This window comes from Salmo salar, chromosome ssa17, assembly GCF_905237065.1.
Source record: "Salmo salar chromosome ssa17, Ssal_v3.1, whole genome shotgun sequence".
NCBI classification, from domain to species: Eukaryota; Metazoa; Chordata; class Actinopteri; order Salmoniformes; family Salmonidae; genus Salmo; species Salmo salar.
This window is the reverse complement of record NC_059458.1, coordinates 80,702,869-80,847,047: the sequence shown is the minus strand read 5'-3', so window position 1 is coordinate 80,847,047 and position 144,179 is coordinate 80,702,869. Positions and strand designations below refer to the sequence as shown.

The following is a 144,179-nucleotide window of genomic DNA, read 5'->3' as shown; positions in this document are numbered from 1 at the left end:
TGGTCACCTCTGTCATGCTGGTCTTTTCTTTCTGTTTCCTGCCTTGCACCATAGCTAGAATTGTTCTGTTGATTGTCAGAGCCATGGATTTACAGAATGCTGAGAATATAGCTATTCAGGTCTATGATGGTTTCATAGTTTTTTCCCACATGGATTGTCTAGTGGACCCAATTGTGTACTGCTTAAGCAGCACTAAGTTCAAAACCCTGTACCTGACAACTTATTGCCCCTGTCTACTGAGAAACAACGCAGAAACGGCTAAAAGAACAAACCCAATACGAATTAACTTAAATCTAAAACGCAACAACAATACACTGTAGCTAGTAGGTAATAATACTTCTGGGTGTGGTAGTGGGCGTGGCCACAGTTTTAAAGAGTTTCTTGCAATTATACACTTTCATGGGGCTGAGAATGTTTTGTATTTTTTTTTAAAGATAATTTTCTGCAATTCTACACATTTTGCCATGGCTTATGCCGTATAACTAAAACGTTCTTAAAACAAATCTATTGGGGCCCCATGCCATGCCATTTTTTACATTTTAGATTCTCTGACTGTCTAGTTTTTATTTTGGTGATGGTTAGTTCTCAAAGATTATCTTTTTTTAAAAGATATAGCTCCATTATCTTTTCTACATACTTTATATATGGTTTTAGTCGTTTTTAAGTTCACACTGAAAACGTTTTTGCCATATTAATATTTTTTGGTGTGGCGGCCCGCCGCTGCTAAATGAATATAGGGGAAGCACTGGCATGTTCAGCTTTTGTTTGCCAAATCAGACTGTGATTCAATACTGGTTTCTGTTATGATCAGTCATCGGTTTCTTTCACCTGTGATGTCATCATGTTAAACAGATCATCATGATGCTGTTACTAATTGTCTGGGTCAAATAAATATTCTCCTCAAATGATGCTCCCATAAAAATGATTGTTACTACTACTACCACCACGACAACAACAGCTGATAGGAGCTACCCCCTCCTCCCTTGGAGAGGTAAGACCACATTATATACTATTACTACTAGTACTACAACAGCTGATAGGAGCTACCCCCTCCTCCATTGGAGAGGTAAGACCACATTATATACTATTACTACTAGTACTACAACAGCTGATAGGAGCTACCCTCTCCTCCATTGGAGAGGTAAGACCACATTATATACTATTACTACTAGTACTACAACAGCTGATAGGAGCTACCCTCTCCTCCATTGGAGAGGTAAGACCACATTATATACTATTACTACTAGTACTACAACAGCTGATAGGAGCTACCCTCTCCTCCATTGGAGAGGTAAGACCACATGATCTACTACTACTGCTACTCTTGATTAGGTCAATTAATAAATACTTTTTATATAGTGTGAGAGTATTTGTATATAATTCCAATTATACATACTGTACCTCTCATTTTATGATATCTATATCCACTGTATAATACTATTCAGTATCTATATGTACTGTATGATAATATTCAATATCTATATCTACTGTATAATACTATTCAGTATCTACAGTGCATTCAGAAAGTATTCAGACCCCTTGATTTTCCACATTTTGTTACTTTAAAAAACATTAATAAACATATCATATTTACATAGTTATTCAGACCTTTTATTGAGTACTTTGTTAAAGCTTTGGCAGCGATTACAGCCTAAAGTCTTCTTGGGTATGACACTCCAAGCTTGGCCCACCTGTATTTGGGGAGTTTATCCCATTCTTCTCTGCAGATCCTCTCAAGCTCTTTCAAGTTGGATGGGGAGTGTCGCTGCACAGCTATTTTCAGGCCTCTCCAGAGATGTTCGATCAGGTTAAAGTCCGGACTTTGGATGGGCCACTCAAGGACATTCAGAGACTTGTCCCAAAGCCACTCCTGCGTTGTCCTGTTGGAAGGTGAACCTTCACCTCAGTCTGAGGTTGTAAGCACTCCAGAGCGGTTTTCTTCAAGGATCTCTCTGTACTTTGCGCCATTCATCTTTCCCTCAATCCTGACTAGTCTCCCAGTCCCTGATGCTAAAAAACATCCCCACAGCATGATGCTGCCACCACTGTGCTTCACTGTAGGGATGGTGCCAGGTTTCCTCCAGACGTGACGCTTGACATTCAGGCCAAAGGGTTCAATCATGGTTCCATCAGACCAGAGAATCTTGTTTTTCATGGTCTGAGAGTCTTTAGGTGCCTTTTGGCAAACTCATGTACTTTTTACTGTGGTCTGAATATGTAAATAAGGTATTATTCAAAATAAATACCTAAATTATTAATTTGCAAAAATTCTAAACCTGTTTTCGCTTTGTGATTATGGGGTAATGTGTGTAGATTTAAAATGTTTAATCCATTTTAGGATAATGTGGAAGAAGTCAAGGGGTCTGAATACTTTCCGAATGCACTATATAATACTATTAAGTATACAGTACTAGTCAAAAGTTTGGACACCTCATTCCAGGGTTTTTCTTTATTTTGACTATTTTCTACATCGTAGAATAATAGTGAATACATCAAAACTATAAAATAACACATATGGAATCATGTAGTAACCAAAAAAGTGTTAAACAAATTTAAATATATTTTAGATTCTTCAAAGTAGCCACCCTGTGTCTTGATGACAGCTTTGCACACTCTTGGCATTCTCTCAACCAGCTTCACCTAGAATGCTTTTCCAGCAGTCTTGAAAGAGTTCCCACATACGCTGAGCACTTGTTGGCTGCTTTTCCTTCACTCTGCGGTTCAACTCATCCCAAACCATCTCAATTGGATTGAGTTCGGGTGATTGTGGAGGCCAGGTCATCTGATGCAATACTCCATCACTCCTTGGTCAAATAGCCCTTACACAGCCTGGAAGTGTGTTGGGTCATTGTCCTGTTGAAAAACAAATGATAGTCCCACTAAGCGCAAACCAGATGGGATGGCGTATCGCTGTATAATGCTGTGGTAGCCATGCTGGTTAAGTGTGCCTTGAATTCTAAATAAATCACCAACAGTGTCACCAGCAAAGCACCATCACACCTCCTCCTCCATGCATCACGTGGGAACCACACATGCGGAGATCATCTGTTCACCTACTCTGCGTCTCATAAAGACACGGAGGTTGGAACCAAAAATCTCAAATTTGGACTGATCAGACGAAAGGACAGATTTCCACCGGTCTAATGTCCATTGCTCGTGTTTCTTGGCCCAAGCTAGTCTCTTCTTCTTATTGGTGTCCTTTAGTACTGGTTTCTTTGCAGCAATTAGACCAAGAAGGCCTGAATCAACATCAACTGTGTGAAGTCTCTTTTTACTTAAACTCTGAAGCATTTATTTGGGAAGCCATTTCTGAGGCTGGTAACTCTCTAATGAACTTATCCTCTGCAGCAGAGGTAACTCTGGGTCTTCCTTTCCTGTGGCGGTCCTCATGAGAGCCAGTTTCATCATAGCGCTTAATGGTTTTTTCGACTGCGCTTGAAGAAACTTTCAAAGTTCTTGACATTTTCCAGATTGACTGACCTTCATGTCTTAAAGTAATGATGGACTGTCATTTGATTGGCTCAAAGGCATTAAGAAGAAAATTAATTCCAAATATTAACTTTTAACAAGGTACACCTGTTAATTGAAATGGATTCCAGTGACTACCTCATGAAGCTGGTTGAGAGAATCCCAAGAATGTGCAAAGCTGTCATCAAGGCAAAGGGTGGCTACTTTGAAGAATCTCAAATAAAATACATTTTGATTTAACACTTGTTTGGTTACTACATGATTCCATATGTATTATTTCATAGTCTAAAACTTTTGACTGGTACTGTATATAAGTACTGCATAATACTATTTTGTACATGCTTTGTTGATGAAACAAACAGGGGATGAACATGATTAAAGATAGGACAATGTTCAAGGTTTCCACATTATTTTGAATATGAAATGCCAACCAGATAAAGATTGGCATTTCAAAAGCAAAGACTGATTTGATAAAGTGAATGATTTGCAGCAGGCAGCATGGAAACAAAGAAACATCAAGCAGAAATTGAGCATAATTTTTTTTAAACAGCCTTAAAAATATCATTAATGTTTTCTTCCAAAAAATATATTTATATTAATTAATATTGATCCATCAAGTCTCAAACTCACCCAACAAATTATTAGGGGGAAAACTATTAAAGAGGTACTTTGGGATTTTGGCAATGAGGCTCTTTGATCTACTTCCCCAGAGTCAGATGAACCATTTTTATGTCTCCGTGTCCAGTATAAAGGAAGTTACATGTAGTTTCGTGAGCCAACGCTAACTAGCATCACCCATATACTTCCAGGCAATGTACTGTCTACATCTAACTTCCTTTATACTGGACACAGAGACATAATAATGTTATCCAGGAGTTCATCGGACTCTGGGGAGGTAGATAAAGGGCCTCATTGCCAAAATCCCAAGTATCACTTTAACCTTAGGAGTCTCTGTTGGGTGTTTAATGCTATTATTCATTCTAAGATGCATTCCACACAGTTCCAGCAGCCCCAGGCGTACGTGTGTGAGAAGAGTGGTTGCCCCTGACGTCAGTCACATATTAGCCAGGCCATCAGCAGTCCTCGTGATGTAGTGATCTGGATCTGAGAGAAATTATTTAGTCACCATTCTTTTAATCGGGGTCTGTGCTGAGTCACATTATTCAACTGACTAAAGCAGTTTATTCATGTGCTAATTGGTACATTCCACAGCAGAATAGCCCAGAAATATCTTTGGTTTAGCGGATTGTTCTGGCAATTCTCACATAGAAACTGTGAGGAAGGTTCTTTTGACATTTTGTATCACAAACTATTTTTGAGAAAATCATGAGGGAAGTGGTCATTTTAGGCTCTTTTTAAACCTATACATGCCTTCTGTAAGACCCCATGATCCTTGAACCGTACATGATACAGACCATCTTGGAGTCAATATACTCATTATAGTGTGCTCTCAAATATGGAGTACAGCTAGATTCAGAAATAAATGTTATCACATTTACTTTACCCAACATAAAAAAATATGAATATTAATTCAACAATATAATCTTCAAAGATGTCAAATTTCAAAGTGGGTTCTCTGGTACTTTAAGATATAACACATTTTATACATAGAAATGTACATTATAGGTCATTAACCAATCACATGATTGCACATTCAGCAAATCAGCAGCAGAGGGAGTTCTTTTTGAATCCATTTTCCCATTCACTGTGTTAGTGGTGTTCATAAAATGTATCATAACTTAAATTAGCAGAGAGCCCACTCTGGTAATGTGATGTATTTGTAGAGTATATTGTTCCAAACAATATGTCTTAAAATGAACGAAATCAAAAAAGTTACTTTTCAGATATTCATATGAATATTTAATGTTGAATAAATTAATGTAAAAAAAAGAATGTATTTCATAATCAAGACATACTCCATATGGCACACTATAAGGAGTATATTGACAACAAGATGTCTGTATCGTGTACAGTTCACAGATCATAGGGTCTTACAGGAGGCATATATATATATATATATATATATATATATATATATAGAAACAAAATGGCCACTTCCATCATGATTTTCTCAAACATCATACGGAGAGAGTAGATGTTCTGATAAGGTAGTTAGACCTAGTTTGTAACCTGGTCCCAGATCTGTTAGAGCCAGCTCCTGTGGCTGTTGTTATGTTAAACAAACACGTGGTCATAACAATGGCCAAAAGAGTTGGCAATAAACAAGTACAAACAGATCTGGGATCAGGCAAGTGTGTTTGAGTTGCATTGTTTTCATGCTTTTGTTCCCTGTCCCTACAGCCCTGCTGGTCGGCTTCATCCTCACCATGGCCAACATGAGTTTCTTCTCTGCCCTGCTGGCTTTCTTCATCACTTCCTCCAAGCTGACACGCTGGAAAGAAGAAGTCAAGAAGAAGCTAGACTCTGACTATAAAGAAGGTAACGAGCTACAGCAGCTAGGCCAGCAGCTAGGCCAAATGACTCTCTAGAGACAGTCAGTCCACACCCCAGTCAGGCCACTCTCCAGTAAGCAACAGCCTGCTACTGGATTGCTTAGTCTGCCTTTTTTTAAAACAAACCTGCGTAAGTCATTTGACCTTAAAGGGATAGTTCACCTTTTTGAAGTGTAGCTTATTTAACAAGGAAACCCACCCCCAGTGAAGTCAAAAGGAAGTGAAACATTTGGAGGTGAACTATCATTTTAATGTGTGTCCTCTTTGCCCTCCAGGTGGTCAGAGGAACTGGGTGCAGGTGTTCTGTAACGGTGGTGTCCCCACAGAGCTGGCCCTGCTATATATGATCGAGGTCAATCAGTCAATTTAATTATATATTTGAATACATATAACAGCTGCCTCAGCCAAGTGAGCCAACCATACATCTGTCACTCATCTGAGGTTATTTCCATTGTGTGGTCCTGGTTATAATCAGGTGGGTCCAGGGGAGATGCCGGTGGACTTTGGGAAGCAGTACTCGGCCTCCTGGATGTGTCTGTCTCTGCTGGGGGCCTTGGCCTGCTCTACGGGGGACACCTGGGCATCAGAGGTGGGGCCCGTCCTCAGTCAGACCAAACCCAGGCTCATCACCTCCTGGAGAGAGGTCCCTACAGGTACACACACACCTGGGCATCAGAGGTGGGGCCCGTCCTCAGTCAGACCAAACCCAGGCTCATCACCTACGTAAGGGGCCGTTGTGTGTGTGTTGTGGTGGATGAATCAGAATTAGTTGGGTAACATAGATAATTAAGTTGTCTTATCTGCATAATATGCTTATGTGATATACTTGTTATTAGAATGTATCCCTTCGGACTCTGGTGTTGGCAGTTGCACTTCTTCCCTCAGCTGGGGCTCTGTCACCTGGGGCCCAGAGAGGGGAGAGGTCAGGCTTGTCTTTCACATGTCCCTGGTGCTATGCAGAATATCAGAAAGGGAAGAGGACAGGAGGGAACATTGTCTTCATATGTGAATGTATCTGCTAAACCATGTGAAGGGATGGTGTGATTAATGGGGAACCAATTACTGGTTTCCATAATGTCTGTGTGCCAGTCACTCTCATTTGGCCTTGGGGAGGTGTGTGGTAGTGTCTAGAGTTTACAATTGATTTATGCCATTGGTTGAGTTGGTGTTTTTGTGCTAGGAGTAATAGGAACAAGATAGCAACCTCGTCTTAGGGGCAAAACTGAATGATAATTTGTAGTGAATGCTCTCTGGCTACGGGATACTCCTTTCTCATTTATAAAGTCTCACTTTGTGAACTGTTCCTAAGATCTGTGGTTTGTTATGTGGTGGATCTTTGCTATAAAAGATCTCAGTAGCCATTGTGTTGCCACTCAACGGATCATTAGAAAATGGTGAATCGTTAAGTCATTGCTATTGCAAAGCTCTTATTATTAAAGATGTAGTTTAAGTATAACTCTGACTGGTGTGATAAGTTTGTCTCTCCTAATTTGATAATACAGAAATAAACCGTGTGTGTGTACACTACCGTTCAAAAGTTTGGGGTCACTTAGAAATGTTCTTGTTTTTTTAAATAATTTTTTTGATCCATTTAAAATAACATCAAATTGATCCGAAATACAGTGTAGACATTGTTAATGTTGTAAATTACTATTGTAGCTGGAAACAGCTGTTTTTTAAATTTTTATTATGGAATATCTACATAGGCGTACAGAGGCCATTATCAGCAACAATCTCTCCTGTGTTCCAATGGCACGTTGTGTTAGCGAATCCAAGTTTATAATTTTAAAAGGCTAATTGATTATTAGAAAATTACAAAATAGTTATGTTAGCACAGCTGAAAACTGTTGTGCTGATTTAAAGAAGCAAAAGAACTGGCCTTCTTTAGACTAGGCTCAAAATGGCCAGAAACAAAGACCTTTCTTCTGAAACTCTTCAGTCTATTCTTGTTCTGAGAAATGAAGGCTATTGCATGCAAGAAATTTCCAAGAAACTGAAGATCTCGTACAACGCTGTGTACTCCTCCCTTCACAGAACAGAGCAAACTGGCTCTAACCAGAATAGAAAGAGGAGTGGGAGGCCCCGGTGCACAACTGAGCAAGAGGACAAGTACATTAGTGTGTCTAGTTTGAGAAACAGATGCCTCACAAGTCCTCAACTGGCAGCGTCATGAAATAGTACCCGCAAAACACTGGCCAAAGAAGTAAAAGATTAAGCTTGGCAAAAGAACACAATCTTAATCTTTTATTTCTTTAGCCAGTCTGAGATATGGCTTTTTCTTTGCAACTCTGCCTAGAAGGCCAGCATCCTGGAGTCGCCTCTTCACTGGCCTCCACAATCATCTGACCTCAACCCAAATGAGATGGTTTGGGATGAGTTGGACCGCAGAGTGAAGGAAAAGCAGCCAACAAGTGCTCAGCATATGTGGGAACTCCTTCAAAACTGTTGTAAAATCATTCCTCATGAAGCTGGTTGAGAGAATGCCAAGAGTGTGTAAAGCTGTCATCAAGGGAAATGGTGGCTACTTTGAAGAATATAAAATATATACTACATGATTCCATATGTGTTATATCATAGTTGGTCTTTACTATTGTTTTACAATGTAGAAAATAGTAAAACTTAAGAAAAACCCTGGAATGAGTAGGTGTCAACTTTCGACTGGTACTGATATAGAGAGATAGTTCAGACCCTGTAAGGTCTGTCAATGGGCAGGGTTGTGTCACTCCCTGTGAGGTCTGTATGTGGGTGGTGTTATATAGTGATGCAAGCCCGGCTAGCTCAGTCGGTAGAGCATGAGACTCTTAATCTCAGGGTCGTGGGTTCGAGCCCCACGTTGGGCGCTACCTTTTGATTTGAAAGCCTTTCTTCTGACAAATGTGTGAGCATTACATTTACATTACATTTAAGTCATTTAGCAGACGCTCTTATCCAGAGCGACTTACAAATTGGTGCATTCACCTTATGATATCCAGTGGAACAACCACTTTACAAATCAAATTTTATTTGTCTATATATATATATATATATGATACACAGTACCAGTCAAAAGTTATGGGGTATTATGTGTAGATTGCTGAGGATTTTTTATTTAATTCATATTAGAATAATGCTGTAATGTAACAAAATGTGTAAAAAAACCAAGGGGTCTGAATACTTTTTGAAGGCACTTGTATATAAGTAACGAGTAATGACTAAACTAATGTTTATAATGGTGTTATTATGCTCTAATGGTGCTTTATCCTATCACAAGTGGAGGATTAGGGTATAGGACAGGATCAAAGGTCATGTCATGCTGCCATGAGGCTTGTTAACAGGAAGTTAAAGGATTTATGCATATTCGGGCTACGTCTGGCAGACTCTGTTTCTCTACAGGGGGGATCATGAGACCTTTTGGACCATGGTTTTCAGCCCCACACTATGTCTAAGTCCAAATGGCACAAATACCCTGGTCAAAAGTAGTGCACTATATAGGGAATAGGGTGCCATTTGAGTTGCAGACTGTATGTAGAAAGAGGGTAATTATGTTTGAGAGTTGTTACTGTCTCTAGACTAGTCATTTCCCAACCTGGTCAAACAGTTGTGTTATTTTGGGATGTTGTGGATTGTGCAAGCCCGGCTAGCTCAGTCGGTAGAGCATGAGACTCTTAATCTCAGGGTCGTGGGTTCGAGCCCCACGTTGGGCGCTGACCTTTTGATTTGGATACCATTGAGCTTCAGAGGCTTGGGGCTAGTTTCCTGGACACAGATTATAGTCCTCCACTGAAAAGCACTACCTATGAACAATATCAAATGGGCATGCTTTTTAGACTAGGACTTAATGGGTGCCTGGGAAAGCAGCCTTAGAGGTATAGTGGTTAATACACATGCAACATAAATGACCAGTATTTGTTGACTGTGTAGCTTCATCACCCTAGGGATAAGTACTAGGGTGATGAAATAGAGGACTGGTGAAATTGAAGAGGCAGGGTTGATTCACACCCTGAGGTCTGTCAATGGGCAGGGTTGGTTCACGCCCTGTGAGGTCTGTCAGTGGGCAGGGTTGGTTCAGACCCTGTGAGGTCTGTCAGTGGGCAGGGTTGGTTCAGACCCTGTGAGGTCTGTCAGTGGGCAGGGTTGGTCACCCTAGGTCTGTCATGGGCAGGGTTGGTTCAGACCCTGTGAGGTCTGTCAGTGGGCAGGGTTGGTTCACACCCTGTGAGGTCTGTCAATGGGCAGGGTTGGTTCAGACCCTGTGAGGTCTGTCAGTGGGCAGGGTTGGTTCAGACCCTGTGAGGTCTGTCAGTGGGCAGGGTTGGTTCACGCCCTGTGAGGTCTGTCAGTGGGCGGGGTTGGTTCACGCCCTGTGAGGTCTGTCAGTGGGCAGGGTTGGTTCACGCCCTGTGAGGTCTGTCAGTGGGCAGGGGTTGGTTCAGACCCTGTGAGGTCTGTCAGTGGGCAGGGGTTGGTTCAGACCCTGTGAGGTCTGTCAGTGGGCGGGGTTGGTTCAGACCCTGTGAGGTCTGTCAGTGGGCAGGGTTGGTTCAGACCCTGTGAGGTCTGTCAGTGGGCAGGGTTGGTTCAGACCCTGTGAGGTCTGTCAGTGGGCAGGGTTGGTTCAGACCCTGTGAGGTCTGTCTGTGGGCAGGGTTGGTTCAGACCCTGTGAGGTCTGTCAGTGGGCAGGGTTGGTTCAGACCCTGTGAGGTCTGTCAGTGGGCAGGGTTGGTTCAGACCCTGTGAGGTCTGTATGTGGGTGGTGTTGTGTAGTGATGCAAGCCCTGCTAGCTCAGTCGGTAGAGCATGAGACTCTTAATCTCAGGGTTGTGGGTTTGAGCCCCACGTTGGGCTTTTGATTTTGAAAGCCTTTCTTCTGATGAATGTGTGATCAAATCAAATTTTATTCGTCACATGCTCCGAGTACAACAGGTACATTGAAATGCTAAATGACAAGGTCTTAACCAACAATGTAGTTCAAGAAATAGAGTTAAGAAAATATGAACTAAATAAAACTAAAGTAAAAAGTTAAATAAAAAGTAACCTTAAAGAACAATAAGGAGGCTATATACAGGGGCACCGGTTAGTCAGACACGAGAGGCTTGGTTGGAAAGAAAGTCAATAATCTGTTGACTGACTGTTCAGTCAACAACTTTTCACATTGAGTAAGAGGATAAAAGACTGGGTTGGAGGCAGTTCATTGAAATGTAATGTAAATAATGTCTATCTATTGACAGTGTTGTGTAAGAAGAGCCTAACAGTAACTGACTGTGGCAGGTGATGTGAAACTAGGAGGGGGCGGGGTTCCTGACTCATTTTCACATTCCTATATGCGGGGGAATTCCAGTTACCCTCAGGCCCGGCTAGCTCAGTCGGTAGAGCATGAGACTCTTAATCTCAGGGTCGTGGGTTCGAGCCCCACGTTGGGCGGCAGTGTTTTGTGTTGAGTGCTAACCTCTGAGACAGACTTTGACACAGTTTCAAAGTAGATACGTTGACAATAATCACTTACTGTAAATAGTGTAGTCTTGCTGCATCCTGTTCCTAACAATGCTCCTCCCCAGGAGACTAGTAAAACAACATGTTGTAAAGGGTGTTAACTGTTCTTTTCACAGGGACCAATGGAGGAGTGACCCCAGTGGGTCTACTGGCTAGCTTCCTGGGGGCCTGGCAGTGGGCGTGGCTTACTATATATCTCAGATCCTATTGGTCCGTGACCTGCACCTGGCTGATCCCCAGTGGCCAATCATAGTCTATGGAGCCATGGCTGGCCTATTGGGGTCCATGTTGGACTCTGTCCTGGGAGCACACTGGCAGTACTCAGGTGGGTCTGACAACAATGAGTTATTAATGTGTTATTATCAGGGATTAGTTGTGTTATTATCAGGGATTAGTTGTGTTATTATCAGGGATTAGTTGTGTTATTATCAGGGACTAGTTGTGTTATTATCAGGGATTAGTTGTGTTATTATCAGGGATTAGATATTCACGTTATCATCAGGGATTAGATATTCACGTTATCATCAGGGAAAAGTATACATAACTAACTACAGATATAGAATATATACAGTGCATTCAGACCCCTTGTCTTTTTTCACATTTTGTTATGTTACAGCCTTATTCTAAAATTGTTTTTTTTTAAGTCAATCTACACACAATGCCCCATAATGACAAAGCAAAAACTGTTTTGTAGAAATTTGAGCAAATATATATAAAAAATATATATATCTAATTTACATAAGTATTCAGACCCTTTACTCAGTACTTTGTTGAAGCATCTTTGGCAGCGATTACAGCCTTGAGTCTTCTGGGGTATGATGCTACAAGCTTGGCACACCTGTATTTGGGGAGTTTCTCCCATTCTTCTCTGCAGATCCTCTCAAGCTCTGCCAGGTTGGATGGGGAGTGTTGCTGCACAGCTATTTTTTAGGTCTCCAGAGATGTTCGATCAGGTTCAAGTCCGGGCTCTGGCTGGGCCACTAAAGGACATTCAGAGACTTTTCCCGAAGCCACTCCTGCGTTGTCTTGGCTGTGTGCTTAGGGTTGTTCTCCTGTTGGAAGGTGAACGTTCGCCCCAGTCTGAGGTCCTGAGCGCTCTAGAGCAGGTTTTCATCAAGGATCTCTCTGTACTTTGCTCTGTTCATCTTTCCCTCGATCCGGACTAGTCTCCCAGTCCCTGCCACTGAAACATATCCCAACATCATCATGATGCTGCCGCCACCATGCTTCACTGTAGGGATGGTGCCAGGTTTCCTCCAGATGTGACGCTTTGCATTCAGGCCAAAGAGTTCAATCTTGGTTTCATCAGACCAGAGAATCTGGTTTCTCATGGTCTGAGAGTCCTTTAGGTGCCTTTTGGCAAACTCCAAACTCTTGGGGACCTTCAATGCTGCAGACATTTTTTGGTACCCTTCCCCAGATCTGTGCCTTGACACAATCCTGTCTCCGAGCTCTACGGACAATTCCTATGACCTTGTGGCTTGGTTTTTGCTCTGACATGCATTGTTAACTGTGGAACCTTTTATATAGACAGGTGTGTTCCTTTCCAAATCATGTCCAATCAATTGAATTTACCAGATGTGGACTCCAATCAAGTTGTAGAAACATGTCAAGGATGATTCATGGAAACAGGATTAATCTGAGCTCAATTTCAAGTTTCATAGCAAATAAGGTATCTGTTTATTTTTTTATACATTTTGCAAAAATGTCTAAACCTGTTTTCACTGTCGTTTTGGGGTATTGTGTGTAGATAGATTATATTTTTTCTTCTTCATTTAATACATTTTAGAATAAGGCTGTAACAAAATGTGGAAAAAGTCAAGGGGTCTGAATAATTTCTGTAAGGACTTTGTTATTCGTTTATTTTGATTTTTTCATGTTGAATTGACCCATTAAAAAAAATATATATATATTTATAGATGTTTGATATCCATGTATTAGCAGGTTCTTGAAGTGTCTTTCTTGAATTTAAAACATTGCAGGCATTAAAAAAAATGTCTGCTCCACTCTTACACATGTATGATGTCCCTTCTTCCCCAGGTTATGACGAAAGCCTTGGAAAGGTGGTTAACTATGCGTCTGTGACAACTAAGCGGATATGTGGGAAGCCTATCCTGGACAACAATGGCGTTAACCTCTTCTCTTCCATCATAGTAGCTCTGGTTCTTCCTGGTGTTGCATGGAGCTTCTGGCCTCACTAGGGAAGGAACTCTTTACGCTTCCCTGATTTGTGTTTTGTCCAAAAAAAATTGCAAACATGTTTTGCTTGTTGTATTGAAGTCGTGCCACTAATGTTTTATACTTTACCTAGTATGGTGTAGCTTGCTGTCTAAGGAAATAGAGTTACCATGCTACAACTCACAACTCTGGGTTTGTCTTTATGGTAATACATTTGTTGGTCTTAGTTTAATCATATAGATTTCAGTTGTTTACTAAAATGCATTAAGTGCATGGACTATAGGAGAGTCATTTTTTTTTGTTTGATTGAATGAATCTTTTCCTAAACTTTTTGTAATACTCTTGAGGAGGCCTACACCCTACACTAGAGAAGGGGTGAGAGAAGCCTACACTCTACACTAGAGAAGGGAAGGGGTGAGAGAAGCCTACACTAGAGAAGGGATGGGGTAGGGTTGAGAGAAGGGAAGGGGTGAGAGAAGCCTACACTAGAGAAGGGATGGGGTAGGGTTGAGAGAAGGGAAGGGGTGAGAGAAGCCTACACTAGAGAAGGGATGGGGTAGGGGTGAGAGAAAGAAGGGAAAGTGTTATGTCACCAGCCCCCCAAACATAACACTGTCCTATAATATCACCAGATGAACTCCTTTATGAATGTGCTTTGTAATGGTTGCTTTGATAAAGTGTCGGCAATCCTGTGGTAAGTGATTCACTGATGCTGTAAAGCAATTAGCATTGGAATAAATACTTGATGGATTTTTTGCCTTATTGCATCATATGAATGTTGAGAGGGTAACATTACCAGTGATGATTACCCTTTCTAGGACCATGACCTGAGTACATATTACACCAGCAGCTGATCTAGAATCAGGGCCTGCATTCACAAAACCACTTAGAGTAACAGTGCTGATCTATGATCAGTTTTACGTTTAGATTTATATTGAATAAGATGACATGGACAGGAGGAACCTCATTCGAGATCATCACTCCTACTCTCAGAAGCTTTGTGAATGCAGTGGTGAACACGCCGTGTAATTACATCAGTCTCGGATCGAGCTCCCTCTGTGTGAATTCTAAGAAAAGAGAGCAGGAAGGAGGCAGCGTTCGCGCCTCATGGTTTGTAAAGGGCGAGTTTCCTGATGTTATGCAAGCCCGGCTAGCTCAGTCGGTAGAGCATGAGACTCTTAATCTCAGGGTCGTGGGTTCGAGCCCCACGTTGGGCGAATATCTTTTGAAAGATCGCTTTAAACCTTCTCAATAAATAATATACGAAGTTCTTAGTTTGAGAATAAAATGTAGATATTCTCTGTACGCATGAAGTCTGGTGCTCTGGGTTTGATATATAGAAAAAGTGCGTGTTCCTCCTGCACATAAAATGTATGAATGTAAATTAATTTAAATAAACGTCCTACACATTCTTGTGAACTCAATGCACTCACAAGCAGACTAGGGATTGTGGGTGGGGGGTGTATTGTTTTTACCAGTCATCACCAATCCTTCCACCATCACAATCACCAACAAATACCCTTTTCAAAGTCACAAATGTAGTTTATTCATCAGTAACTGAATCCAAAAAGTGAATGTCCCACAGTCACAATGCTGAAGAATAGGGCTACCTACTTTTGAAAAGGGCTTTTATGTGTTTGACAATAATTAAAAGTATTCGACTTGGAGTTTATTTCCCCCCCAAAAAAATCAGAACGTACACTGAGAAAATAAGTTATGAGGTATGTCAACAACAAAACTATTCTGAGAGAGTGGGGTTTGTTATGCTTGTGCCGTGGCAACTACCAATGAGAGGAGCGTATTTGAAATACGTCATGGAGCGCCACCTTCGAAATGTCCTATTTGACTTGAACTCAGCTGATCGTTACTGAACTACCTGGATCTCAAGCCTTGCCTACTTTTTACACGACTGTGGCTAATAAGATTTAAAGAAAAAGGTGGGTTCTTAACTGCTACAATGAAGATGTACTTGGTATAATCAATTACATGATTTCAACAATTAACAGTTCGTATTAGTAACAATATTACATGCAGCAACGCTAGAGCGTATGTTATTGTATGCAAGGTACAACGTTTACATTATTAGCTATGGATACAATGTATCAAAACACTAAACTATCGCTAATGTCATGGTGGCTTTCTGCAGAGAAAATGAGCTCTGGAAAAGCACTGCAGTCGGTGTCTCCTCACTACAACCAACAGCCACCGACACCAAGCCTGGCGAAAAGAAAGAAAATTCAAGAGAAGTAAGTTGTGAAAGTAGTTATGATTGTTAGATTAATGCACGTTAAACCTACAGTTGTTTTTATACAGTATAATTTATGCAATGTGTATTACAATAGTGGCTTGTCACCTTCCTTCCCGCCTGAGCCCTCAGTGGAGGATTCATAATGCCCATAAAACCTAGCGGTCAAGCAGGGAAATGGTTCCAATCGTTTTTCCCATAAGGGATTTGAGAAACACTTAAAATAAGGGCTGCAAGCTCCTGGACATTATCTCCAGCTGGAACCTTTGCAAACAGGTACATTTAAAGAAATTTTGCCAATACATTAGATGGTTAATCCAGAGATTCTTACCTTTGCATCGATTCGGCAGTCTCGTCCAGAACATGGCATTTGTAGTTCTTTATGATAGCCACATTAGCAGCTATCTAGCATTTCATTTGTTGGGGGTAAATACAGGCAAATGTATTGATAAAAGTCACCATGTCCCGAGAGACTTGTTATCTAAACGTCAAGCCAGGGTAAGCCCACATGAAACACAGCCCTTATTGTAAGTGTTTCTAAAATCCCCTATAAGGAGAAATGAATGGAGAAAAACCATTTAGAACCATTTCCCTGTTTGACCGCTAGGTATTATGACTCATACTGTGGTACTCTATTTTTGGGGTGGAGACATGAGCATCTCATTGTATACAGATTTGTCTCCTCTCCTCAATTCAATTTCGAGAGGAAGAGAGGCCCAACTCAGTGGAAAATCTGTCTTCCTCCAGTAGGTGGTGTTTTTTTTTCGCCCACCAAGTAAGGAGTTTGTATGGAGTGTTGAATTTGTTCAACCAAAAAATATATCCACCAATCCAAAGAAAGTATAGGCGGGAGCTAGACAGTCCGCCGTGCCGCTTTGTGGACAACAACTCCCGTTTAGAGCGGCGAGACGTATCTTGCCAGTATATCCATTATCTTTGATTCAATTCACTCACTGAGGTATAATAAGCTGTCACCTTTGCAAATAGTTCTGGTTACCATGTGAGAGATGACTTATAACCCACGGGAGAGTGCCCCTAGTCAGAGCCAGAGGGTCGTTTTTTTTTAAATCTTCACATTTTCAAACAGTCCATTTATATTTGGGTGAGGTTTTTTTCCTCGACTGAGTAGCCTCGTTTCACTTCCAAAAATAAAATTAAACCTAATGTTTAGCGAAATAACAACACAATGTCATACATGTAGCCTAGTCAAATAATTAACATCCAATCACATTAACCGTTACTCTCTGGCGGGAATTCCACTAACGGTCTGTATCTAGCCAAACGTAGTTGCTGCTCATTCCATTTGCTCGAAAAATGGTTAGAGCAAAGGGTTATAAAATTTTTTTAAAAGTAATGCCCTATGGAACTCCCAATTACAGCCGGTTGTGATACAGCCCGGGATCGAACCAGGGTCTGTAGTGACACCTCTAGCACTGAGATGCAGTGCCTCAGACCGCTGCGCCACTCGGGAGGCCATTTATATACACACACAGCCTAAGTTCAAATACACCCAAGCTGCGTTAATTGTATGGTAATGTATATATTCTCGCATAGGTAATACACTATACCTATGCGAGAATGCTGATCATCGACTACAACTCAGCGTTCAACACCATAGTGCCCACGAATCTCATCACTAAGCAAATTACTCTGGGACTAAACACCTCCCTCTGCAACTGGATCCTGGACTCCCTGACAGGCCGCCCCCAGCTGGTAAGAGTAGGCAACAACACGTCTGCCACGCTGATCCTTAACACTGGAGCCCTAGATCCTCTGAGGCTGTGGAGGGATCCAAATTGTGGATTTAAAAGAACATGAATCAGCGTACAATGAAACCTTTATTTTTAAGCCCTTGTCACAAACCGGTCGTAACAAAAAGGGAGACAACATGGAGATCAAGGAATAACAAAAATATATTTAACCAAAGTAAACTATATACATGTATGTGTGGTTGTGTACATAGATGTGATAATGAGGGGTGTTGAAAGGCTCCAAAACCCAACAGTTTGCCTATGTAGAGAGTCTCCTCAATGAATGGGGGAAAGGTGTATTTATCTCCGGGACGCACCCGAGCCCAGGTGTGTCCCTTTTCGCTGACGACCCTCCCGACTCCGCCCACCGACATCCTATTAAGGAAAACATGAGCAGAGATAATTCAGCAGACCGAGTGAGAGGGTGGTCACACCCTGGATTTCTAAACCATTAATGTTATTGTTGGATCTGATTTTTAACAACTAACATTTCAATAGCAATAATAAATAGATATGCTGATAGCGGACAACCTTGTTTTACTTCTCTTGACAGTTAAAACTTTCTGAGAAATAGCCATTATTTACTATTTTACACCTAGGGTTACTATACATAACTTTAACCCATTTTATAAAAGATTCTCAAATTTAAATATTCCAGGCATTTGTATATAAACTTCAGTCGTACTTTATTAAAGGCCTTTTCAAAGTCGGCTATGAAAACTAGGCCTGGTTTCCCAGATTTGTCATAGTGTTCTATTGTTTCCAGTACTTGTCTTATATTATATTATCTCTAATGTATCGTCCATGTAAAAAAAAAAAAAAAAGTCTGATTAGGCTGAATAATATCCGACAATACCTTTTTTAATTCTATGCGCTAAGCATTTTGCTTGAGTTTTTGCATCACAACACTGAAGTGTAAGAGGCCTCCAATTATTTTTAAATGGAATGGATCTTTATACACTGCTCAAAAAAATAAAGGGAACACTAAAATAACACATCCTAGATCTGAATGAAATAATCTTATTAAATACTTTTTTCTTTACATAGTTGAATGTGCTGACAACAAAATCACACAAATATAATCAATGGAAATCCAATTTATCAACCCATGGAGGTCTGGATTTGGAGTCACTTAAAATTAAAGTGGAAAACCACACTACAGGCTGATTCAACTTTGATGTAATGTCCTTAAAACAAGTCAAAATGAGGCTCGGTAGTGTGTGTGGCCTCCACGTGCCTGTATGACCTCCCTACAACGCCTCGGCATGCTCCTGATGAGGTGGCGGATGGTCTCCTGAGGGATCTCCTCCCAGACCTGGACTAAAGCATCCGCCAACTCCTGGACAGTCTGTGGTGCAACGTGGCGTTGGTGGATGGAGCGAGACATGATGTCCCAGATGTGCTCAATTGGATTCAGGTCTGGGGAACGGGCGGGCCAGTCCATAGCATCAATGCCTTCCTCTTGCAGGAACTGCTGACACACTCCAGCCACATGAGGTCTAGCATTGTCTTGCATTAGGAGGAACCCAGGGCCAACCGCACCAGCATATGGTCTCACAAGGGGTCTGAGGATCTCATCTCGGTACCTAATGGCAGTCAGGCTACCTCTGGCGAGCACATGGAGGGCTGTGCGGCCCCCCCAAAGAAATGCCACCCCACACCATGACTGACCCACCGCCAAACCGGTCATGCTGGAGGATGTTGCAGGCAGCAGAACATTCTCCACGGCGTCTCCAGACTGTCACGTCTGTCACATGTGCTCAGTGTGAACCTGCTTTCATCTGTGAAGAGCACAGGGCGCCAGTGGCGAATTTGCCAATCTTGGTGTTCTCTGACAAATGCCAAACGTCCTGCACGGTGTTGGGCTGTAAGCACAACCCCCACCTGTGGACGTTAGGCCCTCATACCACCCTCATGGAGTCTGTTTCTGACCGTTTGAGCAGACACATGCACATTTGTGGCCTGCTGGAGGTCATTTTGCAGGGCTCTGGCAGTGCTCCTCCTTGCACAAAGGCGGAGGTAGTGGTCCTGCTGCTGGGTTGTTGCCCTCCTACGGCCTCCTCCACGTCTCTTGATGTACTGGCATGGCTCCTGGTAGCGCCTCCATACTCTGGACACTACGCTGACAGACACAGCAAACCTTCTTGCCACAGCTCGCATTGATGTGCCATCCTGGATGAGCTGCACTACCTGAGCCACTTGTGTGGGTTGTAGACTCCGTCTCATGCTACCACTAGAGTGAAAACACCGCCAGCATTCAAAAGTGACCAAAACATCAGCCAGGAAGCATAGGAACTGAGAAGTGGTCTGTGGTTACCACCTGCAGAACCACTCCTTTATTGGGGGTGTCTTGCTAATTGCCTATAATTTCCACCTGTTGTCTATTCCATTTGCACAACAGCATGTGAAATGTATTGTCAATCAGTGTTGCTTCCTAAGTGGACAGTCTGATTTCACAACAGGTGTGATTGACTTGGAGTTACATTGTGTTGTTTAAGTGTTCCCTTTATTTTTTTTAGCAGTATATTTACCACATGGCTCCTGTTTCAGTAATAATGAAATCAGACGTAGTTGAGTATCTGATACCGTGTGTGTGTGTATAGAAGTGGTTAAAACATGCTAATAATGGTCCTCTGAGTATATCAAAAAAGGTTTGGTTTACCTCCACTGGTATGCCATCCCGCCCTTGAGTTTTCCCGTACTTAAAGGCTTTAATTGCATCAAGAAGTACCTCCTCTGTAATTTGTCATTCACTAGTTGCATGATTGCTTGGTATATTCTCTTGTTCCACTTTCACTTTCTCTCTTTCTCGCTCTACTCTCTCTCTCTCTTTCTCTCTACTGCCTTGTGTGGCGATGTAGGTCTGCAATAAGGAGTCCAACAGACAATGTGATGTCCCCATGTACAAGACAGCTCATGAAGAAAGCTATCAAGGACATGTAAGTATAATTAAAATCTCTGTCAGACAAATGTTATTTGTTTTTGTCATTTGACTGACATTTGGAGTGTGGATTTGACTAAATTAAGTTTACCCCCTTTCTGTAACTGGAGCAGGCTGTGTAGTCTAAATGCCATTTTTACATTTGTTTATTCTTGATTCCAGACCGTCATCTCCCAGACCCAGACGGGAAGCAAAAGAGAACACTGCAAATAAATGAATTACCTTTTTATGTACAGTGTGATGTCTTTACGGTATTCCTCTCTCTGCTAAGATGGGCAGATAAATTAATCATTGACACTTTCCTGACATTCTACCGTCTTTTTAATATGTTCTTACTAACCAAGCTGCTCACACTTTATTGATCCATTATGCAATGTGGTGTATATGGGGGGGTTATATTCTTCATTTATATGGTGTATAGGGGGGTTATATTCTTCATTAATATGGGGCTGTTATATTCTTCATTAATATGGTGTATACGGGGGGTTATATTCTTCATTAATATGGTGTATACGGGGGGTTATATTCTTCATTAATATGGTGTATACGGGGGTTATTCGTCATTAATATGGTGTATACGGGGGTTATATTCTTCATTAATATGGTGTATAGCGGGGGGGTTATTTCTTCATTAATATGGTGTATACGGGGGGTTATATTCTTCATTAATATGGTGTATACGGGGGTTATATTCTTCATTAATATGGTGTATACGGGGGTTATATTCTTCATTAATATGGTGTATACGGGGGTTATATTCTTCATTAATATGGTGTATACGGGGGGTTGTTATATTCTTCATTAATATGGTGTATGCGGGGGGGTTGTTATATTCTTCATCTAAATCGCACTGTTTGTGTTAATCATTGGTTTTCTTGTGAATGTATAATGCTATTTGCACTTTAGAGGACATGTGCTGTTCATTGTACACTGCTTTAAGTGGTGGGGGTGTTATAATCTCAAACAAGTGTTCTGTATATATGCCCTTTGCACAGGTAGACTTCCATGGTTTAAAAAAAGTAGACTACTTTATATTCTGTTTGTACATTGGCTTTATGTTGCTCAGTTTTCAATATGTAACTAGCAAAAAAGGACTTGGCTCACTGCTTTCAATAAACATATTTGAAATGGAAGAGATCACTTGTGTGACTGAGTCATCAGGAATGTATGAAAATTCCTGTCTTAACGTTTGTTTGTTTTTTCAATTTGAAGGTGATATTCAAGAGGTTTGTTGTGACCGTAACTAGTGTTGGATAAGGCTAGTGACGCTCTGTGTTTGGTTTGATATGTCCAAGAGATCATTTCAATACCAATTTTACCAGAAGTCCCACCAGTGCGTTGCGACTCACAGGCCACCCTGAAGAAGGCCAGTGAGCCGCTCGTCGTTGGAGCACTTACATTTTTTTGCTATGGGATAGCCGCTAAAATAAAGGCTTTAACTTTTTCACAATAGTGCCTTGGATTTTTTGGAAGTATGATCGTTATCTAGTTAAGATTAGGGTAGACATTCAGAAAATTACCCCTTACGTCTCTAGTAGAAACAGAAATGGGTCAAGTTTGAACAAAACAAGCATACTTCTTTCTGAAACGAAGATTCAAGGCAATCACTTAGTCTTCGCTCACTGTGTGTATGTACAGCATGGGGGATTTCCGCCTCTTGTTCTGGGAGCCTTTCAAGAATTATGATATTTTGATGTGAATATAAGCAGATTTGTCAGAAATGCATAAATAAAATAGCACTGCCATATGGCTGAGGCACTAGCGGTTCTGGGTGGGGGGGGGGCAGTGCCCCTGTGACAACAATTTTGGACCCCCTTGTGGCCCCCCTAAATGTGGAGTATGATTTAATTTTTACATAACCAATTTTTGCTATCTTTTAAAAAAAATCTGTTATTAATGTAACTGGCCCCTCTAACAGTACAACTGGCCCCAGCTTGGCCCCCCCAGTTGAAATGGTCTAGAACCGCCACTGCTCAGAGGAGAAATAGATTCCTCATGATTTATGTGTGACAAATTATTCTCACTTGGGAGGGTCTTGCAGTGATAATGATCCTGGTAAACCAACCAACCACAATAATGATAACCTATCATAACACAGTCAAAACAATATTCTGTTTTTAGGAGTTATTATACTGACTACTGGGCTTCTTACTTTTCGTCTTTCAAACTGTCTTATTTTGTTTACAGTTTTTATAAATGTCCTAATTTCTGTATTCTTTGCTCTAACATATATTATGATTGATGATCCATTGGGAAAATAGACTGAGCCTCTGTTCAGCACCAGCACTTTGGATTGTTGCTGTCCAGTTCATCATATGATCCCGGTGCATGACGTAGAAAGAGACGCCATTAGTAGGGGTTGAGAGGGGAGAGCAGAGCGAACCAGCGAGCTGAGGGTGGGGGAAATCACTTTGGTCTACAACAGCTGGGCGAGTGACATTTCTGCCTATTCTGATTCGCAGGGGATTCGTGTCCTCGACTTCTTGATTTCGATTTGAGACATCTAATGTGATTAGAGGGAGATACTTCAACTGAGCTACTTATATACCTAATCATATTTATTTCACCATGGCGGCTGGCGGCGGAGCAGGCAACAAAACCTACTCTTTCAAGGTGGTTTTGTTGGGAGAGGGCTGTGTCGGCAAGACCTCGCTCGTGTTGCGGTATTGTGAAAATAAATTCAACGACAAACACATCACCACACTTCAGGTACGTTGATTACGTGGCTAACTGGATGTGTGATTCAATCTTGTCCAGACTACAAAGGGTTAAATATGCGATGTAGAAAACAGAAAAGGCGAGCTAGCTAACGTTAGCCTAACTGCTAGTGATAGACTGTCACTAACTCACACCAACAGCCATTCATCTGTGTCGCAGCTAGCTAGCTAGTTTTCGGCAGTCCACTACAAGTCACTGTAACCTGTTCAACATGGTTATTTAGGGTGTTTACCAAGATGGCTAGCTAGCTAACAATTCTGGTAACGATAATGTATTATAATAACGATAAGCTAGCCAACTAAATTAACTAACGCCTGCTGGCGATTGTAGTTAGCTAGCTTTCCTAGTAGCCACCTGTCACAGCTTTAAAAATAAACGATCTAAAAGCTTTATCTCAACTATACATTGGTGCTATTCGACATGAAACAAGTGTTCTTCAACGTGAATGTGGTAGAGGTGAATTTGCCCCAATGAACAGGAAGTAGCCCACTCAGAGTAACCACAACAACAACCACCACCCAGGTTTAACTTCCTGTCCAGTGGTCAGAAAGCTTCGCCAGCTGCCCCAAACGTCGCCCTGCAGGACACTTGACTGAACTGAACAAGGAATTAACTACTATGACATAGCATTTATGTAGAGAAAGGTCACGTTTACTCCACACCAGAAATCGCATTGAGTTGGACAACACAGACTAGATCTGTCAGTAAGCTCAGGGCTTCTCATAGCAGTAGGTTGCACAATATGTGGTTTTGAATTGCCGGACGTCATAAGGGTTCTAGGTGTTTGTAGTAGGCCTTTACAGTGCTGTTACCAAGCGTATCTTCTATGAATCAATAGGATTGTGCTGCCACATAATCACACATTACCAGGGTATCAAATTCAATCCTCTACTATCACAGTTGCTGTCAAGCAGTCTAACTAGTGTACTAAGCAATGTCTTTGTACTTTGCATTACTGCAAACAGTTAAACCTGTTGCTGACTCTCTGGAAAGTGTTCAGCTGTAGTGAAGTTGGCTTACCAGTAGGTTAGTTATGAACTTAGAATGGCCTGTGTTTATTGCTCTCCTGAAAGAAGAGGCAGCATAAGTCCTTGTCATTTCCTACCAGGACATCACAAGAGGGTGTTTATTACTCAAGGCAATGATGAGAGGAGCTGAATGGGAAGGTGGTTCACTGCTGCACTGCCAGTGGGCCTCGAGTCTTAGAGACTAGAGAAGCGGTCTTCTCGGATGCTGAAAATGAGCTCCAAACTGAATTGGATCTGTGAGATTCCCATCCGAGAAAGACAGGACTGTCTTCTTCTTCTTCAAAATCAATATTGGATCTGAGATGGACCAGGGTCTGTATCAGAGCCAAAAGATAAAAAATGCAGCTTTATTTACACAAAAGCAAGCAAAATATACTGAAAAATTTAAACGCAACAATATCAAAGATTTTAACGAGTTAAAGTTAATATAAATAATTTATTAGGACCTTATCTATGGATTTCACATGACTGGGAATGAAATAATGCAACATCTCTGGTGGACATTCCTCCATGCCAGTTGCACATAACCTCAACTTGAAACATCTGTGGCATTGTGTGACATAACTACATATTTTAGTGGCCTTTTATTGTCCACAGCACAAGGTGAACTTGTGTAATGATCATGTTTAATCAGCTTCTTGATATGCCACACCTGTTAGGTGGATTGATTATTTTGGCAAAGAAGAAATGCTCACTAACAGGGATGGAAACAAATTTGAGACGCTTTTTGTGTCTGTGGACATTTTCAGGGATCTTTTATTTCAACACTTTACATATTTTAGTTGTGTAGTTTTGACTTGTCTGGCAGTGAATGTTAATGTTGCACATGTGTTTTTAGATGTATTTAAAATAGTTGAATTGTTGTTTAGTATTTTCATAAATGACATCCAGAATGTAAAATGTTGAGAAGGGATAGGGTGTGTGGTGGAGATGCATCAGCATGTCTCTACAGAATGCTCTCTGTCTCCTGCTAATTCGTGCACATTCATTATTTAATTGTTTGAGTTTACACTTTTTAATGTTTTTTTGTTTTAATATATTTTGCTTGAGCATGCATAAAGTAGCTGGCCTGCGTGCAGTTGTAGGCCTATAGGTCTAAAAGTTTCCATTTGGTGATGTCTGATAGTATTTCTCATTAACTCACCATAACTTGAGCTGCGCAGCTTCTGAGCATTTTTTGCGTCACATTACGTCAATGCATCCATTGCAAATAGTTCCTTACTGTATTCAAAAAATCTTTTCAACACTCCTTGATAGGCCTAACCATCGTGCCTCGGTGTGAATTAGCATCATATTTCTGAAACCCATATCTCCACTGGAAACTGGTCATAAAATCCGCTACCTTAACACTTATCCTTTGCGCAAATACAACAGTCTGTCATCATTGGCATGGGAGACAGTGAGGGCCCAAGCGGCCCAGTTGAAACAATGTCTCAAGTTCCCTGTAGGGAGAGCTCAAGCCAGACAGAGACAGGTGGAGGATAGAGATTAACATATTGAAAGAACCTGAACCAACTCTGCCATGCGCAGCAAAAGTGACTTTAATCTGGATATTTTCTTCAAATATAATTTCAGATTTAGTCGGCATTTCACATATTTTCACACAGATCCGAGTTCCTTCTCGGGGTAATAGGTTTCGGGTGTATTTGTGAAGACCTCTAGACTAGAGTTTGCGATCTACTGCACTGTCAGTGAGCTTTGAGTCTTCAAGCTCAGACACCCCGGTAGGATTGTCAAATGTTTCCTGGAGACCGTACTTGACACCTCTGACTGTCGACACTCAATCTCTTTTGTGTTCACACAGCAAAGACCTTGGAAGTCATCAGCCACTCAGCCTTGTTAAAATACTCCAAACCAGAAGGTGGCAGTAGCATTGTTTGGCAATGCATATCCGTGCGTATTGCTTGTGGTCTAGATTCCAAGTTGTCTGCGCTAATGTTGCCATTTTTTGTAGAAAGCCCATGTTTATGCTAGCCAGATGGACACAGCTAGATAACTACCTAGCAAGATGACAAATAAACATTTTAATTCACTCTCCATAGCATACTCCATAGCATATTCGCTAGCTGGCACAACATTGCTAGCAAGCTAAGGACACTGCACTAACTCGGCAGCTGTTTCATAGAAACCAGCTAGTCCATTGTGATTTAATTATGTCAACTAGCTACAGTGGTTAGCTGGCTTGGAGGAAGTATTTAGTGTTGTGTGCACTTAGGCTGTGTGATGGTAGCTAGCTATGTAGCATATGAAGTGTGATTGGCTCATCCGTGGATGTACGGAGAAAATGGCCTCTTTTTAGTTAACTTTTACATTTTACATGCTCTCTGATTGGCTCAAAGTCAACTTGTTGGCCGCTGACGAGCATTGCGATAGGTTGGTCGCCACCGGGTCGGCACGCCGCAGGTACCGCTTTTGTTCTAGCAGGAGAAGGAACAGCCTCCCACTGTGATAAGTACGGCAGTTCCGGTGTATCAAGCAGTTGTTTCAAGTCCTATTGCAATAGGCCTAGTTGTCATGTGACCATTTTCTCTTGTCAGTAGTACTGTTATTGTTTTGTTTACAGTAGTAGGCCTACATTATTATTGTGTGATGCCTAAGTAAGCCAGCTCATACACTGGATAGTAGTTAGTGAATACTGACTAGGGCCTACATTGACAGCAGTAAGGTAGGCTACAGTCAGTCTCCTCATGATGATGGTGCTCTAATCTCACGCCCACTAAGCAAGGTAATTGTGGTTAAAAGGGCAGCTGTGATACCAACAAGCTGGTATCACAGCCGTATTACTAATACCAATATAATCTCTCCGGGAGCTTGCCCTTGCTTGTGGACTCTCTCTCAGGTGACTGGTAGGTCTCTCTCGTCAGTGAATATTAGGCTTTCTTTGCTGTCAGTCCTTTGGGGTCAAAGTAAAAATGTGGTAAACCTGTCTTGAATGGCCAACTTGAAACTGCTATTTCCCAGCAAACATCGTTTTGAATATTTGGAAAGCCCCCCCCCTTTGAAACTACACGCTCAGGCAGAAAACAGTTGTGAAACTGCTTGTGTGTGAACCAACTACAATTTCCACCTTGGTCCTACTTTATTTCCTGTTCACTGTGTGGTCATTGCACAGTTTCCTGAGATACAATAGGCAGCAAGAGACTGTTATTCATTTATTAGACATTTTGCAGGATTAAAATCTCTTCAGATGCATAATCTCATTTTCAAGAGTCCACATTCTCATTTACAGGGCAATAGTTACAGGGCAGAGGAGGGGATGAATGAGCCAATTGGGAGTTGGGGATGAGTAGGTGCCCGTGATGGTATGAGGGTCAGATTATGAATTTAGCCAGGACACTGGGGGTTAACACCCCTAATCTTACGATAAGTGCCATGGGATCTTTAGTGACCACATAGTCAGGACACCCGTTTAACGTCCCATCTGAAAGACGATGCCCTTCACGGGGCAATGTCCCCAATCACTGCCCTGGGGCATTGGGATATCTTTTGTTTTTTTACACCAGAGGAATAGTGCCTCCTACTGGCCCTCCAACACTACTTCCAGCAGCATCTGGTCTCCCATCCATGGACCGACCAGGACCAACCCTGCTTAGCTCCAGAGGTGGGATGCAGGGTGGGGTGCTGCTGGCTTTTTATACACAAAAAACCCCTCAAACAATACTTACAAACAAGAATAATATGGCAACTACTGTCTAATTACAAACAACTTACTATAGCTCCCGCCTAGGGCCAATCAGTGTCATTTAATGAATGCTGGATCTCTATGGCAAGACTCATCATTTCACCCAAGTTTTGTCAAAATCGTGCCAGTGCTGTCTGAGATTGCGTGTGACTAATGTACTAACGGAAGGAGACAGATCCACAGTTCCCTCCCCGATTTCAGCGTGGGAGACAATGACTTGTTGCACAACTACTGAACAGGTTATTAGGTAATGGTTTGTTTGAGAAATACAATGTGTGATCAGTGTAAAACAAACAGTTTAATGGATAGATAGTGATGGGCTATTATGACCGGTGTTGTGGATAACGGGTTACAGTCAAACAACGGTGAGATTTTTATTTTCATGAAAGTAACAGTAATATAACACATTACTTTCCACACAAAGTAATGCGTTTAAATTTAAATGTAATATTACTTTTTCAAGTAACTAATCCCAACACTGATTATGACGATGTCATAAACTGTTGCTTACAATCTATTTACCTAGTTTAGTGGGCCACTTCAGTGTCCAAATAATACGGTAGCCTAAACAGGCCGGTAAACACCCAGGTCTTTTACTAATGATCATGATCTGTCTGGATGTTGACCTACCCCAGGCTAGCCTAAATGTCAACATCCATTGATGCCATGGAAACATCAGCCGAAATGACAGCACAAGATTTGCCTGTACGCCTGTACAGCCCCTAGCAGATGTTATGCCATGTTTGCTCTTCCCTCTGAAATGAGCCATGAAATGAGCCACTTAGAGACCACTACAGGCAGTCAGACTAGACTATGAGTGAACTTTGGCACAGGCCCATAATTCGACTGTCTTGTAAGCTAGTTGTAGTGTAGTAGTCTTGCCAACCACAAGCTGCCCTGTCTTCAGGTCATCCTAGGCCTCAGACCCTTTTCACACTACTGAGCCAAGCTGTTCTGAATCCTGTCTTCAGGTCATCCTAGGCCTCACACCCTTTTCACACTACTGAGCCAAGCTGTTCTGAATCCTGTCTTCAGGTCATCCTAGGCCTCACACCCTTTTCACACTACTGAGCCAAGCTGTTCTGAATCCTGTCTTCAGGTCATCCTAGGCCTCACACCCTTTTCACACTACTGAGCCAAGCTGTTCTGAATCCTGTCTTCAGGTCATCCTAGGCCTCAGACCCTTTTCACACTACTGAGCCAAGCTGTTCTGAATCCTGTCTTCAGGTCATCCTAGGCCTCACACCCTTTTCACACTACTGAGCCAAGCTGTTCTGAATCCTGTCTTCAGGTCATCCTAGGCCTCACACCCTTTTCACACTACTGAGCCAAGCTGTTCTGAATCCTGTCTTCAGGTCATCCTAGGCCTCAGACCCTTTTCACACTACTGAGCCAAGCTGTTCTGAATCCTGTCTTCAGGTCATCCTAGGCCTCAGACCCTTTTCACACTACTGAGCCAAGCTGTTCTGAATCCTGTCTTCAGGTCATCCTAGGCCTCACACCCTTTTCACACTACTGAGCCAAGCTGTTCTGAATCCTGTCTTCAGGTCATCCTAGGCCTCAGACCCTTTTCACACTACTGAGCCAAGCTGTTCTGAATCCTGTCTTCAGGTCATCCTAGGCCTCACACCCTTTTCACACTACTGAGCCAAGCTGTTCTGAATCCTGTCTTCAGGTCATCCTAGGCCTCAGACCCTTTTCACACTACTGAGCCAAGCTGTTCTGAATCCTGTCTTCAGGTCATCCTAGGCCTCAGACCCTTTTCACACTACTGAGCCAAGCTGTTCTGAATCCTGTCTTCAGGTCATCCTAGGCCTCAGACCCTTTTCACACTACTGAGCCAAGCTGTTCTGAATCCTGTCTTCAGGTCATCCTAGGCCTCACACCCTTTTCACACTACTGAGCCAAGCTGTTCTGAATCCTGTCTTCAGGTCATCCTAGGCCTCAGACCCTTTTCACACTACTGAGCCAAGCTGTTCTGAATCCTGTCTTCAGGTCATCCTAGGCCTCACACCCTTTTCACACTACTGAGCCAAGCTGTTCTGAATCCTGTCTTCAGGTCATCCTAGGCCTCACACCCTTTTCACACTACTGAGCCAAGCTGTTCTGAATCCTGTCTTCAGGTCATCCTAGGCCTCAGACCCTTTTCACACTACTGAGCCAAGCTGTTCTGTTCAGGCCTGGTTAGGCATCCACCATAGTTGCTGGAACAGTTCTGGAAAGGACGATATGAAAATAAATGATCTGAGCCAGCACAGTCCGGTTAGGGTTGGCTTTATGCTGTCTGTCAGTTATTACAGGCTTCTCAAACCACTACCAGAGTACAGGCTACAATTTCATGTTCATTCCATTTATTTAGTATTTTGCTCTTTGGCTACTGTCTGTCATTCTTGCCTCTACTTCATGACGTGTAGCCTAACAGGTATGCAATTATGTGCCAAATCGTGATTTATAGGGTAAGCATTAGAATAAGCCGCTTCAATATTTGCAGCCACAGGTGGCAATATTTCTCTAGGAGCTGATCCATTGTCAGTATTGTGGAATGGTTATCATGTTCAGGTCAAATTTAAATGGAGGAAGCTGATCCGAGAGCAGCACTGCCTTTTCTTCCCATCCTATCAGTATCGACAACGCCTCAATGACGCACTTAATGACCGTTCTCTCTGCGTGCTGTTTTGGGAAACATGTTACATCTTCGGCCATTTTAGGAAAGATGCATTGATAAAACACTCAGAGGCCTAAATTCCATCGCTATCTGGAAACTGGGCTCAGGTTGTTAGCTTAGCCTCGACGCGCTCAGGTTGTTAGCTTAGCCTCGACGCGCTCAGGTTGGTAGCGTGGCCAACACGCGCTCAGGTTGGTGGCGTCAACGCTCAGGTTGTTAGCTTAGCCTCGACGCGCTCAGGTTGTTAGCTTAGCCTCGACGCGCTCAGGTTGTTAGCTTAGCCTCGACGCGCTCAGGTTGTTAGCTTAGCCTCGACGCGCTCAGGTTGTTAGCTTAGCCTCGACGCGCTCTGGTTGTTGGCGGGGCCTCGACGCGCTCAGGTTGGTGGCGGGGCCTAGACGCGCTCTGGTTGGTGGCGGGGCCTAGACGCGCTCTGGTAGGTGGCGGGGCCTAGACGCGCTCTGGTTGGTGGCGGGGCCCAGACGCGCTCTGGTTGGTGGCGGGGCCCAGACGCGCTCTGGTTGGTGGCGGGGCCCAGACGCGCTCTGGTTGGTGGCGGGGCCCAGACGCGCTCTGGTTGGTGGCGGGGCCCAGACGCGCTCTGGTTGGCGGGGCCCAGACGCGCTCTGGTTGGTGGCGGGGCCCAGACGCGCTCTGGTTGGTGGCGGGGCCCAGACGCGCTCTGGTTGGTGGCGGGGCCCAGACGCGCTCTGGTTGGTGGCGGGGCCCAGACGCGCTCTGGTTGGTGGCGGGGCCCAGACGCGCTCCCGTTGTCCAGAGGTCAGCACGGGTCAGGTTAAGAGAAAGTGTCCTGAACTGACTTAGTCTACTATATTGTTTTCTTCTTGCATGTAAACAGTTAGGCCTAGATATCACACATGTTTACGTATGGTTAACCTAATCAACCGTCCATTTTTAAAAGGCACCAAAGGTTTGGTCTACTAACTCTGAATTGTAATCAATAGCTCTTCACTGGCTTTGTGCTGTCAGTGTTCTAAACGCTTTAACCAATCCTCCCACACAGGCTAGCTCCTTGTTTCTACATGTCAGAAAAGAAAAGGAAAGTGTCTGTTTTCTAGCACAGCTACCTCAGAGCCAAGTTGCTTTTGTTTCTAGTGAAAACGCTGCCTTGGCTGTAACCTGACCCTCCCACAAGCAGAGAGGAAGGAAGGAAGGAGTACGAACTGGGGTCGTATTCATTAGGACACACAAATGTGAGTGTTTCTTATTGGACTCCATGTAGTAGTCCGTCCCCTCGTTTCCATCCTGTTTCTTCCGTTTGTTGCCTAATGAACACAACCCAGGCCTATTGTTTTGGGTAACTGTCTTTTAGGTTCACACACTCCTCAGCTGAACAGTAAAGGAGAAACGGGGGGATGAGAATAACTTGCAGTTCGTTAGCTGGAGAGAATTCAGGTTTAGTTAATCATGACTGACTCTTAACTCTCATTTAAATACTCGTCCAAACTGTCAGCTCGATTAGGCAATGTTTGGACATAGTCCCATGATGACTAAGAAGTATCCCAAATGGCACCCTATTCGCTATTTAGTGCACTACTTTTGACCAGGGCCCTATGGTCGACGGTAGTACACTATATAGGGAATAGTGTGCCATTTGGGACGTAGATCTGTAATCCAGATTTGTTTCATCACACTCAAATATGAATATAAGTTTTAGCCTATTAATCTTTTAAGCTACAGAAGCCGGTAATATAATTCAATCATCGTTGGTGCTTTGTGTGGATACCAGTCTGTCCCTCTGGTCTAGTAGGCTACAGGCTGGGCTGGAGCTTCTGAAGTGTTACAAACCCAAACACGCATAACAATCATCCTTTTGTTGGGTGTCCAGTTAACAATGAATCTATAATGATCTCATGGGCATTGTTTTGAGGGAATATTCTTATTAGGTCACTTTTATATAATACACATTTTTCTACTTTGAATTGAGCCGTTTTAGAATATTGTTCCTTTCAAGAGATTCAATCATTCACATGCAAATGAGGCCTAACTGCCATGTGTAATGACATCACCATGTAAGATTTGATACAGAAGCAGGTGTTTTGCTCCGCTTGAGTGATAAGCCAACACCCCCACCCCACAGTGCCTGAGAGCCATAACCAACACTTCCACCCCACAGTGCCTGAGAGCCATAACCAACACCCCCACCCCACAGTGCCTGAGAGCCATAACCAACACTTCCACCCCACAGTGCCTGAGAGCCATAACCAACACTTCCCACCCCACAGTGCCTGAGAGCCATAACCAACACCCCCACCCCACAGTGCCTGAGAGCCATAACCAACACTCCCACCCCACAGTGCCTGAGAGCCATAACCAACACTTCCACCCCACAGTGCCTGAGAGCCATAACCAACACTTCCACCCCACAGTGCCTGAGAGCCATAACCAACACTTCCACCCCACAGTGCCTGAGAGCCATAACCAACACTCCCACCCCACAGTGCCTGAGAGCCATAACCAACACTTCCACCCCACAGTGCCTAAGAGCCATAACCAACACCTCCACCCCACAGTGCCTGAGAGCCATAACCAACACTTCCACCCCACAGTGCCTGAGAGCCATAACCAACACTTCCACCCCACAGTGCCTGAGAGCCATAACCAACACCCCCACCCCACAGTGCCTGAGAGCCATAACCAACACTTCCACCCCACAGTGCCTGAGAGCCATAACCAACACCCCCACCCCACAGTGCCTGAGAGCCATAACCAACACCCCCACCCCACAGTGCCTGAGAGCCATAACCAACACTTCCACCCCACAGTGCCTGAGAGCCATAACCAACACCCCCACCCCACAGTGCCTGAGAGCCATAACCAACACTTCCACCCCACAGTGCCTGAGAGCCATAACCAACACCCCCACCCCACAGTGCCTGAGAGCCATAACCAACACCCCCACCCCACAGTGCCTGAGAGCCATAACCAACACTTCCACCCCACAGTGCCTGAGAGCCATAACCAACACTTCCACCCCACAGTGCCTGAGAGCCATAACCAACACTTCCACCCCACAGTGCCTGAGAGCCATAACCAACACCCCCACCCCACAGTGCCTGAGAGCCATAACCAACACCCCCACCCCACAGTGCCTGAGAGCCATAACCAACACCCCCACCCCACAGTGCCTGAGAGCCATAACCAACACTTCCACCCCACAGTGCCTGAGAGCCATAACCAACACTTCCACCCCACAGTGCCTGAGAGCCATAACCAACACCCCCACCCCACAGTGCCTGAGAGCCATAACCAACACTTCCACCCCACAGTGCCTGAGAGCCATAACCAACACCCCCACCCCACAGTGCCTGAGAGCCATAACCAACACCCCCACCCCACAGTGCCTGAGAGCCATAACCTCTCCAGCGCCCAGCATTTTCCCTGGGCTGTCCCGGGGGAGGGGAGGCGGCCACGCCCTGGGCTGTCCCGGGGGAGGGGAGGCGGCCACGCCCTGGGCTGTCCCGGGGGGGGAGGGAGCCACGCTCTGGGCTGTCCCGGGGAGGGGAGGGAGCCATGCCCTGGGCTGTCCTCCTCTCCTGGGTCATATTCATTAGGCACCAAACTGGAGAAAATTGATAGAAATTGGGAAGGACTCCGTAAGTTTGTCCAATAAGAAATGCATCTTTTTCTGTTGCGAAACGTGTGTCCTAATGAATTCAAAAAAAATATTTTACCTTTATTTAACTAGGCAAGTCAGTTAAGAACAAATTCTCAATGACAGCCTAGGAACAGTGGATTAACTGCCTTGTTCAGGGGCAGAACAACAGATTTTTACCTTGTCAGCTCGGGGTTTCGAACTTGCAACCTTTCGGTTACTAGTCCAAAGCTCGCCCCAATAGGAAACAGCTCCCAGCGATCCAGTTTCACTGACATCCTACTGCTGCTACCATCACCCACCTTTGTCTGCCCACTAAACTGGAAGGTCTGGTAGGAAGCCCACTGTAGACTTGGTAAGTGGATTGATCAGTTGAACGATGGGTAGGTCATGGTGAAATATAACAGATCAAACTGCTTTCCCTCTTCCTTACACAAAGGCCTAGTTCTCACACACACACACATTACACACAACCACGTGACGTATTGCAGATCAGGCATGGTCAGTGGAAAGGCCTTAGCAGCCAGCCAGAGATTTGTAATGATGTAAGTCTGGGTCAAAGGATCGTCATCTAGCCCAGCTCACGTGAGAGGGGTACGTTTCTGTGCTGCTGATAATCTGCCTGTTTCACATCCCTCAATGTTAAGCGTTATGGATCAGGATTAGAGGTGGATGCTGTAGGCCTATTTTAGTTTATTTTTCCATGCAGGTTGCAGTTAACCTTGTTCCTGGATCTGTTTGTGCTGTTTTGCCAACTCTTATGGTTGAAATTAACAAAGGGTTGGCCTGGCAAGACGGCACAAACAGATCCAGGGTCAGGCTGACCAGGACCAGTAAATCTGAATAGTGGGTTATTTTGGCTGGCAATTAGAGGTTCTGGGCCCAGCCCCTGGTCTTCTGCTGTACTGTAGTATCTGGGCCCAGCCCCAAGCAGAGGGACCTAGCCTAATTATAGTGTCATGTTTATTGGACAACCTGTTGATATGACAACTTAACAGAACCATACCAAGACAGTGTTGATGACCAACATAGAGTATCAGGATACTATCTAAGTGTTGATGGTAAGCAGAAAGTGTCAGTTGAGGCAGCTGTAGGGTATAATAGGCTAGCACTGCAGAGATAAGGCTTTGCACCAAATGGCACCCTCTTCCAGGTGTCTAGGTCCAAAAGGTTTCTGAACAGCTTCTACCCCCCAAGCCATAAGACTTCTGAACAGCTAATTAAATGGCTACCCAGACCCCTCTTTTACGCTGCTGCTACTCCCTGTTTATTATCTATGCATAGTCTCTTTACCTCTACCTACATGTACATATTACCTCAATTACCTCAACTAACCAGTGCCCCCACACGTTGACTCTGTACCGGTACCCCCTGTATATAGCCTCACTATTGTTATTTCACTGCTGCTGTTGAATTATTTGTTACTTTTATTTTCTATTTTTTTACTTAACACTTAAACTACAAGACCATGGTGCTTGCCTACGGAGCTGTGAGGGGAACGGCACCTCCGTACCTTCAGGCTCTGATCAGGTCCTACACCCAAACAAGGGCACTGCGTTCATCCACCTCTGGCCTGCTGGCCCCCCTACCTCTGAGGAAGCACAGTTCCCGCTCAGCCCAGTCAAAACTGTTCGCTGCTCTGGCACCCCAATGGTGGAACAAGCTCCCTCACGACGCCAGGACAGCGGAGTCAATCACCACCTTCCGGAGACACCTGAAACCCCACCTCTTCAAGGAATACCTGGGATAGGATAAAGTAATCCTTCTAACCCCCCCTAAAAGATTTAGATGCACTATTGTAAAGTGGTTGTTCCACTGGATATCATAAGGTGAATGCACCAATTTGTAAGTCGCTCTGGATAAGAGCGTCTGCTAAATGACTTAAATGTAAATGTAAACTCAGGCCCTCATGATGTAATGGGAGGTAGTAATGTCAGGTTGACAGGCCCTCATGATGTAATGGGAGGTAGTAATGTCAGGTTGACAGGCCCTCATGATGTAATGGGAGGTAGTAATGTCAGGTTGACAGGCCCTCATGATGTAATGGGAGGTATTAATGTCAGGTTGACAGGCCCTCATGATGTAATGGGAGGTATTAATGTCAGGTTGACAGGCCCTCGTGATGTAATGGGAGGTAGTAATGTCAGGTTGACAGGCCCTCGTGATGTAATGGGAGGTAGTAATGTCAGGTTGACAGGCCCTCATGATGTAATGGGAGGTAGTAATGTCAGGTTGACAGGCCCTCGTGATGTAATGGGAGGTAGTAATGTCAGGTTGACAGGCCCTCATGATGTAATGGGAGGTAGTAATGTCAGGTTGACAGGCCCTCGTGATGTAATGGGAGGTAGTAATGTCAGGTTGACAGGCCCTCATGATGTAATGGGAGGTATTAATGTCAGGTTGACAGGCCCTCATGATGTAATGGGAGGTAGTAATGTCAGGTTGACAGGCCCTCGTGATGTAATGGGAGGTAGTAATGTCAGGTTGACAGGCCCTCGTGATGTAATGGGAGGTAGTAATGTCAGGTTGACAGGCCCTCGTGATGTAATGGGAGGTAGTAAATGTCAGGTTGACAGGCCCTCGTGATGTAATGGGAGGTAGTAATGTCAGGTTGACAGGCCCTCGTGATGTAATGGGAGGTAGTAATGTCAGGTTGACAGGCCCTCGTGATGTAATGGGAGGTATTAATGTCAGGTTGACAGGCCCTCATGATGTAATGGGAGGTATTAAATGTCAGGTTGACAGGCCCTCATGATGTAATGGGAGGTATTAAATGTCAGGTTGACAGGCCCTCGTGATGTAATGGGAGGTATTAATGTCAGGTTGACAGGCCCTCGTGATGTAATGGGAGGTATTAATGTCAGGTTGACAGGCCCTCGTGATGTAATGGGAGGTAGTAATGTCAGGTTGACAGGTCCTCGTGATGTAATGGGAGGTAGTAATGTCAGGTTGACAGGATGTAATGGGAGGTTTAGGTGTCTGTTTACAGGCCTTCTACTTGGTGACTTCAAGGTGCAGTCAGTCAATAATGACCTCCATAGAGAATGGATGCTAAGTGTGTTTTATTGATCAGATCTAATAATAACATATGACAGAGAGGCTGTGCCTTGGTACTGTACAGCGTATAGGTCTAATGGGCAGGGAAATGAAGATCAGTCCTGACTGGAAAGGAAGCTTTCATGTCCTGCTTTTCCATAAGCTTCTATGTTTTCCATTCCATCACTTGTTACATGAGGAACAAAGCCATAAGCAATATCCATCTGATGAGGAAGAGATATGGTAAGGAAACAGTTCAAGGGGATTGGAGCAGATTGTTGTAGGGGGCTAAACATCGCTGTAGGAAGCTTGGACGTTGAGCTGACCCTGGGGATTGGATCAGATTGTTGTAGGGGGCTAAACATCGCTGTAGGAAGCTTGGACGTTGAGCTGACCCTGGGGATTGGATCAGATTGTTGTAGGGGGCTAAACATCGCTGTAGGAAGCTTGGACGTTGAGCTGACCCTGGGGATTGGAGCAGATTGTTGTAGGGGGCTAAACATCGCTGTAGGAAGCTTGGACGTTGAGCTGACCCTGGGGATTGGAGCAGATTGTTGTAGGGGGCTAAACATCGCTGTAGGAAGCTTGGACGTTGAGCTGACCCTGGGGATTGGATCAGATTGTTGTAGGGGGCTAAACATCGCTGTAGGAAGCTTGGACGTTGAGCTGACCCTGGGGATTGGATCAGATTGTTGTAGGGGGCTAAACATCGCTGTAGGAAGCTTGGACGTTGAGCTGACCCTGGGGATTGGATCAGATTGTTGTAAGGGGCTAAACATCGCTGTAGGAAGCTTGGACGTTGAGCTGACCCTGGGGATTGGATCAGATTGTTGTAGGGGGCTAAACATCGCTGTAGGAAGCTTGGACGTTGAGCTGACCCTGGGGATTGGATCAGATTGTTGTAGGGGGCTAAACATCGCTGTAGGAAGCTTGGACGTTGAGCTGACCCTGGGGATTGGAGCAGATTGTTGTAGGGGGCTAAACATCGCTGTAGGAAGCTTGGACGTTGAGCTGACCCTGGGGATTGGATCAGATTGTTGTAGGGGGCTAAACATCGCTGTAGGAAGCTTGGACGTTGAGCTGACCCTGGGGATTGGATCAGATTGTTGTAGGGGGCTAAACATCGCTGTAGGAAGCTTGGACGTTGAGCTGACCCTGGGGATTGGATCAGATTGTTGTAGGGGGCTAAACATCGCTGTAGGAAGCTTGGACGTTGAGCTGACCCTGGGGATTGGATCAGATTGTTGTAGGGGGCTAAACATCGCTGTAGGAAGCTTGGACGTTGAGCTGACCCTGGGGATTGGAGCAGATTGTTGTAGGGGGCTAAACATCGCTGTAGGAAGCTTGGACGTTGAGCTGACCCTGGGGATTGGATCAGATTGTTGTAGGGGGCTAAACATCGCTGTAGGAAGCTTGGACGTTGAGCTGACCCTGGGGATTGGATCAGATTGTTGTAGGGGGCTAAACATCGCTGTAGGGAGCTTGGACGTTGAGCTGACCCTGGGGATTGGAGCAGATTGTTGTAGGGGGCTAAACATCGCTGTAGGAAGCTTGGACGTTGAGCTGACCCTGGGGATTGGATCAGATTGTTGTAGGGGGCTAAACATCGCTGTAGGGAGCTTGGACGTTGAGCTGACCCTGGGGATTGGAGCAGATTGTTGTAGGGGGCTAAACATCGCTGTAGGGAGCTTGGACGTTGAGCTGACCCTGGGGATTGGATCAGATTGTTGTAGGGGGCTAAACATCGCTGTAGGGAGCTTGGACGTTGAGCTGACCCTGGGGATTGGATCAGATTGTTGTAGGGGGCTAAACATCGCTGTAGGGAGCTTGGACGTTGAGCTGACCCTGGGGATTGGATCAGATTGTTGTAGGGGGCTAAACATCGCTGTAGGAAGCTTGGACGTTGAGCTGACCCTGGGGATTGGAGCAGATTGTTGTAGGGGGCTAAACATCGCTGTAGGAAGCTTGGACGTTGAGCTGACCCTGGGGATTGGAGCAGATTGTTGTAGGGGGCTAAACATCGCTGTAGGAAGCTTGGACGTTGAGCTGACCCTGGGGATTGGAGCAGATTGTTGTAGGGGGCTAAACATCGCTGTAGGAAGCTTGGACGTTGAGCTGACCCTGGGGATTGGAGCAGATTGTTGTAGGGGGCTAAACATCGCTGTAGGAAGCTTGGACGTTGACCTGAGCTGACCCTGTAGACTCCAGCTGCTGCATGTCCAGTAAAATAAGCAGACAGAGTTGGAGGCCCACAGCCTGGCCATCTGCCAACAGATCCACAGATTCATCATAATGTTAAACCATCCATTTGGCAGCGAGTTGAGCTGTGGTTTTCTTCCTTGGAGACAAACTGTTTCTTTGGGTTGCTGTAGTCATTATATCTGCTGTCTGAAAGGTCTCTGACTCACTTCTTCACCTTCCCCCTCTCCTTGCCTAGTTGGCTACAGGACACCAATGCAAATTAAAGTCTGCCTGGAAGTTTATTTATTTTATATATAGTTTTTATTTATTTAACTAGGTAAGTCAGTTAAGAACAAATTCTTATTTCCAATGACTGCCTACAACGGCTGTAATCGCTGCCAAAGGTGCTTCAACAAAGTACTGAGTAAAGGGTCTGAATACTTATGGAAATGTCATATTTCCAGGTTTTTTTTTTAATATAAATTAGCAAAACGTTTTTGCTTTGTCATTATGGGGTATTGTGTGTAGATTGATGAGGGGAAAAAACAATTTCATCAATTTTAGAATAAGGCTGTAACCTAAATGTGGGAAAAGTCAAGAGGACTGAATACTTTCTGAAAGCGCTGTATGTGATACGTCTACCGTTTGTAAAACACAACAAAAAGACTGTGGTCCCGGACAGCACAAAAAAAAGACCCGTGCTTACTGGGGTGTTGCCTACCATGTCGATGTAACCGATGTGAAATGGCTAGCTAGTTACTGGGGTGTTGCCTACCATGTCGATGTAACCGATGTGAAATGGCTAGCTAGTTACTGGGGTGTAGCCTACCATGTCGATGTAATCGATGTGAAATGGCTAGCTAGTTAGTGGGGTGTAGCCTACCATGTCGGTGTAACCGATGTGAAATGGCTAGCTAGTTAGTGGGGTGTAGCCTACCATGTCGATGTAACCGATGTGAAATGGCTAGCTAGTTAGTGGGGTGTAGCCTACAATGTCGATGTAACCGATGTGAAATGGCTAGCTAGTTAGTGGGGTGTAGCCTACCATGTCGGTGTAACCGATGTGAAATGGCTAGCTAGTTAGTGGGGTGTAGCCTACCATGTCGATGTAACCGATGTGAAATGGCTAGCTAGTTAGCGGGGTGTAGCCTACCATGTCGATGTAACCGATGTGAAATGGCTAGCTAGTTAGTGGGGTGTAGCCTACCATGTCGATGTAACCGATGTGAAATGGCTAGATAGTTTGTGGGATGTTGTCTACCATGTCGATGTAACCGATGTGAAATGGCTAGCTAGTTAGTGGGGTGTAGGCTACCATGTCGATGTGAAATGGCTAGCTAGTTAGCGGGGTGTAGCCTACCATGTCGGTGTAACCGATGTGAAATGGCTAGCTAGTTAGTGGGGTGTAGCCTACCATGTCGATGTAACCGATGTGAAATGGCTAGCTAGTTAGTGGGGTGTAGCCTACCATGTCGATGTAACCGATGTGAAATGGCTAGCTAGTTAGTGGGGTGTAGCCTACCATGTCGATGTAACCGATGTGAAATGGCTAGCTAGTTTGTGGGGTGTTGCCTACCATGTCGATGTAACCGATGTGAAATGGCTAGCTAGTTAGTGGGGTGTAGCCTACCATGTCGGTGTAACCGATGTGAAATGGCTAGCTAGTTAGCGGGGTGTAGCCTACCATGTCGATGTAACCGATGTGAAATGGCTAGCTAGTTAGTGGGGTGTAGCCTACCATGTCGGTGTAACCGATGTGAAATGGCTAGCTAGTTAGTGGGGTGTAGCCTACCATGTCGATGTAACCGATGTGAAATGGCTAGCTAGTTAGTGGGGTGTAGCCTACCATGTCGGTGTAACCGATGTGAAATGGCTAGCTAGTTAGTGGGGTGTAGCCTACCATGTCGATGTAACCGATGTGAAATGGCTAGCTAGTTAGTGGGGTGTAGGCTACCATGTCGATGTGAAATGGCTAGCTAGTTAGCGGGGTGTAGCCTACCATGTCGATGTAACCGATGTGAAATGGCTAGCTAGTTAGTGGGGTGTAGCCTACCATGTCGATGTAACCGATGTGAAATGGCTGGCTAGTTAGTGGGGTGTAGCCTACCATGTCGATGTAACCGATGTGAAATGGCTGGCTAGTTAGTGGGGTGTAGCCTACCATGTCGGTGTAACCGATGTGAAATGGCTAGCTAGTTAGTGGGGTGTAGCCTACCATGTCGGTGTAACCGATGTGAAATGGCTGGCTAGTTAGTGGGGTGTAGCCTACCATGTCGGTGTAACCGATGTGAAATGGCTAGCTAGTTAGTGGGGTGTAGCCTACCATGTCGGTGTAACCGATGTGAAATGGCTAGCTAGTTAGTGGGGTGTAGCCTACCATGTCGGTGTAACCGATGTGAAATGGCTAGCTAGTTAGCGGGGTGCGCGTTAATAGCTTTTCAATCGGTGACGTCACTCGCTCTGAGACCTTGAAGTAGTTGTTCCCCTTGCTCTGCAAGGGCCGCGGCTTTTGTGGACGATGCTTCGAAGGTGGCTGTTGTCTGTGTTTAGAGGGTCCCTGGTTCGAGCCCAGGTAGGGGCGAGGAGTGGGACAGAAGCTATACTGCTACATCGGCCCTCAATGGAATGTTATGAATTCCCATTCGTGTGTTACGCCCACCGTCTGTAAAACAGGTCGTTGCATTGGCTTTATTAGTCCTGATTCCTGTGACTAATCAATCTGGCTATTTAAACTCTGAATATCAGCTACCTGACTTTATCAGGAGGAGATATCCTGAGCCTATTTGCCATGTTGTTTACACAGCGGGAAATGCAGAAGTATTTTCTTTTTCGTTATGATCAGCTCGTAAAAAAATTTAAGGATACAAACTTGAAACCACTGATTATAAAAGTTTGTCTCATTACTTTGTCATCCATTTTATCTCCAGCCTGAAGGCTACAGAAAATGCCACATACTCTTTCTACCTTATCCTATATCTGCTACATGATTTATGTTAGATTAGTTCTTGTCGTAATGTTGGTGGAGCGCTGCAGCGACCAATCTCTCCAACAGCACCCTGGAGAGGAGCGCTGGTAATGGACTAGATAAATATTTTGTGTCCCTGCCTTTGACAAAGTGGGCACTTCTTATCACAGGGCGGCATCGGCACTCACCTAAAAAGCCAATATGCCACTGGTTGAGAGAAATTGTCATTGTTTTTGGGCAGAATTATGTGAGGTTTTATGTGTTGTTGGTGGTGCGTCTTGGTCAGTTGAGCTCAGAAAATGTCGCCCTTGTCAATCTGCCTAATCTTGCCTAATGAGAGGTCTAGTCTCACCTCATCCCCATCTCTCTCTCTCTGTCAGAGCTCTTTGTCTCTCTCCCTCAGACCCCAATTCTCCTCAGGGCACTTTATTTATTCCTCTGTTAGTCTCCACCTCTTCAGAGCAGCCAAAAGCTTTTTATTGGTCAGTCAGTCATCACTGGGCTGGTCCTGGCTGAGAGACCGAGGCTCCAGGCAGACAGCCAGGCCATTAGCTCTGCCCAGAGCCGACTACAGATACTGGCCAGCTCTAGAAGCTAAAGAGAGGATGCTGGGTAAAAATATCCTCCTGCTGGAGAAAGGTTGTCTGTGATTGTGATGCGGTATGTTGTCTGAGTTCACCCCTTTTTACTTTCATTGTTAGCTTCTGTCTTGGAGAAAACGAGATGCTTTGGAGGTAACTGGTTTAGTTGTGGGGCAGAGAGTCAGGAACCAATATGCAGTCTTTATGCCATCCTCCACCAAGGCACATGTTGAACATGTCTCTACCCTAACTGGGCATCTGGATGCCTGGGTGAAACGTGTGGAAATGGCCTGGCCTGTGTTGTCTTGTCTTATAGCTGCAGAAAGAAAGACCATAACGACAGGACAACATTTGAGAGGTGTTGCATCATGTATGAACTGAACACTGATTGTCAATACTTTACCCTAGCTATAATACCTCACACAGTAGGCTTTGTCTTCAGATTACTTTCCCTGACATTCATTAGTTCTGAATCTGTATCCAAATAAAAACTACATCTAAATGCTGCCCAATGTATTTTTATTTATTTTCTACCCCTTTTTCTCCCCAATTTCGGGGTATCCAATTGGTAGTTACAGTCTTGTCCCATCGCTGCAACTCTTGTACGGACTCTGGAGAGGTGAAGGTCGAGAGCCATGCGTCCTCCGAAACACGACCCCGCCAAGCCACACAGCTCGCTTAACCCCGAAGCCAGCCGCACCAATGTGTCAGAGGAAACACTGTACACCTGGCGACCGTGCATGCGCTCGGCCCGCCACAAGGAGCATGATGGGACGAGGACATCCCAGGTGGCCAAACTATCCCCTAATCCAGATGACGCTGGGCCAATTGTGCGCCGCCTCATGGGGCTCCCGGTCGTGGTCGGCTGCGACACAGCCTGGAATCGAACCAGGATCTGTAGTGACGCAGCTAGCACTGCTGCTCCCCAGTGTTTTAACGAGGCCTAGTAATCCCATCAGTATCCTCAGGTTTTCCTGGATTAGCCTACGTGACTGAGCTATTCCACTGTACTATCTGGATGGCGTGTTACCGTGGATACAGGGGACTGACTGGAGTTCTAGAACCCTGCTGAGCAACACGTGATTGTGATCATATGCTGGTGGACTGAGAGCTGAGCTGCGTTGTCCTCAGCTAGCCTAGTAAATCTGTCTGGGCCTTAATGACATTAACAGATGTTGTTGTATCTTCATGCTGTTTTGAGCTATTTTAAAACTCATCTGTTTCTCACTGTTTCTCTCACTCTCTCAAACTGTCAGTTCCTTTAAAAATCTAAAGCTCAGAGGCAGGCAGATGCTGAAATGTCAGTCTGAGAAAGAAATGAAGATCTTCTTTCTGGTAATCTTTCCTCTGACAGTCAGGTGAATTAGAAAGTTACTGACACCCTTTCCTGAGTAGAATACCCATTCAACTAAATGTCTTCCTATTCCACTTTCATTTCTCAACAGAGCTCTTTTCATTATGGAATCCCTTTGTGTCTTAATGAGGAAGAGAATGTAGAGATGATGATGATACCTCAACAGAGATACTTAGAACCAGGTCATTACTGTGGATGGGAAAAGAATGACTTAACTTACTAAAGTTGTCAAAGTATATAGTGTAGTTCTTCCATACTAAGAAGGAACGTGTTCCATGAATGGTGAATGGTGTTGCAGGTAGATGACTGGGCTAAAAGGGGATAGTTTTCCAAATGACACACATCCACTGCCAGGCAAGACTTGGCAAGGGGAGACTGTCCCTGTTCACCAGGGCCCGTGTCACAGCTGATGTCTGTCCCTGTTCACCAGGGCCCGTGTCACAGCTGATGTCTGTCCCTGTTCACCAGGGCCCGTGTCACAGCTGATGTCTGTCCCTGTTCACCAGGGCCCGTGTCACAGCTGATGTCTGTCCCTGTTCACCAGGGCCCGTGTCACAGCTGATGTCTGTCCCTGTTCACCAGGGCCCGTGTCACAGCTGATGTCTGTCCCTGTTCACCAGGGCCCGTGTCACAGCTGATGTCTGTCCCTGTTCCTCCCTGTGTATCTTACGTGTTTCTTCACAGCAGCTTGTTGATAGGAGCTGAATGTAGTTAATACTGTCAGTTAAACCAGGGCCTGTGACTGTGTGTGTTTCTCCAGAAACATGACTAATGTGTTTTGTCTCTTCCAGGCCTCCTTCCTCACCAAGAAGCTCAACATCACAGGGAAGAGGGTGAACCTGGCCATATGGGTAAGGCCTGCTCTCTCTCAGCGTGTTGGACACTCCTCTGGGTCCCATATGGCATCCTGTTCCCTACATGGTGCACTGCTTTTGACCAGGGCTCATATGGGGAACAGGATGTAGATCCCTTCATCTGCTTTGACTTCCTGTTCCTCCTCGAAGAAAGTATATGGTCCTGCAGTGATCTCTCTCTGTCCTGTATCATATGGTTCTGCAGTGATCTCTCTCTGTCCTGTAACATATGGTCCTGCAGTGATCTCTCTCTGTCCTGTAACATATGGTCCTGCAGTGATCTCTCTCTGTCCTGTAACATATGGTCCTGCAGTGATCTCTCTCTGTCCTGTAACATATGGTCCTGCAGTGATCTCTCTCTGTCCTGTAACATATGGTTCTGCAGTGATCTCTCTCTGTCCTGTAACATATGGTCCTGCAGTGATCTCTCTCTGTCCTGTAACATATGGTTCTGCAGTGATCTCTCTCTGTCCTGTAACATATGGTTCTGCAGTGATCTCTCTCTGTCCTGTAACACATGGTTCTGCAGTGATCTCTCTCTGCCCTGTAACATATGGTTCTGCAGTGATCTCTCTCTGCCCTGTAACATATGGTCCTGCCTCATTTGATGCAATAGGAACAGGAATTTGGCGTCCATTTTGATTTGAGTCAGTCTGTTGCAGGCAGGGAGAGATGCATAGTTTACATTATTTGGCTGAGTCAGTCTGGCTTGCAGGTGTTTCTTCCTTATTGTGTGTAATGTTGTTCTTGTAGCCAGTCAGTGTCCATGTCAAACAGTGTTTTTCCAGAGGCTTGAACAGTGGACTCTCTCTCTCCACCCCAGGATACAGCAGGTCAGGAGCGGTTCCACGCGTTAGGTCCCATCTACTACAGAGACTCCAATGGAGCGATATTGGTCTATGACATCACAGATGAGGACTCTTTCCAGAAGGTAGCTATGATCTCCTCAGGGAGAACAGCAGGGCTGTGTCCCAAAGGGCACCCTATTCCCTATACAGTGCACTACATTTGACCAGGGCCCATAGGGAAACAGGGTGCTATTAGGAACACAGCCTATGAAGAGAAGAACATCATTTAAAAAATGAGCTACATAGAAATGTCCAGATAAATTACTGAAAATGTTTTCTTTTGATTTACATATTCATATTTAATTTGCATCAGTGTCTCGTGTTCTAATGTTGAAGTTTGTTTTCTTGAACTGTAAATCGATATGAAATGTGAAATGTAATGTTTTTGCTTTGTAGGTGAAAAACTGGGTCAAAGAATTGAGGAAAATGTTGGGGAATGAGATTTGTTTATGTATAGTAGGTAAGTTATTGCAGACCATAGCTAACTTTTCAACACTTCTTTTATTGTTTGTCACATTTCACCCTGTAACTGGATCGATCTTGAAGTGGTGCGGAGAATTTAGCTTAGTTATGGGCCCTGCAATTAAATAGAAATCCGAATAATTTCATTACAATGTTGCCAGGATGGAGGGTGTCTAGAATATATTTTGTTTGTCTCGGATATTCTGTTGCCTCCAAATTTCAGTCACATAAGACAGCTGTCAGACAGCTAAATTTGCTTCAAACACATGCCATTGCTCTCTCCCTCTGAAATGCTACAACTAAAGCCTAGAACTTTCAACCCTGACTTTCACAAAGTTCTCTCCAACCAGCAGCTAGGGAACCTTTCAAATGCAGGACGAGTTGCACGGAGGAAATAATTGTTGACATTGTTGTGGTTACATCCTCCTCAATATTTATGTGATGTCTTAACTAGAGCCCTTTATGTGATGTCTTAACTAGAGCCCTTTATGTGACGTCTTAACTAGAGCCCTTTATGTGATGTCTTAACTAGAGCCCTTTATGTGATGTCTTAACTAGAGCCCTTTAGGTGATGTCTTAACTAGAGCCCTTTAGGTGATGTCTTAACTAGAGCCCTTTAGGTGATGTCTTAACTAGAGCCCTTTAGGTGATGTCTTAACTAGAGCCCTTTAGGTGATGTCTTAACTAGAGCCCTTTAGGTGATGTCTTAACTAGAGCCCTTTAGGTGATGTCTTAACTAGAGCCCTTTAGGTGATGTCTTAACTAGAGCCCTTTATGTGATGTCTTAACTAGAGCCCTTTAGGTGATGTCTTAACTAGAGCCCTTTATGTGATGTCTTAACTAGAGCCCTTTAGGTGATGTCTTAACGAGAGCCCTTTAGGTGATGTCTTAACTAGAGCCCTTTAGGTGATGTCTTAACTAGAGCCCTTTAGGTGATGTCTTAACTAGAGCCCTTTATGTGATGTCTTAACTAGAGCCCTTTATGTGATGTCTTAACTAGAGCCCTTTAGGTGATGTCTTAACTAGAGCCCTTTATGTGATGTCTTAACTAGAGCCCTTTATGTGATGTCTTAACTAGAGCCCTTTATGTGATGTCTTAACTAGAGCCCTTTATGTGATGTCTTAACTAGAGCCCTTTAGGTGATGTCTTAACGAGAGCCCAACCCATATGGGATTTCTGGGTCCAATACCGATTTTAGGGAGGCAAAAGTCACCGATTTCGATATATTGTTTTTTAGAGGTGGCATGAAAAACACACTTTTTCTCACAAATTGTGTTCTAAAGGTTTAACAGATACTCCAAATGATGAATTCTTAACTAAATATTAAAAATAACGCATAATTTAAGAACATTTTATTTGTTGTTTACAAGATAACCACCAAAAAGCTACTATATCCTAAATAAATATGAAAGTAAATACAAAACCGTTGTTCAGTTTACCTTCTTAGACAAATATTTAAGTTGTACCCATCTATGGCAGTGTATAAGAATACAGAGGTTTCCGCTGAAACACCACAAGCACACTAATGAACAACAAGGTCTCAAAGTCAATCTGAAACGGCACTGTTCACAACCGAGGCAGTGAGATGCAGTTCGTAATATCACCACTAGATGTCAGGTCATGTAAAACACTTCATGGTAACCTCCCAATGAGAGCTTGTTATGACAAGCACACGCTAGCTGTTAATTATGAAAAATGTTTTCTTACTGAAACCATCATGTAAATTACACACTTATTCAATACAACATTTATTATTTCAACTAATGGCATGTGCTGATGACCAAAAATGTTCATGCTGTAAAATCCTTACCACTCTGGATTTAGTCACACGTTATAATTTAACTAGCTGGCTAACTATCTAATCTCATCATGAATGCAAGCACATGGCCTGAATGATAGATCTGCGCCATCTGTCTTGCTTTTTGCAGATTGTATATTTCAGAAAACCGACCTGAAATCCAGTAACATAATGGGGCCAGACAGTAACGGTGTTCTTTTAGTATCAAGGATGATTGGTCACTTTGCCACCAGTCCAGTGTTCACACACAAGTAGCACAGATTGCCGGCTAGCTAGGCTAACTACCGTGCCGCCTAGCTACAAGCCTAACTAACGTTAACAAAGTGAAAAATGTGATGAGGACAGGGCTGCTTGCTTGGTGAAGTGTACTTTATTTATTTAATCAAATATGCTGTTGCTGGCTGTGTCAAACTACTCACTGTCAACCCACCGTGGCTACTCTCTCACGTTGTGATGTAGAGCTGAATGATGCTCAGTGAGCTGTCCATAGAGCGCCCTCTTCAGATGGATTTGTTTATTCTATGTATATAATATCTGCGCTTTAGCTGTGGAATAAAGATACAAATATTTTTGTAAAAGGCTAATATCGGCCAAAATATTTTTTTTATTATATTGGTCAAACAATCAAATGTATTTATAAAGCCCTTTTTGCATCAGTCGATGTCACAAAGTGCTGTACAGAAACCCAGCCTAAAACCCCAAACAGCAAGCGATGCAGGTGTAGAAGCACGGTGGCTAGGAAAAACTCCCTAGAAAGACCAAAACCTAGGAAGAAACCTAGAGAGGAACCAGGCTATGAGGGGTGGCCAGTCCTCTTCTGGCTGTACCAGGTAGAGATTAGAAACCTAGAGAGGAACCAGGCTCTGAGGGGTGGCCAGTCCTCTTCTGGCTGTACCAGGTAGAGATTAGAAACCTAGAGAGGAACCAGGCTCTGAGGGGTGGCCAGTCCTCTTCTGGCTGTACCAGGTAGAGATTAGAAACCTAGAGAGGAACCAGGCTATGAGGGGTGGCCAGTCCTCTTCTGGCTGTGCTGGGTGGAGATTATAAACCTAGAGAGGAACCAGGCTATGAGGGGTGGCCTGTCCTCTTCTGGCTGTACCAGGTAGAGATTAGAAACCTAGAGAGGAACCAGGCTATGAGGGGTGGCCAGTCCTCTTCTGGCTGTGCTGGGTGGAGATTAGAAACCTAGAGAGGAACCAGGCTATGAGGGGTGGCCAGTCCTCTTCTGGCTGTGCTGGGTGGAGATTGAACATCTTGGCCATGTACTGTTATAAACGTTTATAGATGACCTGCAGGGTCAGATGATGATGATGATGATAATAATAAGCACATATTGGTCAACCGATTTATGGGATCTAATCTTAACTCGACTAACTGCTGTAGGAAAGGAAAGTTATTTTAATTGTTTGTTTTCTCACTCAAATTAGGGGGAAAAATGACCATATACTGAACAAAAATATTAACGCAACAATTTCAACGATTTTACTGAGTTACAGTTCATACAAGGAATTCGGTCAATTGAAATAAATGCATTAGGCCCTGATCTATGGATTTCACATGACCGGGCAATGGTGCAGCCATAGGTTGGCCTGGGAGAGCGTAGGCCCACCCACTTGCAAGCCAGGCCCATCTGCTGAGCAATCAGAATAATTTTTTCCCACAAAAGGGCTTTATTACAGACAGAAATTATGGTAGAGAAATGAACATTCAATCCCCTGGCAATGGCTTTGGTGTGAATTGCACACTTCCTCAAAACTTGAAACTTCTGTGGCATTGTGTTGTATGACAACTGCAATTTTTTTTAGAGTGGCCCTTTATTATCCCCAGAACAAGGTGCACCTGTGTAATGATCATGGTGTTTAATCAGCTTCTTGATATGCCACATCTGTCAGGTGGATGGATTATCTTTGCAAAGGAGAAATGCTCACCAACAGGAATATAAATACATTTGTGCACAAAATTTGAGACATTTTTCTCAGTATGGAACATTTCTTCGTTCTTTTATTTCAGCTTATGAGACATGGGACCAAGACATGTTGCAATTTATAGTTTTGTTCTATATCTATCTATTTTATATATATATATATATATATATATATATATATATATATATATATATATATATACACACACACACTGAACAAAAATATAAAACTGTGTGTAATTGTGTGTGGTGGTCAATGACTTCTGCATTGTAAATCATGAGTTAAACTAACGCTGTCAAGATAAACATAACTGTTGCAGTCACTCCCCCATCACATGAGAGGGTTCTAACCTCAATGGTCTCTTCCTGGTTAAATAGTGTGCCTTCAGTCTACTAGACGTACAGTTGGTGGTGCTAATGTTAAATATACAGTATGTGATCTCTAAACTAATACATCCTCTTTGTTCTTCTCTTAGGTAATAAAGTAGATCTGGAGAAGGAGAGACATGTATCAGTTGAAGAGGCAGAAGGGTTTGTTTTATCACTCTTCTCCTGTAACTTTACCATAGAGACCTTGTACAGCAGGGGTGTTCAGTCTTATCAGCTTATGGTGCTGTACTGCTTTTGGAGTACCCTTTCATAACGTTGTCTAAACGTCAAGTCGACAGCCTTCTTTTGTTTGTGAATGTTGATGTAATTAAATGGTCATTGGTCTGAATGTTAACTAAACGTGATTGGTCGGAATATTGATAACTAAACTCTGTCGATTCCTCTCCTCACAGGTATGCAGAGTCAGTGGGGGCGAAACACTATCACACATCAGCCAAATTAAACAAGGGAATAGAAGAACTGTTCCTTGACCTGTGTAAAAGTAAACAGCCATTCTCACATGTTATGGAATAGTGATGATGAATGTAATGGCTCAGGTTGAGGCAAAAAGAAAATACTTGAAACGATTATATTATGATGGACCAACTGGTAGGACTTTGATTTCTGTTGGTAGTACTTCTGAATTTTGTAGATTGGACTTAAAGCTTTTGTTTGTAGGATGTTTGGCTTTTCTTGGTTGTAGGACTTTCAGCTTTTGTTGGTAGGACTTTGTCTCCCACAGTACTGACTCTCCCTTTTGTTGACAGGAATGATGGAGACGGCCCAAGCAGAGGAGAGGGCGAAGGGTAACGGAGCCAGCCAGTCAACGACATCACGAAGGGGGGTACAGATCGTGGACGATGACCCTCAAGCCGCCACGGCCGCAGGGGGCTGCTGCTCATCCGCTTAACCCCCACCCCCACGTCCCAACTTACCCCCACGTCCCAACTTACCCCCATCCTCCCCCTTTCCCCCCCTTAAGCAACCAGGACTGTTGCCTCTGCCCTCAGCCTCCCCTCTCATCTCCCTCCTTATGACATGAAGACTGCTGTTCTCCCTCTGAGTCATCATACACTTTACTCACTACACTTCTCCCTCTATGGAACAATGTGCTGGCTTATATACTATTCTTTATACTGTAATATTCATTCATTGGCACCCCCTCCTGACCCATCCATATGAGACTGACGACACCCCTCCTGACCCATCCATATGAGACTGACGACACCCCCTCCTGACCCATCCGTATGAGACTGACGACACCCCCTCCTGACCCATCCGTATGAGACTGACGACACCCCCTCCTGACCCATCCATATGAGACTGACGACACCCCAACACGCCCCTCCTGACCCATCCGTATGAGACTGAGACTCTGAGTGATGAAGAGGTGAAGAGAACATGATAGGAAGGAATCTGCCTCTGTCTTTCTACAACCTAGCAGATGGACTTCTAACACACTAGTGTGAAATACACACTCACACACTGTTGTGAAATACACACACACACACACTGTCCCCACCTCTCTCAAATGAACACAAACCAACAGACCGTACTAAATTAGAAATCATAAAGACTCATTCCCCAGATATGTAGGCCTTTTTTGGGGGGCGAGGATAATGTGCATGATGGAGTCATCCGTCTCTGAAGGCTTCATTTTGTTTCACTTTAGAGAAAGAAGAAAAAACCCTGATCTTTATTGTTGATAAACTGAAGTACATGTTGTATGGAAATGTGTCCAGGCCCTTGGTACTGCTTCTTCTTCTGTGGTGGTGAAGTGGTGAAAGCCCTCTGATTCTGTCATCCAGCTCTTTTCTTGGCCTGTGTTCATAAAGCTTCTCGGTAGGAGTCCCACCCGTCTCTGTAACCTTATTGATTTAAGTTCTAAAAGACTGAACTGATCCTAGATCAGCGTTTCTGCTCTGAGACCCTTTATGAATACAGGCATTGTGCTTTTTCAATAACAAAAAAAAATGGCAGATCTCGATCTTTCTCTCTGATTTAAAATGCAGATTTTTTGCACTGACCCGTCACTATCAATGCTTTTGTTATACTACGTTTTCTTCCTGTTTGCCGAGTTGCTCTGTGAAAAATGTAAATGACAAAAAAATACATTGTTAAAAAAAACAACCCAAAAAACGTATGAAGAGTATGAATAACGTTGGATGTTTTATCTGCTTTTTACAAGCTTTGGGGAAACGATACGCAGGTGTAGAAAAGTGTACAATAGTCTTGTTAATGATTGTAAAATGAAATAACAATTGTGGATGAAAGCACACTTTCTGGAATTGTAATTTTTTAACTGCTAGTGTCGTGTTTTGTAATAGAACAATTATAACTATTTACAACGCATAGGTGTCAAATACATTGTCATTCTTTTTAATGAAACAATTGAAGCTTCACTACACATCCTCCAACCGTTTTGAACTTAGACTCAAACATATTCAGAATACATAGTGTTAGGTAGTCACGTACTGCTTCTGATTGGAGGAGAACATGTTCTACTGCTTCTGATTGGAGGAGGACATGTTCTAAAAGTGTAACTTCCTGAGACGATACCAACGGACTGTGATCACCAACACCATGTATAGAAGTTCTTCTGGCGCCGGCTAAACCAAGAGGAGACCTACAGGGAGGGAGACTTCATTCCAGATCTCATGTTATTTAATGACATGTCTGGTGGATTTCTGCAGGGAAACAGGGAGAGATTCATGATTGGTCTCTACTCTACAGACCTGGGTTCAAAGACTATTCAACAATGTTTGTTTGAGCCAGATAGGCAGGGTTTTCACTTTTAGTTCAACGCTCAGTCACAGCTAAAGTATTGGTAATGATATGGAACAGTGTTGGTAATGATATGGAATAGTGTTTGAACCCAGATGTGCTACTCTGCCCTGGTTTATTCTGCACCAGGATGAAAAGCATTTCATTTGCTGACTGGTTAAACCCAGTCACTACAGCCTCCGGCCTACATAAGACGTAACCATATGGTGACCAGGTAGACCTATATACTGTGTCCACACCGTGATAAAGAGAGATTCCCCTACACCAGGGCTCTCCAACCCTGTTCCTGGAGATCTACTATCCTGTAGGTTCTCTCTCCAACCCTGTTCCTGGAGATCTACTATCCTGTAGGTTCTCTCTCCAACCCTGTTCCTGGAGATCTACTATCCTGTAGGTTCTCTCTCCAACCCTGTTCCTGGAGATCTACTATCCTGTAGGTTCTCTCTCCAACCCTGTTCCTGGAGATCTACCATCCTGTAGGTTTTCTCTCCAACCCTGTTCCTGGAGATCTACCGTCCTGTAGGTTTTCTCTCCAACCCTGTTCCTGGAGATCTACCGTCCTGTAGGTTTTCTCTCCAACCCTGTTCCTGGAGATCTACTGTCCTGTAGGTTTTCACTCCAACCCTGTTCCTGGAGAGTTACGGTCCTGCAGGTTTTCGCTCCAACCCTAATCTAGCGCACCTGATTCTAATAATTAGCTGGTTGATGAACTGAATCGGGTTAGTTACAACTGGGGTTGAAAGGAAAACCTACAGGAGGGTAGCACTCCAGGAACATGGTTGGGCAGCCCTGCCCTACACATTTGAAGCAGTCTTCATGGTTTGGGTTGTTATAGAGGCTGGCAGCATGTAAATGATGTGAGGGTATTTGGTGTCTTTGGTCTTTCACTACTGTTGATGTGGCTCTAAACACCAGTTCCATGAAAATGTTCTTGGACTGGTGTAAGAGAGATGGTGGAAACTCCCTCTAGCCCATGCACAGTCCTACACCAATTCAATGCTTTTAAATGTGTGGGTTGGAGAGCATGAGTATTGGTATTCATGTACATTGCAAACCCTGTCTGTCCCTGTGGTTAGCTCCTCTCACTCCGGTGACTACAACCAACCATGTCTGAAGCCTGGCTGGTTGGTTCCACACGAGGCAGGCAGCCATCAGAGCTGCGTCATTCTCTTGGGCTGGAGCTTCCTGCTTCAGATCAGCTGATTTAAACATTCAGTGAGGTGAAATGTTCAGATTGTAGCATATAGAAATGTAATGTGTAGCTGACGCGTTCAATTCACTGTTCTACATGACGGAAGATATCTGTCCTACACAACAGACGATGTCTGTTCTACACACAATCTATGTATATTCTGTATATAATGCACCCTCCTGAACAGACCCTTACTTACTCTACCAATCTGATCAGTCTATCACCATGTGGAGGTCTACCTGGTCAGTTTATAGCCGTGTGGAGGTCTACCTGGTCAGTCTATCGCCGTATGGAGGTCTACCTGGTCAGTCTATCGCCATGTGGAGGTCTATTGCCGTGTGGAGGTCTACCTGGTCAGTTTATAGCCGTGTGGAGGTCTACCTGGTCAGTCTATCGCCATGTGGGGTCCCGAGGGGCTCCCGAGTAGCACAGCGGTCTAAAGCACTGCATCTCCGTGCAAGAGGCGTCACTACAGTCCCTGGTTCGTATCCAGGCTGTATCACATCCGGCCATGATTGGGAGTCCCATAGGGCGGCGCACAATTGGCCCAGCGTCGTCCGGGGTAGGCCGTCATTGTAAATAACAATTTGTTCTTAACTGACTTGCCTAGTTAAATAAAGGTTAAATTAAAAAATATATAAATAAATGTGTAAGTCTACCTGAATATCCATTTACACCACTCAGATATTACCCATCTCATTTCAACCATACGAATGGGTGATTCTGCTGACTGATACTTTTGTGTGCAGTCGTGGCCAAAAGTTTTGAGAATGACACAAATATTAATTTTTACAAAGTCTGTTGCCTCAGTTTGTATGATGGCAATTTGCATGTAATCCAGAATGTTATGAAGAGTGATCAGATGAATTGCAATGAATTGCAAAGTCCCTCTTTGCCATGCAAATGAACTGAATCCCCCAAAAACATTTCCACTGCATTTCAGCCCTGCCGCAAACGGACCAGCTGACATCATGTCAGTGATTCTCTCGTTAACACAGGTGTGAGTGTTGAAGAGGACAAGGCTGGAGATCACTCTGTCATGCTGATTGAGTTCGAATAACAGACTGGAAGCTTCAAAAGGAGGGTGGTGCTTGGAATCATTGTTCTTCCTCTGTCAACCATGGTTACCTGCAAGGAAACACGTGCCATCATCATTGCTTTGCACAAAAAGGGCTTCACGGGCAAGGATATTGCTGCCAGTAAGATTGCACCTAAATCAACCATTTATCGGATCATCAAGAACTTCAAGGAGAGTGGTTCAGTTGTTGTCAAGAAGGCTTTAGGGCACCCAAGAAAGTCCAGCAAGCGCCAGGACCGTCTCCTAAAGTTGATTCAGCTGCGGGATCGGGGCACCACCAGTACAGAGCTTGCTGAGGAATGGCAGCAGGCAGGTGTGAGTGCATCTGCACGCACAGTGAGGCAAAGACTTTTGGACGATGGCCTGGTGCCAAGAAGGGCAGCAAAGAAGCCACTTCTCTCCAGGAAAAACATCAGGGACAGACTGATATTCTGCAAAAGGTACAGGGATTGGACTGCTGAGGACTGGGGTAAAGTCATTTTCTCTGATGGATCCCCTTTCCAATTGTTTGAGGCATCCGGAAAAAAGCTTGTCCGGAGAAGACCAGGTGAGCGCTACCATCAGTCCTGTTTCATGCCAACAGTAAAGCATCCTGAGACCATTCATGTGTGGGGTTGCTTCTCAGCCAAGGGAGTGGGCTCACTCACAATTTTGCCTAAGAACACAGCCATGAATAAAGAATGGTACCAACACATCCTCCGAGAGCAACTTCTCCCAAACATCCAGGAACAGTTTGGTGACGAACAATGCCCTTTCTAGCATGATGGAGCACCTTGTGATAAAAGTGATAACTAAGTGGCTCGGAACAAAACATCGATATTTTGGGTCCATGGCCAGGAAACTCCCCAGGCCTTAATCCCATTGAGAACTTGTGGTCAATCCTCAAGAGGCGGGTGGACAAACAAAACCCCACATATTCTGACAAACTCCAAGCACTGATTATGCAAGAATGGGCTGCCATCAGTCAGGATGTGGCCCAGAAGTTAATTGACAGATTACCAGGGCGGATTGCAGAGGTCTTGAAAAAGAAGGGTCAACACTGCAAACATTTACTCTTTGCATCAACTTCATGTAATTGTCGATAAAAGCCTTTGGTACTTATGAAATGCTTGTAGTTATATTTCAGTATTCCATAGTAACATCTGACAAAAATATCTAAAGACACTGAAGCGGCAAACTTTGTGGAAATAAATATTTGTGTCATTCTCAAAACTTTTGGCCACAACTGTATATAGTGAATCCCCTTAAAATTAGTGGATTCGGCTATTTCAGCCCCACCCGTTGCTGACAGGTGTATAACACCGAGCACACAGCCATGCAATCTCATTGGCAGTAGAATGGATTTACTGAAGAGCTCAGTGACTTTCAACGTGGCACCGTCATAGGATGTCACTTTTCCAACAAGTCAGTTCGTCAAATGTATGCCCTGCTAGAGCTGCCCCGGTCAAATGTAAGTGCTGTTATTGTGAATTGGAAATGTCTAGGAGCAACAACGGCTCAGCCGTGAAGTGGTAGGCCACACAAGCTCACAGAATGGGACCGCTGAGTGCTGAAGCGCGTAATGCGTAAACATTGTCAGTCCTCAGTTGCAACACTCACTACCGAGTTCCAAACTGCTTCTGGAAGCAATGTCAGGACAATAACTGTTCGTCGGGAGCTTCATGAAATGGGTTTCCATGGCCAAGTAGCCGGACACAAGCCTAAGATCACCATGCTCAATGCCAAGCGTTGGCCTGAGTGGTGTAAAGCTTGCCGCCATTGGACTCTGGAGCAGTTGAAATATGTTCTCTGGAGCGATGAATCACGCTTCACCATCTGGCAGTCAATGGACGAATCTGTGTTTGGTGGATGCCAGGAGGACGCTACTTGCCTCTATGAATAGTGCCAACTGTAAAATTTGGTGGTCTGGTGCAGTTTTTTGATGGTTCGGGCTAGGCCCCTTAGTTCCAGTATAGGGAAATCTTTATTCTACAGCATACAATAACATTCTAGATTATTCTGTGCTTCCAACTTTGTGGCAACCTGTTTCAGCATAACAATGCCCCCATGCACAAAGCGAGGTCCATACAGAAATGGCTTGTTGAGATCGGTGTGTAAGAACTTGACTGGCCTGCACAAAGCCCTGACCTCAACCCCATTGAACACCTTTGGGATGAATTGGAACGCCGACTGCGAGCCAGGTCTAGTCACCCAACATCAGTGCCCGACCTCACTAATGACCTTGTGGCTAAATGGAAGCAAGTCCCCGCAGCAATGTTCCAACATCTAGTTGAAAGCCTTCCCAGAAGAGTGGAGGCTGTTGTAGCAGCAATGGGGGGACCAACTCCATATTAATGCCCATGATTTTGGAATGAGATGTTGGACGAGCAGGTGTCCACATACTTTTGGTCATGTAGTGTATTTGACCCTGAATGTCTGTTCTCAATGATGAGTGCAATTGCTGTAATGATGTGGTCCCACATCCACAGACTTAGATCAGATAAAAATGGACTGTATCATTACAATACACTAGTATGAAGTCAGGACATCATGTCTATGATGACATTAATCACCACCTTAAAGAGATACTCCGGTACTTTTCTATACTTTTTAGCCAGTTGTTCTGAAAGTAGCACTCACAAGCCCACTCACAAGCCCGGAAATGGCATACTACGTCGCATATGTGCATTACGTCATTGATCTCTCTCTCTGCTGTGTCCACTGACTGGATAACGCTGGGCAGGCCTCTTGCTAGCTGTCACTCAAATGCAAGAGGCTGACGCTCATTGGCTAGAACTTGAATTGCTAGGGGGCTGGCCCACGTTGGGGAAATGTAGAGAAAATGTCTTTAAAAAAACAGTTGCTTTTAAACTAGGGATTTGATGGTTAATTGAGGTAAAATAATTCTGCTCATAGATTAAGCATGTATGACCTATACACCCTATACATATCCAGCCCAAAGCGGGAGGTTTAAAAAAGTACTTTGTTAGTTGCCAAAGTCCCGGAGCATATCTGTAACTGACTTTCTGCACTCTACATCGTACATCTTTTTATATGACATATGTTCCTTTTCATTCTATTTATATAAAGAATTCTGTTAACACAGCAGAGAGTGTTTACTGTCTGCCATTGGATAAATAAAAACTTTGAACTTAAACAGCAGAAGACGCAACATCGGCACCTATCCAAGGACAGTTAAGTATTAACAATAAATGGCTGAGTAAATGTTAACTATTCATCTGTGTAGAATTCTTGACTTTAGGTGTTTGATACCAAAGGATCCCAGAGTTGATCTGAAAGATGAGGACCTTCGTTGTTCTGCTGTTTGTTCTCTGCAGCTGTCTCTCTGAGCTGCAGGTTTTTTCAAAGTAGAGACAATGACAAGAAGCCAATCTTTATGGAAACCACACAGAGGTCAGCGGAGCCAGGTGGAGGAACAGAGAGACCTACTCCAGGAGCTGAGAGCCATTGTGGCTCAACAGAGCACCAAACTGAATGAGATGGGAGCCACCGTGGAGGAACAGAGAGTCCTACTCCAGGAGCTGAGAGCCATTGTGGCTCAACAGAGCACCAAACTGAATGAGATGGGAGCCACCGTGGAGGAACAGAGAGACCTACTCCAGGAGCTGAGAGCCATTGTGGCTCAACAGAGCACCAAACTGAATGAGATGGGAGCCACCGTGGAGGAACTGAAGAGAGAGAGAACAGAGAGAGACCGAAGGTGGCCTTCTCAGCCTCGCTGTCTGAATCCAAAGGACCAAATAGTGATGATGGCATCCTGGTCTACAAACATGTCTTCAACAATATTGGTGAGGCTTACAGTCCAGTGACAGGTATCTTCAGAGCACCGGTTAATGGAGTCTACTACTTCACATACACTGCCTTTACAACCTCCAGCAAGAAGAGAAGAGTGTCGCTGTATAAAAATGGACTTCTAATGGTGACTGTGACCGATGATGTTTCAGACTCAGAGGACGGTGGATCCAATGGTGTCACACTGAAGTTGGATGCAGGAGATGAAGTCTACACTCGTCTGATGGCAGGCTATTACATCTTTGATGACAATAATCACCACAGCACCTTTACTGGCTTTCTGCTCTTCACTTAGAAAACACTTAATTCTATACCTGAATCGTACTGCTTTTTAATGATTTTATGACATATGACCAGTGTGAACTAAGCGTTGATAACAAGGTGAAAAACAAACAATCTTGTGTCTTCATCATTTAACCCAACACATCTGGATCAGAACCAACCAGTCCAGGGGATATATTAAGCTTGAGGTATTTTCAGTTATTTCTGTACGGACTGGTCGGGTGATGCAATCTTTGTGCTGCTTTGTGTAAGAATGAAAGTGTAGACCTGATTCTCTTTTCAATAACTGACTACTGAATCATTTTATAAATAATTTGTTTGATCAATGAGACAGAATGGGAAGTTGGGTAGTGTCCTCCATGTTTTGTCTAATGAATAAAGAAATGTTCTTCTCCAATTAACAAAGACAACGACTATATAATATTTCAGTTAAATGATTTATTTTTTGGGAGGTAAAGTAGTACATAAATAACTGGTAATCATTTACAGCGTATTGGTTTCACTTCCAGAACTCTCTTAGAAGCCAGATGGTACATTGAGAAACAACTGATCTAATATTAAATAAATTCAACTAAACAATAAGTAAAGAACATCTATCGGTAAGTAATAATATAATGATGTCCTCTTCTTCTTTTCAAATATCATAAACCAAACATGACACATTTTTTAAAATAAAATTACAAACAGAAAAAAAGGCAATTTACATAATTTGAGAAATAAATCTGACTTCAACATCCATTATGTAGTAAGAAACATAACATGTTACAGGCATGATCCTTACATGTTTTTATATATATATATACTGAACAAAAGTAGAAATGCAACATGCAACAATTTCAACTATTTTACTGAGCTACTGCTCATTTAAGGAAATCAGTCAATTGAAATAAATTCATTAGGCCTTAATCTATGGATTTCACATGACTGGGCAGGGCCACAGATGGGGAGCCAGGCCCAGCCAATCAGAATGAGTTTTCCCCACAAAAGGGCTTTCTTACAGACATAAATACTCCTCAGTTTCATCAGCTGTCCAGGTGGCTGGTCTCAGATGATCCCAGAGGTGAAGATGGCGGATGTGGAGGTCCTAGGTTAAAGCAGAAAGCACTGAGCCAGGCTGAAACACCAACATTTTGGAGCTGCCTTACTCAACAAAACAAAAGAGACCATGTTTGTATGCTGACTTCATTACCTCAATTATGTTTTTGCAAACTGATATGTGACACGTATTAATGACAAAATAACATTTTTTATTTTTATTTATTTCACCTTTATTTAAACAGGTAGGCTGATTTGAGAACAAGTTCTCATTTACAACTGCAACCTGGCCAAGATAAAGCATAGCATTTCGACACATACAACAACACAGAGTTACACATGGAATAAACAAAACATACAGTCAATAATACAGTAGAACAAAAGAAAACAAAAAGTCTATATGAGTGAGTGCAAATGAGGTAAGATAAGGCAATAAATAGGCCATGGTGGCAAGTAATTATAATATAGCAATTAAACACTGGAATGGTAGATGTGCAGAAGATGAATGTGCAAGTAGAGATACTGGGTGCAAAGACACCGATAAATAAATACAGTATGGGGATGAGGTAGGTAGATATATGGGCTGTTTACAGATGGGCTATGCAGGGTGCGTGATCTGTGAGCTGCTCTGACAGCTGGTGCTTAAAGCTAGTGAGGGAGATATGAGTCTCCAGCTTCAGAGATTTTTCTGTTCATTCCAGTCATTGGCGGCAGAGAACTGGAAGGAAAGACGGCCAAAGGAGGAATTGTCTTTGGGGGTGACCAGTGAGATATACCAGCTGGAGCGCGTGCTCAAGTGGGTGCTGCTATGATGACCAGTGAGCTGAGATAGGCGGGGCTTTCCCTAGCAGAGACTTGTAGATAACCTGTAGCCAGTGGGTTTGGCGACCGAGTATGAAGCGAGGGCCCAACCAACAGAGGTAAGTTTGCAATGGTGGGTTGTGTATGGGGCTTTGGTGACAAAACGGATGGCACTCTGATAGACTGCACATCCAGTTTGTTGAGTAGAGTGTTGGAGGCTATTTTATAGATGACATCACTGAAATCGAGATCGGTAGGATGGTCAGTTTTACGAGGGTATGTTTGGCAGCATTAGTGAAGGGTGCTTTGTTCGATATAGAAAGCCGATTCTAGATTTAATTTTTGGATTGGAGATGCTTAATGTGAGTCTGGAAGGAGAGTTTACAGTCTAACCAGACACGTAGGCATTTGTAGTTGTCCACGTATTCTAAGTCAGAGCCTCCAGAGTAGTGATGCTGGACGGGTTAGAGTAGGTGCGGGCAGTGATCGATTGAATAGCATGCATTTAGTTTTCTTGCGTTTAAGAGCAGTTGGAGGCCATGGAAGGAGAGTTGTATGGCATTGAAGCTCGTCTGGAGGTTAGTTAACACAGTGTCCAAAGAAGGGCCAGAAGTATACAGAATGGTGTCCTCTGCGTGAGGTGGATCAGAGAATCACCAGCAGCAAGAGCAACATCATTGATGTATACAGAAAGAGTCGGCCCAAGAATTGAACCCTGTGACACCCCCATAGAGACTGCCAGAGGTCCAGACAACAGGCCCTCCGATTTGACACACTGAACTCTATCAGAGAAGTAATTGGTAAACCAGGCGAAGCAATCATTTGAGAAACCAAGGCTGTCGAGTCTCCCAATAAGAATGTGGTGATTGACAGAGTCAAAGCCTTGGCCAGGTCGATGAATACGGCTGCACAGTAATGTCTCTTATTGATGGCCGTTATGATGTCGTTTAGGACCTTGAGTGTGGCTGAGGTGCACCCATGACCAGCTCTGGAAACCAGATTGCATAGCGAGAAGGTACGGTGGGATTCGAAATGGTCGGTAATCTGTTTGTTAACTTGGCTTTCGAAGACCTTAGAAAGGCAGGGTAGTGATATAGGTCTGTAACAGTTTGGGTCTAGAGTGTCACCCCCTTTGAAGGGGGGATGACCACAGCAGCTTTCAATCTTTGGCAATCTCAGATGATATGGAAGAGAGGTTGAACAAGCTAGTAATAGGGGTTGCAACAATTTCGGCAGATCATTTTAGAAAGAGAGGGTCCAGATTGTCTACCCGGCTGATTTGTATGGGTCCAAATTTTGCAGCTCTTTCAGAACATCAGCTATCTGGATTTGGGTGAAGAATACCAGGTGGAAAGCATGGCCAACCGTGAGAAATGCTTATTAAAATTCTCAATTATAGTGGATTTAGCAGTGGTAACAGTGTTTCCCTAGCCTCAGAGCAGTGGGCAGCTGGGAGGAGGTGCTCTTATTCTCCATGGACTTTACAGTGTCCCAGAACATTTTGAGTTAGTACTACAGGATGCAAATTTCTGTTTGAAAAAGCTAGCCTTGCTCTTCTAACTGCCTGTGTATATTTGTTCCTAACTTCCCCTGAAAAGTTGCATATCCGGGGGCTATTCTATGCTAATGCAGTACGCCACAGGATGTTTTTGTGCTGGTCAAGGGCAGACAGGTCTGGAGTGAACCAAGGACTATATCTATTCCAAGTTCTACATTTTTGGATGGGGCATGCTTATTTAAGATGCTGAGGAGGGCACAACATGCAAAGCAGGTGGGGCTATTTTTTTGTATACAGAGATTGGGTTTAGAGTAGAGGCCCCATATATACAGAGATTGGGTTAGAGGCAGCCCTATATATACAGAGATTGGGTTAGAGGCAGCCCTATATATCAGAGATTGGGTTAGAGGCAGCCCTATATACAGAGATTGGGTTACAAATCAAATTCCATCCATAAATCCCTTTCTATATCATCAGTCACAAAGTGCTTTTACCGTGGCCGGCCTAGATCCCTATGCAGGCAGCAGTATAGTGACAAGTAAACATCTCCTTAGAAGGAAGACGAGAGGAACAAGTGTCAGGGAGAAACTTAATTTCTCCTCGGCGCCTTCTCAAAACCCATTGGAGGAGAAGATCAGAGGGGAAGGACCTCTAGCTTTTTCGCAATGTGTTTTGAGAAGGAGAGGAGGAGAGAGAGGACGTTTGGCATTCTCCCTCAGACGGGAGGAGGCCCATTCTCCTCGCAGGTTGACGTTTTATTGTTATTAATCTTGCCCTGGAAGAAATGCGTGATTTTCATTCGATGGGCCAGCTCAAAGTAAAAATTGGCTATATTGTAAAAATTCATGAAAACAAACATTTGCTTTTTGGTCTTCTTTTAAGTTTGGGATTAGTCATTAGGGTTAGCAGTGTGGTTAAGGTTAGGTTAAAATTGATATTTTATGACTTTGTGGTTGTGCCAGCTAGCGACCACTCTGCAGGCTGCCTCTGAGGCCAAGATTCATGACAATAAAATACATCCTCCCCTCTTGCTGTACATGTTAGAAGCCAATAATACATAAGACCACTGGGTGGGTGACATCACACCAGGAAAACTAATGGTAACCGTGAACAGACCAAGGTTGTGACATCCCACCAGGAAAACTAATGGTAACCGTGAACACGACCAAGGTGGTGACATCTCATCAGGAAAACTAATGGGAACCGTGAACACAGACCAAGGTGGTGACATCACACAGGAAAACTAATGGTAACCGTGAACACAGACCAAGGTGGTGACTCACACACTGTGTGAAGTGCATCCCCACTACTGGGAACCGTGAACATAGACCAAGGTGGTGACATCACACCAGGAAAACTACTGGGAACCGTGAACACAGACCAAGGTGGTGACATCACATCAGGAAAACTAATGGGAACCGTGAACACAGACCAAGGTGGTGACATCACACCAGGAAAACTAATGGGGAACCGTGAACACAGACCAAGGTGGTGACATCACACCAGGAAAACTAATGGGAACCGTGAACACAGACCAAGGTGGTGACATCACATCAGGAAAACTAATGGGAACCGTGAACACAGACCAAGGTGGTGACATCACCGGAAAACTACTGGGAACCGTGAACACAGACCAAGGTGGTGACATCACATCAGGAAAACTAATGGGAACCGTGAACACAGACCAAGGTGGTGACATCCCACCAGGAAAACTAATGGGAACCGTGAACACAGACCAAGGTGGTGACATCACACCAGGAAAACTAATGGGAACCGTGAACACAGACCAAGGTGGTGACATCCCACCAGGAAAACTAATGGGAACCGTGAACACAGACCAAGGTGGTGACATCACATCAGGAAAACTAATGGGAACCGTGAACACAGACCAAGGTGGTGACATCACACCAGGAAAACTAATGGGAACCGTGAACACAGACCAAGGTGGTGACATCACACCAGGAAAACTAATGGGAACCGTGAACACAGACCAAGGTGGTGACATCACACCAGGAAAACTATCGGAACCGTGAACACAGACCAAGGTGGTGACATCACACCAGGAAAACTAATGGGAACCGTGAACACAGACCAAGGTGGTGACATCACACCAGGAAAACTACTGGGAACCGTGAACACAGACCAAGGTGGTGACATCACATCAGGAAAACTAATGGGAACCGTGAACACAGACCAAGGTGGTGACATCACACCAGGAAAACTAATGGGAACCGTGAACACAGACCAAGGTGGTGACATCCCACCAGGAAAACTAATGGGAACCGTGAACACAGACCAAGGTGGTGACATCAAACCAGGAAAACTACTTGCCAGGTTTCCTGGAGAAGTTCACTGACACTTTTTACAGAATGACATCAATAACCTCATGAAAACAGTGACCTGTGTTTTTAAAGACGTTGAGTCGGTGTGTGTGTATATATTTGTGCTCCGTGCGTGTCCGTGCGTGAGTAGGAGGGCACCATGGAGAGAGTATTCATTTTTAGTCATATACCAAACTGCACTCATACTCTGTCTAACTGTGGGAGTCATCATCATGTTTGTGGTTGAGTGAACCAGAGACCAAGCAGTTCTTCACGGAGTGTGTGTACTTGAACTTCGAGCATTATTACTGACTGCTATAGCCTCCAGTGGGAACAGACTGAGTGGTGAGTTTGAACAGTTTATGAGAAAGTGATACACACTTCCCTTCAGACTCATCCAGGGGCCATCCCAGAGACTCATTCTCCTTCTGTCTCTCCTGAAATATTAGCCTCATCCATCCCAGAGACTCCTTCTCCTTCTGTCTCTCCTGAAATATTAGCCTCATCCATCCCAGAGACTCCTTCTCCTTCTGTCTTCTTTCCACTCCTTCTCCTTCTGTCTGTCCTGAAATATTAGCCTCATCCATCCCAGAGACTCCTTCTCCTTCTGTCTGTCCTGAAATATTAGCCTCATCCTCCCGAAATATTAGCCTCATCCATCCCAGAGACTCCTTCCGCCTCATCCATCCCAGATTACCTCGATCCTTCTCCTTCCGTCTGTCCTGAAATATTAGCCTCATCCATCCCAGAGACTCCTTCTCCTTCCGTCTCTCCTGAAATATTAGCCTCATCCATCCCAGAGACTCTTCTCCTGTCTCGAAATATTAGCCTCATCCATCCCAGAGACTCCTCTCTCTCTCTCTCTCTCTCTCCCTTCTTCTCTCTCTCTCTCTCTCTCTCTCTCTCTCTCTCTTCTGTGAAGACAAAGAGGTCTTACAGGAGCCAGAAGAGGTAAATGTGTGAGCTGGTCTGTAAATGGAGCAATTCCAGCTTTAATTTGCTATTAAGTGAGAACAAGATGCACTAAATTCTACATTAGAAAGGGAGAGGAGAGAGAACCCACTGACACCCCTATCAGATCACAGCAAAATCACATTCTACTTTAACAGAGCAATATTTAATCATGAGGCATCCAAGCTGAACAAACGGCATACTATTAAGAAATGCTATAGATGGAAGGAAAGTAGTGTAGAGAAACCTACCAGAAAGCAATTAATCAACAACAAATTCAATTCCTTTTAGACAACTTCCTGGACAAACGTTTCACTGCAATAGCGAAGGTGTAAACTTGGCAGTAGAAAGCCTAAATAGCTTCACTATCAAATCTAAACATTTCAACCAGACAACCTAAGAAAATGAACAACAATGACAAATGGTTTGATGAAAAGTGCAAAATCCCAAGAAAGGAATTGAGGAACATATCTAACCAAAAACACAGAGACCCAGAAAACCTGAGACTACGCCTTCACTATGGTGAATCACTAAAACAATACAGAAATACACTACGGAAAAACAAGGAACAGCACGTCAGAAATCAGCTTAATGTAATTGAAGAATCCATAGACTCTAAACACTTCTGGGAAAATTGGAAAACACAAATAGTTATCTATCCAAAATGGAGATGTATGGGTAAACCACTTCGAAAAATACTTTTTTTATAACAAAGAACAAACAGCAAAAACACATACATGAACAATAGAACATTTTAATCAGCTATTAAAGACTACCAGAACCCACTGAATTCTCCAATGACATTGAATGAACTACAGGACAAAATACAAACCCTCTAACCCAAAAAAGGCCTGTGTGTGTTGATGGTATCCTAAATGAAATGATAAATTATACAGACCACAAATTTCACTTGGCTATACTTAAACTCTTTAACATCATCCTCAGCTCTGGCATCTTTCCTAAAACTTGGAACCGAGGACTGATCACCCCAATCCACAAAAGTGGAGACAAATCCGACCCCAATAACTACAGTGAGATATGTGTCAACAGCAACTTTGGGAAAATTCTCTGCATTATCACTAACAGCAGACTCCTACATTTCCTCAGTGAAAACAATGTATTGAGCAAATGTCAAATTGGCTTTTTACCAAATTACCGTACGACAGGCCACATATTCACCATGCACCCCTTATTGACAAACAAAAACACAACAAAAGCAAAGTCTTCTCATGCTTTGTTGATTTCAAAAAAAGCTTTTGACTCAATTTGGCTTGATGGTCAGCTATGGACATTTATGGAAAGTGGTGTTGGGGAAAAACATAACATTATAAAATCCATGTACATAAACAACAAGTGTGCGGTTAAAATTGGCAGAAAACACACCCATTTCTTTCCACAGGGCCGTGGAGTGAGACAGGGATGCAGCTTGAGCCCCACCCTCTACAACATATATATCAATGAACTGGCGAGGCACAGAACATTCTGCAGCACCCCACAACATATATTCGAACTGGTGAGGGCACTAGCTTCTGCTGAATGCGGCCTAGAACATTCTGCAGCACCCGGCCTCACCCTCTTCAACATATATATCAATGAACTGGTGAGGGCACTAGAACATTCTGCAGCACCCGGCCTCACCCTCTTCAACATATATCAATGAACTGGTGAGGGCACTAGAACAGTCTGCAGCACCCGGGCCTCACCCTCTTCAACATATATCAATGAACTGGTGAGGGCACTAGAACAGTCTGCAGCACCCGGCCTCGCCCTACTAGAATCTGAAGTCAAATGTCTACTGTTTGCTGATGATCTGGTGCTTCTGTCCCCAACCAAGGAGGGCCTACAGCAGCACCTAGATATTCTGCACAGATTCTGTCAGACCTGGGCCCTGACAGTAAATCAATCAATCAAATGTATTTATTAAGCTCTTCTTACATCAGCTGGTGTCACAAAGTGCTGTACAGAAACCCAGCCTAAAACCCCAAACAGGAAGCAATGCAGGTGTAGAAGCACGGTGGCAAGGAAAAACTCCCTAGAAAGGCCAGAACCTAGGAAGAAACCTAGAGAGGAACCAGGCTATGAGGGTGGCCAGTCCTCTTCTGGCTGCCGGGTGGAGATTATAACAGAACACGGCCAAGATGTTCAAATGTTCATAGATGACCAGCAGGGTCAAATAATAATAATCACAGTGGTTGTCGAGGGTGCAACAGGTCAGCACCTCAGGAGTAAATGTCAGTTGGCTTTTCATAGCTGATCATTCAGAGTATCTCTACCACTCCTGCTGTCTCTAGAGAGTTGAAAACAGCAGGTCTGGGACAGGTAGCACTTCCGGTGAACAGGTCAGGGTTCCATAGCTGCAGGCAGAACAGTTGAAACTGGAGCAGCAGCACGACCAGGTGGACTGGGGACAGCAAGGAGTCATCAGGCCAGGTAGTCCTGAGGCATGGTCCTAGGGCTCAGGTCCTCCGAGAAAGAAAGAAAGAAAGAAAGAAAGAAAGAAGAGAAAGAAAGAGAGAATTAGAGAGAGCATGCTTAAATTCACACAGGACACCGGATAAGACAGGAGAAATACTCCAGAAAAAACAGACCGACCCTAGCCCCGACACATAAACTATTGCAGCATAAATAATACAAAAATAATGGTGTTCTAAAAAGGTCCAGTCGCCAGGACCACAAATACAAATTCCATCTACAAACCTTGGCATAAACATCAGCACCACAGGTAACTTCCTCAAAACTGTGAACGATCTGAGAGACAAGGCAAGAAGGACCTTCTATGCCATCAAAAAGGAACATAAAATTCGACATACCAATTAGGATCTGGATAAAAATACTGGAATCAGTTATAGAACACATTGCCCTTTATGGTTGTGAGGTCTGGGGTCCGCTCATCAACCAAGAAAAAACGGAGAAAACTATAACGCTATTTGGCCCTAAACAGAGAGTACACAGTGGCAGAATACCTGACCACTGTGACTGACCCAAGATGAAGGAAGGCTTTGACTATGCACAGACTCAGTGAGCATAGCCTTGCTATTGAGAGAGGCCGCCATCAGCAGACCAGCCTCTCAAGAGAAGACAGGCTATGTGCACACTGCCCACAAAATGAGGTGGAAACCGAACTGCACTTCCTAACCTCCTGCCAAATGTATGACCATATTAGACACACATATTTCCCTCAGATTCACAGACCCACAAAGAATTTGAAAACAATCCAATCTTGAAAAACTCCCATATTTATTGGTTGAAATACAGTACCACAGTTGTGCCATCACAGCAACAAGATTTGTGACCTGTTGCCACAAGAAAAGGCAACCGGTGAAGAACAAACACCATTGTAAATACAACCCATATTTATGCTTATTTATTTTCCTTTTTTACTTTAACTATTTGCACATTGTTACAACACTGCACATAGCCATAATATGACATTTGAAATGTCTCTATTCCTTTTAAACTTTTGTTGTTTATTATTGTCTATTTCACTTTTGATTATTATCTATTTCACTTGCTTCTGCAATGTAAACATGTTTCCCATGCCAATAAAGCCCTTTGAATTGAAGAGAGAGAGTTGATTTAAACACCTGCTCACTTACGGTATAACACCAGTCTTTGACCGTACCCCCCTGTGTATAGCCTCGCACAGTTATTTTATTGTTGCTCTTTAATTATTTGTTATTTTTCTATTTTCTTCTTTTTTTATTTTTTATTTTTTACTACAGTTTATTTTAGTAAGTAATTCTTAACACTTATTTTTTCATAAAACTGCATTGTTTGTTAAGGGCTTGTAAGTAAGCATTTCACTGTAAGGTGAACCTGTTATATTCGATACATGTGACAATACAATTTGATTTGATGATTTGTCTGAATATGTACAGGGTTTTTCACCCTTTGTCTGGAATAATAGCCCCAAATTAAACGTTAAACAACATCCTATGACAAAGTCCAAAGGTGCCACCACTTCTTACGGCTGGGTGTAATCATTAGTCCAAACAGTTTGAAAAAAGCAAGAGATTCTATGTGACAGATTAACGTAGGTCCCTCCCCGTTTCGTTCTGTTTACGAAACGTTTTGCAACAAAATCGGGATAATGACTACACCCCTGTTAAGGCTAATGTTCCCTGGCGGATGTTTACGGAAGTGGAAGCTTGAACAATAAACAGTTCAATTAATAATCTCTGTTGTATGCGAGATATACTCAACTATGTCAATGATCTCGTAAATTGAGTCGTTGATTTACAATGAATGTGTATAATATCATATATACTTTTTTCCCCTACTGTATTATTGACTGTATGTTTGTTTTACTCCATGTGTAACTCTGTGTTGTTGTATGTTGTCGAACTGCTTTGCTTTATCTTGACCAGGTCGCAGTTGTAAATGAGAACTTGTTCTCAACTAGCCTACCTGGTTAAATAAAGGTGAAATAAAACAGAATGTAAAAAGGGATTCAGCAACACCCATTGGTGAGTATTTAGTTATGTATTCTACTGGAAACACGTGACCTGTCCTACTACGTCGTCGTCAGCTGAGACAGGCGACATGGCGACTTCAGCGGGATTTAAGGTGCTGAGAAAACACATTTGTGGCATTTAAAAAAATTTTTATATACTTTGTTTTGTTCGCATTGTAAACGGATCATGTTGTCTGTGAGGTTTTGTAAATAGTTTAGTTGGCTAGAAGTTGAAAAAGCCCTGGGCGACACTTGACAACCAACGTTAGCCAGTAGAAGTTGCCTGTCCACTTAACAGATACAGGTCGAAGTGGTTGGCGGTCATAAGAAGTTACTTGTGAAACTGTCGACTTCCAGAATACCAACAGGCTCGTGTTGTTAACTTTCATAGTGACAAGTTGAGCTAACTTGTAACGTTACTAGCAACCACCAAAACAAACATGCAAAACAGTTTAAAAGTTGTCAGGAAGTTGGTTGAGCCAGCTACCTAGCTAGCCACAACATCACATTCCTGAAAAGGTAGAACGGTGACAGAATGTTAAATTGGTCAATGTTCAAAGAGCCGCCAGCAAAATTGTAAACCATACAGCAAATGTATCCCATTACATTGTCACATGTAAACGGCACTTGATTTGGATGAAGTTAGCCAGCTAGCTAGGTACATTAGGCCTATTTGTTTACCAAGTCTCCAACAACAACATAACATGAGTTGTATTCATCTCTGAATGCGTTTCCCTCTTTCTCTCTCAGGTTCTATATGAGCATGATGGAGTTTTTATACACACCAACCCAGAAAGGAGTGAGGAGCAGGATTCTCTCACTTCAGGATTCCTGCGTGTCCTGGACCAGGTATGGCAATATGCAACACAATGAGATGTATCCTTTCCTCTTATAATGTCCACAGATCAGACTGAACATTCATTCTCGTCATTTCTACCAGGATGGAGACATAGTGCTGGAATATAAACCCATGGAAGATGTTGACCACTCTGCCATGCTGTGTGCTGCCAAGGTTAGACTTCATTTGCATATCTTTAGATTTAATATTCCATGTTTCAGGTCATCATAAACAAAGTGTACATATATTAAAATACTAACAAGATTAGACTCTTATCAATCTTACTGGTACGTTCATATGAAACACTGCTAATTGGCTCGCCACAACTGTTGGCTGGTGCTGATAATACAGACAGTGCAATTTGTTTAACATGGAAATAGCTGTTCTGTCATTCAGCCTACAGTAGCAGCCAATGTGTGGTGTTCAATGAGGCCTACATTCCATGAGACTTTTGAAAAAAATACACGCAGGTCTTGACATGAACCTGTTTTATCCACTTGTCCTTTAGACAAGGTGGTGACTGGAAATGGTGTTTGATGCAAGAAACCACTTTATTATTCTGACATTATTACAGAGAATCAGACAAATTATACTCCCCCTCTGCCTATTGGATACTTAGCTTATTCAAGCCTGTCTCAAAATAAAAAAACTGCCCCTTTAAGACAAAAAAAGCTCTTTACCTGACTCATGTTTCAAAGATGTATAGAAATGTACATGGTTTGTGGTCTTGTAGGAAGCAATCACTCCCCTATTGCTGACTACAGATTATCTATAACTGGGCTAATACCAACGTAATTAGAACAGTAAAACTAAATGTTTTGTCATACCCGTGGTATACGGCCTGATATACCACGGCTGTCAGCCAATCAGCATTCACCCAGTTTATAATTGTGTGTTTATATAGGCCTACTGCAGCTCTGATTGGTTATGCCACCGGTCTGTGTAGAGTACGGGCTGAGTGGTGCCTGTCAACACAATAATCATACACCGATGTGTTCTGCCTACAAAAGAAAATCTCTTGCATAGTTTTGCCTACTAAGTCTTGCACAATTCGTTTTGTTTCGGTATGTTGCGTTGAAAGTGGCTAATAACGCATTGATTCGATCACAATTCCCACAGTAAAGGGACACGTTGATAGTGTTAACTAAAAGGGGGGGAAAACTCTATGAAGTTCAATCTGTGCTTCTCTGCGCGGGCTGATATTTCTTCTGCGCCGGTGTCCGCACAGCTTAATGGGAACATTAGTCAGAATTATGATGACAACACTCCACATTTTATATATTGGCTTGGCTGTATCCATGGTGACACATCAGTTGTCTTGAGAGCTCGATGTGACTGTCAAACCACAGTCTGGCTCCAATCACCTTGGTCATGTGACAGCAGCATCGCTTCATGTTTCCTATCTGTTTCTCTGCTGCACTAGAATAAAAATGTTCTAGTGATCTCTGACTGAAATAAAAACCCTGAGAGTAGAGATGCAACAGGAAACCAAAGCCCAGAAGTATATCCTGATTCCTGAATCTAATATGGTTCATCCCGGTCGTGATGAAAACACATAGCTAGCTCATCTCTTCATAGAAACTAACTCTCGTCTCTCTATCAGCCACTCAGGACAGATGTCTGTCAGTTAGGTTCTCTGTGGAGAAAAAAAATACATCCATATTCTCTTTCTATGTCAAAACCGGTTTAATTTGAATAGCCTCTCTCATAGTATTTCCAGCCTTTGCTGTAATTATCTGTACCACTACCTACCCAGCCAGCCAGCCAGAACTATGTACTGTATATAGATAGTACTGTATATAGGGGGTGTGTGTGTGTGTGTGTGTGTGTGTGTGGACTGTATATAGATAGTACAACATTTTGGGGTCACTTAAGCTTTTTAAAAAACTGCTGATTTTTTTTAAATGGAATATCTACATGGCTTACAGAGGCCCATTATCAGCAACCATCACTCCTGGGTTCCAATGGCACGTTATGTTAGCTAATCCAAGTTTATCGTTTTTTAAAAGGCTAATTGATCATTAGAAAACCCTTTTCACAGAACAGCACATACTGGTTCTAACCAGAATAGAAAAGAGGAGTGGGAGGCCCCGGTGCACACAACTGAGCTAAAGGGCAAGTACATTTTGTGTCTAGTTTGTTTCTCAAACGCCTCACATGTCCTCAACTGGCAGCTTCATTAAATAGTACGTGCAAAACACCAGTCTCAAGCGTCATCAGTGAAGAGGCGACTCCAGGATGCTGGCCTTCTAGGCAGAGTTGCAAAGAAAAGCCATATCTCAGACTGGCCAATTCAAAAGGAAAGTTTGAGATGGGCAAAAGAACAAACACTGGCCAGAGGAAGATTTAGAAAAAAGGGTTATGGATAGACGAATCTGAGTTTGAGGTGTTCAGTTCACAAAGAAGAACATTCATGAGACGCTATGAAAACATGGAGGAGGAGTGCTTGACGCCATCTGTCAAGCATGGTGGAGGCAATCAAATCAAATTTTATTTGTCACATACACATGGTTAGCAGATGTTAATGCGAGGTGTAGCTAAATGCTTCTAGTTCCAACCATGCAGTAATATCTAACAAGTAATATAACAATTTCACAACAACTACCTTATACACACGTGTAAAGGAATGAATAAGAATATGTACATATAAATATATATGGATGAGCGATGGCGAACGGCATAGGCAAGATGCAGTAGATGGTATAGAGTACAGTATATACATATGAGATGAGTAGTGTAGGGTATGTAAACATTATATAAAGTGACTAGTGATACATTTATTACATCCAATTTTTTATTATTAAAGTGGCTAAAGATTGAGTCAGTATGTTGGCAGCAGCCAGTCAATGTTAGTGATGGCTGTTTAACAGTCTGATGGCCTTGAGATAGAAGCTGTTTTCAGTCTCTCGGTCCCAGCTTTGATGCACCTGTACTGACCTCGCCTTCTGGATGGTAGCGAGAGGTGAACAGCAGCGGCTCGGTTGGTTGTTGTCCTTGATGATCTTTTTGTTCTTCCTGTGACATCGGGTGGTGTAGGTGTCCTGGAGGGCAGGTAGTTTGCCCCCGGTGATGCGTTGTGCAGACCTCACTACCCTCTGGAGAGCCTTACGGTTGTGGGCGAAGCAGATGCCGTACCAGGCGGTGATACAGACCAACAGGATGCTCTTGATTGTGCATCTGTAAAAGTTTGAGTGTTTTTTGGGGACAAGCCGGTTTCTTCAGCCTTCTGAGGTTGAAGAGGCGCTGTTGCGCCTTCTTCTCCATGCTGTCTGTGTGTGGACCATTTCAGTTTGTGATGGTCTGGGGTGCTTTGGTGGTGGTAAAGTGGGAGATTTGTACAGGGTAAAAGGGATCTTGAAGAAGGAAGGCTATCACTCCATTTTGCAAAGCCATGCTCCATACCCTGTGGACGCGCGCTTAATTGGAGCCAATTTCCTCCTACAACAGGACAATGACCCAAAGCACAGCTCCAAACTATGCAATAACTATTTAGGGAAGAAGCAGTCAGCTGGTATTCTGTCTATAATGGAGTGGCCAGCACAGCCACCGGATCTCAACCCCTATTGAGCTGTTGTGGGAGCAGCTTGACCAGTATGGTACGTAAGAAGTACCCATCAAGCCAATCCAACTTGTGGGAGGTGCTTCAGGAAGCATGGGGTGAAATCTCTTCAGATTACCTCAACAAATTGACAACTAAAATGCCAAAGGTCTGCAAGGCTGTAATTTCTGCAAGTGGAGGATTCTATGACAAAAGCAAAGTTTGAAGGACACAATTATTATTTCAATTAAAAATCATTATTTATAACCTTGTCAATGTCTTGACTATATTTCCTATTCATTTTGCAACTAATTTCATGTATGTTTTCATGGAAAACAAGGACATTTCTAAGTGACCCCAAACTTTTGAACAGTAGTGTATATGGGTAGGTGTGTGTACTGTATATGGGTAGGTGTGTGTACTGTATATAGATAGTACTGTATATGGGTTGGTGTGTGTACTGTATATAGATGCTACCGTATTTGGGTGAGTCTGAGTATACCTGTATTCTCTCTCCCAGGAGTCTAGCTCTGTGTTTGAATGGGGCCAGCGGCACCAGGGGTACAAACCAAAACCCAGGAGACAAGCCTCCCAGGCAGGTGGAGCACCAGCTGAGCTGTGAGACAGAGTGGGACATGGTTCACACTGTTCAGTTCAGGAAGAAACCCAGCAACAATGGAGAAGGTGAGTGGAAGAGAACACACTAGAACACAGCAGAACACACTAGAACAGAGCAGGACGCACTAGAACAGAGCAGGACGCACTAGAACAGAGCAGGACACCCTAGAACAGAGCAGGACACCCTAGAACAGAGCAGGACACCCTAGAACAGAGCAGGACACCCTAGAACAGAGCAGGACACCCTAGAACAGAGCAGGACACCCTAGAACAGAGCAGGACACACTAGAACAGAGCAGGACACACTAGAACAGAGCAGGACACACTAGAACAGAGCAGGACGCACTAGAACAGAGCAGGACGCACTAGAACAGAGCAGGACACCTAGAACACAGCAGGACGCACTAGAACAGAGCAGGACGACCTTCTAGAACAGAGCAGGACACCCTAGAACAGAGCAGACACACTAGAACAGAGCAGGACACACTAGAACAGAGCAGGACTAAACCCTAGAACAGAGCAGACACCACTGAACAGAGCAGGACACCCTAGAACAGAGCAGGACACCCTAGAACAGAAAGCAGGACACCCTAGAACAGCAGACCACTAGAACAGAGCAGGACGCACTAGAACAGAGCAGGACGACACTAGAACAGAGCAGGACACCTAGAACAGAGCAGGACGCACTAGAACAGAGCAGGGACGCACTAGAACAGAGCAGGACGGCACTAGAACAGAGCAGAACACACTAGAACAGAGCAGAACACACTAGAACAGAGCAGAACGCACTAGAACAGAAGCAGAACACACTAGAACAGAGCAGCAACAGAGCGCACTAGAACAGAGCAGGACGCACTAGAACCAGAGCAGGACGCACTAGAACAGAGCAGGACACCCTAGAACAGAGCAGGACACACTAGAACAGAGCAGGACACCCTAGAACAGAGCAGGACACCCTAGAACAGAGCAGAACACCCTAGAACAGAGCAGAACACACTAGAACAGAGCAGGACACCCTAGAACAGAGCAGGACACCCTAGAACAGAGCAGGACACAGTAGGCCCTGTTAGGCCCCGGTAAGTCCCGGTAGGCCACAGTAGAATGGCCATTTTATTTGACCTTTTATTTAGTCAGGGAAAGTAATGGAGAACATATCAATGATTTAGCATCATCATGCTTCCTCTATGGAGAGCCAAAATATCACTATTCATTACCTGTCCAGCTGATATATTGTCATTACCTGTAGCCTACTGCAATGAAAAATGTCTGGTTTCTTTCAACTGTCAAGTCTAGTACTGGAACCACAATGCAACATAATTGTTGTTCTTGGCCTTGCCGTTCTGTGGTTCTTCATGGCAAGACTAAACAAGGTTAAGCGTGCAGCGCTCTCTCATGTGTATATATATTTGTGTGTATGTATGTATATATTTATTTATTTATTTTCTCTCCTTCCTCTCTGGCTGGAATTCCAAATCACCTCTCCTCTTAACGTCCAGAAGCTGCTTTAGTGGAGCGACCCTGATTAAGTTGGTTGGAGGAGAGGAGACTAATTGCTTCTGTTTTCCCACAGTACGATCAATCTTCTCCAGCAGGCCAGCTGGAGGATTAATCAGGCCTCCTGCTACTTCCCTGCGCTGCAGACATTTAAATGTCAAGCGAGTCAAATTAAAAGCATTACACATGGATCTATACAACTATAGATGAAGTGTGGTATGAACGTTGTGCTGCTTGTCTCTCTGCATTAGGGAAATACCCTAGAGAGAGTACACACATACTCTAATTTGTGTGTGTGTCTCTTCTGTGTGTGGAGTACATGCGTAGTGTTGTGTATCTAAACCCCCCCCCCATCTCTCTCTCCTCTCTCCTCATTGTGTTTCTATGTCTGTGTATATCCTGTATCTCTCTCTCCAGGTGCTCCTCCTAAACCCGCTCCCATCCCAGAGAAGAGTAAGGGTTCCCGGCTGTTCTTCCGTCTCAGTGACCTGGCCTCAGTCAGGGGTGAAGGAGGAGGGGCTGGTCCTACCTGGTGTTCACCCCCTAAGAGACCGCAACATGGGGGGTTGAGCTGCCTGCCCTACACTTTCACCAGGAGGTAGTGAAGGCTTCCTGGACTGTCTCAGGAAGTACATGCTGCTGACAGAGTACGTAGACCAGACAGTAAATATACATGCTGCTGACACAGTACGTAGACCAGACAGTAAATATACATGCTGCTGACACAGTACGTAGACCAGACAGTAAATATACATGCTGCTGACACAGTACGTAGACCAGACAGTAAATATACATGCTGCTGACACAGTACGTAGACCAGACAGTAAATATACATGCTGCTGACACAGTACGTAGACCAGACAGTAAATATACATGCTGCTGACACAGTACGTAGACCAGACAGTAAATATACATGCTGCTGACACAGTACGTAGACCAGACAGTAAATATACATGCTGCTGACACAGTACGTAGACCAGACAGTAAATATACATGCTGCTGACACAGTACGTAGACCAGACAGTAAATATACATGCTGCTGACACAGTACGTAGACCAGACAGTAAATATACATGCTGCTGACACAGTACGTAGACCAGACAGTAAATATACATGCTGCTGACACAGTACGTAGACCAGACAGTAAATATACATGTTGAGATACATGCTGCTGACAGAAGACATAAACACACTCAACTTAGTCTCTCAAAGACAGAACTGAGGGAGTGGGGCTAGGCGAGGAGTGGGGCTAGGCGAGGGAGTGGGGCTAGGCGAGGGGAGTGGGGCTAGGCGAGGAGTGGGGCTAGGCGAGGGAGTGGGGCTAGGCGAGGGAGTCTAATACAACTTATTCCATGCATTCCACTTCATTCAAATTTTCAATTATATATTTTTTACTTTAGCAATGAAAAAGCCAGGGAATAGTGTTGTATGTATTGCCACTGGTAACACTGGGTATGTGGTGATCTTTGTGTTCCTCAAAGGGCCACTATCCTATGTCAGCCAAGGCCCAAGCCCAGTCCCACGGTGAACACAATTACAGGTTATACAGACAGTCACTAGTGGACAGAGCAGAGCTATCACGCCCTGGACAGACGCACTCCAGAACACACACCGCTCTAGAATTGAAAGTCAAGTCTTTCCCAGTGCTGGAGATGATTGCTTGTATGAAAGTATGACCCCCAGCCAGATGTAGCCTGTTCTGCTGTAAAAATACAGTGACCTGGCGCCCACACACCAGGTGGTCTGGTTAGTTCTGTGGCCGCATGTGAAGAGGCCTTGAAACTGATGTTCTGTCCCAAATGGTATATAGTGCACTACTTTTGACCAGAGTCCTATGAGCCTTGGTAGAAAGTAGTGCACTACATAGGGAATAGGGTGCCATTTGGTACACATCCTGAAAGTGGTTTCTGTTCCGCTTCCACTCTGCCAGGTTCAGTTAAAAACAGAAAAATTGAATGCATTTTTATTTGTCACATGCTTTCATAAACAACAGGCAGCTTTAGACTAGCATTGAAATGTTTACTTTAGGGCTTACCTTTTCCAGCAATGTAGAGAGAAAGATAAAGCTAAAAACACGCATGCTGTGTCCGGGGGAGAGGGGGAGAGGCTAGAGGGGGATCTCAAGTCTCATGTTTATCACGGACAGCCACACCAGGTACATGGTTAACTCTGAAGAAGGCAGAATACATTCATTGGAGAAGTAGCTGTTATCCCCCTGTAGGTTCTTCTCTGCTGCTATCTCCCTGTAGGTTTATCTCTGCTGCTATCCCCCTGTAGGTTCCTCTCTGCTGTTATCCCCCCGTAGGTTTCTCTCTGCTGCTATCCCCCTGTAGGTTCCTCTCTGCTGTTATCCCCCCGTAGGTTCTTCTCTGCTGTTATCCCCCTGTAGGTTCCTCTCTGCTGCTATCCCCCCCGTAGGTTCCTCTCTGCTGTTATCCCCCTGTAGGTTCCTCTCTGCTGCTATCCCCCTGTAGGTTCCTCTCTGCTGCTATCTCCCTGTAGGTTCCTCTCTGCTGCTATCCCCCTGTAGGTTCCTCTCTGCTGCTATCCCCCTGTAGGTTCTTCTCTGCTGCTATCCCCCCCTGTAGGTTCCTCTCTGCTGCTATCCCCCCTGTAGGTTCCTCTCTGCTGCTATCCCCCCTGTAGGTTCCTCTCTGCTGCTATCCCCCCTGTAGGTTCCTCTCTGCTGCTATCCCCCTGTAGGTTCCTCTCTGCTGCTATCCCCCTGTAGGTTTCTCTCTGCTGCTATCTCCCCTGTAGGTTCCTCTCTGCTGCTATCCCCCCTGTAGGTTCCTCTCTGCTGCTATCCCCCTGTAGGTTCCTCTCTGCTGTTATCCCCCTGTAGGTTCCTCTCTGCTGCTATCCCCCTGTAGGTTCCTCTCTGCTGCTATCCCCCCTGTAGGTTCCTCTCTGCTGCTATCCCCCTGTAGGTTCTTCTCTGCTGTTATCCCCCTGTAGGTTCTTCTCTGCTGTTATCCCCCGTAGGTTCTTCTCTGCTGCTACCCCCCTGTAGGTTCCTCTCTGCTGTTATCCCCCTGTAGGTTCTTCTCTGCTGTTATCCCCCCTGTAGGTTCTTCTCTGCTGCTATCCCCCTGTAGGTTCTTCTCTGCTGCTATCCCCCCTGTAGGTTCCTCTCTGCTGTTATCCCCCTGTAGGTTCCTCTCTGCTGCTATCCCCCTGTAGGTTTCTTCTCTGCTGTTATCCCCCTGTAGGTTCCTCTCTGCTGTTATCCCCCCTGTAGGTTCCTCTCTGCTGTTATCCCCCTGTAGGTTCCTCTCTGCTGCTATCCCCGCTGTAGGTTCCTCTCTGCTGTTATCCCCCCTGTAGGTTCCTCTCTGCTGTTATCCCCCCTGTAGGTTCCTCTCTGCTGCTACCCCCTGTAGGTTCCTCTCTGCACCTTTTGTTAGCAGATATAATGGCCAGAAAGAGAGGTTAAACTGTTTCCTTGCGTATGATGGTAAATTAAGTGTGTCAGTGTAATTCCTATAGTCACCACTAGAGGGCTTCAGGGTCTATGGAAGTCAGTCCATTCAGTTGCAGTCAAATATATTAATATCATTACACAATTCACTATTTCTTCTAACATATGTCAAAATTCACAAATCTAATGGTGTTCACACGTTTATTTGTTTGATTTACAACTGGCACAGGACCCCAAAAAATGTGAACTAAACTGAAATTCGGGGCTCCCGAACGGCGCAGTGGTTTAAGGTACTGCATCTCAGTGCAAGAGGCGTCACTACATTCCCTGGTTCGAAATCCAGGTTGTATAACATCCAGCTGTGATTTGGAGTCCCATAGGGTGGCACACAATTGGCCCAGTGTCGTCCGTGTTTGGCCGGGGTAGGCCGTCATTGTAAAAAAAAAAACTTGTTCTTAACTGACTTGCCTAGTTAAATAAAAAATATCTGTATTTTATTTTAATTAAGATTTTTCACTTCCAACTAAAAAAATGGGCGGACCAAATTATTCAAAATTCAAATTCATTTGGTTGGAGGCAAGTAATTGTCGGCAAGTGTAATTTATCCTACTTGTTGCAGGTGCCTACAGGGTAAAAATGTCCGTTCAACCAGTTTTTTGAAAAGCATCTGCAGTACTTCATCACATCAAATGTTATTTGTCACATGCTTCGTAAACAACAGGTGTTGACTAACAGTGAAATGCTTCCCTGACGGGCCCTTTACCAACAACACGGAGTTAAACATAAAACATTTAGAACGTGACACGAGGCATAAATACACAGTGAGTAAAAATAACATGGCTATATACAGGGAGTACCAGTACTGAGTCAATGTGCTGGGGTATGAGGTAATAACATGGCTATATACAGGAGTACCAGTACTGAGTCAATGTGCTGGGGTATGAGGTAATGACATGGCTATATACAGGGAGTACCAGTACTGAGTCAATGTGCTGGGGTATGAGGTAATAACATGACTATATACAGGAAGTACTGAGTTGATGTAGAGGGGTATGCGGTAATATCATGGCTATATACAGGAAGTACCAGTACTGAGTTGATGTAAAGGGGTATGAGGTAATAACATGGCTATATACAGGAAGTACCAGTACTGAGTCAATGTGCTGGGGTATGAGGTAATAACATGGCTATATACAGGAAGTACCAGTACTGAGTTGATGTGCAGAGGTACGAGGTAATTGAGGTAGATATGTACATTTAGGTAGGGGTAAAGTGACTAGGCAACAGGATAGATAATAGACGGTAGCAGCATATGTGGTGAGGTGTGAGTGTGTGTGTGTGTGTGTGTCCATTGTGTGTGTGAGTCTTGTTTAGCAGTCTTATGGTTTGGGGATAGAAGCTGTTCAGTCCTGTTGCTTCCAGACATTGGTACCGTTTGCCGTGTGGTAGCAGAGAGAACAGTCTACGACTTGGGTGGCCTTCCTCTGACACCGCCTGGTATACAGGTCCTGGATGGCAGGAAGCGCCCTTGTTCTTCGTTGTCTGTAGGCTACTAGAAGATGTAGTATTGTTGTGTTTCACGTCATCAGCTCGGCACCCTGTATAAATAACTCATCAACTGTGACTGTATCCAGTTAGTATTGTGATAATATACGTACAGTGCATTCGGGAAAGTATTCAGACCCCTTGACTTTTTCCACATTTTGTTACATTACAGCCTTATTCTAATATGGATTAACTTTTTTTCTCTCCCTCATCAATCTACACACAATACCCCATAATGACATCACAATACCCCCATAATGACAAAGCAAAAACTCTTTTTAGACTTTTTTTTTCTTCAAATGTATTAAAAATTAAAAATATAATTTACATAAGTATTTAGACCCTTTGTTGAAGCACCTTTGGCAGCGATTACAGCCTTGAGTCTTCTGGGGTATGACGCTACAAGCTTGGCACACCTGTATTTGGGGAGTTCCTCCCATTCTTCTCTGCAGATCCTCTCAAGCTCTGTCAGGTTGGATGGGAAGCGTTGCTGCACAGCTATTTTCAGGTCTCTCCAGAGATGTTCGATCGGGTTCAAGTCCGGGCTCTGGCTGGGCCATTCAAGGACATTCAGAGACTTGTCCCAAAGCCCCTCCTGCGTTGTCTTGACTGTGTGCTTAGGGTCATTGTCCTGTTGGAAGGTGAACCTTCACCCCATTCTGAGGTCCTGAGTGCTCTGGAGCAGGTTTTCATGAAGGATCGCTCTGTACTTTGCCTCGATCCTGACTAGTCTCCCAGTCCCTGCCACTGAAAAACATCCCCACAGCATGATGCTGCCTCAACCATGCTTCACCGTAGGGATGGTGCCAGGTTTCCTCCAGACGTGACACTTGGCTTTCAGGCCAAAGAGTTCAATCTCGGTTTCATCAGACCAGAGAATCTTGTTTCTCATGGTCTGAGAGTTTTTAGGTGCCTTTTTGGCAAACTCCAAGCAGGCTGTCATGAGCCTTTTACTGAGGAGTGGCTTCTGTCTGGCCACTACCATAAAGGCCTGATTGGTGGAGTGCTGCAGAGTTGGTTGTCCTTCTGGAAGGTTCTCCCATCTCCACAGAGGAGCTCTGTCAGAGTGACCATTGGGTTCTTGGTCACCTCCCTGACCAAGGCCCTTCTCCCCTGATTGCTCAGTTTGGCTGGGCGGCCAGCTCTAGGAAGAGTCTTGGTGGTTAAAAAATGATTGGGAACCTTCAATACTGCAGAAATGTTTTGGTTTCCTTCCCCAGATCTGTGCCTCGACACAATCCTGTCTCGGAGCTCTACGGACAATTCCTTCGACCTCATGGCTTGGTTTTTGCTTAGACATGCACTGTGCCTTTCCAGATCATGTCCAATCAATAGAATTTACCACAGGTGGACTCCAAGTTGTAGAAACATCTCAAGGATGATCAATGGAAACAGGATTATTCTGAGCTCAATTTCGAGTCTCATAGCAAAGGGTCTGGTCTGTATACTTATGTAAATAAGTTATTTCTGTTTATTTATTTTTAAGACATTTGCAAACATTTCTAAAAACCTGTTTTCCCTTTGTCATTATGGGGTATTGTGTGTAGATTGGTGAGTATTTTTGTTTCTTTAATCAATTTTAGAATAAGGCTGTAACATAACAGAATGTGGGGGAAAAAATCAAGGAGTCTGAATACTTTCGGAATGCACTGTATGTCCCTTATGAGTACCGGTAGCCTAATTTAATTCATATGATTTATTATTGGCAATCTCATCAACTGGTGTTACTGCTGATATTGTTTACAAGGTATTATAATGTTTTATGAAGGCATGACTGTATCCATCACAATATTGATGTGAACGTGTCCTGTTGGCCAGCGTTCAGTGTACACTGTTTGGTACAGTAACCAGGACTGTGACTCAGGAGTAGAGGTTTTAACACTGACTACAATACCTGACATCTATGAAAGGACACTACAGGACAACCATGGGTCTGTCTGTTTGGTTTTGTGTTTGTTTCATTATTTCCGTACACATTGATTACCTCTCCATGAGGAGTAGAAAGTAGTGTGGTCCCGTTTGTTTTACCATATACTGTGACATCAGCGCGGTGCTGTGGGAACAGAGTCCCCCCCGGGGCGGCGGTGCTGTGGGAACAGAGTCCCCCCGGCGGCGGTGCTGTGGGAACAGAGTCCCCCCGGCGGCGGTGCTGTGGGAACAGAGTCCCCCCGGGCGGCGGTGCTGTGGGAACAGAGTCCCCCCGGCGGCGGTGCTGTGGGAACAGAGTCCCCCCGGTTAAGCGGACCGGTGTTTGTACGGTCGTTGTTACTTAACATGAATGTCATTTACAGGAGGCTTCATTGCTCATCCAGAAGAGATTTATGGTGGTTCTGCTGCGCTGCTACAGAACCTGGGAGGAGAGACACTCACTCACTCACATGGGCTCTGGTCTAACGTAGTGCATTGAATAGGGCTCTGGTCTAACGTAGTGCAGTAAACAGGGCTCTGGTCTAATATAGTGTAGTAAACAGGGAATAGGGCTCTGGTCTAATGTAGTACAGTAAACAGGGAATAGTGCTCTGGTCTAACGTAGTGCTGTAAACAGGAATGCTCTGGTCTAATGTAGTACAGTAAACAGGGAATAGGGCTCTGGTCTAACGTAGTGCAGTAAACAGGGAATAGGGCTCTGGTCTAATGTAGTACAGTAAACGGGGAATAGGGCTCTGGTCTAATGTAGTGCAGTAAACAGGGAATAGGGCTCTGGTCTAACGTAGTGCAGTAAACAGGGCTCTGGTCTAACGTAGTGCAGTAAACAGGGAATAGGGCTCTGGTCTAATGTAGTGCAGTAAACAGGGCTCTGGTCTAATGTAGTGTAGTAAACAGGGAATAGGGCTCTGGTCTAACGTAGTGTGGAATAGGGCTCTGGTCTAATGTAGTACAGTAAACAGGGAATAGGGCTCTGGTCTAACGTAGTGCATTGAATAGGGCTCTGGTCTAACGTAGTGCAGTAAACAGGGAATAGCTCTGGTCTAATGTAGTGCAGTAAACAGGGAATAGGCTCTGGTCTAATATAGTGTAGTAAACAGGGAATAGGGCTCTGGTCTAATGTAGTACAGTAAACAGGGAATAGGGCTCTGGTCTAACGTAGTGCAGTAAGAATAGGGCTCTGGTCTAACGTGAGTGCATTGAACAGGGCTCTGGTCTAATGTGTAGTAAACAGGGAATAGGGCTCTGGTCTAACGTAGTGCAGTAAAACGGGAATAGGGCTCTGGTCTAACGTAGTGCAGTAAACAGGGCTCTGGTCTAATGTAGTGCAGTAAACAGGGAATAGGGCTCTGGTCTAACGTAGTGCAGTAAACAGGGAACTCTGGTCTAATGTAGTGCAGTAAACAGGGAATAGGGCTCTGGTCTAACGTAGTGCAGTAAACAGGGAATAGGGCTCTGGTCTAACGTAGTACAGGGAATAGGGCTCTGGTCTAACGTAGTACAGTAAACAGGGAATAGGGCTCTGGTCTAATGTAGTGTAGTAAACAGGGAATAGGGCTCTGGTCTAATGTAGTACAGTAAATGGGGAATAGGGCTCTGGTCTAATGTAGTGCAGTAAACAGGGAATAGGGCTCTGGTCTAATGTAGTGCAGTAAACAGGGAATAGGGCTCTGGTCTAACGTAGTGCAGTAAACAGGGCTCTGGTCTAATATAGTGTAGTAAACAGGGAATAGGGCTCTGGTCTAACGTAGTGTAGTAAACAGGGAATAGGGCTCTGGTCTAACGTAGTACAGGGAATAGGGCTCTGGTCTAACGTAGTACAGGGAATAGGGCTCTGGTCTAACGTAGTACAGGGAATAGGGCTCTGGTCTAACGTAGTGCAGTAAACTGGGTATAGGGCTCTGGTCTAAAGTAGTGTAGTAAACAGGGAATAGGGCTCTGGTCTAACGTAGTGTAGTAAACAGGGAATAGGGTGCCAGTCTCAGCCCTATATGTGTCCAACAGAATCACAGAACTGTCTGTTCATCTATCAGGTGTTTTGTTAGGCAGTTTCTCAGTGGCCTTTAGCAGCGGTTTCCCCTCTCTAGTAGTAATAATAACCGCCTTCACACCGTGGTGGCGTCCCACACACCACACTATCCCCTATATACAGGGGCTCTGGTAGGAGTTAGTGCTCTATATATGGGATTGGGTGCCATTTGGGACGAAGGCTGTGGGATTTATTTGCATGCGGGGAGCTGCTATTGCAGTTTATCTCTTTCTAGATGCTGCCATGCTGTGATGGGTTGTTAAAGGCTCCCCTTTACTTCAGTGGATTGGACGGTTTTAACGGTTGTGTTTCAACACCATTTCTATGCTAATGCTATGGGTGGTGAGTTGCTGTGTGTTCTGTGTGTGGCTGGCTACATTGTGTTGGTGTGGCCTTCTCTTACCTTCCACCTGCTGTGTCAGGCTAACAGTCTACTGGTCTCTTAGGACCAATTGGGAGAGAGAGAGACTCTCAATTCCAAAAAACCCATTTTAGCCTCCCCTCGTTTTCGAGTGTCCCTCGGTGGGGGAGTGTCCCTCAAACGGAGCATTTAGTCGTAGGGAGAGATAAATAACCCTATGGAATGGGACATCACTCATGCACAGCAGAAGCCGCCAAAGCATTGCTTACCTCGCAATTCATTGAAGATGAGCCTTGTGTTTTTCACAATGCCAGTACTGACGGCAGTAATAGCTTTCCTTATACATTATTTCTCATGCAACAACACATACTTACCATATGAGAAACAAATGAGAACCGCAGAACAATAATGTGCCCTCTGGCTGTGGTTCAATGTGGAGTAGTAATGTAGCTGTCCTCTGGCTGTGGTTCAATGTGGAGTAGTAATGTATTCATCCTCTGGCTGTGGTTCAATGTGGAGTAGTAATGTAGTCATCTGGCTGTGGTTCAATGTGGAGTAGTCATCTGGCTGTGGTTCAATCTGGAGTAGTAATGTAGCTGTCCTCTGGCTGTGGTTCAATGTGGAGTACTAATGTTACCCATCCTCTGGCTGTGGTTCAATGTGGAGTAGTAATGTAGCTGTCGTCTGGCTGTGGTTCAATGTGGAGTAGTAATCTCTCTGGCTGTGGTTCAATGTGGAGTAGTAATGTACCCATCCTCTGGCTGTGGTTTAATGTGGAGTAGTAATGTACCCATCCTCTGGCTGTGGTTCAATGTGGAGTAGTAATGTAGCCGTCCTCTGGCTGTGGTTCAATGTGGAGTAGTAATGTAGCCGTCCTCTGGCTGTGGTTCAATGTGGAGTAGTAATGTAGCCGTCCTCTGGCTGTGGTTCAATGTGGAGTAGTAATGTAGTCATCCTCTGGCTGTGGTTCAATGTGGAGTTGTACTGAAGCAGGACTTTTATTTCATAATAGTAGTTTGACAGTTGCATTTCCTTCACTCTGTAATTTTCTGCAATTTCTTGGGGATTAATGATTAACCAGTTGAAGCAATTAAAACCACTGTTCTGAACTATTATTTATACCAAACGTTTTAGGGTCCATACAGATGGGCCACACAGCTCCATAGGCATACAGCTCTTTTCATCATCAACTACACAATAAGCTAGAAAATAGTTAGCTACGTTACAAACCTCTTCAATCTCCAACATTACTACAATAGTTACTTCAGCTACGTTACAAACATCTTCAATCTCCAACGTTACTACAATAGTTACTTCAGCTACGTTACAAACATCTTCAATCTCCAACGTTACTACAATAGTTACTTCAGCTACGTTACAAACATCTTCAATCTCCAACGTTACTACAATAGTTACTTCAGCTCCGTTACAAACATCTTCAATCTCCAACGTTACTACAATAAAGAACAATGACTAGTGTTTGACTTTGAAACATGTTTTAATGAACAGCAAGGCAAGCTTACAACATTGTTCATTCAATTTGTAGTAAATGCTTTAGCTAAATTCTTTACATCCACTGGTTCACAAGATGACAGCTTGGTTTGCTGGTTTATTGAAGTACCATACTATAATAATTTCCATTAAAATTGACAAAAATGTAATTTCTCTGGCAAGAATTTTGCTAAGACTGTCTGGGAGGGATCTAAGTGAGGAGGGGAAAATGGAAAACTAGCTTTTATTGGCAGAGAGGTTTGGAACTCTTTTTGTTATCGGTCTATTAACTAATTTACCGCTTTGTGATGTCACCATGGGAAGCCGAAACTCCCGCCCATGCCAACCTGCTGATTAGTTTATTTCAACTAGAAACTATCAGGAAATAAAACTGATCAAATGTTTTCACTCTTTTACAGTGTTAGTTTCATCAGCTGTTGTACAATATGATATTTATTTATTTCACCTTTATTTAACCAGGTAGGCTAGTTGAGAACAAGTTCTCATTTGCATCTGCGACCTGGCCAAGATAAAGCATAGCAAACACATCAGTTGTACATTATGATATGAAACACTGAATTTGGACCACACTGGGCCTTTAAACAACACAAATTACAGTTCATTCAAATGTCAACCTTCCATAGAGCAAGCTAAATGTATAGCTAGCTGGCTAATGTTAGCTAGTCGGATTTTCCTAAATTAACTTAATGACAAATAAAAATGCATAACCGTTTGTCAATACATTAACATATTCCTGTTAAATGTACATCATTATTTGCATGATTTGTTATGAAGTTATAATTACTTATATTTGCTTCCATCCTAGTATAGGCATACTCCTCCACAGATAAAAGCCCATTACAATCAGCTTTCATTAGTAATCAACCTTTTCCCAAATATCAATTAGGAATGTTTCTGAATTGGCACCAGGAGTCTGGAGGAGTTGCAGAATGACCCTCCTTTTGTTCTTCACTTTTTAATCCTCGACCCGCCTGTCTCTTTTCTCATTTTCTCTCCTGGCCGGAGTGGCAATAGGTCACCCATTATACTCCTATAAATGGCACCTTATTCCCTATGAAGTGCACTACTTTCTAAAGTACTTTATAGGGAAGGGGGTGTCGTTTGGGATGGAGCCTCACTCTCTCCTCTGCTTTAAATGAGCCAAACTGAGCACAGTTGAGTTTATTTGAAATAGCTCTGAATATTAAAATCCCAGAGTATATTACAGCTGGCAGAGGTTTTTAATGAGTTGCACGCCTTAACAACTGCTTTGTTGGTTTTCTGGGACTGCAGGACTATTCAAACAGGCAAATTAACTTCATCACACTACTGTCCCAAATGTGACCCTATTCCCTATATAGTGTACATCTTTTGGAGTAGTGCACTATAAAGGGAATAGGCTACCATTTTGCTAGATGGCGTTTTTTTATTTGTTTATTTTTCATTAGCATCATCGCTAACGGCTACAGAAAGTGGTAGACAAACGGGCACACACAGACAGGGGCATTCCTGTGACCTGGCCTCTTCAGGAATTTGAAGGAATTTATTCATCACTGACTTATTTTGTTCATGTTTTATGATCATCTATGGAAAGTAATAGAATTTTCTAATAAGTTCAATACATTTAGTTGATGTCCTGCTAACTTCAATACGTTTAGGTGATGTCCTGCTAACTTCAATACGTTTAGGTGATGTCCTGCTAACTTCAATACATTTAGTTGATGTCCTGCTAACTTCAATACGTTTAGGTGATGTCCTGCTAACTTCAATACGTTTAGGTGATGTCCTGCTAACTTCAATACGTTTAGGTGATGTCCTGCTAACTTCAATACGTTTAGGTGATGTCCTGCTAACTTCAATACATTTAGTTGATGTCCTGCTAACTTCAATACGTTTAGGTGATGTCCTGCTAACTTCAATACATTTAGGTGATGTCCTGCTAACTTCAATACATTTAGGTGATGTCCTGCTAACTTCAATACATTTAGGTGATGTCCTGCTAACTTCAATACATTTAGGTGATGTCCTGCTAACTTCAATACATTTAGGTGATGTCCTGCTAACTTCAATACGTTTAGGTGATGTCCTGCTAACTTCAATACGTTTAGGTGATGTCCTGCTAACTTCAATACATTTAGGTGATGTCCTGCTAACTTCAATACATTTAGGTGATGTCCTGCTAACTTCAATACATTTAGGTGATGTCCTGCTAACTTCAATACGTTTAGGTGATGTCCTGCTAACTTCAATACATTTAGGTGATGTCCTGCTAACTTCAATACATTTAGGTGATGTCCTGCTAACTTCAATACGTTTAGGTGATGTCCTGCTAGCTTCAATACGTTTAGGTGATGTCCTGCTAACTTCAATACGTTTAGGTGATGTCCTGCTAACTTCAATACGTTTAGGTGATGTCCTGCTAACTTCAATACGTTTAGGTGATGTCCTGCTAACTTCAATACGTTTAGGTGATGTCCTGCTAACTTCAATACGTTTAGGTGATGTCCTGCTAACTTCAATACATTTAGGTGATGTCCTGCTAACTTCAATACGTTTAGGTGATGTCCTGCTAACTTCAATACGTTTAGGTGATGTCCTGCTAACTTCAATACGTTTAGGTGATGTCCTGCTAGCTTCAATACGTTTAGGTGATGTGCTACTTGCTTCAATACATTTAGGTGATGTGCTACTTGCTTCAATACATTTAGGTGATGTGCTACTTGCTTCAATACATTTAGGTGATGTGCTACTTGCTTCAATACATTTAGGTGATGTGCTACTTGCTTCAATACATTTAGGTGATGTGCTACTTGCTTCAATACATTTAGGTGATGTGCTACTTGCTTCAATACATTTAGGTGATGTGCTACTTGCTTCAATACATTTAGGTGATGTGCTACTTGCTTCAATACATTTAGGTGATGTGCTACTTGCTTCAATACATTTAGGTGATGTGCTACTTGCTTCAATACATTTAGGTGATGTGCTACTTGCTTCAATACATTTAGGTGATGTGCTACTTGCTTCAATACATTTAGGTGATGTCCTACTTGCTTCAATACATTTAGGTGATGTGCTACTTGCTTCAATGCATTTAGGTGATGTCCTACTAGCTTCAATAGTTAAATGTTTTAATGTTGAATTCCGTTGTAATGTTTGGATTCCGTAATTCCGTCCGCGTTCTCCGCAACGCAGATCTTTATAGGGCCCTACATTTGGGACACGACCCCTGTTTGAACCCACTGTATGATATGCATAACACTAGTCACTGAGCCTACCTACTCTAGTACAGCGATGTTACTGAACGAAGTGTGTTATGTTTCCGCAAGCAGCAGACAGTGTTTCCCCGTGCTACGTCCCGATGTGAAGCAACCATTGTCACACCTGGTGTTTTTTTACGTGTTAAATGTTTAGTCTGTTAAGAGTCCCTATTCAATTTCCAGGAAAAATCAATAGAGCTCTTCAATAATTCATGGAGGGACAAGTCCTAGTGGGGATCATCTTAACCATAGCAAAGACTCTCCTCATGTCCCAAATGGCAGCCTGTTTCCTATTTAGTGCACTACTTTTGACCAGAGCCCTGTGGACTATAAAGGGAATAGGGTGCCATTTGGGACACTACCACTGGCTGTGGGGCTGTTAGCACTAGAAGTAGTCTACTCCACACATCAGCCAGACACTAACAACACACAGTTAAGTCCTGTGACTTGTAGTAGTCTACAGGCTGGATCTGAGTACAGCTTAGTGAAGGACTGTTAAGGGCTTCTGTAGAGGTCTACAGGCTGGTTCTGAGTACAGCTTAGTGAAGGACTGTTAAGGGCTTCTGTAGAGGTCTACAGGCTGGATCTGAGCACAGCTTAGTGAAGGACTGTTAAGTGGTTGACACAATATTGGATTCTGTAATGGCAGAATCCAATACTGGACAAGCTTGTTCCCTGAGACCAGTGACTCTCTGAGCTTCTCTTCCAGACAAGCTTGTTCCCTGAGACCGGAGACGCCACTTTCACTGGGGGCGTGGGATTTTATCATTGGAATGTGATACAAAAAGAAGCAACGGTGTGCTTTAGGACCATGCGGAGGCCTCTGAGCGGTTGGGGAGGCTGTTTGGAGTGTTTATCCGACTGGATAAAAAAAATATATATAATAATTATGTCACCCCCCCACTTCTAAACCAAAGTTTCGGCCCTGAAACCACCGACTCTTGGAGCTTCTCTTCCAGACTAGTCTCATGATGAGCCATATCTCACTTATTGTAATTTCTCTCTCTCTTTCTCTTTCTGTCCTCCCCATTAGGTCGACCACAGATGCCTCCCTCCTCCAGGTCAGCCCCCACAGCAGAGCTATGTCCCAGTCCTTTGAGAACCTGCTAGATGATGCCACCTTCGGACTTATTACGGTACAACCTGCACATCCTAGTCTAGAACCTGCCTCCTCACACCCTAGTCTAGAACCTGCCTCCTCACACCCTAGTCTAGAACCTGCCGCCTCACACCCTAGTCTAGAACCTGCCGCCTCACACCCTAGTCTAGAACCTGCCGCCTCACACCTAGTCTAGAACCTGCCGCCTCACACCCTAGTCTAGAACCTGCCGCCTCACACCCTAGTCTAGAACCTGCCGCCTCACACCCTAGTCTAGAACCTGCCGCCTCACACCCTAGTCTAGAACCTGCCGCCTCACACCCTAGTCTAGAACCTGCCGCCTCACACCCTAGTCTAGAACCTGCCGCCTCACACCCTAGTCTAGAACCTGCCGCCTCACACCCTAGTCTAGAACCTGCCGCCTCACACCCTAGTCTAGAACCTGCCGCCTCACACCCCAGTCTAGAACCTGCCGCCTCACACCCCAGTCTAGAACCTGCCGCCTCCCAGCCTCTATACGGGCCTCAGGATTCACAGAACAAACTGTTATTTTAATGAGTTTGTTCTGAGCAGGGCGGTGACTAAATGATGGGGGTTACGGGGGGGTACATGCTCTGAATAGGGGACAACTGGGTAATAAATGATGGGGGTTACGGGGTGGGTACATGCTCTGAATAGGGGAGAACTGGGTAATAAATGATGGGGGTTACGGGGGGTACATGCTCTGAACAGGGGAGAACTGGGTAATAAAGGATGGGGGTTACAGGGGGGTACATGCTCTGAATAGGGGAGAACTGGGTAATAAATGATGGGGGTTACAGGGTGGTACATGCTCTGAATAGGGGAGAACTGGGTAATAAAGGATGGGGGTTACAGGGGGTACGTGCTCTGAATAGGGGAGAACTGGGTAATAAAGGATGGGGGTTACGGGGTGGGTACATGCTCTGAATAGGGGAGAACTGGGTAATAAAGGATGGGGGTTACAGGGGGGTACATGCTCTGAACAGGGGAGATCTGGGTAATAAAGGATGGGGGTTACAGGGGGGGTACATGCTCTGAACAGGGGAGAACTGGGTAATAAAGGATGGGGGTTACAGGGGGGTACATGCTCTGAACAGGGGAGATCTGGGTAATAAAGGATGGGGGTTACAGGGGGTACGTGCTCTGAACAGGGGAGAACTGGGTAATAAAGGATGGGGGTTACAGGGGGGTACATGCTCTGAACAGGGGAGATCTGGGTAATAAAGTTTGTACGCCATCAGCACCAGGCTACATGGCCAGCAGACAGAGGGAATAGTTGTCAGGAGTTGTTTTTAGGTCGCCTCAGGGACTTTTAATTGGATCATTTATCTATTGTCCTTCTCGTTGACATTTTGACTCTAGTAATAAAAATCTTTTTTCTGTTTGAAATAGAACCTCCGTCAGCGCAGGTCTTAGTGTTATCCTTTATAATTAAAAGTGGGCCGTGCCTCTGCTCTCTCCAAAGGAACCGGGGCATGTTGTTAACGACGTCTGGTAATGCGTAGTGGGCAGATAACAGGCCTAACTGTAGTTGCACATTGTTTTACATCCCGACTGCGTTATGGAATAGCAGCTACATCTCATAGACATTAGCTTGGCTGCTGAGGCTGCCTGGCTGAGTGAGAGTACTGTACTCATTATCATTAAGGTTCAGGGTGCCTCCCTCCCTCCCAGCCCAGCCTCCTCTCTCCTGCCCTAGATCAGTTTTACAGGAGCCATTTAGTAAAGCAGGGATTGTGGAGGAGAAGCTAATGAGCCTTGACTTGCTAATAACATTGGGTGGCCTCTCTTCACAAAGGGGTTAACGCTGCTGGAATATTGTTTTCTAATGCGACTCTAAAAAATCCAATTGCGAAGATGAATGAGCAGCGTCTCAGCCGGCCGGTAACCAACGGCAGGAGAAATAGATTGGCCTCTTTTCTGTAAAGTCTTTGATTCCTGTGGTACTTTTGTAGCGAGAGTATAAAAAAAATGAGTCCTTGAAGCATTAGTTTTCTTGGTGATGTGATATTGTAGGCTTTTACTTCTTCATCGTAAGAGTACGCAGTCTGGAGAGTTGAAAGTGTTTCAGGCAGTGGGAGGCCGGGGGAGGGTACTAGGTTGGGAATCTGAGATGATAACCAAGGCTGTTGTGCTCTTGAGATGCTTTCCCCGTTGCTTTTGATGAAAATCGAAAGTTAAAATGTGCAGTAAATCATCTAGCTGTGGGTACTTCCAAATGTAACATTTCACACCTGTGATTAGGTGAAAATAGCACATAGCTAAAATAAGCCCTTGTCATCTTAGTGCTTATAATGAGACTGCAGCTAAACTACATCTGTCTGGTGCCACAGCGTTAACAATGACCTCCTTCATGACCCCTATCTTCCCTGTCATCCCTCTTCTCCTCTCTCCTCTCCCTCTCTCCCGCTCTACTCCTCTCTTGTCCCCGCAATCCTCTTCCTTTTTCCTCTTCTCTCTCTCTCCCCTGTTCTGCTTTACTCCCTCTCTCCTCCCTCTCTCCTCCCTCTCCCCCAACAGAGGTTTTCTCAGGACCCAGTCACCACTACTCTGGGCGGTTTCTCCAGGGTGACCAACTACCTGTTTGATGCGCTCCGGGGTCCAGACACGGAGCTACTGCAGCAGAGGCCTGTCGGGGAGGTGGCTGACCTGCTGAATGAGGCCATACCTGGACTGGACATCAACCAGCAGGAGGAACCAGGCTTTGAGGTTATCACCAGGGTGAGTCAGAGTAGACACTGGGAATGAACGCACACACACACACACACACACACTCTGGAACTGGAAAATGGCGGTGGAAGAAATGGCAGCAGTTTTACCGTCTCCTAACCAATTGTGCTACTATGTGTTTTTTTCGCGTTATTTGTAACTTATTTTGTACATAAAGTTTCTGCCACCGTATCTTATGGCAAAAAAGAGCTTCTGGATATCAGGACAGCGATCACTCACCTCGGATTAGACCAAGATTTTTTTCTACAACAAGCAGACAAACAGGACATTCTCCGAACACCCGACAAGGCCAACATCCCAGTTATTTGCAAGAGGAAGAGACGCGGGTACAGAGGACACAGAGCGGGATGCCTTGGGAGGATCCGCAGAAGGTGCGTGGCAAAGCTGCCGTTACCGTAAATATTACTCGCCAACGTGCAATCATTGGACAATAAATTAGATGAGGTACGATCACGAATATCCTACCAACGGGACATCAAAAACTGTAATATCCTATGTTTCCTGGAATCGTGGCTGAAAGATGACATGGATATTCAGCTAGTGGGATATACGCTGCATCGGCAAGATAGAACCGCATACTCCGGTAAAACGAGGGGGGGGGGCGGTCTGTGCATATTTGTAAACAACAGCTAGAGCACGAAATCTAAGGAAGTCTCTAGATTTTGCTCGCCTGAAGTAGAGTATATTGTGATAAATTGCAGGCCACACTACTTGCCTAGAGAGTTTAAAGCTATACTTTTCATGGCTGTTTATTTACCACCACAGACAGATGGTGGCACTAAGACGGCACTCAGTCAGCTGTGTAAGGAAATAAGCAAACAGGAAACCACTCACCCAGAGGTGGCGCTCCTAGTGGCCAGAGACTTTAATGTAGGGAAACTTAAATCAGTTCTACCAAATTTCTATCAACATGTTAAATGTGCAACCAGAGGGGGAAAAATTCTAGATCACCTGTACTCCACACACAGAGACGTGTACAAAGCTCTCCCTCGCCCTCCATTTGGTAAATCCGACCACAACTCTATCCTCCTGATTTCCGCTTACAAGCAAAAATTAATGCAGGAAGCACCAGTGACTCGGTCTATAAAAAAGTGGTCAGATGAAGCAGATGCTAAAATACAGGATTGTTTTGCTAGCACAGACTGGAACATGTTCCGGGATTCTTCCGATGGCATTGAGGAGTACACCACATCAGTCACTGGCTTTATCAATAAGTGCATCGAGGACGTCGTCCCCACAGTGACTGTACGTACATACCACAACCAGAAGCCATGGATTACAGGTAACATTCGCACTGAGCTAAAGGGTAGCACTGCCGTTTTCAAGGTGCGGGACTCTAACCCGGAAGCTTATAAGAAATCCTGCTATGCCCTGCGACGAACCATCAAACAGGCAAAGCGACAATACAGGGCTAAGATTGAATCATACTACACCGGCTCCGACGCTCGTCTTATGTGGCAGGGCTTGTGACACGAGCCTACCAGACGAGCTAAATCACTTCTATGCTCGCTTTGAGGCAAGCAACACTGAGGCATGTATGAGAGCATCAGCTGTTCCGGACGACTGTGTGATCACGCTCTTTGTAGCTGACGTGAGTAAGACCTTTAAACAGGTCAACATTCACAAGGCTGCGGGGCCAGACAGATTACCAGGACATGTGCTCTGGGCATGTGCTGGCCAACTGGCAGGTGTCTTCACTGACATTTTCAACATGTCACTGATTGAGTCTGTAATACCAACATGTTTCAAGCAGACCCCCATAGTCCCTGTGCCCAAGAACACAAAGGCAACCTGCCTAAATGACTACAGACCCGTAGCACTCACGTCCGTAGCCATGAAGTGCTTTGAAAGGCTGGTAATGGCTGACATCAACCCTATTATCCCAGAAACCCTAGACCCACTCCAATTTGCATACCGCCCAAACAGATCCACAGATGATGCAATATCTATTGCACTCCACACTGCCCTTTCCCACCTGGACAAAAGGAACACCTATGTTAGAATGCTGTTCATTGACTACAGCTCAGCGTTCAACACCATAGTACCCTCAAAGCTCATCAATAAGCTAAGGATCCTGGGACTAAACACCTCCCTCTGCAACTGGATCCTGGACTTCCTGATGGGCCGCCCCCAGGTGATAAGGCTAGGTAAAAACACATCCGCCACACTGATCCTCAACACGGGGCCCCATCAGAGGAGCGTGCTCAGTCCCCTCCTGTACTCCCTGTTCACCCACGACTGCATGGCCAGGCACGACTCCAACACCATCATTAAGTTTGCAGACGACACAACAGTGGTAGGCCTGATCACCGACAACGACGAGACAGCCTATAGGGAGGAGGTCAGAGACCTGGTCGGGTGGTGCCAGAATAACAACCTATCCCTCAACGTAACCAAGACTAAGAAGATGATTGTGGACTTCAGGAAAAGGAGGACCAAGCATTTTTCATTCTTTTTACTGTTGTTTTTTTCTTTTCTTCTTCTTCTATGAGGTGAACAATAGGTAATTGTTCACCTCATACCTTTTTTGCACTATTGGTTAGAGCCTGTAAGTAAGCATTTCACTGTAAGGTCTACACCTGTTGTATTCGGCACATGTGACAAATAAACTTTGATTTGAGTTGACCTGTCTTGGTGATAAACACAGGCTTAGGAAACACATACAGTTGATCAGATCTGACAGTGTTTAACGTCTCCAGAACCACATCAACATGACCTACTGTAGCAATCTTCTGAGATGTGAAGCACGGCTGCTTACTGCCTAGTGCCCACCTGTCTCACTGGCTAGATGGGACTCTCAGCCAGGACCCGAGCAGACTGGCTAGATGGGACTCTCAGCCAGGACAAGTGTAGACTGGCAAGACGGGACTCTCTGCCAGGACAAGTGTAGACTGGCAAGACGAGACTCTCAGACTGTCTAGATGGGACTCTCAGCCAGGACCAGTGCAGACTGGCTAGATGGTACTCTCAGACAGAAGTTCCCTTTTTCCTCACACACACAGCTCTACCGTCTGTCTCCATTAAACCAGGAGGTTGTGGTAACAGCCACCCAGTTCCTCTCTAATTGCCTCTGTTTTAATTAGAAGTGACCCTCTGCTCTCAGCGTTGCCAAGGCAACCTGTGCTGCTAGCTAGCCTCCTCTCCTCTCCACAGGTGTGGTTGAGTGTGATGTTGGATGACATGTGCCTTGCTAAACATAGAAATAGTCACCACACACAACCCACTCAGTGGAATGGCACCCAGAGTGGAACGGCAAAATGTCACACTTGCTGTGCTTCTCAGAAATGAGAAATCCACTTAAAAATGTTTGAACTTTGTTTCTCAGTAGGTCTGTAGGCCAGAGTGGGGACCTGGGTATACCTGTAGGCCAGAGTGGGGACATGGGTAGACCTGTAGGCCAGAGTGGGGACATGGGTAGGTCTGTAGGCCAGAGTGGGGACATGGGTAGGTCTGTAGGCCAGAGTGGGGACATGGGTAGGACTGTAGGCCAGAGTAGGGACATGGGTAGGCCTGTAGGCCAGAGTGGGGACATGGGTAGGTCTGTAGGCCAGAGTGGGGACATGGGTAGACCTGTAGGCCAGAGTGGGGACATGGGTAGGCCTGTAGGCCAGAGTGGGGACCTGGGTAGGCCTGTGCAGAGTGGGGACCTGGAGGACCTGATCTGTAGGCCAGAGTGGGGACATGGGTAGACCTGTAGGCCAGAGTGGGGACCTGGGTAGGTCTGTAGGCCAGAGTGGGGACCTGGGTAGGTCTGTAGGCCAGAGTGGGGACCTGGGTAGGTCTGTAGGCCAGAGTGGGGACATGGGTAGGTCTGTAGGCCAGAGTGGGGACATGGGTAGGTCTGTAGGCCAGAGTGGGGACATTGTTTCTAGACACCAGCTATATGCCTCCATCGCCGCCTCCTCTGGTTCTAATAACCATCTTCACTACAGTGTCCCAGTGCACCATCGCCGCCTCCTCCTGGTTCTAATAACCATCTTCACTACAGTGCACCATCGCCTTTTACTACAGACAGCCGCCTCCCCTGGTTCTAATAACCATCTTCACTACAGTGCACCATCGCCGCCTCCCCCTGGTTCTAATAACCATCTTCACTACAGTGCACCATCGCCGCCTCCCCCTGGTTCTAATAACTATCTTCACTACAGTGCACCATCGCCGCCTCCCCCTGGTTCTAATAACCATCTAGGTGTTATTGTAATAGAGAACGTGTTCTCAGTAATCAATATATGAATAATAAATAAATATAGAGGCACTATCTTGGCCAGGCTGTAATAATATATGCCGTGAGGCAGCAGGTAGCCTCGCGGTTAAGAGTGTTGGACCAGTAACAGAAAGGTCGCTGGTTCGAATCCTCGAGCCGGCAAGGTGGACAAATCTGCCGTTCTGTCCTTATCCCCAACAACAACAACTGCTGCCCCCCCCGGCACCACTCTGATTCAGAGGGTTAAATGAGGAAGACACATTTCAGTTGTACAACTGACTAGCTCTCCCCTTTCAGCGTTAGGACTGTTTTCCTCAACTGACTAGGACTCCCCTTTCAGCGTTAGGACTGTTTTCCTCAACTGACTAGGTCTCCCCTTTCAACGTTAGGACTGTTTTCCTCAACTGACTAGGTCTCCCCTTTCAGCGTTAGGACTGTTTTCCTCAACTGACTAGGTCTCCCCTTTCAGCGTTAGGACTGTTTTCATCAACTGACTAGGTCTCCCCTTTCAACGTTAGGACTGTTTTCCTCAACTGACTAGGACTCCCCTTTCAACGTTAGGACTGTTTTCCTCAACTGACTAGGTCTCCCCTTTCAACGTTAGGACTGTTTTCCTCAACTGACTAGGTCTCCCCTTTCAACGTTACGACTGTTTTCCTCAACTGACTAGGTCTCCCCTTTCAGCGTTACGACTGTTTTCCTCAACTGACTACGTATCCCCTATCCCATTTAGCAGATGCTTTTATCAAACCAGACTTAGTCGTGTGCATACATTTTTACGTATGGGAGGCTCCAGCGAAAATCGAACCAACGACTCTTGGCTTTGCAAGCGCCATGTGTTTTCAATCTACCTGGTTTAAATAAAGGTTTATACATTATTTAAATAGATCTGTGGTGAGTAAATGGTAAATAAATTAGACCTCTTTCTCTCGCTCGCTCTCTCTCACTTCGATTGGCTGATGATGCAGAGTGTAACCTCTGAGTCGAGGAGGAATGCAACGCACGCCAGATTTTTTAATTAGATTTTGATTACATGAACCTCCTGGCTGGCCACTTTATTACCTTGTGGAAATCATTAGAAAAGAGGGAGAAAGATCAATAGTGTAAATATGCTACTTTACCTTTTAAAACAACCTCTGTATAAAGAGCCACACTATACGAAGTTGATCAGATATGCAGCTTTGAAGGTCCCCAAGAACACAGTGGCCTTCATCATTATTAAATGGAAGTAGTTTGGAACCACCAAGACTCTTCCAGGGGCTGGCCGCCCGGCCAAATTGAGCAAATGGGGTAGAAGGGCCTTGGTCAGGGAGGTGACCAAGAACCCGATGGTCACTCTGACAGAGCTCCACAGTTCCAGAAGGACAACCATCTCTGCAGCACTCCATCAATCAGGCCTTTATGGCGGAGTGGTCAGACAGAAGCCAATCCTCAGTAAAAGGCACATGACAGCCCGCTTGGAGTTTGCCAAAAGGTACCTAAAGGAATCTGACCATGAGAAACAAGATTCTCTGTTCTGATGAAACCAAGATTGAACTCTTTGGCCTGAATGCCAAGTGTCACATCTGAAGGAAACCTGGCACCATCCCTACGGTGAAACATGGTGGTGGCAGCATCATGCTGTGGGGATGTTTTTCAGTGGCAGGGACCTCAGACTGGGGCGAAGGTTCACCTTCCAACAGGACGACCCATAAGCACACAGCCATGACAATGCAGGAGTGTCTTCGGGACAAGTCTCAATGTCTGAGTGGCCCAGCCAGAGCCCAGACATCTCTGGAGAGACCTGAAAATATCTGTGCAGCGACGCTCCCCATCGAACATGACAGAGCTTGAGAGGATCTGCAGAGAAGAATGGGAGAAACTCCCCAAATACAGGTGTGCCAAGCTTGTAGCTTCATACCCAAGAAGACTCGAGGCTGTAATCGCTGACAAAGATGCTTCAACAAAGTACGGAGTGAAGGGTCTGAATACTTATAGAAATGTCATATTTCAGTGTTTTATTTTTTATAATATTTTTTTCAAAAAACTGTAAAGACTTGTTTTTGCTTTGTCATTATGGGGTATTGTGTATAGATTGATGACGGGGGAAAAAAATGATATGATCCATTTTAGAATAAGGCTGTAACGTAACAATGTCAAGGGGTCTGAGTACTTTCTGAATCCACTGTATGTAGAAGCTTCGCGGACTCTCTCTTGTTCTGTTTATACAACCCACACCTTCAGCAAAATATTTTCACTGACATGAGAAAAGATATTCCTAAATCTCTTCCTAGTTATTTTCCAATGAAGGCGTAACAAAATAGCGCTATCTTGTGTATTGGCTGGCTGGATGTTGGATAGTTATGGTGCTGCACACACACACACACACACACACACACACATCCCTGCTTATCACAAAGCTCATGAATTATTGACTCCTATTTACAGTCCATCCTTCTCCCCCCCCCTTATCAGCCCTGTCCCCATGGAAACAGTTCTCCGCTTCGTAGCTTAGGCTTTAGTTAGTCTTTCTTCCTGGCTGGATCCGCTTCTTCTATCTCTATCTCTCTGAGCAGAACTGTTCAATTGACTTTAAGTGGCTGAAATGAGGACAGAATGTAGTAGCTACGGTATTGTACCAGGTTGTTGGCCTGGCAAACAGACCATCACACAGCTGTCAATTGGACATGTGTGTAGGCTAGTACTGGACACAGAGTTATATGTGACATATACACACACACTTGAAATAGCTTTTTAAATGATTTCCATTTAAGCTTGGGGTTTTGTTGGATTTCAATGGGGGTCGTGACCCTCATGAGTTGGACTTGACACCCCTTATCCTGTCTGGTCTGTCTGGTCTCCCTGTTCAATTTAAGGGCTTTATTGGCATGGGAAACATATGTTAACATTGCCAAAGCAAGTGAAATAGATAATTAACAATTTACAGTAAACATATGTCTATATACAGTGTTGTAATGATGTACAAATGGTTAAAATACAGAAGGGAAAATAAATAAACTTAAATATGGGTTGTATTTACAATGGTGTTTGTTCCTCACTGGTTGCCCTTTTCTTGTGGCAACAGGTCACAAATCTTGTTGCTGTGATGTCACACTGTGGTATTTCACCCAGTAGATATGGGACTTTATCAAAATTGGGTTTGTGGATTTGTGTGATCTGAGGGAAATATGTCTCTCTAGTATGGTCATACATTTGGCAGGAGGTTAGGAAGTGCACCTCAGTTTCCACATCTTTTTCTGCAACTGTGTACTCACTGTTTAGGGCAAAATAGCATTCTAGTTTGCTCTGTTTTTTTGTTAATTACTTGACACATTGAAAATGATCATCTTTTTGTTTTCTCATGATTTGGTTGGGTCTAATTGTGTTGATGTCCTGGGGCTCTGTGGGGTCTGTTTGTGTAAAGAGCCCCAGGACCAGCTTGTTTTCTATGGTGTCTCTATGGTCAGGCTATAGTCACTGAGTCTGACCTTCCATGTTTTCTATGGTGTCTCTATGGCCAGGCTGTGGTCACTGAGTCTGACCTTTCATGGTCAGGCTATAGTCACTGAGTCTGACCTTCCATGTTTTCTATGGTGTCTCTATGGCCAGGCTGTGGTCACTGAGTCTGACCTTTCATGGTCAGGCTATAGTCACTGAGTCTGACCTTCCATGTTTTCTATGGTGTCTCTATGGCCAGGCTGTGGTCACTGAGTCTGACCTTCCATGTTTTCTATGGTGTCTCTATGGCCAGGTTGTGGTCACTGAGTCTGACCTTCCATGTTTTCTATGGTGTCTCTATGGCCAGGCTGTGGTCACTGAGTCTGACCTTCCATGTTTTCTATGGTGTCTCTATGGCCAGGCTGTGGTCACTGAGTCTGACCTTCCATGTTTTCTATGGTGTCTCTATGGCCAGGCTGCGGTCACTGAGTCTGACCTTCCATGTTTTCTATGGTGTCTCTATGGCCAGGCTGTGGTCACTGAGTCTGACCTTCCATGTTTTCTATGGTGTCTCTATGGCCAGGCTGTGGTCACTGAGTCTGACCTTCCATGTTTTCTATGGTGTCTCTATGGCCAGGCTGTGGTCACTGAGTCTGACCTTCCATGTTTTCTATGGTGTCTCTATGGCCAGGCTGCGGTCACTGAGTCTGACCTTTCATGGTCAGGCTATAGTCACTGAGTCTGACCTTCCATGTTTTCTATGGTGTCTCTATGGCCAGGCTGCGGTCACTGAGTCTGACCTTTCATGGTCAGGCTATAGTCACTGAGTCTGACCTTCCATGTTTTCTATGGTGTCTCTATGGCCAGGCTGTGGTCACTGAGTCTGACCTTCCATGTTTTCTATGGTGTCCTGTCTCTATGGCCAGGCTGTGGTCACTGAGTCTGACCTTCCATGTTTTTCTATGGCATCCTGTCTCTATGGCCAGGCTGCGGTCACTGAGTCTGACCTTCCATGTTTTTCTATGGCATCCTGTCTCTATGGCCAGGCTGCGGTCACTGAGTCTGACCTTCCATGTTTTCTATGGCATCCTGTCTCGATAGCCAGGCTGTGGTCACTGAGTCTGACCTTCCATGTTTTCTATGGTGTCCTGTCTCGATAGCCAGGCTATAGTCACTGAGTCTGACCTTCCATGTTTTCTATGGCATCCTATCTCGATAGCCAGGCTGTGGTCACTGAGTCTTTACATTGTTAATGTCTTTCTTTGTTTAAATTCTTAGATTTTGACAAGGTATTTTGCTAATTTGATATCAGTCCCCTCCCTCTCTCTCTCTATAGTGTGTTATTGGTGTAGCAGTACCATGCGTAGTTAATGCAGTATTTCCATACTCTCCCTATCTGTCCTGTCCTGGTAGATTGATCTTGGCGTGCGGCCCATGGTCCGGCGTAGGGAGCCTGTTGGGGCGGAGGAGTGGAACACCAACATGGACCCTGAGGGACGCATGAGGAACATCTCACACCTCAAACAGACCATATTCAAAGGGGTAAGGAACACGTCAAATGTGGTGCCAGGAACCAACTAACGACAGTATGATGTAACATACTGAAACACCAGGAACCAACAAAATGCAGCACAATATAACACACTGAAACACCAGGAACCAACTAACGACAGTATGATATAACACACTGAAACACCAGGAACCAACTAAATACAGCAGGATATAACACACTGAAACACCAGGAACCAACTAAATACAGCAGGATATAACACACTGAAACACCAGGAACCAACTAAATACAGCATGATATAACACACTGAAACACCAGGAACCAACTAAATACAGCATGATATAACACACTGAAACACCAGGAACCAACTAAATACAGCATGATGTAACACACTGAAACACCAGGAACCAACTAAATACAGCAGGATATAACACACTGAAACACCAGGAACCAACAAAATACAGCAGGATATAACACACTGAAACACCAGGAACCAACTAAATACAGCAGGATATAACACACTGAAACACCAGGATTATAACACACTGAAACACCAGGATTATAACACACTGAAACACCAGGAACCAACTAACGACAGTATGATGTAACATACTGAAACACCAGGATATAACACTACACACGATATAAACACTGAAACACCAGGAACCAACTAAATACAGCAGGATATAACACACTGAAACACCAGGAACCAACTAAATACAGCAGGATATAACACACTGAAACACCAGGATATAACACACTGAAACACCAGGAACCAACTAAATACAGCAGGATATAACACACTGAAACACCAGGATATAACACACTGAAACACCAGGATATAACACACTGAAACACCAGGAACCAACTAAATACAGCAGGATATAACACATTGAAACACCAGGAACCAACTAAATACAGCAGGATATAACACACTGAAACACCAGGAACCAACTAAATACAGCAGGATATAACACACTGAAACACCAGGATTATAACACACTGAAACACCAGGATTATAACATACTGAAACACCAGGAACCAACTAAATACAGCATGATATAACACACTGAAACACCAGGAACCAACTAAATACAGCAGGATATAACACACTGAAACACCAGGAACCAACTAAATACAGCATGATATAACACACTGAAACACCAGGAACCAACTAAATACAGCAGGATATAACACACTGAAACACCAGGAACCAACTAAATACAGCAGGATATAACACACTGAAACACCAGGAACCAACTAAATACAGCAGGATATAACACACTGAAACACCAGGATTATAACACACTGAAACACCAGGATTATAACACACTGAAACACCAGGATTATAACACACTGAAACACCAGGATTATAACACACTGAAACACCAGGATATAACACACTGAAACACCAGGATATAACACACTGAAACACCAGGAACCAACTAAATACAGCAGGATATAACACACTGAAACACCAGGAACCAACTAAAATACAGCAGGATATAACACACTGAAACACCAGGACACCAACTAAGCACCGACACACGATACCACTGAAACACCAGGATATAACACACTGAAACACCAGGATTATAACACACTGAAACACCAGGAACCAACTAAATACAGCAGGATATAACACATTGAAACACCAGGAACCAACTAAATACAGCAGGATATAACACACTGAAACACCAGGAACCAACTAAATACAGCAGGATATAACACACTGAAACACCAGGATTATAACACACTGAAACACCAGGAACCAACTAAATACAGCATGATATAACACACTGAAACACCAGGAACCAACTAAATACAGCAGGATATAACACACTGAAACACCAGGAACCAACTAAATACAGCATGATATAACACACTGAAACACCAGGAACCAACTAAATACAGCAGGATATAACACACTGAAACACCAGGAACCAACTAAATACAGCAGGATATAACACACTGAAACACCAGGAACCAACTAAATACAGCAGGATATAACACACTGAAACACCAGGATTATAACACACTGAAACACCAGGAACCAACTACATACAGCAGGATTATAACACACTGAAACACCAGGATTATAACACACTGAAACACCAGGAACCAACTAAATACAGCAGGATATAACACATTGAAACACCAGGAACCAACTAAATACAGCAGGATATAACACACTGAAACACCAGGAACCAACTAAATACAGCAGGATATAACACACTGAAACACCAGGATATAACACACTGAAACACCAGGAACCAACTAAATACAGCAGGATATAACACACTGAAACACCAGGAACCAACTAAATACAGCAGGATATAACACACTGAAACACCAGGATATAACACATTGAAACACCAGGAACCAACTAACGACAGTATGATGTAACACACTGAAACACCAGGATATAACACACTGAAACACCAGGATATAACACACTGAAACACCAGGATATAACACACTGAAACACCAGGATTATAACACACTGAAACACCAGGAACCAACTAAATACAGCAGGATATAACACATTGAAACACCAGGAACCAACTAAATACAGCAGGATATAACACACTGAAACACCAGGAACCAACTAAATACAGCAGGATATAACACACTGAAACACCAGGATTATAACACACTGAAACACCAGGATTATAACATACTGAAACACCAGGAACCAACTAATTACAGCATGATATAACACACTGAAACACCAGGAACCAACTAAATACAGCAGGATATAACACACTGAAACACCAGGAACCAACTAAATACAGCATGATATAACACACTGAAACACCAGGAACCAACTAAATACAGCAGGATATAACACACTGAAACACCAGGAACCAACTAAATACAGCAGGATATAACACACTGAAACACCAGGAACCAACTAAATACAGCAGGATATAACACACTGAAACACCAGGATACCACACTGAAACACCAGGATATAACACACTGAAACACCAGGATATAACACACTGAAACACCAGGATTATAACACACTGAAACACCAGGAACCAACTAAATACAGCAGGATATAACACACTGAAACACCAGGAACCAACTAAATACAGCAGGATATAACACACTGAAACACCAGGAACCAACTAAATACAGCAGGATATAACACACTGAAACACCAGGATTATAACACACTGAAACACCAGGATTATAACATACTGAAACACCAGGAACCAACTAAATACAGCATGATATAACACACTGAAACACCAGGAACCAACTAAATACAGCAGGATATAACACACTGAAACACCAGGAACCAACTAAATACAGCATGATATAACACACTGAAACACCAGGAACCAACTAAATACAGCAGGATATAACACACTGAAACACCAGGAACCAACTAAATACAGCAGGATATAACACACTGAAACACCAGGAACCAACTAAATACAGCAGGATATAACACACTGAAACACCAGGATTATAACACACTGAAACACCAGGAACCAACTACATACAGCAGGATTATAACACACTGAAACACCAGGATTATAACACACTGAAACACCAGGAACCAACTAAATACAGCAGGATATAACACATTGAAACACCAGGAACCAACTAAATACAGCAGGATATAACACACTGAAACACCAGGAACCAACTAAATACAGCATGATATAACACACTGAAACACCAGGATATAACACACTGAAACACCAGGAACCAACTAAATACAGCAGGATATAACACACTGAAACACCAGGAACCAACTAAATACAGCAGGATATAACACACTGAAACACCAGGATATAACACACTGAAACACCAGGAACCAACTAAATACAGCAGGATATAACACACTGAAACACCAGGAACCAACTAAATACAGCAGGATATAACACACTGAAACACCAGGATATAACACATTGAAACACCAGGAACCAACTAACGACAGTATGATGTAACACACTGAAACACCAGGATATAACACACTGAAACACCAGGATATAACACACTGAAACACCAGGATATAACACACTGAAACACCAGGATTATAACACACTGAAACACCAGGAACCAACTAAATACAGCAGGATATAACACATTGAAACACCAGGAACCAACTAAATACAGCATGATGTAACACACTGAAACACCAGGATTATAACACACTGAAACACCAGGAACCAACTAAATACAGCAGGATATAACACACTGAAACACCAGGATTATAACACACTGAAACACCAGGATTATAACACACTGAAACACCAGGATTATAACATACTGAAACACCAGGAACCAACTAAATACAGCATGATATAACACACTGAAACACCAGGAACCAACTAAATACAGCATGATATAACACACTGAAACACCAGGAACCAACTAAATACAGCAGGATATAACACACTGAAACACCAGGAACCAACTAAATACAGCATGATATAACACACTGAAACACCAGGAACCAACAAAATACAGCAGGATATAACACACTGAAACACCAGGAACCAACTAAATACAGCATGATATAACACACTGAAACACCAGGAACCAACTAAATACAGCAGGATATAACACACTGAAACACCAGGAACCAACTAAATACAGCATGATATAACACACTGAAACACCAGGAACCAACTAAATACAGCAGGATATAACACACTGAAACACCAGGATTATAACACACTGAAACACCAGGATTATAACACACTGAAACACCAGGATTATAACACACTGAAACACCAGGATTATAACACACTGAAACACCAGGATATAACACACTGAAACACCAGGATATAACACACTGAAACACCAGGAACCAACTAAATACAGCAGGATATAACACACTGAAACACCAGGAACCAACTAAATACAGCAGGATATAACACACTGAAACACCAGGATGCTGAACCAACACAGTGTAGTCACACTGAAACACCAGGATATAACACACTGAAACACCAGGATATAACACACTGAAACACCAGGAACCAACTAAATACAGCAGGATATAACACACTGAAACACCAGGAACCAACTAAATACAGCAGGATTATAACACACTGAAACACCAGGATTATAACACACTGAAACACCAGGATTATAACATACTGAAACACCAGGAACCAACTAAATACAGCATGATATAACACACTGAAACACCAGGAACCAACTAAATACAGCAGGATATAACACACTGAAACACCAGGAACCAACTAAATACAGCAGGATATAACACACTGAAACACCAGGAACCAACTAAATACAGCAGGATATAACACACTGAAACACCAGGAACCAACTAAATACAGCAGGATATAACACACTGAAACACCAGGAACCAACTAAATACAGCAGGATATAACACACTGAAACACCAGGAACCAACTACATACAGCAGGATTATAACACACTGAAACACCAGGATTATAACACACTGAAACACCAGGAACCAACTAAATACAGCAGGATATAACACATTGAAACACCAGGAACCAACTAAATACAGCAGGATATAACACACTGAAACACCAGGATTATAACACATTGAAACACCAGGAACCAACTAAATACAGCAGGATATAACACACTGAAACACCAGGAACCAACTACATACAGCAGGATTATAATACACTGAAACACCAGGATTATAACACACTGAAACACCAGGAACCAACTAAATACAGCAGGATATAACACACTGAAACACCAGGAACCAACTAAATACAGCAGGATTATAACACACTGAAACACCAGGAACCAACTAAATACAGCAGGATATAACACACTGAAACACCAGGATTATAACACACTGAAACACCAGGATTATAACACACTGAAACACCAGGATTATAACACACTGAAACACCAGGAACCAACTAAATACAGCAGGATATAACACACTGAAACACATGATCAAACGGGACAGTCTCTGTGTCTCACACACACACCACACACACGCCCTCTGCTGTTAATTAAGAGAGTAGCAACAGCACAAACCCATCAGTGCTTTTAATTCCTACATATACTGTTCATCCTTGACAGAGCTAGCTACAGTAGCTCATCCATACTGCATTGTGAGTATGGCCTTGAGCAGTGAGGCAGAACACTCATTAAAGGCAGTATCTGATGCCTCTCTGTAGTCTCTACATGACGGATATAAAAGTGGGGGTCAGCCGCTTTTCAGAGATTGTTTTGTCTCCCGACATCGCTCTCTCTCTGACGCAACAGTTGGAAGTCGAAGGCTGAGTTGAAACTGAAATAGCTCTGTTAGGCCTGTTTTTGTTTGTTACTTACTGTAGGACTGTGGAAATAAAAGCTGTTCGTCTCTCCTCTCTTACTTTCTCTCTCTCCCCCATCCCTCTTTCTGTCTCTCCTTCCCTCCTAGGGTCTGTGTCATGTGTTGAGGAAGGAGGGATGGAAGTTTCTACTGGGCTACTTCCCCTGGGAGAGCACCCAGGAGGAGAGGAGTCGTCTGACCAGGAGGAAAACGTAAGACACACTCCTACTCATTAGGAGACGGAGGAAAACGTCAGAGAGACACTCCTACTCATTAGGAGACTGGGAGGAAAACGTCAGAGAGACACTCCTACTCATTAGGAGACTGGGAGGAAAACGTCAGACACTCCTACTCATTAGGAGACTGGGAGGAAAACGTCAGAGAGACTCCTACTCATTAGGAGACTGGGAGGAAAACGTCAGAGAGAGACTCCTACTCATTAGGAGACTGGGAGGAAAACGTCAGAGAGAGACTCCTACTCATTAGGAGACTGGGAGGAAAACGTCAGAGACACTCCTACTCATTAGGAGACTGGGAGGAAAACGTCAGAGACACTCCTACTCATTAGGAGACTGGGAGGAAAACGTCAGAGACACTCCTACTCATTAGGAGACGGAGGAAAACGTCAGAGAGACACTCCTACTCATTAGGAGACTGGGAGGAAAACGTCAGAGAGACACTCCTACTCATTAGGAGACTGGGAGGAAAACGTCAGACACTCCTACTCATTAGGAGACTGGGAGGAAAACGTCAGAGAGACTCCTACTCATTAGGAGACTGGGAGGAAAACGTCAGAGAGAGACTCCTACTCATTAGGAGACTGGGAGGAAAACGTCAGAGAGAGACTCCTACTCATTAGGAGACTGGGAGGAAAACGTCAGAGACACTCCTACTCATTAGGAGACTGGGAGGAAAACGTCAGAGAGACTCCTACTCATTAGGAGACTGGGAGGAAAACGTCAGAGAGAGACTCCTACTCATTAGGAGACTGGGAGGAAAACGTCAGAGAGAGACTCCTACTCATTAGGAGACTGGGAGGAAAACGTCAGAGAGACACTCCTACTCATTAGGAGACTGGGAGGAAAACGTCAGAGACACTCCTACTCATTAGGAGACTGGGAGGAAAACGTCAGACACTCCTACTCATTAGGAGACTGGGAGGAAAACGTCAGAGACACTCCTACTCATTAGGAGACTGGGAGGAAAACGTCAGAGACACTCCTACTCATTAGGAGACTGGGAGGAAAACGTCAGACACTCCTACTCATTAGGAGACTGGGAGGAAAACGTCAGACACTCCTACTCATTAGGAGACTGGGAGGAAAACGTCAGAGACACTCCTACTCATTAGGAGACTGGGAGGAAAACGTCAGAGAGACACTCCTACTCATTAGGAGACTGGGAGGAAAACGTCAGAGACACTCCTACTCATTAGGAGACTGGGAGGAAAACGTCAGAGACACTCCTAGTCATTAGGAGACTGGGAGGAAAACGTCAGAGACACTCCTAGTCATTAGGAGACTGGGAGGAAAACGTCAGAGAGACACTCCTACTCATTAGGAGACTGGGAGGAAAACGTCAGAGAGACACTCCTACTCATTAGGAGACTGGGAGGAAAATGTCAGAGAGACACTCCTACTCATTAGGAGACTGGGAGGAAAACGTCAGAGAGACACTCCTACTCATTAGGAGACTGGGAGGAAAACGTCAGAGAGACACTCCTACTCATTAGGAGACTGGGAGGAAAACGTCAGAGAGACACTCCTACTCATTAGGAGACTGGGAGGAAAACGTCAGAGAGACACTCCTACTCATTAGGAGACTGGGAGGAAAACGTCAGAGAGACACTCCTACTCATTAGGAGACTGGGAGGAAAACGTCAGAGAGACTCCTACTCATTAGGAGACTGGGAGGAAAACGTCAGAGACACTCCTACTCATTAGGAGACTGGGAGGAAAACGTCAGAGACACTCCTACTCATTAGGAGACTGGGAGGAAAACGTCAGAGAGACTCCTACTCATTAGGAGACCGGGCGCTCCTCCATGGTTGACACATGCTCTCTGTCAGATCTGCATCATAACAGCTCTGTTGATATAATACTAGGATAGGAAAACCCAACAACTCTCACTTCCTGTTGTCTTTATGCTCGTAGAGAGATCCTCACAACGTTTTATGAATCAGTAAGCTTTACATTTACAAGTAATGTAACTTCTATTTAAGAATGGCTAATACATTTCAGTTTGAAAACAAATGTTTCTGTTCAGATGGCGTTGTGAGCACAGTATGAAGAGAGTACTAGTTCTCATAGCTCAGCACCCGGTTATGTTGAAAACCAGTTGAAGGGAAGTAAAGTGGTCCATACTATTCTGTTTAAACGCCACACAGTCAACACACCCTAAATGAGATTAGGGCTGGGAATTGTCAGGGACCTCACAATACGATATGATCAAGATACTTATGTGCTGATTCTATATGTATTACGATTCGATATTTGCGATTTGATGTTCCAAACATATTGCTAACTAATTGTCTGCTGTAGAAAGACGATGAGAAAATTAGTTTTGATCAGTTATGGAAATAAGTGCTGAAAACATGTTGGGTCACTATTTAAAAGGTCCAATGCAACTGTTTTTTTTAAGTAGTCTGAGTGGGGAGGGGAAAACTGAAAACTTGCTGTTATTGGCAGAGAGGTTTGGAACTCTCTTTCTTATTGGTCTATTAACTAATTTAAGGCCAAAACTCCATCCCACCAAAACAGACGGAAATTTCAGGCGGTCTTTTCAAACAGCTCTTACGCGAAAATGTCTATCATTTTCACAATATTATTCCAACTTCATAGTGTGGGAATATATTTAAAAGACAGAGAAATCAAGATTTTGACTGCACTGGGCTTTTAAAAATAAGATGGGAGAACAAGCTATAGGATGAAAAAGACCAGTGTTTTGGCACAGGTAAAGCGAACTAGCGCTACCTAGCAAAATCAAGGGATCTATAATATGGTCCAAAGTAATATTGCGATATGTAACTATCTATTCCCCCCCTATCACTAATGTCATATGTGAAATATTCCCCGTCGTCTCACTCCTTTACTTTCCTCTCTTCCCTCAGGGATGAGTACCTATTCCCTCTCTTCTCAGGGATGAGTACCTATTCCCTCTCTTCTCAGGGATGAGTACCTATTCCCTATCTTCTCAGGGATGAGTACCTATTCCCTCTCTTCTCAGGGATGAGTACCTATTCCCTATCTTCTCAGGGATGAGTACCTATTCCCTCTCTTCTCATCCTCTCTTCTCATCCTCTATTCTCAGGGATGAGTTCTTATTCCCCCTCTTCTCATCCTCTTTCCTCAGGGATGAGTACCTATTCCCTCTCTTCTCATCCTCTCTTCTCATCCTCTCTTCTCAGGGATGAGTTCTTATTCCCCCTCTCTTCTCATCCTCTTTCCTCAGGGATGAGTACTTCCGTATGAAGCTCCAGTGGAAGTCAGTGAGTGAGGAGCAGGAGAAACACAACAGCATGTTTAGAGACCACAGGAGTCTAATAGGTAATCACCATCATCATCACTTCTAACAGAATGTTAGTCAGGAGTCTAATAGGTAATCACCATCATCATCACTTCTAACAGAATGTTAGTCAGGAGTCTAATAGGTAATCATCATCATTATCACTTCTAACAGAATGTTAGTCAGGAGTCTAATAGGTAATCACCATCATCATCACTTCTAACAGAATGTTAGTCAGGAGTCTAATAGGTAATCACCATCATCATCACTTCTAACAGAATGTTAGTCAGGAGTCTAATAGGTAATCACCATCATCATCATCACTTCTAACAGAATGTTAGTCAGGAGTCTAATAGGTAATCATCATCATCATCACTTCTAACAGAATGTTAGTCAGGAGTCTAATAGGTAATCACCATCATCATCACTTCTAACAGAATGTTAGTCAGGAGTCTAATAGGTAATCACCATCATCATCATCACTTCTAACAGAATGTTAGTCAGGAGTCTAATAGGTAATCATCATCATTATCACTTCTAACAGAATGTTAGTCAGGAGTCTAATAGGTAATCATCACCATCATCATCACTTCTAACAGAATGTTAGTCAGGAGTCTAATAGGTAATCATCATCATTATCACTTCTAACAGAATGTTAGTCAGGAGTCTAATAGGTAATCATCATCATTATCACTTCTAACAGAATGTTAGGAGTCTAATAGGTCATCACCATCATCATCATCACTTCCTACAGAATGTTAGTCAGGAGTCTAATAGGTCATCACCATCATCATCATCACTTCCTACAGAATGTTAGTCACCAGATAATAGCCTGGCGGTTAGACCAGCAGCCAAAAGGCTTTCATCCCGTGTAACATATCCTGTCATTGTGCCCTTGATCAAGGGACTTAACCCCCCACGATTCCTCTTCATCCAGGGGCGCTGCTGCTGACCCTTGGGCTCTGTCTGGGGGGGGCTCTGTCTGTGGGGGGCTCTGTCTGTGGGGGGGCTCTGTCTGTGGGGGGGGGGGGGGCTCTGTCTGTGGGTTGTTGGGGAAGCCAGAAGCCAGTTTTCCCTTCTAACCGATGGACAACAGTTGTATTCTATTTGATTCTATTGGTCTGACAGTAGGATGGTTATGTGGTTTGAACAACGGGCGCTGTGACAAACAGGAGACCTTTCCAATATGTTAATGAGTTAGACTCCTTGTTCCAACAGCCTCAGTCAGCAACTTAACTTCCCCCCCCAGCCAGGGAAGAACAAAAGTTGTCCACATTTGTCTGGGTCTCACCCCAAACTGCTCAGCAAAACCATTTGAAACAAAGTGTGACACCATTCCTAGTTTAGCTACTTGAAGACTGAGCTGGGCCTGGAATCAATCTGGCTCCCATCGGATCAACCCCATGTTTTATTTATTCAATATTCCATCAGCATCGTCAGCCTGTAGAACCCAGCCCCATGCTGCGTCCCAAATGACATCTTATACCCTAGATATAGTGCACTACTTTTGTCCTGAGCCCTATGTGCACTAAATGGGGAGTAGGTTGTCATTTGGGACAGGGCCCATGTCAGCCAGGTAATGGGATCTCATCTCCTCCTGATCGTTGAGGAATGATCCATACTGGATCTGGCTGGCTCCTCAATGGACTTGGCATTTCTGTTCTCTCTGTCTCTTTATTCTCTCTATCCCTCTCTGAGTCTGTCCCCCCCCTCCCCTTCTATTCAAAGGATTGAAATGAGGCTGCGGTTGTAACAGGGTTAGAGTTGTGTGCTCTCTGTAAATGTCAACTGAAATGAATATGGAAATGAGAGGCGGCTGGCACGGAGCAATGCTGAACTGTTGAAGTGCTGCTGGTTTCATTTCTGATTTCAACTCCTGGTAGTAAACTTTTTGTCTAAGGACAATCAGGCAGACAAGATGTGTGGTGAAGTCAGGGCCTGTATTCATAAAGTGTCTCTGAGTTGGAGTTACTGATCTATGATCAGGTTCCTTCTGTCCATGTCATCTGACTCATTATGTTCTTTATGAATACTGGTGGCTGTTAGTTCCCTCTACAGAGAAAGACCCTCCTACTCTTTATGAATACTGACCCTGGTGGCTGTTAGTTCCCTCTACAGAGAAAGACCCTCCTACTCTTTATGAATACTGACCCTGGTGGCTGTTAGTTCCCTCTACAGAGAAAGACCCTCCTACTCTTTATGAATACTGGTGGCTGTTAGTTCCCTCTACAGAGAAAGACCCTCCTACTCTTTATGAATACTGGTGGCTGTTAGTTCCCTCTACAGAGAAAGACCCTCCTACTCTTTATGAATACTGACCCTGGTGGCTGTTAGTTCCCTCTACAGAGAAAGACCCTCCTACTCTTTATGAATACTGGTGGCTGTTAGTTCCCTCTACAGAGAAAGACCCTCCTACTCTTTATGAATACTGGTGGCTGTTAGTTCCCTCTACAGAGAAAGACCCTCCTACTCTTTATGAATACTGGTGGCTGTTAGTTCCCTCTACAGAGAAAGACCCTCCTACTCTTTATGAATACTGACCCTGGTGGCTGTTAGTTCACTCTACAGAGAAAGAAGTAAACAGGACAGAAACTTTGTCTGAAGACTGTCGGTCAGTCAGTCACGATGGATTGAGTAAATTCTACATCTATATATTTAGTCTGTTATTGTCTAGAGTCAAATGTAGTCAAATCCTCTACATGCAAATGTATTTGGTGAATAAAGGAGATTCTGATTCTAAGGTCTCTGACTGTGTTGATTTCCTCCACAGAGAAAGACGTGAACAGGACAGATAGGACCAACACTTTCTATGAAGGACCAGACAACCCAGGACTGATTCTGCTGCACGATGTCCTCATGACCTACTGCATGTATGACTTTGACCTAGGTAAGACCATGCTTGTCATACTGAATGACTTTGACCTGGGTAAGACCATGCTTGTCATACTGAATGACTTTGACCTGGGTAAGACAAAGCTTGTCATACTGAATGACTTTGACCTGGGTAAGACCACGCTTGTCATACTGAATGACTTTGACCTGGGTAAGACCACGCTTGTCATACTGAATGACTTTGACCTGGGTAAGACCACACTTGTCATACTGAATGACTTTGACCTGGGTAAGACCATGCTTGTCATACTGAATGACTTTGACCTGGGTAAGACCATGCTTGTCATACTGAATGACTTTGACCTGGGTAAGACCATGCTTGTCATACTGAATGACTTTGACCTGGGTAAGACCACGCTTGTCATACTGAATGACTTTGACCTGGGTAAGACCACACTTGTCATACTGAATGACTTTGACCTGGGTAAGACCACGCTTGTCATACTGAATGACTTTGACCTGGGTAAGACCACGCTTGTCATACTGAATGACTTTGACCTGGGTAAGACCACGCTTGTCATACTGAATGACTTTGACCTGGGTAAGACCACGCTTGTCATACTGAATGACTTTGACCTGGGTAAGACCATGCTTGTCATACTGAATGACTTTGACCTGGGTAAGACCACGCTTGTCATACTGAATGACTTTGACCTGGGTAAGACCACGCTTGTCATACTGAATGACTTTGACCTGGGTAAGACCATGCTTGTCATACTGAATGACTTTGACCTGGGTAAGACCATGCTTGTCATACTGAATGACTTTGACCTGGGTAAGACCATGCTTGTCATACTGAATGACTTTGACCTGGGTAAGACCACGCTTGTCATACTGAATGACTTTGACCTGGGTAAGACCACGCTTGTCATACTGAATGACTTTGACCTGGGTAAGACCACGCTTGTCATACTGAATGACTTTGACCTGGGTAAGACCACGCTTGTCATACTGAATGACTTTGACCTGGGTAAGACCATGCTTGTCATACTGAATGACTTTGACCTGGGTAAGACCACACTTGTCATACAGCACCAGACATGATCAGTGGAGGCTGCTGAGGGGAGGAGGGCTCATAATAATGGCTGGAACGGAGTGAATGGAATGGCATCAAACACACGGAAACCATGGAAACCATGTTTGATGTATTTGATACCATTCCACTGATTCCGCTCCAGTCATTACCACAAGCCAGTCCTCCCTAATTAAGATGCCACCAACCTCCTGGGGTCAAGATTGTGTTGGTATGAAAGCTCTCCAGAACTGTTTCAAATCCTCTCTCTGTCACCACCAGGCTTTGACTGACTGACTGACTAAACCAGGTTGTTTTCTCTCTGTCACCAGGCTATGTCCAGGGTATGAGTGACCTGCTGTCTCCGATTCTCTATGTGATGGAGAACGAGGTGGACGCCTTCTGGTGCTTTGTCTCCTTCATGGACCAGATGGTGAGACTGACAACATAGAACTAGATATACTAGGACAGACATAATGTAATAAGACCATAGAAATAGGCTAGATAAACTAGCAGGGACATAACCTTCTGGTGCTTTGTCTCCTTCATGGACCAGATGGTGAGACTGACAACATAGAACTAGATATACTAGGACAGACATAATGTAATAAGACCATAGAAATAGGCTAGATAAACTAGCAGGGACATAACCTTCTAGTGCTCTGTCTCCTTCATGGACCAGATGGGTAAAACTGAGAACATCTGAATTATTAGAACATACTTAACATACAAATATAATTACTAGAATGGACAAAGCCCCTCACACCAAAGCAAATTAAATGAGGATGTCCATTCTAGTCATCCCATATCTGTGGGTGAGACCTTCACTGACCTCTGTGTAGGTATATGACAGCACAGTTCTTCCTGTTTAACGAGAGAGGGAGGCCAACTAGGTAAGTGTTGGTAGAGGGTGACCTGATTACCTGACCACGCTGGGTTCCCATGGTGCATTTCACAAAGGATGCATCCAAGACCACTCTCTCACAGCCTCCACCAATAGCTGAGCAGAGCCCTCACGCTTTTTGATGTCACTCCAGCTCTATGATTTGTGTTCTGAATTTGTTTTTTTCTGTCTTATTATCCAACCTATTACAACACCATCCAGCTTCCTGTCTGTTCTATTACAACACCATCCAGCTTCCTGTCTGTTCTATTACAACACCATCCAGCTTCCTGTCTGTTCTGTTACAACACCATCCAGCTTCCTGTCTGTTCTATTACAACACCATCCAGCTTTCTGTCTGTTCTATTACAACACCATCCAGCTTTCTGTCTGTTCTGTTACAACACCATCCAGCTTCCTGTCTGTTCTATTACAACACCATCCAGCTTTCTGTCTGTTCTATTACAACACCATCCAGCTTCCTGTCTGTTCTTTTACAACACCATCCAGCTTCCTGTCTGTTCTGTTACAACACCATCCAGCTTCCTGTCTGTTCTATTACAACACCGTCCAGCTTCCTGTCTGTTCTATTACAACACCGTCCAGCTTCCTGTCTGTTCTATTACAACACCATCCAGCTTCCTGTCTGTTCTCTGTTACAACACCATCCAGCTTTCTGTCTGTTCTGTTACAACACCGTCCAGCTTCCTGTCTGTTCTGTTACAACACCATCCAGCTTCCTGTCTGTTCTCTGTTACAACACCGTCCAGCTTCCTGTCTGTTCTGTTACAACACCATCCAGCTTCCTGTCTGTTCTATTACAACACCATCCAGCTTTCTGTCTGTTCTGTTACAACACCATCCAGCTTTCTGTCTGGTCTATTACAACACCGTCCAGCTTTCTGTCTGTTCTATTACAACACCGTCCAGCTTTCTGTCTGTTCTGTTACAACACCATCCAGCTTTCTGTCTGTTCTATTACAACACCGTCCAGCTTCCTGTCTGTTCTGTTACAACACCGTCCAGCTTCCTGTCTGTTCTGTTACAACACCGTCCAGCTTCCTGTCTGTTCTGTTACAACACCGTCCAGCTTTCTGTCTGTTCTATTACAACACCGTCCAGCTTTCTGTCTGTTCTATTACAACACCGTCCAGCTTTCTGTCTGTTCTGTTACAGCACCATCCAGCTTCCTGTCTGTTCTATTACAACACCATCCAGCTTCCTGTCTGTTCTCTGTTACAACACCATCCAGCTTTCTGTCTGTTCTGTTACAACACCGTCCAGCTTCCTGTCTGTTCTGTTACAACACCATCCAGCTTCCTGTCTGTTCTCTGTTACAACACCGTCCAGCTTCCTGTCTGTTCTGTTACAACACCGTCCAGCTTCCTGTCTGTTCTGTTACAACACCGTCCAGCTTTCTGTCTGTTCTATTACAACACCGTCCAGCTTTCTGTCTGTTCTATTACAACACCGTCCAGCTTTCTGTCTGTTCTGTTACAGCACCATCCAGCTTCCTGTCTGTTCTATTACAACACCATCCAGCTTCCTGTCTGTTCTATTACAACACCATCCAGCTTCCTGTCTGTTCTGTTACAACACCATCCAGCTTCCTGTATGTTCTGTTACAACACCATCCAGCTTTCTGTCTGTTCTGTTACAACACCATCCAGCTTCCTGTCTGTTCTATTACAACACCATCCAGCTTCCTGTCTGTTCTATTACAACACCATCCAGCTTCCTGTCTGTTCTGTTACAACACCATCCAGCTTCCTGTCTGTTCTGTTACAACACCATCCAGCTTCCTGTCTGTTCTATTACAACACCATCCAGCTTCCTGTCTGTTCTGTTACAACACCATCCAGCTTCCTGTCTGTTCTGTTACAACACCATCCAGCTTTCTGTCTGTTCTGTTACAACACCATCCAGCTTCCTGTCTGTTCTGTTACAACACCGTCCAGCTTCCTGTCTGTTCTATTACAACACCGTCCAGCTTCCTGTCTGTTCTATTACATCACCGTCCAGCTTCCTGTCTGTTCTCTGTTACAACACCGTCCAGCTTCCTGTCTGTTCTCTGTTACAACACCGTCCAGCTTCCTGTCTGTTCTCTGTTACAACACCGTCCAGCTTCCTGTCTGTTCTCTGTTACAACACCGTCCAGCTTTCTGTCTGTTCTATTACAACACCATCCAGCTTCCTGTCTGTTCTCTGTTACAACACCGTCCAGCTTCCTGTCTGTTTCCTCTATTCTTTCCTCCACATAGCTGCTGAAGTCATTTAAAGGGGATTTCGTGTTCATTAACCATTCATAGCTTTATAGATACTGTAGCCCAGGGCTGGTCTACCCTGTTAAACAGCCACACACACACACAGGTTAGGGTAAACAGCAATCATGATATTATTACTCGGCTGAGTGGTCTTGTACCTGACAGGCCCTTGTTATTCAAAGGAAACCCAAAGACCATGTCATCTCCAGCACTGTCGCTGTCATCCCACCCATTAACACATAAAACATGGCTACATCAGGATTATTGATTTAAACACCTGCCAGATAGCAACTTGTTAGTGAGGAAGGTAAAAGGAAAGCTGGTGATTGAGGAGTAGAGAGCATCAATATGGTGTTATGTGGCTGGCTGAATGACTGGCTGAATGGCTGGCTGGCCGACTGTCATCAATTTTTTCTTCTTTAAAAGCATCCCTAGTTCATCTGTCTGTATTACTGTATAAACTCTATATACAGCAGTATGTGGACACCCCTTCACATCAGTGGATTCGGTTATTTCAGCCACCCCCGTTTCTGACAGGTGTATAAAATTGAGCACACAGCCATGCAATCTCCATAAACAAACATTGGCAGTAGAATGGCCTTACTGAAGAGCTCAGTGACTTTCAATGTGGCACCTTCATAGGATGACACCTTTCCAACATGTCAGTTCGTCAAATTTCTGCCCTGCTAGAGCTGCCCCGGTCATCTTTAAGTGCTGTTATTGTGAAGTGGAAATGTCTAGGTGCAACAACGGCTCAGCATGCAAAGTGGTAGGCTACACAAGCTCACAGAATGGGACCGCGGAGTGCTGAAGCGTGTAAAAATTGTCTGTCCTCGGTTGCAACACTCACTACCGACTTCCAGACTGCCTCTGGAAGAAACGTCAGCACAAGAACTGATCTTCAGGAGCTTCATGAAATTGGTTTCCATGGCAGAGCAGCCACACACAAGCCTAAGATCACCATGTGCAATGCCAAGCGTTTGCTGGAATGGTGTAAAGCTCACCGCCATTGGACTCTGGAGCAGTGGAAACGCATTCTCTGGAGTGAGGAATCACGCTTCATCTGGCAGTCCGACGGACGAATCTGGGTTAGGCGGATGCCAAGATATCACTACCTGTCCCATGCGTAGTGCCAACTGCAAAGTGTGGAAGAGGAGGAATAATGGTCTGGGGCTGTTTTTCTTGGTTTCGACGAGGCTCCTTAGTTCCAGCGAAGGGGAATCTAATGCTACAGCATACAATGACATTCTAGAGGCCCCGATTCTGTGCTTCCAACTTTGTGGCAACAGTTTGGGGAAGACCCTTTCCTGTTTCAGCATGACAATGCCCCCGTGCATAAGGCGAGGTCTATACAGAAATGGTTTGTCGAGATCGGTATGGGAAGAACGGGAAGAACTTGACTGGCCTGCACGGAGCCCTGACCTCAACCCCCAATTGAACACCTTTGGGATGAATTGGAACGCTGACTGCGAGCCAGGCCTAATCACCCAACATCAGTGCCTGACCTCACTAAAGCTCTTGTGGCTGAATGGAGTCAAGTCCCCGTAGCAATGTTCCAACATCTAGTGGAAAGCCTTCTCAGAAGAGTGGAGGCTGTTATAGCAGCAATGTTCCAACATCTAGTGGAAAGCCTTGCCAGAAGAGTGGAGGCTGTTATAGCAGCAAAGGGGGACCAACTCCATATTAATGACCATGATTTTGGAATGAGATGTTTGACAAGCAGGTGTCCACATGGTGTTGATCATGTAGTCTATATAGTTTAAACGTGTTTCTATTCTGTCTAAATTCTCAGCACCAGAACTTTGAGGAGCAGATGCAGGGTATGAAGACTCAGCTGATCCAGCTCAGCTCTCTGCTACGACTACTGGACCTGTCCTTCTGGAACTACCTGGGTGAGGGGAACACACACACACACACACACACACACACACACTGCTACGACTACTGGACCTGTCCTTCTGGAACTACCTGTGTGAGGGGAACACACACAAACAGGGCATGCTTTAAAAAAAACTTCTTACAGAAAATTAAGTTTAGCGTCCATTATTGGAGTCCAGGTAGTCCAGTCCCTCCCTAATGAATAACAGCCATTACTACCATTTAGAATCCACAGAATAGAACGTTCACCGTGACAACGGAACACACATTCATCCTCATCATAAGTGTACTAGATAATCATCTTGATAGAGCCAATGAAATATTACCCGTGTGCTTTCTCTCACAAGTGACGACGCCACATTTGTCTTCGAAGAAAAACAAGAGTTTATCCAAGTTTGACTGTGACTTCCTAATGAGATAAATATGGTGTGTTCTGTTTGGAAAGTCTTTCCTGTTTGCTAGAGGTCGTAGGGGGCAGCTGCATCCCTAAACAGTCCCTGATAAGTTGTTCTGAATTAGGCTGTTTAAATGCGGCTGGCGCTACAGTGCAGTCTGATTGGGACGATGTTGATTTATCACCGCATTCTTTATAGTCATTAATTTTCTTGATTAATTTGGGCTCGCTCAGCCACCCTACTAAAACTGGTCTGCTGTTCGTTACCTCGTCGGATAACAACAACAGCTCCTTCGGAATTTAGAGACCTTCCAAGAACAATAAACCAAGTAAATTCAATAATATGTAAATGAAATGTGTTATTTATCGCTTTCATTTGAGCAGGAAAGGTTAGATTGAGGGCAGGAAGAGGGACGACTGTGATGGACGTGATTGTCTTTTTGGGGGGGTGGGGGGGTGAAGGAGAGAAAGAAGAGATGGAGAGGGGACAAAAGAGGCTTAAGGTCTATGATTGGGTGACTTTAATTTACGAGCCTCTTCCTCAACCCTCCTCCACCTCCTCACTATTGATCTTCCTTCAGCTCCTTGATCAGAGATGCTCACAACTCTGACACATTCAGAGTGGATTTAACCCTCTCAGGGATGGTTGGATCTATGCCAATGGCTTTTAAGCTCATGATGTCTAAAGACAATACCTGAGATGTTGTTGGGTTCCCTTCATTCTAACCTTATGATGTTACAGAGGCTACCTGTACTTCTGCTAACCGTGTGTGTGTCCATCTTACAGGGGCCCAGGACTCTGGTCACCTGTACTTCTGCTTCCGCTGGCTCCTGATTCGCTTCAAGAGAGAACTGAGTTTCCCTGATGTCCTGCGTCTTTGGGAGGTGAGTCACAGACATTCAAGGCGTTTACCGTTAATCAATCGGCTGTTCTCTAATGATCGATCTGCCCACACAGTCAATCCAGCCAATCAATCAAAGAGACCAATCAGTCATTACAGTGAGCACTTGATCAATCGGTGGCCTCTCTCTGTCCCCTGACTCTCTGGTCCTGCTGCTCCTCAGTCTCACCTCCTCCTCTCCTCCTAACTCCCCGGAGGTGAATCAGTAGCCTGATTAAAGGGCCCGTAGTTTAGTTTTCATTTCATCATCTCTCCATTCGTCCAGAGGCATTGCGAGGAAACACAATCCAATTAGCATTCATTTATGTTTCACAGAATCACAACAATTTGTTTGATTTATCAGACATAATGATGCAGATACTGTAACACACACACACACACACACACACACACACAGACTCTGATTGTCTCTGGGTTGGCTTCAGGTAATGTGGACTGGGCTGCCGTGCCAGAACTTCCACCTGCTGGTGTGCTGTGCCATCCTGGATTCAGAGAAACACCAGATTATGGAGGAACAATACGGCTTCAATGAGATCCTCAAGGTGTGTGTTCTTACATTGTGTGTGTGTTCACTTGTATCTGTCTCTCTGTGTGTGTTCACTTGTATCTGTCTCTGTGTGTGTGTGTGTGTTCACTTGTATCTGTCTCTGTGTGTATGTGTGTGTTCACTTGTATCTGTCTCTCTGTGTGTGTGTGTGTGTTCACTTGTATCTGTCTCTGTGTGTATGTGTGTGCGAGGTTGGTTGGGTCAACATTATACTAAATATGACCTGCCCTACCTCCGAAAATAAAAAGGGTCCTTTTAACTCCTATCAGGGGAGAGTGGGGGAGAAGTGGAGAGTGGGGGAGAAGTGGAGAGTGGGGGAGAAGTGGAGAGTGTGGGGGGAGAAGTGGAGAGTGGGGGGGAGAAGTGGAGGTGTGGGGGGAGAGAAGGGGAGAGTGGGGGAGGTGGGGGGTGAAGGGGAGAGTGTGGGGGAGAAGTGGAGAGTGGGGGAGGGGGTGAAGGGGAGAGGGGGAGGGTGGGGGAGAGAGGGGGGGGACAGCACCACAGACACATTGATGTCTGGTCCCCTCTGTCTTTTAGTGGTGTTCAACCACTCACTATTGAAAGTCTCCTCCATCTAAATGTACTGATTTCTCAGTAGTGGAATGGGATTGTTTTAGTGCATGTTTAGTGTTTTTCTTTATTGAAAATGACTAATGATAGGTTTGGTAATCTCTCTAGAAATATCGCCTGATGTAATCTGGAGTTATCTTGGCTGTGTTATATACGTGATAGCCTGTAAGGATGAATAGTACCATTTTAATCATTCAACATTTTACCTTGAGGTTACTTCCTGATGTGATCACAGCTGTTCTTTCTGCAGTTGGTAGACAGCTAGTAGATGGTAACCATGGAGACCTTGCAGGCTCTATCTATCTATACAGTAGCTATAACACCAGGTGGGGGGGAGAGAGAGGGAGGGAGGCGGCAGTAGATAGGGGGAGAAAGAGAGTGGGGAGAGAGAGAAACATGGAGAGACAATGAGCTTTACACTGTGTTTTATGATGACTGAAGGAAGCAGTTAATTATCACCTAGCAGGAGCATGTGGTCTTCTAACTAACAGGCTCTCACTGCCTAGTCGCATTGCAACACAGGTGTTATTTCCACACAGAATACACTGTCTGTTTTCTGTTAAATGAGTGAACTGAAAATGGTATTCAGTTTTGAAGTGTTTATCCGTGTCATCACTTTAACACAGGGACGGACAACTTTGATGGGGTGGGGGGCCGCCAAAAAATCTTAACTCATCACGAGGGGCCGCAGTGGCTCACTGGTCTCACCTGATAGGCGGGTCACCTGATAGGCGGGTGCGGAGCCATAATCAACGCTACATCCTCTTGAGTTAACTCAGCACTGGATAGACTTTCACATGAATGCCTCCAACATGTTGTTTAGTGTACAATTACCCCACCATCTTTCCTTTCATCTGATCCATTAACCAATACAGCAGCTAACCCAACTATGGTGTTTAAAGTGGCTCCCAGACCCAACCCATCTGCATGTCTACAGTGGAATCTAGTCTTTCTCTCTCATTAGCTCCACTTCCTCTGTCATGGCGTCTTCAAGCTCACACATTATGCAGCTGGATCTCACTTCACGTGAGAAGTGTAAACCCACCGAGGAGAGACATGATGATCTTTACCACTGTAGGTGCTGTAAGGAGTACTGTGTGTGGACCAGACCAACACTGTCCCAACACCCCCTGCTACAGAGACATGATGATCTTTACCACTGCAGGTTCTGTAAGGAGTACTGTGTGTGGACCAGACCAACACTGTCCCAACACCTCCGCCTGGTGTATCTTGATGTACACTCAGCCTCCAGAATTCAGCCCTGCCCTCGGTTATCTCCTGCTCCTCATGTGCCGCTTCCACCTGGGAATATACACACTGCAACGCATGGGTCATTTCCTGACAACATAGACTGTCCCATTATGGCCAGATCACTAGTCTGTGAGGTGAATAACAGCTCCCGGTACTCCCATCGGTCCCCCAGTTACCAGCTACCAAGCCATGTGACATGAGTCCTCATAAACTGATATCCCAACAATGCTACTAAAGTAACTACTGTTACTACTAACATGACCCCTGACTATAACCTCCTTCACTTCCTGTCCTGAGAATAACTACTGTTACTACTAACATGACCCCTGACTATAACCTCCTTCACTTCCTGTCCTGAGAATAACTACTGTTACTACTAACATGACCCCTGACTATAACCTCCTTCACTTCCTGTCCTGAGAATAACTACTGTTACTACTAACATGACCCCTGACTGTATCCTCCTTCACTTCCTGTCCTGAGAATAACTACTGTTACTACTAACATGACCCCTGACTATAACCTCCTTCACTTCCTGTCCTGAGAATAACTACTGTTACTACTAACATGACCCCTGACTATATCCTCCTTCACTTCCTGTCCTGAGAATAACTACTGTTACTACTAACATGACCCCTGACTATAACCTCCTTCACTTCCTGTCCTGAGAATAACTACTGTTACTACTAACATGACCCCTGACTATATCCTCCTTCACTTCCTGTCCTGAGAATAACTACTGTTACTACTAACATGACCCCTGACTATATCCTCCTTCACTTCCTGTCTCTGAGAATAACTACTGTTACTACTAACATGACCCCTGACTATATCCTCCTTCACTTCCTGTCCTGAGAATAACTACTGTTACTACTAACATGACCCCTGACTATATCCTCCTTCACTTCCTGTCCTGAGAATAACTACTGTTACTACTAACATGACCCCTGACTATATCCTCCTTCACTTCCTGTCCTGAGAATAACTACTGTTACTACTAACATGACCCCTGACTATATCCTCCTTCACTTCCTGTCCTGAGAATAACTACTGTTACTACTAACATGACCCCTGACTATATCCTCCTTCACTTCCTGTCCTGAGAATAACTACTGTTACTACTAACATGACCCCTGACTATATCCTCCTTCACTTCCTGTCCTGAGAATAACTACTGTTACTACTAACATGACCCCTGACTATAACCTCCTTCACTTCCTGTCCTGAGAATAACTACTGTTACTACTAACATGACCCCTGACTATATCCTCCTTCACTTCCTGTCCTGAGAATAACTACTGTTACTACTAACATGACCCCTGACTATATCCTCCTTCACTTCCTGTCCTGAGAATAACTACTGTTACTACTAACATGACCCCTGACTGTATCCTCCTTCACTTCCTGTCCTGAGAATAACTACTGTTACTACTAACATGACCCCTGACTATAACCTCCTTCACTTCCTGTCCTGAGAATAACTACTGTTACTACTAACATGACCCCTGACTATATCCTCCTTCACTTCCTGTCCTGAGAATAACTACTGTTACTACTAACATGACCCCTGACTGTATCCTCCTTCACTTCCTGTCCTGAGAATAACTACTGTTACTACTAACATGACCCCTGACTATATCCTCCTTCACTTCCTGTCCTGAGAATAACTACTGTTACTACTAACATGACCCCTGACTATATCCTCCTTCACTTCCTGTCCTGAGAATAACTACTGTTACTACTAACATGACCCCTGACTATAACCTCCTTCACTTCCTGTCCTGAGAATAGCTACTGCATGTAATGAGGAAAGAGAGTAATGGCATTGGACCTGACAACCTCACAGGTTTTTTGAAAGTTGACAGTAGTGTCTGAAATGCCAACATGATCTCTGCTACTCTCACCATGATCTGGGTCTGTGTAATAGTCCCTATACTGTGCACAGTTAGCTGCCCTCCCTCTCCTACGAGCTATCTCCTGTAACAATATACACAGTCTCTGTGGATAATACCATTCTATCACCCTGATCACATTCCATCCCACTTAACAGTCTGATGTAAACATTCTGTCTCAAACACAGGCCTCATGTGTACCTCACTTCCTGCTACAGAGACATTTACACATGTATCATTCCATCTAACCCATAACACACTAGTCACTACTCCTAATGCACTTCTACAGTTAGAAACATACTAAAACATTCCTAAATAAATGAGTCAATATACATCAGTCCCTCCTCTGGAACAATGATCAGTCTTATGTTCCACGACACCTGAAAACATATTGACTTGAACAGGGAAGAGAGAAAGTACATGTTTAATAATTCACACCAGCCTTGATGCTACTAGGACTGGGGACAGAACCGTCCATCCGTTACCTTCTATGGCCATGTGATACTGGTCTCCATGCCGTCTCCTTCATTTTCATCCTTGGGTGTTATCGCAAGACAGACTATGAACCTTGTTAATTAATTATACCGTATCATCCAGGAATCTCTATGTATTGATGCGATTTAACATTAATATTCTGATGACATGGTAAAACAAATAAATCTTCATGGTTGACCCAAGCTATCATCCAGTGAGTTCTCCTCCTCTCGGAGGACACTTAAAGATAAGGTTTCTAGAGCCTTCCTGGGGCTAATACATTTTAGCAGTGCCCCCACGCCTCCAGTTTGAGAACAACTCTCTCTCACTGAATCATAACTAAAACATTTTATAAATTATCCAACCCAAATTGAGAATGACAGTCCTTAGTGCTTTACTTTGAGTCTTCTCAACCTAGCACACATCATCCCGGTTAGAATGTACATTTATAAATGGGAACTTTTATTGCCGGTAATAAATCTTCTCATTACAGCCCTCCTTTGTCCCTGTTTTCCTGGTAATGAAAGATCGGTATCTCAATGCGTACTTAGTCCAAATTGTTTGCAGTGTGTAGACCTCCCTTCTCCCTGCACTTATCATTCTAGTGTGTCTTCTTCAGATAGCGTTGCAGTTCATCTTCCCAACGGCACATGTAACTCTTGCCTGTCTTATTAGATGGCCCTTGATAATGTCCCGATTTCAATGTAAAGAAATGTTTTTCCCACTAATACAAGTCTATCACCATTCTGTCTGGTCAATTTCTCCCATCAGCACGCTAGCATGAGAGAAGTTTGTATGTTATATCTCTCCATGCTCACTCCACATGCGCGGTCTCAGCGCCCCTGCCACCCGTACCCAGGTTTGGCTCGGACACAGATAAGTGTTAAAGGTCACTGTCACATTGATCGCCTTTGTTGCTCTTTCTTCAGCCGGTTTGGGAGGGTTTTGAGGTTCACACACACTGTTTGTGACCAAATGATTCCTACATGCATTAAGACACCATCTGACGTCACATTCCATGATAACCTAAAGAGAGGACAGATCAGAACAACAGTTTAGTTCAATTCATTTCTGTTTCAGGAAATCCAGACACGCTTTGACTATATGACAAATTATTACATTCCCAATTTTTTAATAGCATTATCTCTACGACAAATGTCAAATAACATAACAACGTACTGTTACTGTTGAAACCATTTTCCTACTTAGTTCATAGTCTCTTATTTTACTGCCGACCATTCGGAAGAGTTGCCAGATCAGGGAGTTAACCCCTGTGCGGCCTCCGTCCCGTATGCATAGCCATTTTCCGACCAACCACATGCATCACAAATAACCAAAAACAGCTAAATGCAGCACTAACCTTTGACAATCTTCATCAGATGACACACCTAGGACATCATGTTACACAATACATGCATTCTTTTGTTCGATAAAGTTCATATTTATATATAAAAACAGCATTTTACATCGGTGCGTAACATTGACTAACTATTTTCCCTCAAATGCATCCGATGAAACAGAGCTTCAATTTACTAAATTACTATTCGAAAACATTTTTTAAATGTAATATTGTCATTCTAAGATTTATAGATGAATATCTCTTGAAAGCACCTGTAATGCCAGATTTAAAAATAACTTTACTGGGTAATCACACTTTGCGATAAAAGGGGATGCGATACTCAGAACAATAGGCTAGCAATAGCAATAGGCTAGCCATCTTGGAACAATCGCATATCACATCTAGTCTTGTATACTATTGTCAATAATCCCTTACCTTTGGTTGTCTTCATCAGAAAGCACTTCCAGGAATCCCAGGTCCACAACAAATGTATTTTCGTTCGAAAAAATGACTCCTTTATGTTCCAAGAGCTTGTTCTTGTTAGCGCGTCTGAAGGCTGATCCAAATGCTTCGTCGGACACGGATAGCCATTTCGAGAAAATGCATTTTTTCCCCATTTAGGTTCGTTCAAACATGTCAAACGTTGTATAACATAAATCTTCAGGGCGTTTTTCAACAAGAGAGCCAATAAGATTCGAGGGGGACGATTGCATTGTGTTTCAAAACGTTTCGAAAGGGGAGGGTAACCAGGGGCGCCGGCGTCATAATGGTGATGGCCCTCTCCGTGTGACTACGTTCCACAGCGTCTCATTCATTCAGTTTTAACAGTAGAAGGCTCAAACCAATTTGTGAAGACTGGGGACATCTAGTGGAAGCAATAGGAAGTGCTCAATGAACCATAGCTCACGGTGTGATTAATAGGCAACGTGATGAAGTTGAGTTCGCAATTCAGAATTCCACTTCCTGTTTCCATCTGTCTCGGGGTTTTGACTGCAAGATGAGTTCTGTTATACTCACAGACACCATTCAAACAGTTTTAGAAACGTTAGGGTGTTTTCTATCCACAAGTATTAATTAGATGCATATCCTAGCTTCTGAGTTTGAGTAGGAGGCAGTTTAAAATGGGCACGAATTTTTTTCAAAAATCGCTTTAGCGCCCCCTATCCTAGGGGAACGCCAAGAGGTTAACACCCTAACCCATTGGGGGAATCCCAACACTCCAGAAGACCCAATCTGGTGAAATTTCTATTGAAACGAAATCAGCAATACCCATATCACAATCCATTTCATGAAATCAGCAATACACATCACAATCCATTTGGAGTAACTGTCAACCCTCGTTACATATATTTTCATTTCTATATGTAGACTGAACAAAATACATGTGTATATTTACCCAAGACCAGGACCCTGGGAACTGGTAGTTTCCACTTTGAACACATGATTCACATCGTGATTCAAAAAAACACTGCATGTTAACTCAAACACATTTGAATACCCAATAATCTTAGAATTACAATTCTTGATAATTGTTTATTTTATTTATTTAACCTTTATTTAACTAGGCAAGTCATAACTCCATAAGGAAATAATGGTATCTCATTAAGTAATGGTAAAATAGAATCCCACATGTCCCCTTCATTGATCAAACACCGCTATGTAAAACGTTCCTGTCCCGCTGCTCTCAAGAGGATTTGTTGTTGCTCTTTTGAAAAAGATGGAAACGCTTGTATAGCATCATTTCCTCCGAATACAGCAGGCTCCATTTCTACTTTACACTCATTCTACCAATTTACGATAGTCCCACATCTAGGGAGCTATCTGCCTACGCATAGATTTTTGTTTCTCTCGCTACGCAAACACTAGTCTCAACGTCAACATTGAGTTCCTCTGTCCAGGCTCTGTGTTCTTTTGCCTATGTTAATCTTTTATTTTTATTGGCCGGTCTGAGAGAGCGCTTTTTCTTTGCAACTCTGCCTAGAAAGCCAGCATCCCGGAGTCGCGTCTTCACTGTTGACGTTGAGACTGGTGTTTTGCCAGTACTATTTAATGAAGCTGCCAGTTGAGGACTTGTGAGGCATCTGTTTCTCAAACTAGACACTCCAATGTACTTGTCCTCTTGCTCAGTTGTGCACCGGGGCCTCCCACTCCTCTTTCTATTCTGGTTAGAGCCAGTTTATGTTGTTCTGTCAAGGGAGTAGTACACAGCGTTGTACGAGATCTTCAGCTTCTTGGCAATTTCTCGCATGGAATAGCCTTCATTTCTCAGAACAAGAATAGACTGACGAGTTTCAGAAGAAATTACCATTTTGAGCCTGTAATCGAACCCACAAATGTTGATGCTCCAGATACTCAACTAGTTTAAAGAATGCGAGTTTTATTGCTTTTTTTTTTATCAGTTCAACAGTTTTCAGCTGTGCTAACATAATTGCAAAAGGGTTTTCTAATGATCAATTAGCCTTTTTAAAATGATAAACTTGGATTAGTTAACACAACGTGCCATTGGAACACAGGAGTGATGGTTGCTGATAACGGGCCTATTTAGATATTCCATTAAAGTCAGCCGTTTCCAGCAACAATAGTCATTTACGACATTAACAATGTCTACACTGTATTTCTGATCAATTTGATGTTATTTTAAAAGGACAAAAAATGTGCTTTTTAAAAAAACAAGGATGTTTTGTACAGTAGTGTATGTTTTACTGATCTGCCCGCAGGCCGTCAGTTACCCATCTCTGCTTTAGCAAGTCACTGATCAAAGAATGTCCTCCTCTCTTCTTTCCAGCTCATAAATGAACTGCCGATGAAACTGGACATCACGGCCATCCTCAACAAAGCTGAAGCTATATGCCTGCAGCTGAAGAGTTGTAAGGTATGTATCCATAGATAGGACATCTATCTTCAGAACGTTTGTGCTTCCAGTATATTCTGAAATACATACATGGGTTTTGAGAAGCTCACCCATCCGGCTCGAAGGACCATGGTAAATAATGGAGGGTTTGCTGAGTGTGGAGAGGGAAAGGAAGTGGGATACAATTGGTTTGTGCAGTTTCCAGTAGAAGGGTGTGAAGGGGGTTTTCAACACAACCCTCGTTAACTTGTTTGTTTATTCCAACAACATCTTTATAGTATTTACCCAACAGTGTTAGAAACACACGGGGGGTATGAATGAATGCAGTTGAATCTAACCCTCATTCAAAAAAACCTATCTGTGACATATGTTTTTAATATGTATTTTTTTTTATTATATAAAACTAAGAAAACTGTGTAGGATTTCCCCAACTTGGTGGTACAACTATATACACAAGGTGTGTGAATAAATGCAGTTGAATCTAAACCTCATCAAAACTGTGTCTGTGACACACATTTTTAATAGTTTCTTCTGATGATATCCTTTTAAGATGTGTCCAACTCCATGGCAGAACATTAGATACCTTCAGAATGTCTGTGCCTGTATTCTGAAACCCTTACTGAACTCAGACTCCATTGTACCTATATTCATAGCTAACACACTTCAACACCTTGTATTGACCTATGGTTCCAACCAGATCTTTAATCTTATGTTTATTATCTGTGTAGGATTTGCCAAACTCAGTGGTTGAGATCCTTGGATTCAACAGCACAGACACCGAGTCATCATCCCAGTCAGAGGACACTGAGCGAATGGACAGACCAGACTCTCCGGAACCTTCTACACCGTCAGACGACCAGCAGGACTTAGTCTCTGACTACAGCCCCAGCGGCGACAACAGACACTTAAGGGACGCAGCGCGTGACGTTTACAAATTAGCCTACATATCGTAGCCAGCCTGGCTAACAGTAGTCTCTTGGCCAGTGAGAGATTTGGTTCTGGTGGCTGAGATGGGGCTCACAGCCTAGTGAAAAAGGTGGATTGTCTCTCTCACACCTCACAGACAGAGGAGAGATGGGAAATGGCTTCTCGGGGCAGTATCATTATAATAGAGCCCAAGAGGTATTCATTTAAAGGAAGTTTTGCAAATCAAATAATTTTTGTAATGATTCTCTGTCTATTAATCATCTCATTTTTCTTGTTAGAGGTTGGTCTTTGAGTTTTTAGGATATTGCTCCTTATTGCCCCTGACTCCAAGGTATTTAGTGTTCAGCAGATTGCTCCTTATTGCCCCTGACTTGTTAATCGCTCCTGAATCATGTGAATAGTCAAATGTAATGCTGAAGTAGTTGACATGTGGTTTAAATGGAGGTGGAAGGGCTGAGGAATGGATAAGGTTTTATATAAACAGGGCTTATTATATCTCATGGTAGTATTCAGCTAATAGGAGTCCTACTGTAGGTGGAATTCAACTCTTAACTATTTAATGAAGATGTGGTTGTATTATCTCAAGGCAAGGCCACTCTCCTCTACCGACTGAAAAGGATTGTCTGCCCTGCAGCCCATTGACAGATTATACAGTGTACAAAACATTAAGAACACCTGATCTTTACATGACATAGACTGACCAGGTGAAAGATATGATCCCTTATTGAAGTCACTTGTTAAATCCTCTTCAATCAGTGTAGATGAAGGGAAGAGACAGGTAAAAGAAGGATTTTTTTAGCCTTGAGACAGTTGAGACATGGATTGTGTATGTGTGCCATTCAGAGGGTCAATGGGCAAGACAAAATATTTAAGTGCCTTTGAACGAGGTATGGTAGTAGGCGCCAGGTGCACCAGTTTAAGTGTGTGAAGAACTGCAACGCTGCTGGATTTTTCAACAGTGTCCCGTGTGTATTAACAATGGTCCACCATCCAAAGGACATTCAGCCAACTTGACACAACTGTGTGCATTGGAGTCAACATGGGCCAGCATCCCTGTGGAACGGTTTCGACACCTTGTAGAGTCCATGACCTGACGAATTGAGGCTGTTCAGAGGGCAAAAGGGATGATACTCAATATTAAGCAAGTGTTCCTAATATTTTATCCACTCAGGGGTTTTCCGTGTAGCTGCCTTACTGACCTCTGATTTGGTAAGACTGAAAGAGACATGATTCATATTGAAAAATGTACTTTGTTTCTGAAACCATATTGTTAATCATACTAGAATGTGTGGGTTGGCACGGTGATAATATATGTACACATATTAGTTCCCACAAGTTGCTTTGTCAAACACCCAGCCTTACAGCAACGTTTTTAAAATGTGGACTTCATGCTAAACCACGAGGCCTTTGTCAACATAGACAGACTTACTTCCATGTACTCATTTATATCGTCTGCTAGCTTACTCGCCTCCCAAAACGTAGGGAATATGGTTCTTGATGTGTTTAATATTGACACACCTTACTTCTGAGGAAGATTGTAAAGGAGTTGTTGTAGTCATTGATTATGGTGCATGCTGAAACTCTTAGCCTTCAAGTGATGTATCAGAAAATGTATCAGAAACAGTAATGCTGGAAGACTTTTCCTACCTGAATCTTTCTGTGTACAGATTTGTATATTTCAGCAGTTTGTGCTGTGTGTATGTATGTATGTATGTATGCATGTATGCATGTATGTATGTATGTATGTATGTATGTATGTATGTATGTATGTATGTATGTACGTATGTATGTACACTGCTCAAAAAAATAAAGGGAACACTTAAACAACACAATGTAACTCCAAGTCAATCACACTTCTGTGAAATCAAATTGTTCACTTAGGAAGCAACACTGATTGACAAATTTCACATGCTGTTGTGCAAATGGAATAGACAACAGGTAGAAATTATAGGCAATTAGCAAGACACCCCCAATAAAGGAGTGGTTCTGCAGGTGGTGACCACAGACCACTTCTCAGTTCCTATGCTTCCTGGCTGATGTTTTGGTCACTTTTGAATGCTGGCGGTGCTTTCACTCTAGTGGTAGCATGAGACGGAGTCTACAACCCACACAAGTGGCTCAGGTAGTGCAGCTCATCCAGGATGGCACATCAATGTGAGCTGTGGCAAGGTTTGCTGTGTCTGTCAGCGTAGTGTCCAGAGCATGGAGGCGCTACCAGGAGACAGGCCAGTACATCAGCAGACGTGGAGGAGGCCGTAGGAGGGCAGCAACCCAGCAGCAGGACCGTTACCTCCGCCTTTGTGCAAGGAGGAGCAGGAGAAGCACTGCCAGAGCCCTGCAAAATGACCTCCAGCAGGCCACAAATGTGCATGTGTCTGCTCAATTGGTCAGAAACAGACTCCATGAGGGTGGTATGAGGGCCCGACGTCCACAGGTGGGGGTTGGGCTTACAGCCCAACACCGTGCAGGATGTTTGGCATTTGCCAGAGAACACCAAGATTGGCAAATTCGCCACTGGCGCCCTGTGCTCTTCACAGATGAAAGCAGGTTCACACTGAGCACATGTGACTGACGTGACAGAGTCTGGAGACGCCGTGGAGAACGTTCTGCTGCCTGCAACATCCTCCAGCATGACCGGGGGTCAGTCATGGTGTGGGGTGGCATTTCTTTGGGGGGCCGCACAGCCCTCCATGTGCTCGCCAGAGGTAGCCTGACTGCCATTAGGTACCGAGATGAGATCCTCAGACCCCTTGTGAGACCATATGCTGGTGCGGTTGGCCCTGGGTTCCTCCTAATGCAAGACAATGCTAGACCTCATGTGGCTGGAGTGTGTCAGCAGTTCCTGCAAGAGGAAGGCATTGATGCTATGGACTGGCCTGCCCGTTCCCCAGACCTGAATCCAATTGAGCACATCTGGGACATCATGTCTCGCTCCATCCACCAACGCCACGTTGCACCACAGACTGTCCAGGAGTTGGCGGCTGCTTTAGTCCAGGTCTGGGAGGAGATGCGTCAGGAGACCATCCGCCACCTCATCAGGAGCATGCCCAGGCGTTGTAGGGAGGTCATACAGGCACGTGGAGGCCACACACACTACTGAGCCTCATTTTGACTTGTTTTAAGGACATTACATCAAAGTTGGATCAGCCTGTAGTGTGGTTTTCCACTTTAATTTTGAGTGCGACTCCAAATACAGACCTCTATGGGTTGATAAATTGGATTTCCATTGATTATTTTTGTGTGATTTTGTTGTCAGCACATTAAACTATGTAAAGAAAAAAGTATTTAATAAGATTATTTCTTTCATTCAGATCTAGGATGTGTTATTTTAGTGTTCCCTTTATTTTTTTGAGCTGTGTGTGTGTGTGTGTGTGTGTGTGTGTGTGTGTATATATATATGATACCGTCTTTGACAACCAATTATGTTTTGATATCTTTTAAAGAACCTGAATTTCATGACTCCTCTTTGTATTGCTTAATGTGATAGGAGTATCAGTATCCATCTCCCCTCTGTTCAGGAGTCTCTCCCAGTCCTGACAGACGTCTATGGGAGGATCTCCCAGTCCTGACAGACGTCTATGGGAGGATCTCAATTGCCTTAACTTGATTTCTAGCATCCTCGCTTCTTTCTCAACACGCATTGGATGAAATGGTCAGATGGGGAGGGAACTCTTACCTTGTTATCCAATGGGTTTTGAGGAGGCGGCGATAAGAGAGGATGCGAAGAATCAAGGAAAAACAATTGAGGTTCTGCCCATGGCCCCGCCAGTTGAGACAGTCTGTTCACAGTTCCACATATCCTGTAGCTAGAAATATAACATAATGAACCATAATGTCCCTTATTATGTCCCTTATTTTGTTCCCTATTTTACACCGACACAAATGGACAACTATGTACCTTTTTGGTTTTCCAATACAATGAATGCCGCTCATTCAAAGGCTTGATGTAACAGTGAGACAACAGAACACTTTCAGGTTAGTTATTTACCGATGCGACAATGAATCTGTTGGCTCTCAGCTGATGTGCTGTTCTCTCTGGTCTCTGTTGTTGTTGTAAGAGATTTGGAGTCTTTCCTAGAAACAGATCTGCTTCCCAAATGGCACCCTATTCCCTACGTAGTGCACTACTTAGCCTAGGGCTCTGGTCAAAAGTGAATAGGGGAACAATCAGTGTCTGAGATTCAGCATCTGAACAGGACCGTCTGAATGACACAGTTTCTCTGGTCTGTTCAGCATCTGAACAGGACCGTCTGAATGACACAGTTTCTCTGGTCTGTTCAGCATCTGAACAGGACCGTCTGAATGACACAGTTTCTCTGGTCTGTTCAGCATCTGAACAGGAGCGTCTGAATGACACAGTTTCTCTGGTCTGTTCAGCATCTGAACAGGAGCGCCTGAATGACACAGTTTCTCTGGTCTGTTCAGCATCTGAACAGGACCGTCTGAATGACACAGTTTCTCTGGTCTGTTCAGCATCTGAACAGGACCGTCTGAATGACACAGTTTCTCTGGTCTGTTCAGCATCTGAACAGGACCGTCTGAATGACACAGTTTCTCTGGTCTGTTCAGCATCTGAACAGGACCGTCTGAATGACACAGTTTCTCTGGTCTGTTCAGCATCTGAACAGGACCGTCTGAATGACACAGTTTCTCTGGTCTGTTCAGCATCTGAACAGGACCGTCTGAATGACACAGTTTTCTCTGGTCTGTTCAGCATCTGAACAGGACCGTCTGAATGACACAGTTTCTCTGGTCTGTTCAGCATCTGAACAGGACCGTCTGAATGACACAGTTTCTCTGGTCTGTTCAGCATCTGAACAGGACCGTCTGAATGACACAGTTTCTCTGGTCTGTTCAGCATCTGAACAGGACCGTCTGAATGACACAGTTTCTCTGGTCTGTTCAGCATCTGAACAGGACCGTCTGAATGACACAGTTTCTCTGGTCTGTTCAGTGTTTATAGCGTTTGTAACAAAAACCAGCGTGAGGATTTTCATATCCTTGTCCAATAGGAAATTACCTCAGTTGCAATGTCACTTTCTAGGCTACAGCCTGAGGCCCCTAACTCTGCATGCCTGCCCTCCTGTCACCCAGAAATGTGAAACCAAAATACAAGGATTCTGTTGGCCTGGCCTTGAAGAATAAACTGAGATCAGATATCAAAACCTTTTCTAGCATAGACTTGGATAAATAACCCAGAGAAAATGAAGTTGTTCTTTGAGATGAGAGCTATAGATGCTATCGTGGTTTTGTAACACACTACTTGTGAGTTATTGATGGGCTGGTGAATTGGCTGCACATGTTTGAAAGCCTGCAAATTGTGGAGAAAAAAATATCTCTTTACAAATGAAATAGAACTTCACACATCTTGAGACCACCAGATGGTTCATAGCAAGTGCCAGTATTCATCTAGCTAAGACTACCAGCTGTTGTAAGCCGACTGAAACAACGCATAGCTGAACACCGCAGCTCAATCAGGTGTAAGAACACTGACTATCCATCCAGTAGCAGCTCACTTTGTTGAAGCTAACCGTCCCATCTCCTCCCTCAAATACGCAGCATGGGGCATGTTGCTCTACCAAGGAGAGGAGGTAACATGGAGGTCCTACTACTACAGAGGAGAGGTAACATGGAGATCCTACTACTACAGAGGAGAGGAGGTAACATGGAGATCCTACTACTACAGAGGAGAGGAGGTAACATGGAGATCCTACTACTACAGAGGAGAGGAGGTAACATGGAGGTCCTACTACTACAGAGGAGAGGAGGTAACATGGAGATCCTACTACTACAGAGGAGAGGAGGTAACATGGAGATCCTACTACTACAGAGGAGAGGAGGTAACATGGAGGTCCTACTACTACAGAGGAGAGGAGGTAACATGGAGGTCCTACTACTACAGAGGAGAGGAGGTAACATGGAGATCCTACTACTACAGAGGAGAGGTAACATGGAGATCCTACTACTACAGAGGAGAGGAGGTAACATGGAGATCCTACTACTACAGAGGAGAGGAGGTAACATGGAGGTCCTACTACTACAGAGGAGAGGAGGTAACATGGAGGTCCTACTACTACAGAGGAGAGGAGGTAACATGGAGGTCCTACTACTACAGAGGAGAGGAGGTAACATGGAGGTCCTACTACTACAGAGGAGAGGAGGTAACATGGAGGTCCTACTACTACAGAGGAGAGGTAACATGGAGGTCCTACTACTCCAGAGGAGAGGAGTAACATGGAGATCCTACTACTACAGAGGAGAGGAGGTAACATGGATGTCCTACTACTACAGAGGAGAGGAGGTAACATGGAGGTCCTACTACTACAGAGGAGAGGAGGTAACATGGAGATCCTACTACTACAGAGGAGAGGAGGTAACATGGAGGTCCTACTATTACAGAGGAGAGGAGGTAACATGGAGGTCCTACTACTACAGAGGAGAGGAGGTAACATGGAGGTCCTACTACTACAGAGGAGAGGAGGTAACATGGAGGTCCTACTACTACAGAGGAGAGGAGGTAACATGGAGGTCCTACTACTACAGAGGAGAGGTAACATGGAGATCCTACTACTACAGAGGAGAGGAGGTAACATGGAGATCCTACTACTACAGAGGAGAGGTAACATGGAGATCCTACTACTACAGAGGAGAGGAGGTAACATGGAGATCCTACTACTACAGAGGAGAGGTAACATGGAGATCCTACTACTACAGAGGAGAGGAGGTAACATGGAGGTCCTACTACTACAGAGGAGAGGAGGTAACATGGAGGTCCTACTACTACAGAGGAGAGGTAACATGGAGATCCTACTACTACAGAGGAGAGGTAACATGGAGGTCCTACTACTACAGAGGAGAGGAGGTAACATGGAGATCCTACTACTACAGAGGAGAGGAGGTAACATGGAGGTCCTACTACTACAGAGGAGAGGAGGTAACATGGAGGTCCTACTACTACAGAGGGAAGCCTACTGGATATCCTGTCTAAAAACATTGACCCCTCGTGGTCTGAATATTGACTTAGATCAAAGACCCTTATTATGAACAATATTTAGAGTCTAAAAAACAGTATTTAAAAAAATCTATTCTTTCTGCAGGTTATCAGCATACACCCAATATGTTCCCCTGTTGATGCAGCTTCTTATGCATTAGGGTTGAACCAAAAGATTATTCCAAACAATTATATATTTGTGTGTGTGTGTGTGTGTGTGTGTGTGTGTGTGTGTGTGTGTGTGTGTGTGTGTGTGTGTGTGTGTGTGTGTGTGTGTGTGTGTGTGTGTGTGTGTGTGTGTGTGTGTGGAATTGATGAGGAAAAACATGTATTTAGTCCATTTTAGAATAAGGCTGTAACGTAACAAAATGTGGAAAAAGGGAAGGGGCCTGAATACTTGCTGAATGCACTGTTTGTGTGTGTGTTTATGTATATATGGAGCTCTTTGGCATCAACTCAACTTGCCGTGTTTGGAGGAAGAGGAATGCTGCCTATGGAGACTGGCTAGGCCACTCCAGGACCTTAATGTGCTTCTTCTTGAGCCACTCCTTTGTTGCCTTGGCCGTGTGTTTTGAGTCATTGTCATGCTGGAATACCCATCCACGACCCATTTTCAATGCCCTGGCTGAGGGAAGGAGGTTCTCACCCAAGATGTGACGCTACATGGCCCCGTCCATCGTCCCTTTGATGCGGTGAAGTTGTCCTGTCCCCTTAGCAGAAAAACACCCCCAAAGCATAATGTTTCCACCTCCATGTTTGACGGTGGAGATGGTGTTCTTGGGGTCATAGGCAGCATTCCTCCTCCTCCAAACACGGTGAGTTGAGTTGATGTCAAAGAGCTCCATTTTGGTCTCATCTGACCACAACACTTTCACCCAGTTGTCCTCTGAATCATTCAGATGTTCATTGGCAAACTTCAGACGGGCATGTACATGTGCTTTCTTGAGCAGGGGGACCTTGTGGGCGCTGCAGGATTTCAGTCCTTCACGGCGTAGTGTGTTACCAATTATTTTCTTGGTGACTATGGTCCCAGCTGCCTTGAGATCATTGACAAGATCCTCCCGTGTAGCTCTGGGCTGATTCCTCACCGTTCTCATGATCATTGCAACTCCACGAGGTGAGATCCCCAGGCCGAGGGAGATTGACAGTTCTTTTGTGTTTCTTCCATTTGCGAATAATCGCACCAACTGCTGTCACCTTCTCACCAAGCTGCTTGGCGATGGTCTTGTAGCCCATTCCAGCTTTGTGTAGGTCTACAATCTTGTCCCTGACATCCTTGGAGAGCTCTTTGGTCTTGGCCATGGTGGAGAGTTTGGAATCTGATTGATTGCTTCTGTGGACAGGTCTTTTATACAGGTAACAAACTGAGATTAGGAGCACTCCTTTAAGAGTGTGCTCCTAATCTCAGCTCGTTACCTGTATAAAAGACACCCGGGAGCCAGAAATCTTTCTGATTGAGAAGGGGTCAAATACTTATTTCCTTCATTAAAATGCAAATAAATTTATAACATTTTTGACATTTGTTTTTCTTTATTTTTTTGTTATTCTGTCTCACTGTTCAAATAAACCTACTATAAAAATTATAGACTGATAATTTCTTTGTCAGTGGGCAAATGTACAAAGTCAGCAGGGGGATCAAATACTTTTTTTCCCTCACTGTGTTTATATATGTGTGCATTCAGCAAGTATTCAGGCCCCTTCCCTTTTTTCCACATTTTGTTACGTTACAGCCTTATTCTAAAATGGACTAAATACATTTTTTCCCTCATCAATTCTACACACACAACCCCATAATGACAAAGTGAATACAGAAATGCTTGCAAATGTATTAAAAAACAAATACCTTATTTACATAAATATTCAGACCCTTTGTTATGAGACTCAAAATTGAGCTCAGGTGCATCCTGTTTCAATTTATCATTCTTGATGGTTTTCCAACTTGATTGGAGTCCAGCTGTGGTCAATTCAATTGATTGGACATGATTTGGAAAGGCACACACCTGTCTATATAAGGTCCCACAGTTGACAGTGCATGTCAGAGCAAAAACCAAGCCATGAGGTCAAAAAAATTGTTCGCAGAGCTCCGAGACAAGATTGTGTCGCGGCACAGATCTGGGGAAGGGTACCAAAATAATTCTTGAACGAAGAAGTTTGGAACCACCAAGGCTTTTCCTAGAGCTGGCCGCCTGGCTAAACTGAGCATATGGGGGAGAAGGGTGTTGGTCAGGGGAGGTGAACAAGAACCAGATGGTCACTCAGAGCTCCAGAGTTCCTCTGTGGAGATGGGAGAACCTTCAAGAAGGACAACCATCTCTGCAGCACTCCACCAATCAGGCCTGTATGGTTGAGTGACCAGACAGAAGCCACTCCTCAGTAAAAGACACATGACAGCCCGCTGGGAGTTTGCCAAAATGCACCTAAAGGAATCTCAGACCATGAGAAACAATTTTCTCCGGTCTAATGACATCAAGATTAAACTCTTTGGCCTTAATGCCAAGCGTCACATCTGGAGGAAACCTGGCACCATCTCTACGGTGAAGCATGGTGGTGGCAGCATCATGCAGTGGGGATGTTTTTCAGCAGCAGGGACTGTTCCGCATTGACATTGCTTATATGAGCTGTTCTTACCATAATATGGACTTGGTATTTTACCAAATAGGGCTATCTTCTGTATACCACCCCTGCCTTGTCACTACACAACTGATTGGCTCAAACTAAGTAACAAATTAACTTTTAACAATGCACACTTGTTAATTGAAATGCATTCCAGGTGACTACCTCATGAAGCTGGTTGAGGGAATGCCAAGAGTATGCAAAACTGTCATCAAGGCAAAGGGTGGCTACTTTGAAGAATCTCAAATGTAAAATATAATTTGATTTAACACTTTTTTTGGTTACTACGTGATTCCATATGTGTTACTTCATAGTTTTGATGTCTTCACTATTATTCTACAATGTAGAAAATAGTAAAAATTAAAAACCCTTCAATGAGTAGGTGTGTCCAAATGTTTGACTGGTGCTATATGTATATATGTATA

The 144,179-nt window shown here is 44.1% G+C and overlaps 5 protein-coding genes, 3 long non-coding RNA genes and 4 other non-coding genes across 12 annotated transcripts in view; 11 read left to right on the top strand and 1 right to left on the bottom strand.

The window, feature by feature from the left end:
* Positions 1–1,588, top strand: part of LOC106609838 (hydroxycarboxylic acid receptor 2-like) — a 3,042-nt gene extending 1,454 nt beyond the window's left edge. Inside the window, exons 1-2 of the mRNA XM_014208857.2 lie at positions 1–991; positions 1,067–1,588. The exon at positions 1–991 is cut by the window's left edge and continues 1,454 nt beyond it. Coding sequence (XP_014064332.2) covers positions 1–320 — 320 coding nt within the window. The 3' untranslated portion in view covers positions 321–991; positions 1,067–1,588. The remainder of the gene's footprint in view (positions 992–1,066) is intronic.
* Positions 1–14,321, top strand: part of LOC106609837 (transmembrane protein 19) — a 17,613-nt gene extending 3,292 nt beyond the window's left edge. Inside the window, 6 exon segments of the mRNA XM_014208856.2 lie at positions 5,770–5,907; positions 6,197–6,273; positions 6,397–6,574; positions 11,509–11,550; positions 11,553–11,717; positions 13,433–14,321. Coding sequence (XP_014064331.2) covers positions 5,770–5,907; positions 6,197–6,273; positions 6,397–6,574; positions 11,509–11,550; positions 11,553–11,717; positions 13,433–13,593 — 761 coding nt within the window. The 3' untranslated portion in view covers positions 13,594–14,321.
* Positions 8,689–8,761, top strand: trnak-cuu (transfer RNA lysine (anticodon CUU)). The gene has a single exon. It is a non-coding gene; the product is annotated as a tRNA-Lys (tRNA).
* Positions 9,532–9,604, top strand: trnak-cuu (transfer RNA lysine (anticodon CUU)). Its single transcript has one exon. It is a non-coding gene; the product is annotated as a tRNA-Lys (tRNA).
* trnak-cuu (transfer RNA lysine (anticodon CUU)) lies at positions 11,251–11,323 on the top strand. The gene has a single exon. It is a non-coding gene; the product is annotated as a tRNA-Lys (tRNA).
* A 393-nt stretch (positions 14,322–14,714) lies between the features above and the next one.
* trnak-cuu (transfer RNA lysine (anticodon CUU)) lies at positions 14,715–14,787 on the top strand. Its single transcript has one exon. It is a non-coding gene; the product is annotated as a tRNA-Lys (tRNA).
* Positions 14,788–15,376: 589 nt separating this feature from the next.
* LOC123728281 (uncharacterized) lies at positions 15,377–20,698 on the top strand. The gene is made up of 4 exons (XR_006760197.1): positions 15,377–15,507; positions 15,717–15,816; positions 20,428–20,505; positions 20,670–20,698. It is a non-coding gene; the product is annotated as an uncharacterized lncRNA (long non-coding RNA).
* Positions 17,641–20,418, bottom strand: LOC123728282 (uncharacterized). Its single transcript, XR_006760198.1, has 2 exons — positions 20,229–20,418; positions 17,641–17,941 (listed from the first exon to the last, which is right to left on the bottom strand). It is a non-coding gene; the product is annotated as an uncharacterized lncRNA (long non-coding RNA).
* A 2,135-nt stretch (positions 20,699–22,833) lies between the features above and the next one.
* LOC106609839 (ras-related protein Rab-21) lies at positions 22,834–51,548 on the top strand. The gene is made up of 7 exons (XM_045700213.1): positions 22,834–23,216; positions 45,125–45,184; positions 46,011–46,118; positions 46,432–46,495; positions 50,697–50,751; positions 51,003–51,091; positions 51,357–51,548. Exons 1-7 carry the CDS (start codon positions 23,076–23,078, stop codon positions 51,497–51,499), a joined length of 660 nt encoding a protein of 219 aa, XP_045556169.1. The 5' UTR covers positions 22,834–23,075; the 3' UTR covers positions 51,500–51,548.
* A 7,392-nt stretch (positions 51,549–58,940) lies between these two features.
* On the top strand, positions 58,941–60,118 carry LOC106597902 (complement C1q-like protein 2). Its single transcript, XM_045700212.1, has 2 exons — positions 58,941–59,231; positions 59,318–60,118. Exons 1-2 carry the CDS (start codon positions 59,000–59,002, stop codon positions 59,728–59,730), a joined length of 645 nt encoding a protein of 214 aa, XP_045556168.1. The 5' UTR covers positions 58,941–58,999; the 3' UTR covers positions 59,731–60,118.
* Positions 60,119–70,572: 10,454 nt separating this feature from the next.
* LOC106576542 (uncharacterized) lies at positions 70,573–71,815 on the top strand. The gene is made up of 3 exons (XR_006760196.1): positions 70,573–70,889; positions 71,527–71,625; positions 71,717–71,815. It is a non-coding gene; the product is annotated as an uncharacterized lncRNA (long non-coding RNA).
* A 6,049-nt stretch (positions 71,816–77,864) lies between these two features.
* Positions 77,865–135,938, top strand: LOC106576658 (TBC1 domain family member 15). The gene is made up of 13 exons (XM_045700211.1): positions 77,865–77,911; positions 92,331–92,433; positions 94,938–95,138; positions 104,182–104,310; positions 110,679–110,782; positions 114,021–114,115; positions 116,845–116,961; positions 118,311–118,411; positions 122,918–123,017; positions 124,185–124,282; positions 124,725–124,841; positions 133,158–133,244; positions 133,952–135,938. Exons 1-13 carry the CDS (start codon positions 77,898–77,900, stop codon positions 134,174–134,176), a joined length of 1,491 nt encoding a protein of 496 aa, XP_045556167.1. The 5' UTR covers positions 77,865–77,897; the 3' UTR covers positions 134,177–135,938.
* The last annotated feature ends 8,241 nt before the right edge of the window (positions 135,939–144,179 follow it).

Coding starts and splice junctions, on each gene's coding strand:
- LOC106609839 (XM_045700213.1), top strand. CDS start 23,076: ATGGCGGCTGGCGGCGGAGCAGGCAACAAAACCTACTCTTTCAAGGTG. Junction 45,185..46,010: donor GGGTGAACCTGGCCATATGG/GTAAGGCCTGCT, acceptor TCTCCACCCCAG/GATACAGCAGGTCAGGAGCG. Junction 51,092..51,356: donor GTTCCTTGACCTGTGTAAAA/GTAAACAGCCAT, acceptor TTTTGTTGACAG/GAATGATGGAGACGGCCCAA.
- LOC106597902 (XM_045700212.1), top strand. CDS start 59,000: ATGACAAGAAGCCAATCTTTATGGAAACCACACAGAGGTCAGCGGAGC. Junction 59,232..59,317: donor AGCCACCGTGGAGGAACAGA/GAGACCTACTCC, acceptor GAGGAACTGAAG/AGAGAGAGAACAGAGAGAGA.
- LOC106576658 (XM_045700211.1), top strand. Junction 104,311..110,678: donor AACAGACCATATTCAAAGGG/GTAAGGAACACG, acceptor CTTCCCTCCTAG/GGTCTGTGTCATGTGTTGAG. Junction 124,283..124,724: donor ATGTCCTGCGTCTTTGGGAG/GTGAGTCACAGA, acceptor GGTTGGCTTCAG/GTAATGTGGACTGGGCTGCC.